General features: G+C 40.5%; 1 protein-coding gene across 1 annotated transcript; it reads right to left on the bottom strand.

Annotated features, from left to right (window-relative positions):
• Positions 1-50,399: 50,399 nt before the first annotated feature.
• On the bottom strand, positions 50,400-134,461 carry uraha (urate (5-hydroxyiso-) hydrolase a). The gene is made up of 5 exons (XM_051871452.1): positions 134,169-134,461; positions 133,421-133,453; positions 82,481-82,623; positions 82,169-82,304; positions 50,400-50,706 (listed from the first exon to the last, which is right to left on the bottom strand). The coding sequence occupies exons 1-5, from the start codon at positions 134,214-134,216 to the stop codon at positions 50,617-50,619; spliced, it is 450 nt and encodes a 149-aa protein (XP_051727412.1). The 5' UTR covers positions 134,217-134,461; the 3' UTR covers positions 50,400-50,616.
• Between the last annotated feature and the right edge of the window lie 9,718 nt (positions 134,462-144,179).

Genomic DNA, 144,179 nt, shown 5'->3' with positions numbered 1-144,179 from the left:
AAATCTCACTTTTCTGTCAAAAATACTAGAAAAGGTAGTATCATCACAACTATGTTCCTTTTTAGAAAGAAATAGTATCTGTGAGGATTTCCAGTCAGGATTTAGACCGTACCATAGTACTGAGACTGCTCTCATTAGAGTTACTAATGATTTGCTCTTATCATCAGATCGTGGTTGTATCTCTCTATTAGTGTTACTGGATCTTAGTGCTGCATTTGACACTATTGATCACAATATTTTTTTAAATAGACTCGAAAATTATGTTGGCATTAGTGGAATTGCATTGTCATGGTTCAAATCATACTTATCTGACCGTTATCAGTCTGTAGTAGTAAACGAAGAGATGTCATATCGATCACAAGTTCAATATGGAGTACCCCAAGGCTCAGTACTAGGACCGTTGCTGTTCACTCTGTACATGCTACCCTTGGGAGATATCATTAGGAAGCATGGCGTTAGTTTTCACTGTTACGCTGATGATACTCGGCTCTATATTTCTTCGCGCCCTGACGAAACTTACCAATTCACAAAATTAACAGAATGCATAGCTGATATAAAAAATTGGATGACCAGTAATTTCCTACTACTAAATTTAGAAAAAACAGAGATTCTAATTTTTGGACCAAAAACTTCTTCACATAATAACCTAGAATACTGTCTAACACTTGATGGCTGCTCTGTTAAGTCTTTGTCGTCTCTTAGGAACCTGGGTGTGCTCTTTAATACCAATCTTTCATTTGAAGGCCATGTTACTAGCATCTGTAAAACCGCATTCTTCCATCTTAAAAATATATCTAAACTACGACATATGCTCTTAATGAAAAATGCAGAACAGTTCATGCGTTCATGACCTCAAGGCTAGATTACTGTAACGCTCTACTGGGTGGTTGTTCTGCTCGCCTGATAAATAAACTACAGCTCGTACAAAATGCAGCAGCTAGAGTTCTTACTAGAACTAGGAAGTATGACCATATTAGCCCAGTTCTGTCAACACTGCATTGGCTTCCTGTTAAACATCGTATAGATTTTAAAATCTTGCTAATTACTTACAAAGCACTAAATGGTTTAGCTCCCCAGTACCTGAGCGAGCTCCTAATTCATTATAGTCCTTCACGTCTATTGCGATCTCAGAATTCAGGCCAGCTGATAATACCTAGAATATCAAAATCAACCGCAGGCGGTAGATCCTTCTCCTATTTGGCACCTAAACTCTGGAACAATCTTCCTAGCATTGTTCGGGAAGCAGACACACTCTGTCAGTTTAAATCTAGACTAAAAACGCATTTCTTTAACCTGGCATACACATAACACATTACCAATTTATATTTTCAAATCTGTTAAAGGATTATTAGGCTGCATAAATTAGGTCAGCCGGAACCGGGAACACTTCCTATAACACCTGATGTACTCGTTACATCAGAAGAAGAATGGCATCTACGCTAATATTAGTCTTTCTGGTTGTCCCGAGGTTCACCGTAGTCAACCGGATCCAGGCCGTATCCAGGTGAGACCAAGGACCTGCGCCTTGACACGACCACAACGCAGCCCTGAAGTATCAGCAGAGATTAAGTCAACTAGATCATCCACTCTGAGGGCCTCATCGACACGACAGCCACGACACAGTTCCTCAACAGCCGTGATGAACACAATCCTCAATTGGATGGAACTGGAATAAATACTTTGAATGTTGCGATCCTGTCGGACTTATGATAGCTACCTGAATCGTAACAAAGCACTGTTGGCCAGAGGAGAACTGGCCCCCCGACTAAGCCTGGTTTCTCCCAAGGTTTTTTTCTCCATTTAAACACCTATTTGCCACTTGTCTGCCATCTGATGTCACCTGATGGAGTTTGGGTTCCTTGCCGCTGTCGCCTTTGGCTTGCTTAGTTGGGGACACTTGACATTTGACTTGACATTTGATATTCAACAGTGCTTTGATCTGCCTGCATTGACACTATTCTTTTAAGAGCTGCTGTGCAGCCAAATAATGTACCAGTTATCAATGTAAAGCTGCTTTGACACAATCTACATTGTAAAAAGCGCTATATAAATAAAGGTGACTTGACTTACAACTCCTAGTAGAGCATAATAAGAGGATTAGAGAAGTTCCAAAATATGAAAGCACATAAAGTTACAAAACTAGGGAGGTTAATTACTAAAATTAAAATTGAATAAAAGTAATGTTTTTACCAAATGCTATTAAGGAAAATAGGTGAGAATTAAATGCTTTTTCTATAAACAACAAAGAAAGATTGCCATAAGGACCTACAATGTGCCTGTAGGTGATGATACTTTATAGCAGGGATGTTATTTAAAATAACATTTGTCAGTTTTAGTCAATGCAAAGACTATAAAGATAACAATAAAGAAGCTTGGAAAAAGCACAACTAAATATGAAAAATGATAATAAAAAAAATGAATTATTGACAAATATGAGTGAATTTAGAAGATTTTAAATACTTACACACAAAATTAGTGAGAACATAAGCTGATTTAAAATCCCTAAAATAAAAAGTAGTTTGAGACTAAATTTTAGAGACTTAGTTACTAAATTAAGTCAAATGGCGAATCTAGTAAAGTGATAGAATAAAACAAAAGATAAAATTATTTGTTAGAAGAAACAGTGTATGCTAAAAAAAAATGGAGAAAGAGCTCTGAAAATACACATAAATCCAATTATGAGAGTACATAGTACATACCTGTTTGGAAGTTGCAAAAATCCTAAGATTGAGTTTTACTTGTAAAACAGAGGAATAACGTCTCGGTTACGTATATAACCCTCGTTCCCTGAAGGAGGGAACGGAGACGTACGTCAGTAGTGACCGACGAATTGGGATATCGCTAGAGAGCGCTATCAGCTTCGAGTGAACTACAGCAGGCCAATGGAGTTGGCGTGCGATATTTGCATAATGCGCACCGCCCCCACCAGGTGGTATAAATAGGGGAGCAGATGCCATCGCACTCTGTTTTTCGCTGAGGAGACAATCTAGTCCACACTACAGCGAGGGTACAGCAACTGTGGCGATGGGACGTACGTCTCCGTTCCCTCCTTCAGGGAACGAGGGTTACATACATAACCAAGACTTTCCCTTTCAGTCGGTCACGTTCGACGTACGTCAGTAGTGACCGACGAATTGGGATCCCAGATAAAGCGCCACAGTATGAATCCCTTCCAGTGCCCAGCGCAAGCTCTAGCCACCCGGCGCACCAGTAGGACGGGAAAGGGGGCGAGCTTTACCCACTAAGTAAACTAGACTACACTGGGGAAGCGAACCCATGGGGGACGCTGCGGAGACCACTACCCACCCGTAGGGGAGGAATGTACGTGGAGAGTACACATATGGACTGGCCATGGGCAGTACGCTTATGGAGTCCCTGGGATGGCTCCACCTGGGTAGGGGGAGACTCATCTGACAGGTGACAGCAGAGCTGGCTCTGCTAAGGGAAAGACACGGGCTCGCCGTAGGGAGTTGACTGTGGACAAATACACACATGGGACCACTCACGTGGAGGGGTCACGACATGTGGAACCCAGCCAAACGTCAACGTCGATGACGGAGGCTCTTCGCGTCTACCGGCTGGTGGAAGCGAGTACACGGGAAGATACCGGTTCTACATGAAGGCTATAGAATCTAGCGAACGTGTTAGGTGTCGCCCAGCCTGCAGCTCTACAGATATCTGTCAGCGAGGCGCCGTGCGCCAGCGCCCAGGAAGAGGCCACTCCCCTGGTGGAGTGGGCTCTCAACCCGAGCGGGCAAGGCACACCCTGGGATTTCATACGCCAGGGCGATGGCGTCCACTATCCAGTGGGCCATCCTCTGCTTGGAGACAGCCTTTCCCTTCTGCTGGCCCCCGTAACAGACAAAGAGCTGATCTGAGGTCCTGAAGCTTCGTGTTCTGTCCACGTACAGGCGCAGAGCGTGGACGGGACAGAGCAAAGCTAGGGCTGGGTCTGCCTCCTCCGAAGGCAGCGCTTGCAGGTTCACTACCTGATCTCAAAAGGGAGTGGTAAGAACCTTGGGCACATATCCAGGCCGGGGTCTCAGGATAACGTGAGAGTCACTGGGCCCGAATTCCAGGCACAATTCGTCAACCAAAAATGCGTGCAGGTCCCCTACCCTCTTGAGCGAGGCCAATGCAACCAGGAGGACGGTCTTTAGGGACAGTACTTTTAACTCAGCTGATTGCAAAGGCTCAAAGGGACGACCCCGGAGAGAGATGTAAGAACCAGGGTCAGATCCCAAGAGGGTACAGAGGGGGGCCGGGGAGGATTCAGTCTCCTCGTCCCCCTCAAGAACCTGACGATCAGATCGTGCTTCCCTAGCGATTTACCATCAACTGCATAGTGATGTGCGGCGATAGCGGCAACATACACCTTGAGGGTGGAGGGAGGCAGCCTTCACTCCAGGCTCTCTTGCAGAAAGGAAAGCACGGCTCTGACCGAACATGATCCGGGGTCCTCTCGGTGAGAGGAGCACCATTCGACGAACAGGTTCCACTTCAGCGCATAGAGGTTCCTCATAGAAGGATCTCTAGCGGAAGTGATAGTGTCTGCGACCGCTTGTGGGAGATCACTCAGAACCTCCGCGTCCCGTCCAGGGACCACACATGGAGTTTCCACAGGTCGGGACGCGGGTACCAGAGGGTGCCCTGTCTCTGAGTCAGGAGGTCCTTCCTCAGAGGAATGGGCCAGGGAGGTGCTGTCGCGAGGAGCGTAAGGTCCGAGAACCAGGTCCGAGTGGGCCAGTACGGAGCCACTAACAAGACCTGCTCCTCGTCCTCCCTGACTTTGCACAGGAGCTGTGCGAGAAGGCTCACTGGGGGAAACGCATATTTGTGGAGGCTGCCGTGAGAGCTTGTCGGCTGCACGGTTGAGCACGCCTGGGACGTGAATGGCACGAAGCGACCTCAGATGCTTCTGACTCCATAGCAAGAGATGGCGGGCGAGTTGCGACATACGGCGGGAGCGTAGACCACCCTGATGGTTGATGTACGCAATGGCTGCAGTGCTGTCCGAGCGGACCAGTACTTGCTTGTCTGTAAACAGCTCCTGGAAGCTGCCCAGTGCAAGACGTACTGCTAGCAACTCAAGGCAATTGATATGCCAATGCAGTTGGGGCCACGTCCACAGACCTGATGCTGCATGCCCGTTGTACGTGGCTCCCCACCCCGTGGAGAAGGCATCTGTGTGGACCACAGCATGCCTGGACACTTGTTCGAGGGGGACTTCAGCCCGCAGGAACAAAGGGTCCGACCACTTGGTGAGGGTGCGGCGGCAGTTCGGTGTCACGGGGACACGGAACGTACCGCGCTGCCACGCCCATCTCAGGACCCGGCCACAGAGCCAGTGTTGAAGCGGCCTCATATGAAGCAATCTGAGCGGCGTGACTGCAGCTGCGGATGCTATATGCCCCAGGAGCCTCTGAAAGAGTTTCAGTGGGGCCACTGTCCTGCGCTTGAGCGTACTCAGGCAGGTCAACACTGACTGGACGCGCTCCTCAGTGAGGCGCGCAGTCCGTGCGACCGAATCCAGTTCCATACCGAGATAAGAGATCCTCTGCCTGGGGGAGAGTTTGCTCTTGTCCCAGTTGACCCGAAGACCCAACCGACTGAGGTGAGCTAACACCATGTCCCTGTGTTCGCACAACTGCTCCCGCGAGCTGGCCAGGATGAGCCAGTCGTCGAGGTAGTTGAGAATGCGAACGCCCTGTTCCTTGAGCGGAACAATGGCCGCCTCACAACCTTCGTGAAGACGCGGGGCGACAGGGCCAGCCCAAAGGGTAGGACTTTGTACTGATATGCCCGACCCTCGACGCAAACCGTAGGAAGGGTCTGTGATGAGGCAGAATCGAGACATGAAAGTATGCGTCCTTCAGGTCGATGGCTGCAAACCAATCCTGGGGGACGGATGCATTCGAAAATGCGTTTCTGCGTAAGCATCTTGAACGGCAGCCTGTGAAGGGACTGGTTCAGGACACGCAGATCCAGGATTGGCCGTAGCCCACTGCCCTTCTTCGGTACAGTGAAGTAGGGGCTGTAGAACCCTGACTTCATATCGGCTGGAGGGATCAGCTCGATTGCATGCTTCGCCAGGAGGACAGCAATCTCCGCCCGGAGAACAGGTGCATTGTCCAGGGACACCTGAGTGTAGCGGACACTCCTGAAGACCGGGGGACGCCGGGCGAACTGAATCGCATAGCCGAATCAGGAAGCGGGACGGGCTGAGGAGCGCTATCCAGGCTTCCAGACACCGAGCCAGCGGGACCGAAGTGGGGTCAGACTCTGCGAGGTGACAGTGTGAATGGGAGACGGCTGCGGGGTGGCCTCGACCATCACACTGGGACCTGCTGGCGAAGTGAGAGTGGGCTGCGAGTGGCAAGGCGGGGCCTCGCGCGCTGACAGCCGCAGTCTTTTGTGACCTGGAGGATTGGGAAACTGCTCTTTTTGTGATAAAGTGGGTACCGCTGGACTCCGGAGAGCCAGTGGTGGGACAGACAAATTCACAAATTCCCCCCGGTCCTCCTCTGGGTGTGGGAGAGACGATGGAGTCCTCTCCCGAAGAGCAGGAACCTTCCCCTCCAGGTCGCCCGTCTCAGGGTTGCGTCTTCCTCGACCTCTTGCCACCTGGCTTGGCCTGAGCGGGCTGGGCGCCGCGTCCGCGATCAGCACCCTGCTGTTTGGCTGGTGTTGGCTGCTGCTTTGCCGTCTTAGCAGGGGCGGAGGACGACGCAGGCGGGCGCCCTCAGCGACGAGCGGGCTGAGGCTGTGCGGCCGGCGGCGGGGTGGAGGCAGCAGCGGACCGCTGGGGCAGGACGTGTTTGATTGCCTCAGCCTGCTTCTGGGTGGCAGAGAATTGCTGGGCGAAGCTCTCTACCGCGTCGCCGAAAAGGCCGACCTGTGTTATGGGGGAGTCCAGGAACCGATACATGTCGGTATCCCTCATATCAGCCAGGGTCAGCCAAAGGTGATGCTGCTGAACCACAAGCGTGGCCATTGCCTGACCAACAGAACGTGCTGTCACCTTAGTCGCCCGGAGGGCGAGGTCCGTGGCGGTACGCAGCTCCCCAAGTAGCTGCTGGTCAAGACCTCCCTGGGGCATGTCCATTAACGCTTTTGCCAAAAGGGCCATGGCATGCAGGGTGGAGGCAGCCTGTCCGCAGGCTCTGTAAGCTTTCTCTGTCAGTCCTGATGAGAATTTACAGGCCCGGGATGGGAGACACGGCTCACCACGTCAGCTGGAGGCTGTTGGACACAGTTGCATCGCAACGGACCGCTCGACTGGGGGAATCCGCATATATCCCCTAGCCTCCCCGCCATCCAGGTTGGTGAAGGCGGACGAGGGACCAGGTCTCGCACAAACGCTATAGGGCGTCCGCCAGGACCTGGTCACCTCATCATGCACCTCCGGGAAGAATGGCATTGGGGCGGGGCGCTGGGGACCAGCGCGGGCCACCCCGAGGTACCAATCATCGAGCCGAGAAGGCTCTGGACACGGTGGAGGATTCCAGACTAGCCCGACCTTCTCAGCAGGTCGGGAAAACATAGCCGTCAACTCGGGATCAGGCTCGGACAATGCTACCGTCCCAGAGGGAGGTAACACAGCCGAGTCCTCATCTCCCGAGGACTCTTGCTCACCTTCCGATGCCGCGATCGACATGCGGTCATCCGCGGGTGCACCGAAGGATACGGCTGGTCGCTCCGTGGAGGGACCAGCACGCTCGATCAGCAACACCACCGGTTGCAGTGAGGTAGAGGGGACAGGGGCCCGCGGAGTGGCGCTCGGCGGGGAAACCCTGACCGTGATCCTCAGATCACCCTGCCTACACGCCGACACACCGTCACCCCGGCCGAAGCCAGAGAAAACGGTGGAACGGGGCATAGGGGAGGGGACCCCCGCTCCCTGAGAACCAAGGAACGAGAGTCTCGATCTCAGCACTGCAATAGTCATGTTCCCACAGTGAGAACATGAACTATCCACAAAAGCTGCTTCAGCGTGCTGAACGCCCAGGCACGTGATGCAGCGATTGTGGCCATCAGCGGGGACCAATGAACGACCGCATCCAGTAACGCACAGACGAAATGACATCTTGAAAAAGATGCAGGGTTCGTCTGTGAAGCTCTTTTAGGAGGGGAAAATTCAGCTCTCTTGTGCTGAAGCACACAGGGAGTGTCACGATGTGTTCGGGTACACCACTCCCCGAACACAACGGAGGAACCGGCCCAAATCTCAACAGACAAGAAGCTGGGAATTGGAAATTGTGCTGTAATAACAGCAGTTGAGAGCTTTCAAGCTCAGGCTCCCCGGGAAGCTCGCGACCTCGCTGAAGTGCCATCACACCAACACAAGACGCTATTTTCCTCACAAGGCTTGAAGAATTCACTCTGAAGTCTGAAAAGCTGGAACACAACTAGATGGCTCCGAAGCGAAAGACAGAGTGCGATGGCATCTGCTCCCCTATTTATACCACCTGGCAGGGGCGGTGCGCATTCTGCAAATATCGCACGCCAACTCCATTGGCCTGTTGTAGTTCACTCGAAGCTGATAGGGCTCTCTAGCGATATCCCAATTCGTCGGCCACTACTGACATACGTCGAACGTGACCGACTGAAAGGGAACAGCTTTGATTTAGAGTTGTAATAAGCTTTAGGGCTTTAGGATAAAATTACGACATAGCTTCCTATGAATAAAGTTATGAACATAAAAGATCAAAAGTCGTATAATAAACATGAAGAAATATACTAAAACATCTAAAATAATAGAAATTAAAAATGAAGAACAGGAGAAAGTCTAAGGAAACAGACTTTTTAGGTGTTTAAAGGCATGCAGTGTTTACTAAGTGAGTTAAAGCGGTAAGGTCAGAAGGTCAGGAGATAGAGCCACTCCGTGACAGTAACAGACGCAGCTCGCTGAGTGTGTGTGTGTGTGTAGTGAAAACATTGCAGAAATTAGTGTAGCATGATAAACGCAACCTATTCTAAATTAATCTAAAAATAAATTGTGTAAAAACCAGTATAGACTAGGGTCGATTTCTGTCTTTTCAAAACTGCGGGGGTCCTGAACCCCCTGTCCCCCATGTCAACGGCGCGCCTGGGTAGGATTAAGAATGTAAAATGAGGTCATGCAGAATAAGGCATTAATATGTGCCTAATAAGTACTAATTAATAGCCAATGTTGTAGTAATAGGCATGCTAATAAGCAACTAGTTAAAAGACCCTAAAATGAAGAGTTACTAAAGTTGTATATATTGAAATGTGAATAAAAATGAAGAGAAAAAGCTGATTAGAATAAGTAGAATAATTAAAATTGCAGAGACTGATAATAAAGGTATATAGAAAAATAACCTACATGATAAAGTGGAAAAACTATTAGATGAAGATTTTATCAAATAAGTGAAAATATATGAAATATATAATTTTTTCATTTAAAAGCTATATAAAGGAATAGTACAAAAAAAGAACAATAACAAACAGAACTAATTAGAAGCGTCATTATAGGATGTTATAAGACAAAAAATGAGCAAGAAAGCATTATTGTTAGAGGACAAACTTAAAGCTATTAGTTAAAAAGAGAAAAATAGGATAAATGTAATGAAGATTAAAATTTAACAAAATAAATATAAGCTATATAGAGTTAAATTTAAATCAAAATTTGGAAATGTAAATATAAACCTAAGGAAGGATTTAAGAAAAAGAAAAATAAGGGATAAAACTTGTTAAATTAGACATATTAAGAGGAAAAAATAAAATAAAGAGAGACTAAAATAAAAAAAAGAAAAATTCCCACAAAAAGAAAATATAGGAAAAACAAATAGCATAAAGTGCAGTTGTTGTAACTAACTAAGCTGAGTGTTACGTGCCAGAGTGTTCTAATGTCACTTTATTGTCAAATGCCTGTGTGCCCTGTGTTGTGCTCTGTTTCTCTCCCTCACCCTCTTACTCAGGTTAATTACCACTAGCTGCAACTCGTTGTGTGCATGCCTGAGTCTGAGCAGAGCAGTATATATGGTACTGTGGGATTACAAATTTAAGAATCTGTTAAAGATCTGCTGATCCTACATCCTGACATAACCTCACATGAAATACTAAGGTGAAGTATATTGTATTTAACATTTTGAGGTAAAGATAATGACAATTTAAGGAGATCAAGGCAGGCAGCCCAGGTGTCTGTAACATTAACCTTTTGTCTTTGTTTTGGTGCCGTGACCCGGATAGAGCTTCTCACCTCAATCCTGATTGAAACTTCAAGCACAAGAAAGATCTGATCCAAAAGAAGATCCAAGCTGAATTTTCCTGTACACCCAAGGGTTGGTGAGTGATACTCTATCCAAAAGAACCATTAAGACCAGTACAAAGTTAACAGAGAAGAGTTAACAGACAGCTGTAGGGTTTGGTTAACTAAGTTATCCTCTAAAAATGTTCTTTTAGAGATGAAGTTTATCCTCTGTTCAGGCAGGGAAGATTAGCATTACGTGCTAATATTGGTATCCTCTGTTCAGGCAGGGAAGATTAGCATTACGTGCTAATATTGGTTTATCCTCTGTAAAGTTAGGGAAGTTTTATCCTCTGCTTTATAAGGGAAGGTTGTGTGTTAACAGAATAGTCATCCTCCACTTTGCTAGAGAAGAAGGTTCATCCTCTGTTAATTCAGGGAAGGTTACAACTGTTACAGTGTGTAAGCAAGTTGGTTCTACTCTGCTCACCAGAGAAGGTTGAATATATTACGATGTGTATTAACTAGGTTAACCTCTGCTCTGTCAGGGAAGTGTTGAAGTGTATTGTTGTGCCAGAAAGACATTACAAAATGTTGAGAAAGAACGCTAGACTAATTCCAACAACTGAGAAAGGTGGACTAGCTACCCCTTTATGGACAGATAGTGAGTTCAAATCATTGTTAGGAAAGCACATGAACTCAATAGTGACTGAGTCGGTCAGATTGGATTTGACAAAGAAATTTGGGATTCATCCAGAAAAGGTTTGGTCTATTGAAGAATGCAAAAAGGTACTTGGTGCTTGTATTTGGAAGAAAAATATGAAGGGCATTATCTGCTGCCACAGAGAATTTACTCTATCCATTGCACAAGAACAAATCCAACGTATTGCTAAGTTAGAAAAGCAGGACAAACAGTTGCACACTCAAGTGTCTCGTCTCACTCAGAAGTTGGGCCTTAACAAAGCCTCATCCAAATGTGACTCAAAAGACCAACAGTCAGATGAAAGCTATCCTGACTTAGAGTCTTTCTGTAGACTAGAGGGCAATAGCAATACTGGATTTATGGATAAAGATGTAAATGCAGTTGAAGTGTGTGGAGCGAGACAAAAGGCTCAGAGTAGGGTAAAAGGGGTTGACACAGTTACATCTGTAACCCCCATACTCCAGTTACAAGCAGGCAGTACAGCTCTAGGTCCTGAAGAAATAGAAAGACTTGCTGAGAGTTTAGGACAGAGTTGTCCAGGAAAATGAAGCTCTATGTTATGTCCCTAGCTGAAGTTACCCAGCTAATGTCACAAATCCTGAAAGAGTCAGAATTCAGTGATTTTGAAAGTGCTGTAAATAATTCTGAGTTTCAGCATTCCAGCAAAGGTGAATTGAGAGAAGGAGTTCTGAGAGTGTTACAGAACCTTGTTGGACCAAAGGTGGACTGGTCAAAGATCACTAGTTGTGTACAGAAGAAGGATGAAACTGTAAGTGAGTACACTGAAAGATTTTGTCAGTCGGCTGCAGCATACAGTGGAATAGCTGACACTCCAGAGAAGGTGTTAGAGGATAATGGACCACTGGTCCGCATGTGGTTTGATGGGCTCTCATCAGAATACAGAAATGCATTGCCTTTCTTAGACCTCACATGGTCCAATGGAACTCTGCAAAACAACTTAGATCGGTTAGCTCTTTGGGAAAGAGACTCGGAGGTAAAGACAAGAGTAAAGATTGCAGCAGCATCCTTTAAGGTCAACACAGAGAATCGACAGAAACGTAAACGTCCTAAGAGAGAAGGCAGTTGTCATTACTGTGGTAAACCTGGACATTGGATGAAAGAGTGTAGGAAAAACAAAAAGACATTTAAAGAAATGAACAGCTTTACTCAGCTCCTACTCAGTCTACTTGCTACACTGAAACTGCCCCTCCCCTCTTCTCCAAACACTTGGAGCAACAGCTTACTGACATGCTAACCATTTGGGCTGTGAGTGCTTAATTTCCCCAGTAATCTACAGGAAAGCTGAAAGACTCATTCTGAACAAAAGAAAGTTGACTGTCACTTCCACCATTTGGGGTACACTGGTTAAGTACACTCACAGCCTTAAATGTTATGCTACAGCACACTCCATTCACTTATCCATCCTCTGTGGGTTATGATGTCTGCTATGACTGATGTTTCATTGGAAGATGAAGATGTAGCACAGTAAAGTTTACAAATTAACTACAGGGAGAGAATAGGACACACAGACCAGTGAGGAGCCCAGGGAAGAACCGAAGAGCAACAGGCCTCGGGGGCCAACCCTGTGGTGAAGACTTCCTTATAGGTTTCCCCCTCTCAGTAGTGACCACTATACGATCACTAGAAGTTTATGATGATCAGAGTTAGACAGAAAAACTATACGATCATCAGAGGTCTAACGTACTAAAGTCTATGCATGAATACTGCTGGTCTGCTGTTTCTTTGTTTTCTTGTGTTGCAGGTATGTGTATATGCCATGACGGCTCATAAGCAGCATGCACTTCCTGACCATTTGGCAGGACAAGCTCAAGATACAGTGGTGCCTTTGTCTCTATGATAATGTAAAGGTATGGGCGATACTGTCAGACTGAGTGGATTAGCACATATGCATTTGAATGACACCGTTGTGCTGATTAGATCATGGCTGGGAAATGTAGGGAATGGGCTGATTCCTGCACTGCATTTGCATGCTTTGTTTAGATTGTCTCCACCTCTACTCTATGTATCCCTCCCCCTTGAATGTATATGAACTACCAAGTACACTGCCTTAGTTAGACTTGGATGACTACAGCGACACACAGCACGTTTCTCAATAAAGAGTAACTTCTGCTTGAAAGATATCCCAACGTCTCCTGGTCTCTGCTTCGACGAGGAAAAAGTTTCCTACAGGTGCATTCAGAAGATCCTGTACTGAAAAACCCTTCTCCCCAGCCTTAGAGTGGAAATTGAATTGTCTGTGCTTGTGTATGCTGTGTGAGAACAAGTGCTTATATCTCTGAGTTATTGTGGGCCTATACTTATTTGCTGTGTGTCAGCAACATTCCTTAGCTTGTTTACTGGTCTATCCTTGTGTGGGTAACTAGAAGGTATGGTATCATTTAACTCTAAGTAATATTTGGTTACTTGGGAAATGTAGGGAGAGAGTGCCTTTTTATTTTTATGTACAATTGTTTTCACCTGTTTATTGATCAGAGAGGAAGCTCAGGGTAGTTTGTGTTGTTGTTTTTCATCTTTGTTTTAAGCAGGTTAAGTAGATTCTCTAAACCTTAGTTAGCTTCTGTTTTGTTTATTATTTTAGGCCATACTCTCTCCTGAAGATTTATTCCCTCATGTTTTTCTTTTTTGTTAAGCTCTTTTTTCATATAAGGAAATAAACATTCTTACTTTTCCTTAAAGTGGTGTTATGTTTTCACTCTGAGAGTGAGGCTGAAGTGTGTCCTCCACGTTTTTTTTTTACATCCTTGCATTACCTTTATTAGCATATGTTATTTTCTTTTGTTATCTTCCCTCCTAACCCTTAGACTGGGAGGGGAACGTAACACTGAGAAAGAATAAAACATCAAAATAGAAAAGGTATTATTTGCAGATAGTAATTAAAGCAAATTTATAAAGATCAAACCTAAACAAATAAATAAAATACCTGTCGAATTAAGAGTCTTTGAGAAACTTGTAAGAAAAAATGACGTATTTCCATGTGTGTGGGTTTGTCAGGAATGCGAAACAACACATGTCTTAAAAAGGGCCATATATAATTGCCTAAGTGTGTTTCTGGACGGGGTACCAAATTGGATCTGTAAACATTGGGTATGAGAAAATACTCAATAAGATACGTCTATTGATAAATGATAGACAGAATTTGGGCATGGATTTAGTGATTTGACTAGCAGAAAATAATAAGAAAATCAGGGCAATATGTAAACAGCTTGGCGATTCTGGTGTCGTTAAATTCATGGTAAAATGATGAGATACAAGGCAAGATGATTCTAGTTGATTGGAAAATCCAAAAGAACAAAAACTAGACTTTAAATTCTTGCTTTGATATATAAAATAAAATGTTTCAGCTTAATGAGGAAAAATATTCAGCTGAAACAATAACTGACGAAAATATTATTAATTAAAGAAAAACAAAATAGAAGGTTAACTTCCCAAGAAGGGGAGAGTTTGAAGAAAATTACTTCAGTAATTTAAACAACTGGACAGAACCTATTAATCATAATGGAAAATTATTAATAAATACTTAAAAAAAAAAAATAATTAAAGATACAAGTACTGATGCCAGAATTTCTAGAAGGGGGGAGTAATCCATCTGTAGAAGATCTTCTGACATGCAAACACAGATTTTTAAGCAATAGTTAATCTAATGACTATTGTTGGAACACAGATTCCAGTCTGTAAGTATGTTGAGGTTTCTGTGGGAAGATTTATGACCAGAGACACAGAAGGGTCAAATTTTCTATCCCTAAATTTTGTGAAAATTTAGGGATAATTTATATATGAAGAAATAAACATCCACTTATGAAAGAGTACACTTGGAGTAATAGAGATAAATCTAAACAGTCAAGAATAGACCTTTGGTTAATTTCTAATTCATTAGAACAAAATACAAACAGAGTGTCCATTGAACCATCAATATTGTCTGATCACAAAATGATTTATCTTCTTTGGAATAACAATACTTCTTTTAAAGGCTCTAAGACTTATTGGAAACTCAATAATAGATTACTGGAAATAGATAGTTTTAAACATGGGATTAAAAAGATAATACAAACCTACTGGAATCAAGCTAAACAAACACATTTATATTGTAAAAATTGGGAGCTTATGAAGTTTCAGATTAGTGCAATTAAAAAAGGCAAAGAAGTTGCAAAGTTAAATCAAAAGAAGAGGAAATTATTAAATCTATTTGTAACACTACTGGTAATAATACTGACAGGAATTTGTTAATGAATTTGCAGGCTGAGTTAGATAAATTATATCTAATTAAGGCAAAAGGAACATTTATTAGATCACGAAGATGTTGGTTAGAAGAAGGGGAAACTAATTCCCGATACTTTTAGAGAAAAGGAATGGAGAGTATACATCTATTAGAAAGCTTAATATTAATGGCCATGAAACACAGGACCCTATTATTATTTCAAAATATGTCTAAAATTTTTATGGTAAATTATATTCTACTAATGCATGTTCTATAGACAAAATAGATAACTTTTTAAAGCCCCTAAAATATAACATAGATAATATAGATGAAGATTTTTAACCTTTCACCTTAATTAATAATAATAGTAAAATTATTGCTTCTATATTTGCTGAAAGGTTAAAATCAGGATTAGAATCTATTGTTGGTGAGGTGCAGTCAGGTTTTATAAAAGGAAGACATATTTCCAACTAGATGAGAAAAGTTCGTCGAGACAAAATTTAAGTTGGCTGGAAAAAGCCGGTCCAGAAAGTTTGAAGCAGTTATAAAAGTTTTAAAAGTTTTCAGTTTTAGTTTAGTAGTTTTGTTAGTTAGATGAGTTTATGAGTTTGAATGAGTTTAGATAGATTTAGCATGATTTAGCATGTTGCTAGCATGATTTAGCACATTGCTATCATGTTCCTAGCATGATTTAACATGTTGCTAGCATTATTTAACACATTGCTAGCATCATTTAGCATTTTGCTAGCATGATTTAACATATTTCTAGCATGTTTTGATTTAGCATGTTGCTAACATGTTGTTAGCATGATTTAGCATGTTGCTAACATGATTTAACATGTTGCTAGCATGTTTCTAGCATTATTTAGCATGTTGCTAGCATGTTGCTAACATTATTTAGCATATTTGTTAACATGTTGCTAGCATGATTTAGCATGTTGCTAGCATGATTTAGCATGTTTGTTAGCATGTTGCTAGCATGATTTAGCATGTTGCTAGCATGATTTATCACGTTGCTAGCATAATTTAGCATGTTGTTAGCATGTTGCTAGCATGAATTAGCATGTTGCTAGCATGAATTAGCATGTTGCTAGCATTATTTAACACATTGCTAGCATGTTGCTAGCATGTTGCTAGTGTAGCAGTACGATCTGCCCTCCCCTGACGTCATCCAGCAAATTGAGGGCATGTTCTGATTGAGTGTCATTTACCTGCCTATAAAATCATTTCGGTTTGTGTTATGTGTGTGCGTTTGTTCTGTGTCAGCGAGCGAGCTGCCGTACTTCCGGGTTTTCGTGTGGATGGTGGCGAGGTAGGAGTGTTGGCAGTGAGTGTTTTGCAATGCTTATGGTCTATTACACTGGGTTTTATGAACCGATTTCATTTAAGGGTGGACTGAGGAGCTTTTCGGGAAGCCCTTTAATCGCTGCGTGTAATGGAGACATTCTTATTATACATCTGCATCCGTGCTTCGTGAGTCGCAGTACAGGTATGTGTTGATGCTGACTACTATTACTACTATTACTATACTATTAACTTTATATGGGTTTTCATGATCGGCTGATTAAAGTATGCTTTCCCTATTTAAGGTGCGGGTCAATGTGCAAGGGACGTTACAGTGGGCTGCTGTAGTGGGCTTGTTGCTTGCTGTGTGGCTTTTCTGCGCTATGTGCATCGTTTGACACTGCTTTGATGTTTGCCTGATTACCTGCTTTATCTAGCTACAGCTGCTTCACGCTGCGTCATCTATCTTGTCTGTTTCGTTTTGCTCAGCTGTGTATCTTCCTCTACATATCTGGTCTCTGGAGCTGTGTTATCTTCCATCTGCACTGTATGCGGTGACGCTGGATTAACAGTTGATTAACATTTTGCCGCTTCCGTATGTTAACAGTGTATTGCTGCCGTATTTAAATACTTACAGGATCAGCTGGACTGCGGTCTGGACTTGGGGTATGGTGCTTATTTCCAATAGTACCATGAGTAACTGATCTAAAAGTGGCATGCGACAGGGTAGCTACTACCTGACTGTCACTATCATTGTTTTCTTTTTTTGGGGTTATTGTGTTTGATTTAATTGTTTATTTTCTATTTTTTTTCTTCTTCTTCTTTTGCTTGTTATTATTATCCTTATTGATCTTTCTTTTTGGTTTCTATTTTTTTTGTTATTGGTTTGAGTTTGTAGTATAATTTCTTTTGTTTTCTGATCAACCCAGTTGAATTATTTTTCTTTATTTTCTTTTGTGACATGCATCCCCTTTTTGTACATGTGTCTCTGTGATCATTTTTACTGGCGTTCTGCCTATTTCAGCCTGCTGGTAACCCAGTAGCTGGGGCGCCCTATGTAACCAGCAGTTTTTGGATAGTTGACTGTGTTGAGAATCAGGTTGTTGTATGTGATGTTTGGTCCAATTTATGTGTTTTGTTTCTTTTCCCTTCAGGAGTGGGGCGGCCGGCGGCAGCAGTGTAGCATCTTGTGGTGATGGGCCTTTTACCTGCAGTGTTCACAGTGAGGTGTGCCGTGCTGTGGTGTGCTGTGGTGCGTGTGTGCACGCATGAGTGCTGTGTTCTCTCTGCTTAAAGGACGCCAGGCCTTCCCCCACCCTGAAGTGTGATGTCTTGTTTTTTTTGTTTTTAACTATTTGATACAGTGAATAAAATTGAATCTGTTTTGAATAAAGTCTTCTTAAGCTCAACTCTGGTCTGATACCTGACCCAGTCGTGACGAACCTGTGTGCTTTAATGTTGAGGGCAGTCCCAGAAATAGCCTCCGGGTGGCGTAGTCTGTATAATTTACTAGTTCGTAACGCCACACTAGCATGATTTAGCATATTTGTTAACATGTTGCTAGCATGATTTAGCATGTTGTTAGCATGTTGCTAACATGATTTAGCATGTTGCTAGCATGAATTAGCATGTTGCTAGCATGATTTAGCATGTTGCTAGCATGATTTAGCACGTTGCTAGCATGTTGCTAGCATGATTTAACACATTGCTAGCATGTTGCTAGCATGATTTAGCATGTTGCTAGCATAAATTATGTTGTTAGCATGTTGTTAGATGATTAAGCATGTTTGTTAGCATGTTGCTAGCATGATTTAACATGTTTGCTAGCATGTTGCTAGCATGATTTAACACTTTGATAGCATGTTGCTAGTATGACTTAGCATGTTGCTAGCATGTTGCTAGCATGATTTAACACATTGTTGGCATGTTACTAGCATGATTTAACACATTGCTAGCATTTTGCTAGCATGATTTAGCATGTTGCTAGCATGTTGCTAGCATGACTTAGATATTAGTTATAGTTAGATATTGTTAGATAGTTATTAGATAGATAGATATTACATAGATAGATATTAGATAGTTATTAGATAGATAGATAGATAAATATTAGTTAGATAGATAATTATTAGTTAGATATTAGTTATTAGTTGATAGATATTAGTTAGATAAGTAGTTATTAGTTAGATAGATATTAGTTAGATAGATAGTTATTAGTTAGATAGATAGATAGATAGACATTAGTTAGATATTAGATAGATATTAGATAGATAGATATTACTTAGATAGTTATTAGTTAGATATAAGTTAGATAATTAGATAGTTAGATATTAGATAGATAGATAGATAGATAGATAGATATTAGTTAGATAGATATTAGATAGATAGAGTTTCAATGAGTTTCAATGAATTAGAAATAGTACATAGAATGGCAGTTTAATTGAGTCTAATGGGCTTCCGTAGTCTTGGCTCATTTGAACATTTCGTCAATGGGATTTTCCAAGTTTTAATAGTCATTTTTAGGAAAACCGTAAGTTCTAGGCAATTGCTAAGGTGTTCTGGGTGGTTGCTAGGCGGTTGCTAGGGTGTTCTGGGTGGTTGCTAGGCGGTTGCTAGGGTGTTCTGGGTGGTTGCTAGGCAGTTGCTATGGTAACCTGGGTGGTTGCTAGGCAGTTGCTAAGGTACTTGGGGTGGTTGCTAAGGTGATGCTAGGCGGTTGCTAGGGTGTTCTGGGTGGTTGCTAGGCAGTTGCTATGGTAACCTGGGTGGTTGCTAGGGTGTCGCTAGGCAGTCGCTAAGGTACTTGGGGCAGTTGCTAGGGTGTTCTGGGTGGTTGCTAGGCGGTTGCTATGGTAACCTGGGTGGTTGCTAGGCAGTTGCTAAGGTACTTGGGGTGGTTGCTAAGGTGTTGCTAGGCGGTTGCTAGGGTGTTCTGGGTGGTTGCTAGGCAGTTGCTATGGTAACCTGGGTGGTTGCTATGATGTTACTAGGTGGTTGGTAGTTGTCACAGATGGTTACTATGGAGTTTTTATAGAGTTCTTAGCATGTTCCTAGCCCACTTTAGCACTTAGCTAATCACTATTAGCATGCAGCTATTCACTGCTAGCATGTGTAGCATGTTGGAAGTCCAGTTTGCTAGCATGAGTCAAAAGAGCCAACTGCCATGTCTCTACAATGCTCTGATGCAGAGATATAGGTCTTTCTAAACGTTTGCTAGGGTACTTTGTTTGGTTGCTAGGAAGAGGCTTGGCATCTGCCAGTGATGATAAACCAAAGGCTGCTTGCCAATATAAGCCAACCCCCATGTCTCTACAATGTTCTGATGCAGAGATATAGGTCTTGCTAAACGGTTGCTAGGGAGTGGCTTGGCATCTGCCAGTGATGATACACCAAAGGATGCTTGCCAATATAAACCAACCCCCATGCCTCTGTGACATTCAGATTTGAAGATGCTCTAAATTGTTGCTAGGGCGTGGCTTGATAGCTTCACAATGATCCTGAGAGACTGATTGGTTGCCTGAGTGAAATGAGCCCACCCCCTTGTCTCTATGACACTGTGATCAATAGTGAGAGATGTGAGTGAGTGAGAGAAAGGGTTCTAAGGCCCTGTGCGTGTGTGTGAGAAAGTGACAGTTGAGATTCAAATTTCTGAACATTCTGCCATTGAAAGTCAATGGGGCTTTTTGGCCGCTTTTTCATCCGCTGTGTGAACATCGTTGGTCCGATCGCTTAGAAAAGTCATAGCACACCTCTCCTCAATGAGCCGGTCGATTTGACACCTCATTTATGGGTCTATGACAAACGCTGCAGGAGGAGTAGCGCGCAGAAATTTTAGTGGAAGAAGAAGAAGAAGAAGCAGAATAATAAGTATGCATGAGAACAATAATGATGCTTTGCCTTTGGCAAGCACCATTAATAAGTTTAATAAGCATTTCAGTAAGTTGGCTTTTTCAAGCCAACTTAATAATATTAGACTTGTATTAGATCTCATAGAATATAATAAAATTATCAATGAAAATAGTTTTACTCTGTTTGTCGATTTTTACAAGGCCTTTGATACAATCGAACATGACTTTATTTTTAAAACCCGTGAGTTTTTTGGTTTTGGGGAAAAATTTCAAAAAGTAATCAGAACCCTATATAATAAGATTAATAGCTCTGTAAAATTGGCATATGGAACTTCTCATAGATTTGAAATCAAAATGGGGATTCGACAGGGCTGTCCTATTAGTCCATTGCTTTTTTTGTTGGTTGCACAAATTATGGCCATTCATATTAAGAAAGATATTTTTCATGGTATCAAAATAGAAGAGAAAGAAATTAAATGCACACAATTAGCAGATGACACTACCCTTTTCTTAAGAGACTATACTGAAGTTGAAAAGCAATTAAATGCCTGCAATTATTTTCATATGTATCTGGTCTTTCCCTGAATATTAATAAATGTGAGCTTATGGCTCTAGGTTCCTGTAACTTTCCAGCAATATGCAATATTCCAGTTAAAGAAGTTGTCAAATATCTGGGTATTAAGATATCTAAAAATAAGGAAGTCAGGAATGAGTTAAACTTTACACCTATTATTCAATCATTTGAAAAGAAACTGAATTCTTGGCTGATGAGAGATATTGTCACGAATGTGGCTCCCTCGGCCCTTCCTCCGGACCACCGGAGGGAGCCATCACCGGGATACTGATCAGTTCTCATTCGGACTACGTTTCCCATGGGCCCTCATTCCTGGGACTGATTGCACACACACCTGCACCGCATCACACTCACACTATTTAAGACACACTCACACACACACACACATCGCGAAGTCTTGATTTGCCTTGGTGATCATCTCTGAGCGTTTTCCCGTGGACTGTTACCTGTTATCGTTTGGACTGTTTATTCTCTGTGACCCTTGCTGCCTGCCCTGATCTTTGCCTGTTTCCTGGACTGTGATTGTTTGCTGCCTGCCCTGATCCTTGCCTGTACCCTGATTCTGTTTGTCTGCCGCCTGCCTCGACCATTGCCTGTCCTTGTTTATGTTCCTGCCTTTGACCCTGTCTACCTGTGTAAATACTGTTCTTAATAAAGCTGCAAATGGATCCCCGCTCTGCCGACCCATCATTACAGAAGACTTCGCCAAACAGCGATCCAGCAGCCCTCATGCAGATTTCATCTGAACTAACTGCCCAGGCCAACCAGCTAGCGGTACATCAACATCAACTTAACCGCTTGACTTCCCTTACCGAAGAGCTGGTGAAAACGCTCCAAGGCCTCCGATTCAGCCCTGCTGAAACCGCCACGCCGCCGCCTGTTGTTCCCGCCAATCCAGGCTTCGTGGCCTCCCCTGCAGTCAACCCTCGCCTAGCGCTCCCAGAAAAGTTCCACGGCACTCCCGCCAGATGTAAGGGGTTCCTTCTCCAATGCTCCCTGTTCATCAACCAGCAACCGTCTCTGTATCCCACCGAATCCAGTCGGATATCGTTTGTGTGTTCCCTGCTCACTGGCAAAGCACTGGATTGGGCCACTGCGGTGTGGAGAGATGACAGCCCTGTGTTCCCCACCTTCCAGGACTTCTTGCGAAGCTTTAAAGAGGTCTTTGAACATCCCGAAGGAGGCAAGAGCGCCGGCGATCAGTTACTATCTCTCAGCCTAGGTAAACAAACAGCAGCTGAGTACGCGCTCAACTTTCGCACTCTCGCCGCTCAGACGAACTGGGTTGAGGACACATTAAAACTGCTTTTCCGAAGGGGTCTATCACTGGAATTACAAGCTGAATTCACGTGCCGGGACGAGGGAAGCTCGCTCAACGCTTTCATCGAACTGGCCATTCACATTGATAATCTGCTACGCACTCTACGACCCGTTCGGCTATCCGCCTCAGCCGGACCCGCTTTGGAACCCATGCAACTCGGCTACACTCCGCTACTTCCCGAAGAGAGAGAAAGGAGACGACAACTACACCTGTGTCTCTACTGCGGCCAGGCTGGCCATATTAAGATTAACTGCCCCGTACGACCTCAGTCCTTAAATCCCAAAGCGGTGAGTTCTCCACAACACTCCAACTGCTTCAAAATTCCCATTCAGATTTTCGTAAATGGCCAACGTCTATCCACTCACGCCCTGCTGGATTCTGGAGCCGCTGGGAATTTCATGTCTGATGCTTTCATCAAAGATCATAACATCCCTCTAACCAACTGTAATTCCCTGTTAACAGTGGAGGCGCTAGATGGGAAGCCCATCGGCGGAGGCAAAGTGGTCCATATCACAGACGAACTCGCCTTGCAAGTAGGGGCCCTTCACCATGAGCTCATCCGCTTCTATGTTATCCACTCACCCAACAACCCCGTGATCCTTGGTCTGCCGTGGCTCAGAACCCATAACCCACACATTTCCTGGAAAGAGGGCCAGATTGTACAATGGGACGCTAACTGCCATACAAGCTGCTTGAAACAAATCACTCCCCTGCCAGTTCAAGCCGCTGCACTCCATGATTCTGACACTGAGAAATTAAACATACCCGAAGAATATTCCGATCTGGCTGTGGCCTTCAGTAAAGACAAGTCCACCGAGTTACCTCCTCATCGTCCTGGGGACTGTGCCATTGACCTGTTGCCCGGAACCACACCTCCCAAGGGCAGGATCTTTCCCCTGTCACAACCCGAGTCAGCAGCCATGAAAACCTACATCGAGGAGGAACTAGCTAAAGGATTTATCCGCCCATCCACATCACCGGCAGCCTCAGGATTCTTCTTCATCAAGAAAAAGGACGGCGGATTGAGACCCTGTATCGACTACCGTGGACTAAATGACATCACCATCAAGTTCCGGTACCCCTTACCTCTAGTTCCTCCAGCCCTCGAACAACTCAGGCAGGCCACATACTTTACCAAGTTGGACCTTCGCTGTGCGTACAACCTGATCCGCATCAGAGAAGGGGACGAATGGAAGACAGCCTTTTCCACCACCACTGGTCACTACGAGACCCTCGTCATGCCGTTCGGGCTAGCCAACAGTCCCTCTGTCTTCCAGTCCTTTATTAACGACGTCTTCCGTGACATGCTTAATCGCTGGGTCATAGTCTACATAGATGACATCCTCATCTACTCTAACTCTCTCCAGGAACATGTTCAGCACGTACGGGCGGTGCTGCAGAGACTCATTCAACATAAACTATATGCAAAAGCCGAGAAATGTGAGTTTCACCAAACCTCCACCTCCTTTCTGGGTTACGTTATCAGCCGTGAGGGTGTGGCCATGGATGACAGTAAGGTGAGGGCGGTACTGGAATGGCCACAACCCCGCACATTGAAAGAATTACAACGGTTCTTGGGGTTTGCCAACTTCTACAGGCGGTTTATCCGGAACTTCAGCGGCATTGCAGCCCCATTAACGTTTATGACCAAACGGCAGTCCTCTCGTCTCATCTGGTCCTCCAAGGCAGTACAGGCTTTCCACGAGCTAAAGGAGCGCTTCACCACGGCACCCATCCTCCGTCATCCAGACCCCGAACTCCCTTTCATTGTCGAGGTGGATGCCTCCAGCATGGGCATTGGGGCCGTTCTTTCCCAGCGCCAAGGTAATCCAGAGAAAATGTACCCCTGTGCCTTTTATTCAAGGAAAATGTCGGCGGCAGAACGTAATTACGATGTGGGCAATCGGGAATTACTGGCCATGAAGGCAGCTCTGGAGGAGTGGCGGCACTGGCTGGAGGGAGCTAAACATCCGTTCACCATTCTCACTGACCATAAGAACCTGGAATATCTGCGTTCCGCCAAACGTCTAAACCCACGGCAAGCTAGATGGGCCCTATTCTTCACACGCTTCCAGTTCTCGGTAACGTACAGACCAGGTTCAAAGAACACCAAGGCGGATGCACTATCACGACAGCACGAGGAGGTGGAACGGACAGAGAACGCTGAGAACATAATCCCCGACACCTTACTGCTCGCTCCGGTTCAATGGGACATTATCACCGAGATCACACACGCCAATGAACTGACCACTCCTCCTCCAACATGCCCACCGGACCGCACTTACGTCCCAGCACAGCTGCGAGACAGACTACTTCATCACGTCCACGACTTCCCAACCTCAGGTCACCCGGGTGTCACAGCTACCTTCCACTTGCTACAAACCCGGTTCTGGTGGGACTCCATGCTATCCGACACCACCCGCTTCATCGCCAATTGTTCACCCTGTCAAACCACCAAATCATCACACCAAGCGCCAGCCGGATTGTTACAACCGTTACCCATTACTCAACGTCCCTGGTCCCATATTGCCGTTGATTTCGTCACCGATCTCCCAGAATCTCAGGGCCACACCACCATCCTCACAGTCATCGATCGTTTCTCTAAAGCATGCAGACTTATACCACTGGCCAAGTTACCCACAGCATTCGAAACAGCCGAACTTCTTTGCAATTATGTGTTCTGCTTCTATGGACTACCCGAAGACATTGTGTCAGACAGAGGCCCACAGTTCACATCTCGAGTCTGGTCATCTTTCTTCAAAAACCTCAACATTAACGTCAGTCTCACTTCTGGGTACCACCCAGAATCCAATGGCCAAACAGAGCGCATGAACCAAGAACTCACACGATTTCTACGCACCTACTGCCAACGCCACCAATCTGATTGGAGTCGTTATCTGCTCTGGGCGGAGTACGCTCAAAACTCCCTACAAAAACCTGCCACTGGTGTCACGCCCTTTCAATGCATCCTGGGCTTCCAACCTCCACTATTTCCTTGGTCTGGGGAACCCTCCAATCTACCGTCTGTCACGGAGTGGATGCAAAGAAGCGAGGAAACCTGGGATCTAACTCACCATCACTTACAATGTGCCGTAAGAAGACAGGAGATGCAGGCCAATCGTCACCGATGCCCCAATCCCCAGTACGCCGTGGGTCAATGGGTTTGGCTGTCCACTAGAGACCTCCGGCTAAGACTCCCATGCAGAAAACTCAGTCCCAGGTTTGTAGGGCCCTTTCAAATTACCAAACAAATAACTCCAGTATCATTTCGTTTAGATTTGCCTGCTAATTACCGTGTCTCTCCCACTTTTCATGTTTCGCTGTTGAAACCCTCCGGGGGTCCGAGAGGGGAGCCAGAGGAAACCGAGGTCCGCTCCCCCCCCCACCCTTGATGATCGAAGGCGAGGAAGCCTATCAAGTACGAGAGCTACTCGATTCCAGGCGCCGGGGTGGGAGACTACAGTACTTAGTCGACTGGGAGGGGTACGGCCCGGAGGAGCGATCCTGGGTCAATGCGGATGATATCCTGGACCCCTCACTCACAGAGGAATTTCATCGGAGGCATCCGGAGAGACCGGCCCCTCGACCACGTGGTAGACCCCGGCGTCCGCTTCCTCGCGTCTGGAGCGGCTCACACGGGGGGGGGCTCTGTCACGAATGTGGCTCCCTCGGCCCTTTCTCCGGACCACCGGAGGGAGCCATCACCGGAATACTGATCAGTTCTCATTCGGACTACGTTTCAAATGGGCCCTCATTCCTGGGACTGATTGCACACACACCTGCACCGCATCACACTCACACTATTTAAGACACACTCACACACACACACATCGCGAAGTCTTGATTTGCCTTGGTGATCATCTCTGAGCGTTTTCCCGTGGACTGTTACCTGTTATCGTTTGGACTGTTTATTCTCTGTGACCCTTGCTGCCTGCCCTGATCTTTGCCTGTTTCCTGGACTGTGATTGTTTGCTGCCTGCCCTGATCCTTGCCTGTACCCTGATTCTGTTTGTCTGCCGCCTGCCTCGACCATTGCCTGTCCTTGTTTATGTTCCTGCCTTTGCCCCTGTCTACCTGTGTAAATACTGTTCTTAATAAAGCTGCAAATGGATCCCCGCTCTGCCGACCCATCATTACAGATATCTCTTTAACTGGCCGTGAGGGTTTATCTAGGTTGGTTTATACCACTCAAGTGCTAGATATACCCCCTCATTAATTAAAATGATAGACACCAAACTTTTTAAATTTATTTGGAAGAAAAAAATCACACTATATTAAAAAAGAAAATATTTGTAGATCAAAAATTGATGGAGGATTGAAAGTTTTGGATTTTAAGACATATAACACGATATTTAAAATAAAATGACTCCAAAATTATTTAAAAAATAAGCAAAGTATATGGTATACAGTACCTAACTTTACAGGTGCTGGTCATATAATTAGAATATCATCAAAAAGTCGATTTATTTCACTAATTCCATTCAAAAAGTGAAACTTGTATATTATATTCATTCATTACACACAGACTGATATATTTCAAATGTTTATTTCTTTTAATTTTGATGATTATAACTGACAACTAAGGAAAATCCCAAATTCAGTATCTCAGAAAATTAGAATATTGTGAAAAGGTTCAATATTGAAGACACCTGTTGCCACACTCTAATCAGCTAATTAACTCAAAACACCTGCAAAGGCCTTTAAATGGTCTCTCAGTCTAGTTCTGTAGGCTACATAATCATGGGGAAGACTGCTGACTTGACAGTTGTCCAAAAGATGACCATTGACACCTTGCACAAGGAGGGCAAGACACAAAAGGTCATTGCAAAAGAGGCTGGCTGTTCACAGAGCTCTGTGTCCAAGCACATTAATAGAGAGGCAAGGGGAAGAAAAAGATGTGGTAGAAAAAAAGTGTACAAGCAATAGGGATAACTGCACCCTGGAGAGGATTGTGAAAAAAAAACCCATTCAAAAATGTGGGGGAGATTCACAAAGAGTGGGCTGCAGCTGGAGTCAGTGCTTCAAGAACCACTACGCACAGACGTATGCAAGACATGGGTTTCAGCTGTCGCATTCCTTGTGTCAAGCCACTCTGACAGTGACAGTGTCAGAAGCATCTCGCCTGGGCTAAAGACAAAAAGGACTGGACTGCTGCTGAGTGGTCCAAAGTTATGTTCTCTGATGAAAATAAATTTTGCATTTCCTTTGGAAATCAGGGTCCCAGAGTCTGGAGGAAGAGAGGAGAGGCACACAATCCACGTTGCTTGAGGTCCAGTGTAAAGTTTCCACAGTCAGTGATGGTTTGGGGTGCCATGTCATCTGCTGGTGTTGGTCCACTGTGTTTTCTGAGGTCCAAGGTCAACGCAGCCGTATACCAGGAAGTTTTAGAGCAATTCATGCTTCTTGCTGCTGACCAACTTTATGGAGATGCAGATTTCATTTTCCAACAGGACTTAGCACCTGCACACAATGCCAAAGCTACCAGTACCTGATTTAAGGACCATGGTATCCCTGTTCTTAATCGGCCAGCAAACTCGCCTGACCTTAACCCCATAGAAAATCTATGGGGTATTGTGAAGAGGAAGATACGATATGCCAGACCCAACAATGCAGAAGAGCTGAAGGCCACTATCAGAGCAACCTGGGCTCTTATAACACCTGAGCAGTGCCACAGACTGATCGACTCCATGCCACGCCGCATTGCTGCAGTAATTCAGGCAAAAGGAGCCCCAACTAAGTATTGAGTGCTGTACATGCTCATACTTTTCATGTTCATACTTTTCAGTTGGCCAAGATTTCTAAAAATCCTTTCTTTGTATTGGTCTTAAGTAATATTCTAATTTTCTGAGATACTGAATTTGGGATTTTCCTTAGTTGTCAGTTATAATCATCAAAATTAAAAGAAATAAACATTTGAAATATATCAGTCTGTGTGTAATGAATGAATATAATATACAAGTTTCACTTTTTGAATGGAATTAGTTAAATAAATCAACTTTTTGATGATATTCTAATTATATGACCAGCACCTGTATATTTCAAAAAGTATGCGGTACTGAATTCATATTGAAATGTGATTATGATATTAATAAAATACCCATTAAACTTGCAAATTTCCACTCTTATGTATAGTCATAATTTTTCCCCCAATAAATGTACCATTTGGAATAACAAATACATAAGGATTAGAAACAAATCAATATTTTTTGAAAATTGGTTTGAAAAGGGAATTATTTGGGTTAAACAGCTAAAGATGGTGTTTTATACAATTATACTGAATTTGTTCATATTCATAACTTTTTAGTCGATCCTATCCAATACTGTTTGGTTTACAGGCAATTCCCAAGGAAATTTTGAGGCTATTAGAAGGTAGTAATAATTATTCTTTACAAACAGTTGAAGAATTTACTTCTTGTATTATGTTGCAGGGCAAGGATTTCACAAGTTTTGGATTTAATAATATTTTCTTACGCTCCCTTCTTCAATCTAAAAGTATACTTGCTGTTACTACTTGCTGGAATTCTCTATTTAAAAAGTGTCTTGATTGGAGTAAAATTTGGATGACACCTCATAAATATTGCATCACAAATAAAGTGAAAGAAGTTTCATATAAAATTTTTCATCGGGTTTACCCAGTTAAGTCACTTGTGGTACAGCGTTTTAAAGTGAATATGGAAGATATTTGTAAAATTTCCCCTGAGACTATTAATCATTTATTTTGGGAGTGTCCCAAGACCCAAATGTTTTGGAAAGAACTCAGTATTTACTTACAAAGAAAAGCTATGACGCTTGTTAACTTTGAAGAAATTGATGTTCCCTTTCGATACTTCACTCATACTGCGTGTGGGGAAAAACTCCTTTTTTCCTCGATACTGAAGCCTTATTCAACAACACAGTGTAACTGCACGGCCATTGGTTTAAACTGGAAAACTTTTTGAACCAATGACGGCGCGGCGGAGCTGCGCGAGCCTATGGCAATGCAGCGCGCCAAAGCCTGCCAAAATGGGCGAGGTGATTTTTCTATATGTATTCTCGCTGGCGTTTGTTTCAAAATGCTGTGCCTCCGAACGCGTCATTTGCTGGGTCCGCTCCCGCAAACCGCGTTCATCGAGGACGAGTGCTCTCATTACGAGAGCACGAGAGCGAGCTTATTCTGACTCTCAGCTGAATTTGACATGATACTCTCCCCTGACTTAGGTGAGACTCATGATACATATTCAATCAGAGTGCATTTCTCCGGTGTTTGTCGTAATGCCGAATCTCTCAGCGCGTCGCTTGCCGGTCCCGCCCCCGCAAGCCGCGTTCATTGAGAAATATGACATGACGCTTGACATGACGCTTCATTGAGAAATATGACATGACGCTCCTCCCCGTCTCGGGTGAGACCTATGTCATATATATTCAGTTGATATAGCATATTTCTGCCGTGTTTGCTGAGTTTCTCAGCACGTTGCTTGCCGGTTCGTCTCGCAAGCCGCGTTCATTGGGAATGAGCGTTCTCGCAATGAGAGCACAATACCATATTTATTGGTCTTAAAATGCAGAGCCTCTCAGCGCGTCGCTTGCCAGCCCCGCCCCTGCAAGCCACGTTCATTGAGGACGTATGTGCTCACTGAAGAGCGAACTCAATGCTCACTTATGCTCAGCTGAACATGACATTTGCTCTCTGTTTATTATGCTGGATCTCTGTACACGTTGCTTGCTGGCACCGCCCCCGCAAGCTGCGTTCATTGAGGAAGAGCGGTCTCACTTCTGACACCGCTCAGCTGAATATGACATGACGCTCTCCCCTGACCCAGGTGGGACTCATGATATATATTCAATCTGAAGGAGCATATTTCTGCTGTGTTTGCTGAGTTTCTCAGCGCGCCGCTTCCCTGTTTCACCCCGCAAAGCCGCGTTCATTGAGAATGAGCATTCCCACTATGAGGACATAAGAGCATATTTTTCCAGTGCTTGTTTTAAAATGCAGAGCCTCTCAGCGCGTCGTTTGACAGCCCCGCCCCTGCAAGCCATTGAGGACGAACGCTATCTCTGAGAGAGCGAGCTCAATGCTCATTTATGCTCAGCTGGACATGACATATGCTCTCATGTTTATTGTGCTGGACCTCTGTGCGTGTTGCTTGCTGGTCCGGCTCAGCAAGCTGCGTTCATTGAGGAAGAGTGGTCTCACTTCTGACACCGCTCAGCTGAATATGGCATGATGCTCTCCCCTGACTCAGGTGGTACTCATGATACATATTCAATCTGAAAGAGCACATTTCTTCTGTGTTTGCTGAGTTTCTCAACGCGTCGTTTGCCGGTTTCGCCTCCGCAAGCTGCGTTCATTGAGAATGAGCGTTCTCGCAATGAGGGCGCGAGAGCATATTTTTCCTGAGGGCCGAGCCTCTCAGCACGTTGCTTGCCAGCCCTGCCCTTGCAAGCTACGTTCATTGAGGATGAATGCTCTCACTGAGAGAGCGCGCTCAGTGCCCATTTATGCTCAGCTGAACATGACACATGCTCTCTGTGTTGGTGCACAGGCCCCTAGACAGCGGTCTGTCAACCGACTTAATCCAACCCCTTGGCAGGCCATCCCCGGAATGTCAAGCTGGGTGTTGGGGACAATAAACTGAGGTTACTTACTGCAGTTCACCCGAAGACCCCCGCTTCAGCAGAGTGGTTCCCACTTTGGTAAAACCGAACAACGCTCATGTCCTTCGCGTCGAAGTGATGACTCTGTTAGGAAGGGAGCCATAGAAATAGTTCCCCCCTCAGAGAGCGAATCGGGTTTTTACAGCCGATATTTCCTCGTCCCCAAGAAGGATGGCGGTCCCAGACCCTCCTGAACCGCTCCCTCATGAGACGGAAGTTCAGGATGTTAACGTTGAAACAGATCCTCCCGCAGATTTGCTCCGGGGACTGGTTCTTCTCTCTGGACCTGAAAGATGCGTACTTTCACATCCAGATAGCCCCCCATCACAGACCATTCTTGAGATTTGCATTCGAGGGAGTGGCTTACCAATATACAGTCCTTCCCTTTGGGCTGTCCCTAGCTCCCTGCACTTTTACGAAGTGCATGGACACGGCGCTTTCCCCTCTGAGACAGATGGGAATCCGTTTCTTGAATTACCTCGACGACTGGCTCATATTGGCCCAGTCGCAGACCAAGCTACAGCATCACAGATCCGTACTCCTCAACCACTTGGTGCCTAGGACTCAGGGTCAATTTCGCCAAGAGTTCACTGCTCCCCAGCCAACGTATATCGTTCCTGGGTGTAGTTTTCGACTCAGCCCATATGAGGGCCGCAGTCTCGCCAGAGCGCGCTCTGGCCATTCAGCAGCTCATGGCCTCTGTCAAGATCAAAACCCGTCTCCCTCTGAAGTTTTTCCAGAGGATGATAGGGCTCATGGCTTCTGCCTCCCCGGTTTTGCAGATCGGCCTCCTACGGATGCGGCCTCTGCAATACTGGCTAAACTTTCGGGTCCCACTCACGCTTGGCAGTCCGGTCGGACAGCATGACAGTGGTGTCCTACATAAATCACCAAGGCGGGCTTTCATCCAGTCGCCTCTGTGCACTGGCAAAGCAGCTCTTGGAATGGACCCTGCCCAGGCTGCAATTGCTAAGAGCATCGCACATACAGGTCAGATTGAATCTGGGAGCAGACATGCTATCTCGGAGCAATGTCCCCTCAGATGAGTGGATGGTCCATCCCCAGACGATTCTCAGAATCGGGGAGATCTCCGGGAGGGCAGAGGTTGACCTCTTCGCCTCAGAAGACAACTCTCACTGCCCAATCTTCTTTTCGAAGGACATAGACACCCTGGCCCACGACTGGCCCAGCCTCCTTCTTTACGCTTTTCCCCCGATCGCTCTGATCCCTCAGGTCATCAGACGAATCAGGGAAGACAATCACAGAGTCCTCCTGGTGGCCCCACTCTGGAGGAACCAACCTTGGTCCCCGGAGCTGTTAAGGCTTTCAAAGAAAGCCCCATGGCCGATCCCCCTGAGACGGGACCTCCTCTCTCAGACAAACAGGACAATCTGGCACCCCCAGCCAGAGAACTAGGCTCTGCACCTGTGGTCCCTCGATGGGAGCCTGTTAACCTCCCAGGGGACGTGCTGAATACCATTTCTCAAGCGAGAGCCCCGTCTACTAGACGCCACTACGCCCAGAAATGGTCAGTCTACATCGACTGGTGTGCAGCTCGAAAGGAAAACCCTGTTGAGTGTGACATATCTCCGATATTGTCATTTCTCCAGGAGCGTCTGGACAAGGGCCTCACCCCTTCCACGCTCAATGTGTACGTAGCAGCCATAGCAGCGTTCCACGCACCTATCGCTGGCCAGTCAGTGGGACGAAACAGCCTTGTAGTGCATTTCTTAAGAGGTTCTACGCGGTTGAATCCCCCCCGTCCTCTCACTGTACCCACTTGGGACCTTTCCATGGTCCTCAGAGTGCTCAAAGGGGCCCCCTTTGAGCCGTTGCGGTCAGCTGACCTTCGGCCCCTGTTGCTTTTTTCTGTGTTGCCTTTCTCGCTGCTGCCTCGCTGCTCAGATTGGTTTGCGTCTGTAACTCCGTATAGCTTTGTTGAATCTCTTACTTTTATTCATAGTTGGTTTTTTTATTTTTTATTTTTTTTTATTACCTTATATGTAATATTGCCTACCACACTAATCTGACGTCGCTAGCTTGTAATCTTTGAATCTAAATCGCTGTTACAACGCGTCTGCGTTTGCAGGGCTAGCTTGTTAACTTGTTAACAGTCTCTCCCGCACTCCTTTTTCAACGCTTTCTTCAAACAGCTGTGGTAAGTCGCTAGCTTGTAATCTTTGAATCTAAATCGCTGTTACAACGCTTTTGCGTTCACAGCACTAGCTTAGCTTGTTAACTTGTTAGTCTCTCGCGCGCTCCTTTTTCAACGCGTTCTTCAAACAGCTGTGGTAAGTCGGATCAGTCTACAAACACGGTGAGTCATGTCATCCTCTCCCAGCATTGCTACCTGTTCCATCTGCCACATGTTTACCATAGCTCTCTCTGTCAGCGACGAGGGATTTACATGTCATAAATGTAGGGAAATAGTCAGGCTGACAGAGAGAATCTCAGAATTAGAGACACACATCCAAACTTTAATCGAGGATAGTAAGAATGCAAGGGCTTCAGATACTGTTTTGGATGCGACTAGCTTAGAGAACTCTGTACATTGTCCGGTTCCGGTTGTAGAGCCCGCGCAGCAGGGCACTTGGGTAACGGTGAGGCGGCCTAGCCGTGGAAAACACCACTCTTCCGTTCCGATTAGAACATCAAACAGGTTCTCCCCACTCAGTGACGCACCCACTGAGAATCCTGTTGAAAGTGCCCTAGTTATTGGCAATTCTATTACACGGAACGTGAAAATAGAGACACCAGCCACCATAGTCACATGTTTGCCGGGAGCCAGAGCACCTGACATCAAAGCAAATTTAAAAGTGCTGGCTAATGCTAATCGTAAATACTCTAAGATTATTATTCAAGTCGGCACAAATGATGTTCGACTTCGCCAGTCGGAGATCACTAAAATTAACATTAAAGAGGTGTGTGAAGTGTCGCAAGTACAATGTCAGGAGAAGTAATTTGCTCTGGCCCCCTTCCTGTTCGTCGGAGTGATGAGATAGTTAGCAGATTATCATCACTCAATGGCTGGCTGTCTAAGTGGTGTCTGCAAAATAATATAGGTTTCATAGACAATTGGAAAAGTTTTTGGGGCAGACCTGACCTGTTGAAAGAGATGGTATTCATCCCTCCCGGGATGGTGCTGCTCTTCTGTCTAGCAATATGGCACATAGTCTTAGAGCTGAAACATGACAAACTGGGGCCCAGGTCAGGAAGCAGACAGACTGGCTAAACAGACCGTCTGCTAGCTGCCTCACGTTACAGAAGTCAGATAATTCCCAACACATAGAAACTCTTACACCTAGATATTATCAAATAGAGACTGTGTCTGTACCCCGAATTAGTAAAAACAAAAAACTTCCAAACCCATTTAATGGTAAAAATTTAATTGATGTTCAACAAATAAAAAATAGAGATAATAATGCTAAACAAATGATAAAACTCGGGTTGTTAAATATTAGATCCCTTTCTTCAAAATCACTTATTGTTAATGATATTATCAAAGATAATAATCTAGATGTGCTGTGTTTGACAGAAACTTGGCTAAAACCGGACGATTACATTACTTTAAATGAGTCTAGTCCTCAAGGTTATGATTATCGACACAATGCCCGTCAGAAAGGCAAAGGGGGAGGTGTTGCTGTAATCTATAGTAATATTTACAGTATTAGTCAGAAGTCTTTCAAATATAATTCCTTCGAAACTATGGTACTTTACGTAACATTATGTAAGTTGACATTTGTGCTGGCTACTGTATACAGGCCACCAGGACACAATACAGACTTTATCAAAGAATTTGCTGACTTTCTATCAGAGTTAGTACTAGCTGCAGATAAAGTCCTTGTTGTTGGTGATTTTAATATTCATGTAGATAATAAAAAAGACGCATTAGGATTGGCATTTGCAAATATTCTAAACTCTATTGGTGTTAGACAACATGTGTCAGGACCCACTCATTGTCGTAATCATACTTTAGATCTAATATTGTCACATGGAATCGATATTGATGCTGTTGAAATTCTGCAGCAGAGTGACGACATCTCAGATCATTATCTAGTCTCATGTATACTACATTTAGTCAAGGCGGCTAAACTACCTCCATGCCATAAATATGGTAGAACCATCACTTCTACCACTAAAGATTGCTTTATAAATAATCTTCCTGATCATTTTCATCGCCTTAGCATACCAGACAGCTTAGAAGACCTCGATGTTGCAACAGAAACTATTGCCTCTGTCTTTTCCAGCACATTAGACTCAGTTGCTCCTTTGCGTTAAAAAAGATTAAGGAAATTAATCCAATGCCATGGTACAATGACCACACTCGGGCCCTAAAGCTAGCAGCCAGAAAAATGGAGCGCAGCTGGAAGAAATCAAAACTAGAAGTATTTCGTATTTCGTGGAGAGAGAGAATGATTGAGTACAGAAAGGCCTTAAAATCTGCTAGATCTGCCTATTTTTCTAAACTCTTAGAAGAAAATAAACACAACCCTAGGTATTTATTTGATACAGTGGCTAAATTAACAAGAAATAAAGCTTCAACTTCTGATGTTTCCAAAAAGCACAGCAGTAATGACTTTATGAACTTCTTTACTTGCAAGATTGATAATATTAGAGAAAAAATAATAACCATGCAACCGTCTACTACAGTATCGTGTCAGATAGTGCATTGTAGTGTCCCTGAGGAAAAATTCAATTCATTTACTGCTTTAGGAGAGGAAGAATTGTCTAAACTTGTTAAATCATCAAAATCAACAACATGTATGTTAGACCCTATACCGACTAAGCTATTGAAAGAAATGCTTCCAGAGGTCATAGACCCTCTTCTCAATATCGTCAATTCATCTTTATCATTAGGATACGTACCAAAAACTTTTAAGCTGGCTATTATTAAACCTCTTATTAAAAAAACCACAACTTGATCCTAGAGAATTAGTCAATTACAGGCCGATCTCAAATCTCACTTTTCTGTCAAAAATACTAGAAAAGGCAGTATCATCACAGCTATGTTCCTTTTTAGAAAGAAATGGTATCTGTGAGGATTTCCAGTCAGGATTTAGACCGTACCATAGTACTGAGACTGCTCTCATTAGAGTTACTAATGATTTGCTCTTATCATCAGATCGTGGTTGTATCTCTCTATTAGTGTTACTGGATCTTAGTGCAGCATTTGACACTATTGATCACAATATTCTTTTAAATAGACTCGAAAATTATGTTGGCATTAGTGGAATTGCATTGTCATGGTTCAAATCATACTTATCTGACCGTTATCAGTTTGTAGTAGTAAACGAAGACATGTCATATCGATCACAAGTTCAATATGGAGTACCACAAGGCTCAGTACTAGGACCGTTACTGTTCACTCTGTACATGCTACCCTTGGGAGATATCATTAGGAAGCATGGCGTTAGTTTTCACTGTTACGCTGATGATACTCAGCTCTATATTTCTTCGCGCCCTGACGAAACTTACCAATTCACAAAATTAACGGAATGCATAGCTGATATAAAAAATTGGATGACCAGTAATTTCCTACTACTAAATTCAGAAAAAACAGAGATTCTAATTTTTGGACCAAAAACTTCTTCACGTAATAACCTAGAATATTGTCTAACACTTGATGGCTGCTCTGTTAAGTCTTCGTCGTCAGTTAGGAACCTGGGTGTGCTTTTTGATACCAATCTTTCATTTGAAGGCCATGTTACTAGCATCTGTAAAACCGCATTCTTCCATCTTAAAAATATATCTAAACTACGACATATGCTCTCAATGAAAAATGCAGAACAGTTAGTTCATGCGTTCATGACCTCAAGGCTAGATTACTGTAACGCTCTACTGGGTGGTTGTTCTGCTCGCCTGATAAATAAACTACAGCTCGTACAAAATGCAGCAGCTAGAGTTCTTACTAGAACCAGGAAGTATGACCATATTAGCCCAGTTCTGTCAACACTGCATTGGCTTCCTGTTAAACATCGTATAGATTTTAAAATCTTGCTAATTACTTACAAAGCACTAAATGGTTTAGCTCCCCAGTACCTGAGCGAGCTCCTAATTCTTTATAGTCCTTCACGTCTATTGCGATCTCAGAATTCAGGCCAGCTGATAATACCTAGAATATCAAAATCAACTGCAGGTGGTAGATCCTTCTCCTATTTGGCACCTAAACTCTGGAACAATCTTCCTAGCATTGTTCGGGAAGCAGACACACTCTGTCAGTTTAAATCTAGACTAAAAACGCATCTCTTTAACCTGGCATACACATAACACATTACCAATTTATATTTCCAAATCCGTTAAAGGATTATTAGGCTGCATAAATTAGGTCAGCCGGAACTGGGAACACTTCCTATAACAGCTGATGTACTCGTTACATCAGAAGAAGAATGGCATCTACGCTAATATTAGTCTTTCTGTTTATCCCGAGGTTCACCGTAGTCAACCGGATCCGGGCCGTATCCAGGTGAGACCAAGGACCTGCACCTTGACACGACCACAACGCAGCCCTGAAGTATCAGCAGAGATTGAGTCAACTAGATCATCCCCTGTGAAGGCCTCATCGACACGACAGCCACGACACAGTTCCTCAACAACCGTCCATACCGGCGTGATGAATACGATCCTCAATTGGATGGAACTGAAATAAATACTTTTAATGTTGCGATCCTATTGGACTTATGATAGCAACCTGAATTGTAACAAAGCACTGTTGGCCAGAGGAGAACTGGCACCCCGACTAAGCCTGGTTTCTCCCAAGGTTTTTTTCTCCATTTTAACACCAATTTGCCACTTGTCTGCCACCTGATGTCACCTGATGGAGTTTGGGTTCCTTGCCGCTGTCGCCTCTGGCTTGCTTAGTTGGGGACACTTGACTTGACATTTGATATTCAACAGTGCTTTTGATCTGCCTGCATTGACACTATTCTTTAAGAGCTGCTGTGCAGCCAAACAATGTACCAGTTATCAATGTAAAGCTGCTTTGACACAATCTACATTGTAAAAAGCGCTATATAAATAAAGGTGACTTGACTTGACTTGACCTTGCTGTTGCCCAGATGTGGGCCAGTTCTGCTTTATTAGTTTTGTTTATGGCTGACATGCGGCATTGGTATGGATTGCTTGTGACCCAAATCTGGCAAACAGGAGTGGACTGCCCAAGTGCCATCATTCCATGCGGTATGTGGGCCAGAGCAAGGTGTTGGATCTGGGCCAGAATTAAAATGAACTGTTGCCCAGATGTGGGCCAGTTCTGCTTCATTTGTTTTGTTCATGGCTGACATGCGGCATAACTGTGGCTTTCTTGAGGCCCAAATCTGGCAAACAGGAGTGGACCACCCAAGTGCCATCATTCCTGCCAAATGTGGGCCACATGAAAGTGCCAAGTGTGCGCCAGATCCAACCCCTTTGCTCTGGCCCACATACCGCATGGAATGATGGCACTTAGGCGGTCCACTCCTGTTGGCCAGATCTGGGGCACAAGCAAGCCGCAGTAATGCCGCATGTCAGCCATGAACAAAACAAATGAAGCAGAACTGGCCCACATCTGGGCAACAGTTCATTTTAATTCTGGCCCAGATCCAACACGTTGCTGTTGCCCAGATGTGGACCAGTTCTGCTTTATTCGTTTTGTTTATGACTAACATGCGGCATTGGTATGGATTGCTTGTGGCCCAAATCTGGCCAACAGGAGTGGACCGCCATCATTCCATGCGGTATGTGGGCCAGAGCAAAGGGGTTGGATCTGGCGCACACTTGGCACTTTCATGTGGCCCACATTCGGCAGCAATGATGGCACTTGGGTGGTCCGCTCCTGTTTGCCAGATTTGGGCCACAAGAAAGCCACAGTTCTGCCTCATGTCAGCCATGAACAAAACAAATGAAGCAGAACTGGCCCACATCTGGGCAACAGTTTATTTTAATTCTGGCCCAGATCCAATACCTTGCTCTGGCCCACTAACCGCATGGAATGATGGCACTTGAGCAGTCCACTCCTGTTTGCAAGATCTGGACCACAAGCAAGCCTTGGAAATGCCACATGTCAGCCATAAACAATACGAAAAAAGCAGAACTGGCCCTAATCTGGGCAACAGTTCATTTTAATTCTGGCCCAGATCAAACACCTTGCACTGGCCCACATACCGCGTTTAATGATGGCACTTGAGCAGTCCACTCCTGTTTGCAAGATCTGGACCACAAGCAAGCCTTGGAAATGCCACACGTAAGCCACTAACAAACCAAATAATAAACCAGAACTGACCCTAATGTGGGCCACAGTTGATTTTTATTTTAACCCTGGTCTTTCTCACGTTCCTCATGTGGCCCACATGCTGCATAGAATGGTGACATTTTGGCAACGCATTACTGTTTACCAGATCTGGTCCACAAGCAGGCCATTTCAAAAGTCAAGTCACCTTTAATTTAACACTTTATAGACTGTTTCAAAGCAGCTTTACAGGTATAAACAGGAGAATGATTCAATTATTCCAACAGAGTTCAATTCTGCTGTAAAGCAGCTCTAAAAAGAAAATAGTGTCATTGTTCAGCTGAAGTCAGTTTAGTTTTAATTCAGTTCTGTTCAATAGCTGTGTAGAGTTAATCAATTATGAAATCAGTTCAATTCGTTATAAAGCAGCTCTGCAGAAAACAGTGATGTCATTGTCCAGCTCAGTTCAGTTCTCATATGATAGTGTCAGTGCAATCAAATAAATATTATTGCTGAATATTAAGTGTCCCAAACTTAGCAAGTGAAAGGCAACAGTGGTAAGGAACCCAAAATCCATCAGGTTACAGAAATGGAGAAGAAAAAACCCCTTGGGAGAAACCAGGCTCAGTCAGGGACCAATTCTCCTCTGGCCAATGAACAAACATGGTGTGATATGATTCAGGCTGCATCACAAGTCAGATTGTGGATTGGTATAATTTAGAATATTTCATCTGGTTCCATCAGTTTGCAGATCAAGATACAACACGCCGGCATAGAGTTGAATCTGGCCGTAGGGGTCTGTGCAGAGGACTTGTCTGGTTCTTGTGGACTTTGCTGAGGATCTGTGCCGATGGCTGTCAACGAAGTCGTCACAGGGGATCTGTCTCTAGGGCTTGTCTAGTTGACATGGTCATTGCTGACATTTAGGCTTTTGGTCATGCCAAGATGCAGGTCCACCATCTGATCTGGATTTGGAAGGGATCCAGCTGACTATGGTAACCTCGGGATAAGGAAGAAACAGACAAAATGTTGACTGAGTTCTGAACTCACACCAAAACTCCCATTATAATCAACGAACCTCTTATTTACATTGTGTTTGCACTATTAGTTATGATGAACGCATTTGTTAGTGAGCAGAATTCGAGTTTCATTGATGAGATCACTGCTTACATACACTCAACATGACTGTGATCAGCTACAATGCTCATTCAGTGTTGCAACCTTTCATGCCACTATCTAAATACAATGCAATAGATCTAAATGTAATGTTATAATTATGTAATAATTTCACAGTTAATCTCTAAATTAAAAACAACAAAGAAACGACATAAAGACAGTATATTTTAAATACTTTTTTAATGGCATGTTTTTATGAATTAAGGACAGTATCACTGAAACTAAAGCCACATTCGTGCACCGTCTGCATGAAGTAATGTTTGTCATCCGGAGGGCTCACGGATGTCCACAGACCCCGTCCGTGTGCAGGCCAAATTTCGAGACTGTGAGGACGGTGCGTGTGCAACAGCGCATGTGCAAGCTGTACAGAAGAGTCCACTAGGTGGCAAGATGCACAGTACTGAGCATAGTGTGCAGTCCTCGAAGAAGTGTGTGGAAAGAGCAATTCAAAAACAAGAGTAAACTTAGAAGCTTATCCATCTCCATCGATTTTGATTCTTGTTCTCTTGGTGTATCTTCAGAACTATGTTGCAATGGTGGATGCACTATTTTTCTTGTCTGATCCTGCTCAGTGAAGTCCCGTTGATAGCACGACTCGTGAATTAAATTGTACTGCTCGTGTCAAACTTGGTCATCCGCGCACATCCGTAGTTGAGTATACTTTTAAAGATGCGCGGACACAACTGCATGCGAGACGCATCTGGCTGCGGAAAGTAAAGTATACCCGGGCCTTAATACAGCTACTGATGTCTTGATGAAATTGATTTTTTTCCCCAATTTTAAACATGAATTATAGCCATTCAACATTTTAGTCTGAAAGTTTTTTTTTTTTTTTTTTTTTTTTTACATTTATTAGTCTCCAAAAATATAACAACTTTTAAATTTAAGTGAACTTAGAACAATCCTCATATAAACCCATAATAAATGTCATATTTACCTGTGCCCTTCCTACCTGTCTCACAGATAGGACAAATACAGAAATTGAATAAAGTTACCAAACAGTCTGCACTGCATACTTTATAGCCTAAAGATTAATCATTATTAAAGCTTCATTCAGCTTTAATTAAAGATTTATTATTTTCATTGACATTGGTTGCTGTAGCTTTAAGAGCTGCCGCTGCTGCACATGGTGTGGATCTCACACGTGTCCCACTTTCTCACAACTCTTTACTTTTCATTTAAGACTTTAAAGTCGTCATGAAATCAAAATTGACCCTATTTACTTTGTTAGTGCATTTTACTAGTCTTGTGGTGAACAATTAATCCGTGCAAAGTAATACTCAGAAAAAAAAATTATTTATCGTGGTAATCTTTAATCAAAATCTGAAAAGTTACTTCCGGTCTGGAATGGCGTTCCTTTCCTGATGACGTCAGTTTGACGGCTTGGGCTGAAAACGCTTAAACCACTCCCCTCTAACCATTAGTCTGCTATGAGTGAGAGATGGAGAGGAGGAGCACTAAAGTAAAACCCTGCCCTCTATTCAATATTCCGTTTCGCTTGGAAATACGTCACAACACTGGAGAAAAGTCGTTTGCAACTTCCAGTTCACAGGGACTTTAACTCATTCAAGGCTGCTCCAATGGTTATATTCAACAAAACTGACATTTTTGACATTATTGTGTGTTATTGTTTGTTCAAGCGTGATAGAGAACTCGATACTGGTGTGCCGTCCATGCTCACTATTCTGGCGCGCGTCTTTCTGTGCGTCGTGTGTGTGACAGGACATTCACAGACAGTGCATTCTCTTTTTCTCTTTTGCCGCGCTTAAATGGTTTAAAAGCATTCACAGAAATAAGAGCGTAATCATATATTGTAATGCTAGCCAAAGGATGAAAAAAGAAAAAAAAAAAAAACCAGATGCTGCATTAACTGTTAAATATTTTAACGCGTTAAACTGGAAAAATGAATCCCATGCATTAACATTGACAGCACTAAGTATTTTAGTTGATTTACTCTTTCCAAGCTCTGATTTCTGACACATGGAGAGGCAACAGCAATACGGCTATTTGATTTGTGCTCATTTCATTCATAGAGTTTACACTCATTCACTTCACACACTCATTATTGCATAGTGATTTTGGAGGTTTAAGTACAAACCCGATTCCAAAAAGTTGGGGCACTGTACAAATTGTGAATAAAAAAGGAATGCAATGATGTGGAAGTTTCAAATTTCAATATTTTATTCAGAATACAACATAGATGACATATCGAATGTTTAAACTGAGAAAATGTATCATTTTAAGGGAAAAATAAGTTTAAATTTCATGGCATCAACACATTTCAAAAAAGTTGGGACAAGGCCATGTTTACCACTGTGTGGCATCCCCTCTTCTTTTTATAACAGTCTGCAAACGTCTGGGGACTGAGGAGACAAGTTGCTCAAGTTTAGGAATAGGAATGTTGTCTCATTCTTGTCTAATACAGGCTTCTAGTTGCTCAACTGTCTTAGGTCTTCTTTGTTGCATCGTCCTCTTTATGATGCGCCAAATGTTTTCTATGGGTGAAAGATCTGGACTGCAGGCTGGCCATTTCAGTACCCGGATCCTTCTTCTACGCAGCCATGATGTTGTAATTGATGCAGTATGTGGTCTGGCTTTGTCATGTTGGAAAATGCAAGGTCTTCCCTGAAAGAGACGACATCTGGATGGGAGCATATGTTGTTCTAGAACTTGGATATACCTTTTAGCATTGATGGTGCCTTTCCAGATGTGTAAGCTGCCCATGCCACACGCACTCATGCAACCCCATACCATCAGAGATGCAGGCTTCTGAACTGAGTGCTGATAACAACTTGGGTTGTCCTTGTCCTCTTTAGTCCGGATGACATGGCGTCCCAGTTTTCCAAAAAGAACTTCAAATTTTGATTCGTCTGACCACATAACAGTTTTCCACTTTGCCACAGTCCATTTTAAATGAGCCTTGGCCCAGAGAAAATGCCTGCGCTTCTGGATCATATTTAGATATGGCTTCTTTTTTGACCTATAGAGTTTTAGCCGGCAACGGCGAATGGCACGATGGATTGTGTTCACCGACAATGTTTTCTGGAAGTATTCCTGAGCCCATGTTGTGATTTCCATTACAGTAGCATTCCTGTATGTGATGCAGTGCCGTCTAAGGGCCCGAAGATCACGGGCATCCAGTATGGTTTTCCGGCCTTGACCCTTACGCACAGAGATTGTTCCAGATTCTCTGAATCTTTGGATGATATTATGCACTGTAGATGATGATAACTTCAAACTCTTTGCAATTTTTCTCTGAGAAACTCCTTTCTGATATTGCTCCACTATTTTTCGCCGCAGCATTAGGGGAATTGGTGATCCTCTGCCCATCTTGACTTCTGAGAGACACTGCCACTCTGAGAGGCTCTTTTTATACCCAATCATGTTGCCAATTGACCTAATAAGTTGCAAATTGGTCCTCCAGCTGTTCCTTATATGTACATTTAACTTTTCCGGCCTCTTATTGCTACCTGTCCCAACTTTTTTGGAATGTGTAGCTCTCATGAAATCCAAAATGAGCCAATATTTGGCATGACATTTCAAAATGTCTCACTTTCAACATTTGATATGTTATCTATATTCTATTGTGAATAAAATATAAGTTTATGAGATTTGTAAAATTATTGCATTCCTTTTTTATTCACAATTTGTACAGTGTCCCAACTTTTTTGGAATCGGGCTTGTATAATATCATGCTTTCCTCTGGCTCACCCGTTATCCAGCAAACATGAGGAGAAACTGTGTCAGCCTCAGCAAAATATTATTTGGCAGAATCATTAGTTATATATTTTGAAGCCATTATCTGTGTCTTTCTGAATCAGGTATTTGGCTTTGGGCACACCCCTAATGGAAAGTCATGGAAACCCAACATGAGTGTGTGCCTTAATGAAGGCAAGCGCATTAATGTAGAATGGTAATTAAACTGACTGGAACTACCTGTGCATTAATAGCAAAACTGTAAGTTTATCTGCTTTAAGAACAGTGGCGTTACCTCGCTAGTGAGAAATGTCATGTAGCTTTTAAGTTGTTAGTTCAGTTTTTACTGATAAAATAGAGCAGTGCTGACAACAGGTTTACGTGCAAGTGTGTGTCCGTTAGGGGTGGGGGAAAAATTTGACTCTTAGATGCATTTTAAAAAAACAACCTGTTTAACACGAAATACTATTCTTCTCATTTGTTTTACTATATTTACGGTCCACAAGAAAAATAACGGAATAAATTAAGACAGTTAGGATAGCCTACCATTATCAGCATATTATGCTGAAATTCATCTCTTGAGAAAAGTTTGCACATTGCTTTTTGTGTGATATACATTGGCTCGCCTTCTTGGTTTGAAATGGAAAGATTTCCCAATATTGCGACGTAACCATTTTGGCTCGCAGTGGGCCCTGCAGATTTGCGCTACACCACTGTGTGTGAGTGAAGAACAACGCACACGGACAGTGCTTACATCTACTGTGTTTACATGAACGCTCACCAGTGCAGGCATTTTGACACGGTGTATTTGACCAATTAGACGCGCAACCAAAAACAGAGGCTTCAATGCTTGTCTGTGTTACACTCGGAGCACACGCACAGAAACATCCTGCCAGTATTGAGTTTTATTTTTAATATGAAGCACGTCCTACTCTTTACTTTCTCATTCATTCATGTTTCTTTATTAATAATGCCAACAGTCCTGCCCACTGAAAGCTGCGTGGACTGTCATACAAATACGAATATGACACATTTATAGGACATAAAGGTCTATGCGGTAAAACGAAAGTAACCGGTGAAATGTTTTGAAATGTCCCTTGGCCCAGCAGAGCACCAGTTTTAATAAAAGCATATGTTTAAGTTCAGTCACTATTTTACATACTTTAACATTTTCGCGGATGTTCAACAAATCATTCTTTTCGCCGTTACCACAAACAAGCTGCAGCCGCATGAATCTGATGAGCGCAGGAGCTCTTGGTTACCATAGAAACGGTGCGGTGATGACGTTGATGGCCTCAACATCACGGTAGGCATCTCATTACTGTGGTATTGCGGTAATGCGGTTATCGTCACAGCCCGAATTCAAGCATTCAACAGCCTCGTAGTATAATACAAATTATTACACACATATAGCAAAATAGACAGTGTAACTGACTTACAGGTTTCTTAGACAGTCCATCTTCATTCCTTTTTCTTTTCTCGCTCTGTATCACATGCAAGTTGAAGCCATCTTTTGATGCAGGATTCTTCTTCTTAATCTGTTCCTGTGAGCCTGATGTTTCTGACAAGTAAAGTAATAAAACTAGTTAGTGCAGTATGATATACAATGAATACATAGATGAATGTCCAATTGAATTATAGTCATAATTTTTATTTTACTGTTATGCCATAATAAAACATGAGTAAAAACACTTGTCTACACTACCGTGCTGAACCGACTGCAGGTTGGTAGACAGTGAGTGAAAGGGAATTCATGCTGGTCAGTGCTGGTTTTTTACAGCAGGAAGATCTACATTGAGGAGACAGACAATGTATCACTTCAGTATTATTGACCACTGGATTTACAGTTTAACTGGGCTACATGCTGCCTTCATGGGACTTAATTGTAGATCAGATCATGTTACTGACTATTTATTCAAGTCATTTTATCCATTTGAGCTGAATTACATTAAGTGTTACATTATCAATACCCAGATTCCCCTAAAACATTTACTTGCACAAACTTTGATAATATTTAAAATAAATAATAAAGTAATGATAAACAACAACTAATAGATAAAAGCTATTGCAGCCACAATAACAATTTATAACAAAGATAAATTATTAATTCAGGGTCTTAGGCCTCGTTCATTCCTTTGTCACTTGATAGCAGCATAGGCTAGTGCAGGAAACAGACAGATATGACTATTTCATCAGCATTTATTTAGGAATTATCATTTAATTATCACAAACAAAAAAAAACTGTCTATCACATATTCACAAATTTAAAGTGCAAGAAATGAGATCAGGAACGCGTCATGTACTCACTGAGTACAAGGAGTAAATCCAAACTAACGTTATCTTAATGTATGCTGTCACGTGACGTGACAAACGAACGAAAGAGACTCGGTTCAAAAGAGTCGGAGGTGAACTAATCAACGTTATTCACGAGATATTAAATAAAATAGTTAAAACAAAGAACTAATCTTGATCTGCTGGCCGTAACAAAGTATCATAAGAAAAATGTAAACAGCACGAACATAGCAAATCTATGTCACGGTCACTTACAATCATCATTCAGCCTATTCTCTACACAAACATTCATATTTTAAAAAAATCCTGAAAATCCAGAGATAGCAAAAGTTGAAATGACTAAATAATCTTCAAATAGCCTTAGCTATGTGTTTGCTTGCTAACAATTTAAGTTATCGCTAACTTTAATATCACAAATACTCCAATCAAATATAACGAAGCAATCGCCAACAAAAAGACATTGTTTAAATTCATTATTTTTTTATGAAATCTTACCTTGACTTTACTTTGTGCAGTTTTCCACCGTCAATTCTCCAGCCGATCCTCTCTGCTGTTCCTTCTTTTGGGCGCCTTTTCCGCGCGCCTACTTTTAAATTTAAAGGGCCGGAAATAGGAAAATTCGAACCAGTTTGAACTTTGATTAAAAAAATATCTTATCTCTAACAAAGTTAGCTGAAGCCTATAACATGATAAAAAAAAAAAAAAAAAAAAAAAAAAAAAAAAAAGTTAAATAATAAATGGTTTGAAAAGTTAATAATATCAAAATAACATACAATGTTCTCATTGCAGTTTGTGCTGATTTACCCACTCATAATTTAATTTATCAATTAATATTATGATAGGCTATTTTTATTCATAAAAAAGTCATTTATAAATGTAAATGTCAATATTCAGCCAAAATGTAAGACAAATTAAATATTTTTATTAATGTTTATTTTGTAATGTTTTATTTATTTATTAGTGCAACGCTTTCTGGGGTTCGCAAATTTCTACAGATGTTTCATCAGAAACTTCAGCTCAGTTGCTAATCCTCTAATGTCAATGGTCAAGAAAGGAATCAACCGTCTCGAGTGGTCCAACGCCACTTGTTGTCTTTCAAACAACTCAAACAACGTTTCGTCTCTGCTCCCATTCTGCATCACCCCAATCCAAGAACCTGGAATACCTGAGAACCGCCAAGAGACTTAACCCCAGGCAGGAGGTGTCCGGTGATCAGGGTCCCCTACCCATCATGGTGGAAGGCGAGGAGGCTTATCGGGTCCGAGAACTGCTGGACTCCAGGCACCGGGGAAGAACTCTCCAGTATTTGGTCGACTGGGAGAGGTACGGTCCAGGGGAGCGTTCTTGGGTCACTGCAGATGACATACAGGTGCTGGTCATATAATTAGAATATCATCAAAAAGTTGATTTATTTCACTAATTCCATTCAAAAAGTGAAACTTGTATATTATATTCATTCATTACACACAGACTGATATATTTAAAATGTTTATTTCTTTTAATTTTGATGATTATAACTGACAACTAAGGAAAATCCCAAATTCAGTATCTCAGAAAATTAGAATATTGTGAAAAGGTTCAATATTGAAGACACCTGGTGCCACACTCTAATCAGCTAATTAACTCAAAACGCCTGCAAAGGCCTTTAAATGGTCTCTCAGTCTAGTTCTGTAGGCAACACAATCATGGGGAAGACTGCTGACTTGACAGTTGTCCAAAAGACGACCACTGACACCTTGCACAAGGAGGGCAAGACACAAAAGGTCATTGCAAAAGAGGCTGGCTGTTCACAGAGCTCTGTGTCCAAGCACATTAATAGAGAGGCGAAGGGAAGGAAAAGATGTGGTCGAAAAAAGCGTACAAGCAATAGGGATAACCGCACCCTGGAGAGGATTGTGAAACAAAATCCATTCAAAAATGTGGGGGAGATTCACAAAGAGTGGACTGCAGCTGGAGTCAGTGCTTCAAGAACCACTACGCACAGACGTATGCAAGACATGGGTTTCAGCTGTCGCATTCCTTGTGTCAAGCCACTCTTGAACAACAGACAGCGTCAGAAGCGTTTCAAAAAGGACTGGACTGCTGCTGAGTGGTCCAAAGTTATGTTCTCTGATGAAAATAAATTTTGCATTTCCTTTGGAAATCAGGGTCCCAGAGTCTGGAGGAAGAGAGGAGAGGCACACAATCCACGTTGCTTGAGGTCCAGTGTAAAGTTTCCACAGTCAGTGATGGTTTGGGGTGCCATGTCATCTGCTGGTGTTGGTCCACTGTGTTTTCTGAGGTCCAAGGTCAACGCAGCCGTATACCAGGAAGTTTTAGAGCACTTCATGCTTCCTGCTGCTGACCAACTTTATGGAGATGCAGATTTGATTTTCCAACAGGGCTTGGCACCTGCACACAGTGCCAAAGCTACCAGTACCTGGTTTAAGGACCATGGTATCCCTGTTCTTAATTGGCCAGCAAACTCGCCTGACCTTAACCCCATAGAAAATCTATGGGGTATTGTAAAGAGGAAGATGCGATAAGCCAGACCCAACAATGCAGAAGAGCTGAAGGCCACTATCAGAGCAACCTGGGCTCTTATAACACCTGAGCAGTGCCACAGACTGATCGACTCCATGCCACGCCGCATTGCTGCAGTAATTCAGGCAAAAGGAGCCCCAACTAAGTATTGAGTGCTGTACATGCTCATACTTTTCATGTTCATACTTTTCAGTTGGCCAAGATTTCTAAAAATCCTTTCTTTGTATTGGTCTTAAGTAATATTCTAATTTTCTGACATACTGAATTTGGGATTTTCCTTAGTTGTCAGTTATAATCATCAAAATTAAAAGAAATAAACATTTGAAATATATCAGTCTGTGTGTAATGAATGAATATAATATACACGTTTCACTTTTTGAATGGAATTAGTGAAATAAATCAACTTTTTGATGATATTCTAATTATATGACCAGCACCTGTACTCGACCCCAATCTCGTGGAGGAATTCCACCGAACTCATCCAGAGACCCCCTCGACCACGTGGAAGACCTCGGCGTCGGTTGCCTCCTCGCGCCAGGAGTCGCTTGCAGGGAGGGGGCTCTGTCACAGAGACGAACTCCGTGATTCCCTCCTCTGGCCATCAGAGGGCGTCCTCACCCGAATATTGACACACGCACACACACTACATTTCCCATCGGCCCCGTACCTGGCACTGATTACGCTACCCAGCTGCAGCTTGTTTATTGGCCTATATAAACTGTCACTGCACCGGTCCTCTTTGTGAGGTCTTGTATTACTACGGTTTGCATCTCTAAGTGTTCTTTATTGTTTTGCCTTCCTGTTGTGACCCTGTTGATCCCCGGTATTCGATTCTCTGCTGCCTGCCCACTGGACTATTTACTTTGCATTTTGACCTGTGATTGTTCTCCGCCTGCCCTGATCTACTGCCTGTTCTACGACTACGAATCTGTCTGCCCTCTGTTACTGTTTCTGCTGTTATCTGACCACTGCCTGTTGACCACGAGTATCAATAAAGCATGCTTATGGATCCCACTTCGAGTGACGAGTCGTTACAAGTATGCACCACATATGCAAATTTCTTGACAATGTATCTTTAATTTGGCCAAAATCAAACAGGTAATTTTCTCCAAGAGATTCTGTTTAATGAACATGTTTGTTCATAATTCATAAATGTTGTTCATTGACCTTTCATGTGACTGCTTGATAATTAAGAAAATATTGTTTGGAGGAAACATAATTAATGTTTAATGTTATTTTAGATTATATAATATTTTATATTCAAATGCATTTAAAAAAATTATTGAAAGTAAAAAAAAAAAAAAAAAAAAAAAAAAAATCTTTCCAACTGTCCCCCCAGTGAATCCATTTCCAGACCAAACAACATTAAAAACTTGATTTTCACCAAGTGGGGTCTTTAAAATCGTTAACTGTTTCTATTGTCTTTTGATTGATCTTAATTATAAAACCATTAATTAATTTCTTTCCTTCTAATTGAAAAACACATTGAGACAGTTTTTGAACAATTCAAGGTCAAACAATTGTTTTGCAGCCACTGTGACACGCCGGTCATTTCATCTGTTAATATATCTGCAGCTAAGTGTGGAGTCTGTGCTGAAACATAAATTACTGTCATCTGCATATAACTGACATTTAGTTTCCTTAAAACAATTTGGTAAATCATTGACATATAAGGAAAACAACAGTGGACCTAAAACTGATCCTTGAGGGAGACCCATCTCATTGTTTCATTAAGATGATCTTGAATTATTTATTTTAACGCCTGTTGAGAGTAACATATCAATAATACAAATGTGTATTAATGGTTGGTAAATGATTAACTGATAATCAACAAAACGCTTAAATTACTTATATCTGACAATTATTATAGTGTTATCCCATGAGGAAACATTAAATATTTACTGGTGCATTGGCACAGAAACATGCATAAACTTTACATCTAACTTCCTCTATATGTACTGTAAGAGAAACGGCTCAGAAGCAGAGGAACGTGGTACTTCTGAGAAGAATCAGTGATGGTGAAGACAACCTGAAAAAAAAAAAACAATAATAAAAACACACTATCAATTGAACATTCTTCTAACACACATTAGAAGGTGTGTAAAACAGTGGTTTACAATCCTGGTCCTGGGGACCCACCGATCTGCATATTTTGTATATCTCCTTTATTTAACATCAGATCATCAGCTTTTTAGGAGGCATACATACGTGACATATGCCCATAAGGCATAAGTCACGTACACCTCAAAATGATGTGCTCACGCCATATCACTCAAATTTCACTATATTCAAGAAGTGGTTTATCTGTTGCCCTTATGGAAGATTTGGCTCATGTTCTCATGTTCGCATGTTCTGTGAGCAGTTTTTCCAACTCCTCTTGGTGAACGTGATGAGTTTTTGGAAAGTGTGTGTCCTCGGTTTAGTCCTGGAGGGGATACACATGACAGACACATGAGGTGTATACAATGTTTGAGTGTTAAACATGCTCAAGCAGAGCTTAACGGCCTGTCTGATCGTTGCCACTGTCATAGTTTAAAACTAAAAGTGTTGCGCTCTAGACTCGCCTTCTGTCTGAGGAAAGAAGGATGCTTGTTTAGCCCCCGTTGTCCCATCTCTGCAGTTGCCGAGGCACTGCATGAGCTGGACACTTGGGGTGACTGCGAGGAATTTGAGGATTTTTCCCTTTCGCACACTCTCTCCCCGGATTATGTGCATGGTAACACTTCAGTATAGGGAACACATATTCACTATTAACTACAACTTTTCCCTCAATAAACTCCCAATTTACCGCTTATTAAAAGTTAGTAAGGTAGTTGGTAAGTTTAGGTATTGGGTAGGATTAAGAATGTAAAATAAGGTCATGAAGAATAAAGCAATAATATGTGCTTAATAAGTACTAATAAATAGCCAATATTCTAGTAATATGCATGCTAATAAGCAACTAGTTAAAAGACCCTAAAATAAAGTGTTACCATGTGCATTCGGCGAAAGAGTGCTTTTCGAAACTGGTCATTAATAAAAGTGCTTATTTGTGTCCCAAACCGGAAGCTCATAATAAAATTGCTTTCTGTCTTTTCTCACATCAGCCTCAGCCCCCCTCTGGAAGTCTTGGCCATTGCTGCCCTCTAAGCCGTGCAGGGTCACTTCCACTTTGGTCGATAGACCACTCCATGGCTGGATTAATGCTGGTAGAGTGTCACCTCTGGCTAAACCTGACTGAATGAAGAATAGGACCTTCCTTTTGGATGCTCCTCTGTCTTAGGAAGGCCTTTTTGGAGACGCTGTCAATACAACAATACAGCATATACTGTGTGTGTGTGTGTGTGTGTATATATATATATACATACACAGTCTATATATATATATATATATATATATATATATATATATATATATATACACAGTGGGTACGGAAAGTATTCAGACCCCCTTAAATTTTTCACTCTTTGTTATATTGCAGCCAGTTGCTAAATCATTTAAGTTTTTTTTCCTCATTAATGTACACACAGCACCCCATATTGACAGAAAAACACAGAATTGTTGACATTTTTGCAGATTTATTAAAAAAGAAAAACTGAAATATCACATGGTCCTAAGTATTCAGACCCTTTGCTCAGTATTTAGTAGAAGCACCCTTTTGATCTAATACAGCCATGAGTCTTTTTGGGAAAGATGCAACAAGTTTTTCACACCTGGATTTGGGGATCCTCTGCCATTCCTCCTTGCAGATCCTCTCCAGTTCTGTCAGGTTGGATGGTAAACGTTGGTGGACAGCCATTTTTAGGTCTCTCCAGAGATGCTCAATTGGGTTTAAGTCAGGGCTCTGGTTTGGCCATTCAAGAACAGTCACGGAGTTGTTGTGAAGCCACTCCTTCCTTATTTTAGCTGTGTGCTTAGGGTCATTGTCTTGTTGGAAGGTAAACCTTCGGCCCAGTCTGAGGTCCTGAGCACTCTGGAGAAGGTTTTCGTCCAGGATATCCCTGTACTTGGCCGCATTCATCTTTCCCTCGATTGCAACCAGTCATCCTGTCCCTGCAGCTGAAAAACACCCCCACAGCATGATGCTGCCACCACCATGCTTCACTGTTGGGACTGTATTGGACAGGTGATGAGCAGTGCCTGGTTTTCTCCACACATACCGCTTAGAATTAAGGCCAAAAAGTTCTATCTTGGTCTCATCAGACCAGAGAATCTTATTTCTCACCATCTTTAGCAAACTCCATGTGGGCTTTCATGTGTCTTGCACTGAGGAGAGGCTTCCGTTGGGCCACTCTGCCATAAAGCCCCGACTGGTGGAGGGCTGCAGTGATGGTTGACTTTCTACAACTTTCTCCCATCTCCCGACTGCATCTCTGGAGCTCAGCCACAGTGATCTTTGGGTTCTTCTTTACCTCTCTCACCAAGGCTCTTCTCCCCCGATAGCTCAGTTTGGCCGGACGGCCAGCTCTAGGAAGGGTTCTGGTTGTCCCAAACGTCTTCCATTTAAGGATTATGGAGGCCACTGTGCTCTTAGGAACCTTAAATGCAGCAGAAATTTTTTTGTAACCATGGCCAGATCTGTGCCTTGCCACAATTCTGTCTCTGAGCTCTTCAGGCAGTTCCTTTGACCTCATGATTCTCATTTGCTCTGACATGCACTGTGAGCTGTAAGGTCTTATATAGACAGGTGTGTGGCTTTCCTAATCAAGTCCAATCAGTATAATCAAACACAGCTGGACTCAAATGAAGGTGTAGAACCATCTCAAGGATGATCAGAAGAAATGGACAGCACCTGAGTTAAATATATGAGTGTCACAGCAAAGGGTCTGAATACTTAGGACCATGTGATATTTCAGTTTTTCTTTTTTAATAAATCTGCAAAAATGTCAACAATTCTGTGTTTTTCTGTCAATATGGGGTGCTGTGTGTACATTAATGAGGAAAAAAAAATTAACTTAAATGATTTTAGCAAATGGCTGCAATATAACAAAGAGTGAAAAATTTAAGGGGGTCTGAATACTTTCCGTACCCACTGTATATATTTACTGTTGATTATCAGCCACACCCTGCTTCATTAGGAAATGCAACTTTAAAGTGCTAGTTGTACCTCTTCTGATTATAAAGAATAATCATGAGAACACAACTGAGATTTAAGAAGAAAAAACATGTATTGTGATAAGTGTTTATAAAGAGAAAAGATAACTTGTTTATGATAAGTGTTTATAAGGAGAAAAGATAACTTGTTCATAAGTGTTTATAAAGAGAAAAGATAACTTGTTCATGATAAGTGTTTATAAGGAGAAAAGATAACGTGTTTATGATAAGTGTTTATAAAGAGAGTAGATAACTTGTTTATGATAACTGTTTAAGGAAAACAAGACAACTGGTTTTTGTAAAAGTGTTTAATAAGATAAATTGCTTATTAAGAAAGACAAGACAACTGTTTGTAAAAGTACTTTAATAAGAATGTAGTTTATAAAGAAAACAGACAAAACTTTATTGTTGTAAAAGCTTTATTAAGAATATGTTTATAAAGGAAGACACTACAACTGTTGTTTTAAGATTTTAATGAAGCATGCTAGTAGAATAGTAAGGACATAACATGTATTAGTAAGAAAGGCAGTTATTACCGTTGAAGGATGTCTTGAAGACGAAGCGCAGGACACAGCAAAGGAGAAGAGTCCGAGAACAAAGAGACAGGGCCTTTATATAAACTCAGATGAAGGAAATTCCAAAGAAGATGACTTCAAGAGGTTAGATAGTGTAATGATTCGTCACTCAGGCTGGGATCCATTTGCAGGCTTTTATTAAAGGAAAGCGTGGTACAACAGGCAAGGTTGGACAGGGGCAAACAGGAATGGCAAGGGACAGACAGAATCGTAGTCAGGGTACAGGCAAAAGGTCGGGGCAGGCAGATAACACTCACAGTCCAGATAACAGTCAAAAGGTTCCAAGGGCAGGCAGCAGAGAATCGTAGACGAAAGGCAAAACAAGATCAGTAACAGGCAGGCAGATAATACAAGAAAACGCTCAGAGATGTATACCGTGGCAATACAAGACTTCGTGACAATGAGAAGCACGAGGGAGTCCTTTATAGTCCGTGTGATTGGCAACAGCTGAGAGGTGATTGGTCTAAGGTACGGGCTTCTGGGAAATGTAGTGTGTGGTGAAGCGTGTGTGTTTTAGTATTCGGGAGAGGGCTCCCTCCGATGGTCAGAGGAGGGAATAGCAGAGTTCGTTTCCGTGACAGATAGTCTATAAAAGGCTGGAACGTGAAGAGAACAGCAGAGGCTGACACCAACACCAGAACCAACGCTGATGATGCCTCCATCGCTGATATTGCTTTGACTGAAGAACATTTTGATATTTATACTTTATTTAATTACTTGTATAGAATGTTTGTAGAATATATTATATATATATATATATATATATATATATATATATATATATATAAAATGTTAGAAATACTATTGTAATAAATAAATGAACTTATAATTTTATAACTCAACTCAGCCTCATGTGGCATTAATTTAAGACTTTGAGCCTGAACAGACCACGGAGAAGTCTTCTGTCTGATTGTAAGTATTTTAAAGTGCTTATAATTTAGATCAGATTTGACCTACTTACCTAACCTGAGAATAATAAAGAATAAGGTAAAGGTGTTTAGAGACGCAACATAAAACATGGCGCCCAACGTGGGACAGATTGATAATCAATTACTGGCCAGGATTGATGACTAAATTGCTCGACAGTTGGCTTAATACTCGCTCGTATGTTTAATATTTAGAGTATGAGATAAGAAATTACTGAGGAAAAACTATATCCTGTAAGACCCAAAAAGAATAGAATAATTCTAAGACAAATTATTTGATTTGACCCAGAAAGGGTTGAGTGCACGCATTAAAAAGAATAAACCATACAAGCTAAGAGGGCTGTAAAGTTTATTTAGCCAATAGATGTGAGATAAGATCTCATATGGCAGGTCTCAGAGAGGCTAGAATAGCAAAAGAGACAGGGCTTCTGTCAGGTGAGGGAGGCCTCACTAACAGAAAGCCAGACTCTTCATTCAAGTTTATACGAGTAATATGCTTGAATGAGAGAAATGTAGCTTTAAAAGTGAAAATATTGATTAAAGAAACTGAATTGGGTAAGCTGATCCTTTGGATCCTGTCCAGATTGAATTAGAAAAAGAGCAAAATACTCAAAAGAGAGTTAAAAGTGAATAAGTGATCTTTACAGTGATCTTGTTTAATGCTCGGTAGTCTATACAAGGCCGCAAGCCTCCGTCCTTTTTTGCCACAAAGAAGCAGCTCAAAGCAGCAGGGGAAGTAGACGGGCGGATGTAACCTTGGTCTAGCGTCTCCTTGATGTATTCCTCCATGGCCTTCTCCTCAGGAATGGACAGAGGGTAGATCTTCCCACAGGGCACTGACTCACCCGGAAGCAGATCAATCGCGCAGTCCCATGGCCGGTGTGGAGGCAGCTTGGAGGCTCTTTTGGGGCAGAAGACGTCACTGAAGGGGGCGTAACATGGAGTGATGTCCACCGAACGGTTCTCCAATGGACTTTCGATGGAGGTGGTACAGATGGACAGATGTTCTGGACGCGGAGAGACAGGCAGAGGTAACACAGGGAAACAGTTCGGAAAACAATGTTCGCCCCACTTCAGGATCTCACCGGTCCTCCAGGAGATGACGGGGTTATGCTGCTCCAACCATGGGCGCCCTAATATCACATCAGCGGTGGATTCCTCCAGAACCAGCAGGTGTTGATGTTCAATGTGAAGAAGGCCGACTTGGAGCTGTAGTGGGCCGACACACTTGTGTACCCGTCTACGGCAGACAGGTTTTCAAATTATTGAGTGGATCTGGTAGGTGGACGGCGTAACGGAGGTCTTGAGCTTGAGGCAGAGGGTGCCTGAGATGAAACTGTCAGCTGACCCTGAGTCGAGGAGTGCATTGACTGGAATAGAAACATCAGCAGCAGTAAGGATTACGATAATAGTGAGTTCCTTTATCTTATTGATAGGAGGAAGAATGGCACTCACCATAGGACGAGGAGGACGAGTGGGGCATGCTGATATAACATGCCCAGAGGCACCACAATATAAGCACAGTTTCTGGGTCAGCCGCCTCTGCCGCTCAGCGAATGTCAGCCGGGTATAGTCGAGTTGCATAGCTTCGTTGACTGGTTCTGGAGGGCTGATGGATTCTCGATGGCGGAGGGAAGATGTTAATGGCTGCTGGCCCTGGTGCTCTTTGAGACACGACTGCATACGAGTGGCGAAGCAGATGGAGAGTTGAATGAAGCTTTCTAGCCCGATGGAATCCTCGTATGCAGCGAGATGCAACCGCACACGTGGATCCAACCCTTGACAGTAGGTAGTGAGTAGAGACTGTTCGTTCCATCCACTCGCAGCAGCAAGTGTTCTAAATTTAAGGGCATAATCATTCACAGTCATATTTCCTTGTTTTAAATGATATAGTTGCTCACCAATCGATGAATCCCGGCTGGTCGACTGAAAACTTCCTTGAAGTGGGTCATGAAGCTGGTGAGAGACTGGATAACTGGACTAGTTTGCGACCAAATAGTCTCAGCCCATTGAAGCGCTCTGCCGTTTAACTGTGAAATAATGAAGGCTACCTTGGAGTGATCGTTGGGGTATAAGTGCGGTTGCATCTCCAAGACCAGCGAGCATTGTAGCAGAAATCCGTTGCAATCCTCCGCCGAACCAGAGAAGGGTGCCGGTTTAGCCATGGGACTGGCGTACACTGGCGATGAAGGAGAGACGGCGGTGTTGACGGATGTGATCGCTGGTGGAGGTGGTGGTGGATTGTTAGTGAGTGTTCGACGTAATACATCGACGAGTTCTTGAAATGGATCCGGGGTGCTCATACTGGTGTTCTGCGGTGTTGGTCCGGTCTTCTGTTACAGTACAGAAGGGTCGGAGACAACAGGAAACAGGTAAGTGATGTTTATTGAACAACCAGTGAGATAAACAGGAGTGCAGGTGAGTAAATGGCTGGATTACAGGTAGAATGATGGTAAACTGAGTGGTAATACTGTCCTTGTATGTTGCAGATGTGAAGATCGTGGAAGACAGCAGAGTGGCGTTGGAGATTGAACAGAGAAGACACTTTGGAACTCACACGGAGACAGGAACACAGGAGGAGACTAGGAACATGCTGGAGACAACTTGGAACATGCTGGAGACAACTTGGAACACGCTGGAGACGAATGAATAGGTATACAGGAGTCCTTAAGGTAAGCATAGAGGTAAGTCTATGAACAAACGAGTCCGGACGATGACTGAGTGTGAGTGAGTGTCTTTAAACTGGTGGTGATTGCGGTGCTGATGAAGTGCAGGTGCTTGTGATCAGTACTCTGGTGAGGGAGTGCGCTGTGATTGGGTGATGGTAGAGCCTGGCGTGTCTGTGACAGTCCGGTCCGCAACCTGTAAAAATACCTGCAGTGAGAAGAGATTTACAACAGTCACTGTGAGACAGTTGTGATAGTTAGAGCTTAAATTACTCTTTATAACATAGAGAGCAAAAAATAGTGAATCACATAATAGAATACTAAAAGACAGCATTTATAGAATATCGAAAGAGACAGTGATTAAATGTGATTGAAAAAAAATATATATATTGTTGAAACAGGAGAAAATAAGTGTAAAATGTGAAAGAGATTAAAATTAAATAAAGGCAAAAAGACTTGAAAATGAAAATAGAAAATGTTGATGAAAGTGGGACAAGTAAGTTGTCCCAAAAAGAAATTTAACTAGCAAAAAGAGAAGATTAATTAGTTGCAGAGCGTTACGCAGCTTGAGAAGTGATTTAAAACTGAAATAAAGTGTACAGGACGATTGCAATTAGAGAATAATAAACAAATGATAATATTAGCCGAATAAAAATAATACATTTTAGAACAAATAGTCTAAGAAGATTACTAAAAAAGGAAAAACAAGAATAAGAGGACTTATAAATTCGATCAAGTCTAAAAACTGAGAAAGAGAAAGAGTCTCAGGGAGCAGAAAAACAGAGATAAACCAGAAACATTAAGGTTTACGATAACCCCAGACACTAGGAGTTTAGTGAGAGCAGAATAAGAGAACAGAAAAGTGTGAAGAGATCACATTACAAAATAAGAAGAAAGAATGTTAAAGTAATTACAGTAACTCATCAGATTTAAAATACTGATTTAAAACAGAGAATAAGGGAATAAGAAATAAAAGTCCTGTATTAAAGAAGTAAAGTGAAGCACATAAGAAGTGGAACAAAAAAAGTTATTCCTTAATGAGAATTTAACTTGTAGTTATATAAGATCTACTAGTTTATCAGCCTACATTACGCTTTACAGACAACTAAAAAGCAAGGGTTGTCAGAAGTGCAGATAATATTTTTGTACAGTTGTAATTTAACAAAAAGATAGGAAAACTGAGCTATAAAGTGTTTAAAACCAGACAGGGACTCTAAAAAAAGAGCTTGAGATAATAAAAAAATTAAAGGGAATTAAAGAAGTAATATGAGTTAGAGAATTAGCAGCATTAAATTATTGAAAAGATAAAGTAATAAATAAAAGTGGATCTGATAAGATGTAACCATGTGCTCCTGACAGTAAAACAGTTAAATAATCTAGTCAGGCAGCTTGATTGTATGAGCCTCAGAGGAGGCAGACTAGAAATCAGAGTAGAAACACAAAAATTTTTTCGTCAACACTTGACCCAGCAATATTAGCACTTTTTATTTTACTTTTCTTTTTTCGATTTTCTATTCTCTTTCTCCATCTATGAAACTGTGACTTGACATGGCACTTACATACTGTTATACTCATGTTGATTTGATTGCTTCTACTATTCTCATTTGTAAGTCGCTTTGGAGAAAAGCGTCTGCTAAATGACTAAATGTAAATGTAAATGAGTGACAGCGACAAGACAAGACCCAGATAATAAAAAGAATAAAATAATAATATACAAATATACAAGATAGACAAAGTGCAAAAAAAGCAAAAAACAATATATAATATAGCCAATTTGTATGTACAGTTATGATGTGTGCAAATTTGAAATATAAATAAGTATGTGTTTTAAGTAAATAATGTATAATTGTGTTGTGTGTTCCGTGTTTGTCAAGTGTTCATGAGATGGATTGCCTGAGGGAAGAAACTGTTCCTATGTCTGGTCGTTCTGGTGCTCAGAGCTCTGTAGCGTCGACCAGATGGCAACAGTTCAAAGAGGGAGTGTGCTGGATGTGAGGGGTCCAGAGTGATTTTTTTTGCCCTTTTTCTCACTCTGGATAAGTACAGTTCTTGGAGAGTGGGGAGGGTTGTACCAATGATTCGCTCAGCAGACCGGACTACCCTCTGTAGTCTTCTGAGGTCAGATTTGGTAGCTGAGCTGAACCAGACAGATATAGAAGTGCAGAGGATGGATTCAATGATGGCAGAGTAAAACTGTTTCAGCAGCTCCTGTGGTAGGTTGAACGTCCTCAGCTGGCGAAGGAAGTACAACCTCTTCTGGGCCTTTTTCACAATGGACTCAATGTGGTTGTCCCACTTCAGGTCCTGGGAGATTGTGGTGCCCAGGAACCTGAATGACTCCACTGCAGTCACAGTGCTGTTCATGATGGTGAGTGGTGGGAGAGCAGGGGGGTTTCTCCTGAAGTCCACAATCATCTCCACTGTCTTGAGCGTGTTGAGCTCCAGGTTGTTAAGACTGCACCAGACAGCCAGCTGTTCAACCTCCAGTCTGTAAGCAGACTCGTCACCGTCCTAGATGAGGCCAATCAGTGTGGTATCATCTGCAAACTTCAGGAGCTTGACAGAGGGGTCTTTAGAGATGCAGTCATTGGTGTTCAAGGAGAAGAGCAGTGGGGAGAGAACACAGCCCTGAGGGGCGCCGGTTATAAAGTAAGAAAAAAAAGATGTGTAAAGATGGACAAAGATACATGATCCATAAAAATTAATTAAATAAGACTGTGAAAAGTATAGTAGCTAACAGATATTGTTGAAGAAATAACAATATCAAGATTAAACAGATATGTACAACTCCTATTAGAGCGTAATAAGAGGATTAGAGAAGTTCCAAAATATGAAAGCACAAAGTTACAAAACTAGAGAGGTGTTACATACAGAAGGGAGCGGAGACACAGGTAAGGATTAACAGGTTTATTTCAGGTAAAGCAGAGCGTGAGCAGAGTGCAGGTGAGTGATGGCAGATGAATAGATCAATGAGCCAATGGACTGGAACTGATACTTGTCTGTGTGTACTTAGGGAGCGAGGATGCCAGGAGACGTGGAACAGACAACACACCGGAGAAGCACAGGAGACGAGGAGACACTGGGAATCACTGAGGACACTGGAGACAGGTAAGTAGATGAGCAAGGGAGTCCTGGAGGTAAGTGAACACTGGTATGTGTTAACGAGACCGGACAGTGACTGAGTGAACTGGCGTGTCTTTATGTGGCTGTGGTGATAAGTGTGAATGAGCGTCAGGTGTGGCTTGTCAGTACTCAGGAGAGGGAGTGCGATGTGATTGGGTGAGTGTAGAGCCTGGCGTGTCTGTGACATTACCCCCCCCTCCACGGTCCGCTCCTGAGGACCGCGGACCCCGACGTCGTGGTGGTCGACCTCTGCCTCGGGGAGCTGGCTTGCTGGGATGTCTGGCGTGGAAGTCGTCAAGGAGGCTGGGATCTAGAACATCATTCCTCGGGACCCATGAGCGTTCTTCGGGACCATAACCTTCCCAGTCGACCAGGTATTCAAGGGACCCACCACGACGCCGGGAGTCCAAGATGTCTTTCACCTGGTAGGCTACTCTGTCTTCTGCGATGAGTGGAGGAGGGGGATCTTCGGGGTCGCCAGGCTCTGTGGAGGGAAGGACAGAGGGATGGTGAGGCTTCAAGAGTGATACATGGAAAACTGGGTGGATGCGATACTCAGGAGGGAGTTGCAGGTGACAGGTGACGGGGTTGACTTGCCGGATGATGGTGAAGGGGCCAACGAACCAAGGACTCAGCTTCCTACAGGGCAGGCGCATCCTGATGTCCCTGGTTGACAGCCAAACCTTCTGCCCTGGCTGGTAGTTGGGTGCGTGGGAGCGTCGAAGGTCGGCTGTCAACCTGCGCCTGCGTAGGGCTCGCTGGAGTTGCAGATGTGCTGAGTCCCAGACCCTCTCGCTCTCCCGGAACCAGTAATCCACCGCTGGAACGTCTGATGGTTCCCCATCCCAGGGGAAGAGTGGGGGCTGGTAGCCGAGCAGGCATTGGAAAGGTGTAAGGCCTGTAGTGGGTTGACGGAGTGAGTTCTGGGCGTACTCGGCCCAGCCCAGGAACTGGTTCCAGGAGTCCTGGTGGCCGTAACAGAAGGTACGTAGGAAACGGCCGATCTCCTGTATCTTCCTCTCCGTCTGCCCGTTCGTCTGGGGATGGTATCCGGAGGAGAGACTTATGGTCACACCTAGGAGTTTGAAGAAGGCCTTCCAGACTCGGGAGGTGAATTGGGATCCACGGTCTGATACAATGTCTTCAGGTAATCCAAAGTAGCGGAATACATGGTTGAATAATAGCTCTGCCGTTTCCATGGCAGTGGGGAGTCCAGGCAGGGGAATTAAACGACAGGACTTGGAAAAGCGGTCGACGATTACCAGTACACATGTGCATCCATCGGAGACGGGAAGGTCGGTAATGAAATCCACTCCTAGGTGTGACCAGGGACGAGTGGGAACGGGCAGAGGCTGGAGTTTTCCGGAGGGAAGATGGCGTGGACTTTTGGAGACGGCACATTCCCTGCACCCTTGTACGTACCTCCTGACGTTGGATGTCATGTTGGGCCACCAGAAGCGCTGTTTTAACAGCGAGAGGGTTTCGTTGACCCCGGGGTGGCCAGTGCCCAGTGAAGTATGCGTTGAGTGGATGAGGGGTGTGCATCGTGACCGGGGTACATACTTCAAGTCAAGTCAAGTCAAGTCACCTTTATTTATATAGCGCTTTTTACAATGTAGATTGTGTCAAAGCAGCTTTACATTGATAACTGGTACATTGTTTGGCTGCACAGCAGCTCTTAAAGAATAGTGTCAATGCAGGCAGATCAAAGCACTGTTGAAATCAAATGTCAAGTCAAGTGTCCCCAACTAAGCAAGCCAGAGGCGACAGCGGCAAGGAACCCAAACTCCATCAGGTGACATTAGGTGGCAGACAAGTGGCAAATTGGTGTTAAAATGGAGAAAAAAACCTTGGGAGAAACCAGGCTTAGTCGGGGTGCCAGTTCTCCTCTGGCCAACAGTGCTTTGATACAATTCAGGTTGCTATCATAAGTCCAATAGGATCGCAACATTAAAAGTATTTATTTCAGTTCCATCCAATTGAGGATCGTATTCATCACGCCGGTATGGACGGTTGTTGAGGAACTGTGTCGTGGCTGTCGTGTTGATGAGGCCCTCACAGTGGATGATCTAGTTGACTCAATCTCTGCTGATACGTCAGGGCTGCGTTGTGGTCGTGTCAAGGTGCAGGTCCTTGGTCTCACCTGGATACGGCCCGGATCCGGTTGACTACGGTGAACCTCGGGATAAACAGAAAGACTAATATTAGCGTAGATGCCATTCTTCTTCTGATGTAACGAGTACATCAGGTGTTATTGGAAGTGTTCCCGGTTCCGGCTGACCTAATTTATGCAGCCTAATAATCCTTTAACGGATTTGAAAATATAAATTGGTAATGTGTTACGTGTATGCCAGGTTAAAGAGATGCGTTTTTAGTCTAGATTTAAACTGACAGAGTGTGTCTGCTTCCCGAACAATGCTAGGAAGATTGTTCCAGAGTTTAGGTGCCAAATAGGAGAAGGATCTACCACCTGCAGTTGATTTTGATATTCTAGGTATTATCAGCTGGCCTGAATTCTGAGATCGCAATAGACGTGAAGGACTGTAATGAATTAGGAGCTCGCTCAGGTACTGGGGAGCTAAACCATTTAGTGCTTTGTAAGTAATTAGCAAGATTTTAAAATCTATACGATGTTTAACAGGAAGCCAATGCAGTGTTGACAGAACTGGGCTAATATGGTCATACTTCCTGGTTCTAGTAAGAACTCTAGCTGCTGCATTTTGTACGAGCTGTAGTTTATTTATCAGGCGAGCAGAACAACCACCCAGTAGAGCAATACAGTAATCTAGCCTTGAGGTCATGAACGCATGAACTAACTGTTCTGCATTTTTCAGTGATAGCATATGTCGTAGTTTAGATATATTTTTAAGATGGAAAAATGCGGTTTTACAGATGCTAGTAACATGGCCTTCAAATGAAAGATTGGTATCAAAGAGCACACCCAGGTTCCTAACTGACGACGAAGACTTAAGCCTTCTTAGCCACGAAGAAAAAGCTAGAAGCAGCAGGGGAAGTGGACGGTCGGATGTAACCTTGCTTGAGAGCCTCGTCGATGTACTCCTCCATGGCTTTCTCCTCCGGAACGGACAGGGAATATATCTTCCCTCTGGGCACTGGCTCACCTGGGATGAGGTCAATGGCACAGTCCCATGGCCGGTGGGGGGGCAGCTTGGAGGCTTGTTTAGGACAGAAGACATCTCTGAAGTGGGAGTAACAGGCTGGGATGTCCGTGGAACGTTTCTCGAGAGGGCTTTCCACTGTAGTAGCCCCGACTTGGATTTCTTGGGAACTTGGAGAACTGGACGCGGGGAGTTCGGGGAAACAGTCATGGAAGCACTGGTTACCCCACTTCAGGATTTCTCCTGTCCTCCAGGAGATGGTGGGGTTGTGCTGCTCAAGCCATGGGCGCCCTAGGATCACGTCAGATGTAGACTCCTCCAGAACCAGCAGCTGAATCTCCTCGGTGTGGAGCACTCCCACTTGGAGACGGAGGGGTCCCACGCTGTAACGTACTTTCCGTAATGGCTTTCCTGTTACCGCGTGGATCTGGTAGATCTTCGGTGTTGGGGTGGTCTTGAGATGCAGCTGGCGACAGAGGGCTCCGGAGATGAAGTTTGCAGCTGACCCAGAATCAAGGAGCGCACTGGCTGAAAGACAAAGTTCAGTGGCAGTAAGTGTTACTACAATTGTGAGCGGTTTCATTTTATTCAGAGTGGGGAGGATGGCACTCACCAAAGGCCGGGCAGGACGTAGGGGGCATTCAGCGATATAATGCCCGGCACCACCACAATACAGGCAGAGATTCTGGGTCAGCCTCCTCTGTCGCTCAGCTGCTGAAAGGCGTGAGTGCTCAACTTGCATGTTGTCGTTTGCTGGTTCTGGGGAGCTGACGGATTCTGGCTGGCGGGGAAAGGAGGGGAATAGCGGCTGGCCCTGGTGCTCTTCTAAGCATAGCTGCATACGAGTGGCGAATCTGATGGATAGCTGAATGAATTTCTCGAGCCCGATGGAATCCTCGTATGCAGCGAGATGCAACCGCACACGTGGATCGAGGCCTTGACGATATGTAGTAATCAAAGCCTGCTCGTTCCAGCCACTTGCAGCAGCGAGGGTACGAAACTGGAGGGCATAATCAGACACAGTTAGTGCACCTTGTTTTAAATTGCATAATCTCTCACCAATCGACGAGTCCCAGGCGGGTTTACCAAAAACTTCCTTGAAGTGGGTTGTAAAACTTGACAAGGATGATACTACGGGGTTGTTTAAGTTCCAGAGAGGTTCAGCCCATCGCAGTGCTTTTCGGTGAAGCTGAGAGATTATGAAAGCCACCTTTGAACGATCGTCGGGATATAAGTGCGGTTGCATCTCCAGGACCAGCGAACATTGCAGGAGAAAACCGTTGCAATCCTCCGCCAGACCAGAGAAGGGCGCCGGTTTGGCCATGGGACTGGCGACCACGGGAGGTGAAGGAGCTGCGGCGGTGGATGCGGAAGTGTTCGCTGGTGTCGTTGTCGTGGAGGTGCTGGTGAAGGTGCGACGAAGTGCAGCGACCAGCTCTTGAATGGGATCCGGGGTGCTCATGCTGTTACCTGGGCGGTGTTGGTCCGGTCTTCTGTTACATACAGAAGGGAGCGGAGACACAGGTAAGGATTAACAGGTTTATTTCAGGTAAAGCAGAGCGTGAGCAGAGTGCAGGTGAGTGATGGCAGATGAATAGATCGATGAGCCGATGGACTGGAACTGATACTTGTCTGTGTGTACTTAGGGAGCGAGGATGCCAGGAGACGTGGAACAGACAACACACCGGAGAAGCACAGGAGTCGAGGAGACACTGGGAATCACTGAGGACGCTGGAGACAGGTAAGTAGATGAGCAAGGGAGTCCTAGAGGTAAGTGAACACTGGTATGTGTTAACGAGACCGGACAGTGACTGAGTGAACTGGCGTGTCTTTATGTGGCTGTGGTGATAAGTGTGAATGAGCGTCAGGTGTGGCTTGTCAGTACTCAGGAGAGGGAGTGCGATGTGATTGGGTGAGTGTAGAGCCTGGCGTGTCTGTGACAAGAGGTTAATTACTAGAATTTAAAAGTGAATAAAAGTAATGTTTTTACCAAATGCTATTAAGGAAAATAGGTGAGAATGAAATGCTTTTTCTATAAACAACAAACAAAGATTGCCATAAGGACCTACAATGTGTCTGTAAATGATAATACTTTATAGCAGGGATGTTATTTAAAATGACATTTGTCAGTTTTAGTCAATGCAAAGATTATAAAGATAACATTAAAGAAGCTTGACAAAAGCAAGACTAAATATGAAAAATTATAAAAATGAATTACTGACAATATGGGTGAAGGAGAGGATTTAGAGGATTTTAAATACACACAAAATTAGTGAGAGCATAAGCTGATTTAAAATCCCTAAGATGAAAAGTAGTTTGAGACTAAATTTTTAAGACTTAGTTATTAAATTAAGTTAAATGACTAATATAGTAAAGTGATAAAATAGAACAAAAGATAAAATGATGTGTTAGAAGAAACAGTGTATGCTATAGTTTACAACGTTATGAAGAACAAAGATGGAGAAAAAGCTCTGAAAATATACATAAATCCTATTATGAGAGTACATAGTACATATCTGTTTGGAAGTTGAAAGAATCCTGAGATTGAGTTTTTACTTGCAAAACAGAGGAATAACAGCTTTGATTTGGAGTTGGAAAGAGCTTCAGGATAAAACTATGACATAGCTTCCTAAGAATAGAGTTATGAACACAAAAGATCAAAAGTCGAATAAAAGACATGAAGAAATTTACTAAAACATCTAAAAAAAAAAATAGAAGAACAGGAAAAAGTCTAAGGAGAGGGACTTTTTTATGTGTTTAAAGACATGCAGTGTTTACTAAGTGAGTTAAAGCAGAAAGGTCAGAAGGTCAGGAGATAGAGCCACTCCGTGACAGTAACAGATGCAGCTCACTGAGTGTGTGTGTGTGTGTGTGTGTGTGTGTGTAGTGAAAACATTGCAGAAATTAGTGTAATATGATAAACGCAACCTATATTACTGAATCTAAATATAGATCATGTAGAAACCTGTATAAACTAATAATTAATTCAGAAATTAAACAAAAGTTGTATATATTAAAATGTGAATAATAATGAAGAGAAAAAGCTGATTAGAATAAGAAGAATAATTAAAACTAGAGACTGATAATAAAGGTATATAGAAAAAATAACCTACATGATAAAGTTGAAAAACGATTATAATTTATCAAATAAGTGAAAATATATATGAAATATATTTTTCATTTAAAAAGTATATATATATATATATATATATATGTGTGTGTGTGTGTGTGTAAGAGTTAGTACAAAAAGTACAATAACAAACAGGACTAATTGAAAGGGTCATTATAAGATGTTATAAGACCATTGAAAATGAGCGAGAAAGCATTATTGTTAGAGGACAAACTTAAAGCTATTAACTAAAAAGAGAAAACATGGTTTTGAATAAAGTCTGAGAATTAGTGTCTCAGGATGTGCAATGAGTACTTTGGAAAATAATTTAAAGTGAAGTAATGACTTAGAATAAGATAAATGTACTGAAGATTTAAACTTAACAAATAAAATATAAGCTATATAAAGTTAACTTGAAACAAATCAAAATTTGGAAATGTAAATATAAACCTAAAGAAGGATTTAAGAAAAATGAAAATAAAAATAAGAAATAAGGGATAAAACTTGTTAAATTATACATTTTAAGAGAAAAAAATAAAGAGAGACAAAGTCCCACAAGAAAGTATAGGAAAAACAAAAAGCATAGAGTACAGTTGTTGTAACTGGCTAAGCTGAGAAAGAATAAAACATCTAAATAGAAAAGGTATTATTTGCAGATGTTAATTAAAGCAAATTTATAAAGGTCAAACCTAAACAAATAAATAAAATATAATACCTGTAGCATTAAGAGTCTTTGAGAAACTCGTAAAGAAATGACTATGACATATTTCCATGTGTGTGTGTTCGTCAGGAATGCGAAACAACACATGGCTTAAAAAGTGCCATAAATAATTCCCTAAGTGTGTTTCTAGACGGGGTACCAAATTGGATCTTTAAAAATTGGGTATGAGAAAATACTCAATAAGATACATCTATTGATAAATGATAGACAGAATTTGGGCATGGATTTAGTGATCTGACTAGCATAAAATAATAAGAGAATCAAGGCAACAGGTAAACAGCTTGGAAATTCCGGTGTCGTTAAATTCATGGTAAAACAATGAGATACAAAGCAAGATGATTGTAGTTGATTTGAAAATTCTAAGAAAAGAAAAAACAGATTCTGAAATCTTGCTTTGATACATAAAATAAAATGTTTCAGCTTAATAAGAAAAAATATTCAGCTGAAACAATAACTGACAAAGATATTATTAATTAGAAGAAAAAAAAAAAAGAAAAAAAAAAAAAAGGTTAACTTCCCAAGAAGGGGAGAGTATGAAGAAAATTACTTCAGTAATTTAAACAATTAGATAGAGCACATTGATCATAATTGAAAATTATTAATAAATAATTCATAACTAATTAAAGATACAATTATTGATGCTGGAATATCTTCTAGAAGGGGAGAGTAATCCATCTTTAGAAGATCTTCTGACATACAAACACAGATTTTAAAGCAATAGTTAATCTAATGACAATTGTTGGAGCACAGAGTCCAGTCTGTGAGTATGTTGAGGCTGCTGTGGGAAGATTTAGCAGAGACACAGAAGGGTCAAACTTTCTGCTGGCATAAAATGGAGACAGAGAAACAAAATGAAGGAGAATGGGCAATGAGCCAGATATAATGCAAAGATGAAGAAAATCCTGCCTGTGTAAAATAATTGTAGTTATAACTAACAATTATAACTATAAACAAAGCAGGATTTTGGCCTTTATAAGCATATAAGCATTTAAGTAGTGATTCAGAAAAATTATAAAAGAAGTAAACAATATGGAAAAATAAAGGACATCAGGACTTAAGTATAAAATAGAATGTTTTTCAGAGATCTAGTGAACATAAATTTGAGAACATATAAAGTTTAGCTACTTAGACAGAGGAATAAATTATGTTTTAAGATTATGAACAATGAAAGTGTTACGGACAGCAGGGTCGGAGACAACGGAATACAGGTAAGTGATGTTTATTGAACAGACAGCAGTGGCAGACAGTGATACAGGTGAGTAAAAGGCAGATGTGACGTTAGAATGTAGTATATGAGAAGGATGATACTGTCCTTGCAGGAGTGGAGATCGTGGCTGGTACCTAACAGGAGTGTTGGAAGGAGGAGAGACGAAGTTCGGCGAAGCACACTGAGACGAGACCACAGGAAGGAACAGGAAACACGCTGGAATGGAGACGGTGAGTATCGAGGGAGTCCTTGAGGTAAGCATAGAAAGAGTCCTAATGCAAACGAGACCGAACGAAGACTGAGGTGAGTGTAAGCTCTTTTGTATCTGTGGTGATTGGGGTGATGATTGATGACAGGTGTGCATGTTCAGAACTCTGGTAAGGGAGTGTGCTGTGATTGGGTGATGATGGAGCCTGGCGGGTCTGTGACAGTACCCCCTCCTCCACGGCCCGCTCCTGAGGGCCGAGGACCCCGACGTCATGGTGGTCATCCTCTCCCACGTGGAGCAGGTCGGTAAGGATGAGAGGTGTGGAAAGCATTGAGTAGAGCATTGAGTAGAGTGGGATCAAGGATGTCGTTTCTGGGTACCCATGAGTGCTCCTCGGGACCGTAGCCTTCCCAGTCCACTAGGTACTCCAGTAGACCACTACAGCACCGGGAATCCAATATCTCGTTGACCTGATAGGCGGCTCCATCCTCCAGGATAAGAGGAAGGGGGGGTTCGGCTGCTGCGCCAGGCTCTGTGGAGATGAAAACAGAATGGTGGTGAGGCTTGAGAAGTGAGACATGGAAGGTAGGGTGAATTTTGTATTGTGCAGGTAACCTGAGCTGATAAATGACCGGGTCGATCTGCTTCGAGATGGTGAAGGGGCCAGTGAAACTGGGACTGAGCTTCTTGCAGGGCAGACGCATTCTGATGTCCCGGGTTGACAGCCAGACCTTCTGTCCTGGTTGATAGACTGGTGTGTGGGAACGTTTCATTTACATTTACATTTAGTCATTTAGCAGATGCTTTTCTCCAAAGCGACTTACAAATGAGAATAGTAGAAGCAATCAAATCAACAGGAGTACAACAGTATGTAAGTGCCGTGTCAAGTCACAGTTTCATCAGTAAAGTGCTCTTGCAAGGTTTTTTTTTTTTTTTTTTTTTTTTTAATATACGCAAATAGATGGAGAAAGAGAATAGAAAAAAGAAAAGTAAAATAAAAAGTGCTAATATTGCAAGTGTTGACGAAAAAGATATGTCTTTAGCAGTTTTTTGAAAATGGCTAAAGACTCAGCTGCTTGGATAGAGCGTGGTAGGTCATTCCACCAACCAGGAACAGACCAGGAGAATGTCCGTGAGAGTGATTTTGTGCCCCTTTGGGATGGCACCACAAGGCGCCGTTCACTTGCAGAACGCAAGCTTCTGGAGGGCGCGTAAGTCTGAAGTAGTGAGTTTAGGTATAGAGGTGCAGAGCCAGTGGATGTTCTGTAGGCAAACATTAGAGCCTTGATTTGGATGCGAGCAGCTATTGGCAGCCAATGCAAACTGATGAAGAGAGGTGTGACATGCGCTCTCTTCGGTTCGTTAAAGACCAGTCTTGCTGCAGCATTCTGGATCAGTTGTACAGGCTTGACAGTGCATGTTGGAAGGCCTGCCAAGAGAGCATTACAATAGTCCAGTCTAGATAGAACAAGAGTTTGGACAAGAATTTGTGTGGAATGCTCCGATAGGAAGGGTCTGATCTTCCTAATGTTGTACAGGGCAAATCTGCAGGACTGGGCCATTGTAGCAATATGATCTGTGAAGCTTAAACAATCATCCATCACCACTCCAAGGTTCCTGGCCATCCTGGAAGGAGTTATGGTTGACAACCCAAGTTGAATGGAAAGGTTGTGATGAAGTGTTGGGTTGGCACCGACCACAAGCAGTTCCGTTTTAGCAAGGTTGAGTTGAAGGTGGTGGTCCTTCATCCAGGCAGAAATGGCTGTCAGGCAGGCTTCGATGCGACCAGCAACCGTCGGATTATCCGGTTGGAATGAGAGGTAGAGTTGTGTGTCATCAGCATAACAGTGATAGGAAAAACCATGTTCCTGAATGACAGATCCTAGTTATGACATGTAGATGGAGAAGAGAAGTGGTCCAAGCACTGAGCCCTGAGGTACCCCAGTAGCAAGATGATGCGACTTGGACATCTCACCTCTCCAAGATACCCTGAAGGACCTACCTGAGAGATAAGACTCAAACCACTGGAGTGCGGTTCCTGAGATGCCCTTCGACATGAGGGTTGACAGGAGGATCTGGTGGTTAACTGTGTCAAAAGCAGCAGACAGATCCAGCAAGATGAGTACAGATGATTTTGAAGTTGCTCGTGCCAATCTCAGGGCTTCAGTAACTGAGAGCAGGGCAGTCTCAGTTGAGTGGCCATGCTTGAAGCCAGACTGGTTGTTGTCAAGGATGTTGCTCTGTGTGAGATAAGTAGACAGTTGGTTAAACACAACTCTCTCAAGTGTCTTCGCAATGGAAGAAGGGATACCAGTCTATAGTTTTCTAAAAGTGCTGGATTCAGAGTGGATTTTTTAGCAGTGGTGTAATCCTAGCCTGCTTAAAAGCTGTGGGAAATGTACCAGTGTGAAGAGAAGAATTGATAATGTGAGTGAGTGCAGGTACAATTGAGGAGGAGATAGCCTGAAGAAGATGAGTGGGGATAGAGTCAAGCGGACAGGTAGTAGGGTGATTGGAAAGGATGAGTTTGGAAACATCTGCCTCAGAGAGCATAGAGAAGGAGGGGAGAATTTGTGTGTTTTCTGTTAAGATGTTATTGTCAGTATGTGGTGTAGAGAATTGGCTGCTGATGGTTGTTATTTTATGTGTGAAGAATGTGGCAAAGTCATCAGCTGTAAGACCTGATGTGGGAGGGAGGGGAGGAGGGCAAAGAATAGAAGAGAAAGTTTTGAAAAGTGTGCAGGAATCAGTAGAAATGTAATTTTATTGTGATAGTATGTGGTTTTAGCATTTGAGACATTTGTAGAGAAAGAAGAAAGGAGTGACTGATAGAGACTAAGATCAGTAGGATCTTTAGATTTGCGCCACTTCCTCTCTGCAGCCCTGAGTCTAGACTGATGCTCATGGAGAACATCGGATAGCCAGGGGGCAGAAGGGGTGGCGCGGGCTGGTCTGGATGAGAGGGGGCAGAAGTCATCTAAGCAAGATGTTAGCGTGGTCGACTATTATTCAGGTCGGCTGTCATCCTGCGTCTGCGCAAGGCTCATTGTAGCTGATGGTGGGCTGCGTCCCAGACCCTCTCGCTCTCTCGGAACCAGTAGTCGACAGCTGGTACATCCGACGGTTCCCCTGACCAGGGGAAGAGTGGGGGTTGGTAACCGAGCACGCACTGGAAGGGAGTCCAGTGGTGGGTTGACGCAGGGAGTTCTGTGCGTACTCGGCCCAACCCAGAAACTGGTTCCAAGAGTCCTGGTGGCCATGGCAGAAGGTACAGAGGAATCGGCCGATCTCCTGGATCTTCCTCTCCGTTTGCCCGTTTGACTGAGGAGAGGCTTACGGTCACACCTAGGACAGCGAAGAATGCCTTCCACACCCTGGATCTGAACTGGGGTCCACGGTCTGATACTATGTCCTCTGGAATTCCGTAATATCTGAAGATGTGGTTGAACATGAGTTCTGCAGTCTCCAATGCAGTGGGCAGACCCTTTAAGGGTATTAGTCGGCAGGATTTAGAGAATCTGTCGATAACCACCAGGATACAGGTACAGTTGTTGGAGGCATTTAGATCCGCGATAAAGTCCACTCCTAGGTGTGACCATGGTCTGTTAGGAATGGGCAGAGAATGGAGTTTGCCGGAGGGAAGATGGTGAGGGCTTTTCGAGATGGCACATTCATGGCATCCCTGTACGTACCTTCTCACATCCCTAGCCATGTTTGGCCACCAGAAGCACTCCTTCAGCAGCGAGAGGGTTTCATTGGCCCCTGGGTGGCCAGTGTCCAGCAAAGTGTGGGAAGAATGAATGAGTGGGGTGCGCTGGATACAGCATCACGCAATGCTCGTAGTGTCCAGTAGGGGTCACGAAGGTTGTCTTCCACTCGTCCCTCTCATGTATTCGGATGAGATTGTAGGCGCTGCAGAGGTCCAACTTGGTGAATACTGTGGCACCGCGGAGGTGTTCCAGAGCCACTGGGACGAGGGGAAGTGGATAGCGGAACTTTACAGTTATTTTGTTGAGAGCCTGGTAGTCTATACAAGGCCGCAAGCCTCCGTCCTTTTTGGTCACGAAGAAGAAGCTCGAAGCAGCAGGGGAAGTTGACGGACAGATGTAGCCTTGTTGTAGAGCCTCTTCTGTATACTCCTCCATGGCCTTCTCCTCAGGGATTGATAACGGATATATCTTCCCACGGGGCACTGACTCACCCAGAAGCAGATCAATGGCACAGTCCCATGGCCGGTGTGGAGGCAGCTTGGAGGCTCTCTTCGGGCAGAAGACATCGCTGAAGGGGGCGTAACAAGTAGGAATATCCTCCAAACATTTCTCTACTGGACTCTCGATGGAGGTAGTATAGACGGGGAGCATCTCAGGACGAGGAGAAGAGTGTTGCGGTAGAAGAGGAAAACAGTTCGGGAAGCAGTTGTCGCCCCACTTCAGGATTTCGCCGGTTTTCCACAAGATGACAGGATTGTGCTGCTCCAACCATGGGTGCCCTAAAATCACATCAGTGGTGGAATCCTCCAGAACGAGCAGATGTTGATGTTCGCTGTGTAGAACCCCAACTTGGAGCTTGACGGACCAGCACACAGATGACATGTTTGTGGCTGAGAGGTTTGCCAGTTATTGATTGGATCTGGTAGATGGCCAACGAAGAAGTAGTCTTGAGCTGCAGACAGGGGGCGCCAGAGATGAAGTTCCCGGCTGACCCGGAGTTGAGGAGGGCATTGACTGGAATGGAAACATCGACTGCAGTAAGCATTACAATGGTAGTGAGAGGCTTCATCTTACTGATGGGTGGAAGAATGGCACTCACCATGGGACGAGGAGGACGAGTGGGGCATGCAGAAATGACATGCCCATTGGCACCACAGTACAGACACAACCCCCAGGTCAGCCGCCTCTGCCGTTCAGCGAAAGTCAGACGATTATTTTCCAGTTGCATGGGTTCATTGGCTGGTTCTGGAGAGCTGATGGAGTCTGGCCGGCGGAGTGATGATGTGAATAGGGACTGGCCCTGGTGTTCTTCTAAACACGACTGCATACAAGTGGCGAACCGCACTCGTGGATCCAGGCCCTGACAGTAGGTAGTCAACAACGACTGCTCATTCCATCAACTTGCAGCTGCAAGAGTCCTAAACCTCAGAGCGTATTCATTAACAGACATGGCACCTTGTTTCAAGTGGTAAAGTTGCTCACCAGTAGATGAATCCCCGGTGGGTCTACCGAAGACCTCCTTGAAGTGGGTCACGAAACTGGTGAGAGATCGGGTAACCGGACTATTCTGTGACCAAATAGTTTCAGCCCATTGAAGTGCTCTGCCGTTCAGCTGGGAAATAATGAAGGCTACCTTTGCGTGATCGTCAGGATATAAGTACGGTTGCATCTCCAGGACCAGCGAACATTGCAGGAGGAAACCGTTGCAGTGCTCCACCGAGCCAGAGAAGGGCGCTGGTTTGGCCATGGGACTGTCGTAAACAGGTGGTGAAGGAGTGACGGTGGTGTTGGCGGAGGTGATCGCTGGTGGAGATGCAGGTGGATTGGAGGTGAGTGCTCGGCGTAAAACGTCCACAAGCTCCTGAAATGGATCCGTTGCACTCATGCTGTCATCCTAAGTGTTGGTCTGGTCTTCTGTTACAGACAGAAGGGTCAGAGACAACGGAATACAGGTAAGTGATGTTTATTGAACAGACAGCAGTGGCAGACAGTGATGCAGGTGAGTAAAAGGCAGATATGATGTTAGAATGTAGTATATGAGAAGGATGATACTGTCTTTTGTCTTGCAGGAGTGAAGATCGTGGCTGGTAGCTAACAGGAGTGTTGGAAGGAGGAGAGACGAAGATCGGCGAAGCACACTGAGATGAGACCACAGGAGGGAACAGGAAACACACTGGAATGGAGACGGTGAGTATCGAGGGAGTCCTTGAGGTAAGCATAGAAAGAGTCCTAATGCAAACGAGACCGGACGAAGACTGAGGTGAGTGTGAGCCCTTTTGTATCTGTGGTGATTGGGGTGATGATTTATGACAGGTGTGTGTGTTCAGAACTCTGGTGAGGGAGTGCGCTGTGATTGGGTGATGATGGAGCCTGGTGGGTCTGTGACAGAAAGAAGTACTATCAGTTTGGATAGAACTAAGTTTTGGGAAATGGAAGCATGGATTTATCTAAAAGATATGAAGATATAATAAGAATGAATAACAGAGTGACAAAAATACAAAACAAGTTATGAAAGTCACTAGTAAAGATAACCTTAGATGCCAAGGTAATAATGTTAAGAATAAGTTAATTGTTACTGAAAGTTCAGTAAATTAATACTCTAAGTAATCAGGTGATAGTTTAAATTACTTGGTTTAATAGGAGATATTGCAGTTAACAAAAAAAAAAAAAAAAAAAGATATAGAAAAAACGCTGGAATTCTATTACTTGAATGGAGAACATGCAATTCATAACAGGGCGGAATACATCCTGCCGTTTAAGTAAAAGAAGCCAATCACCGATTGGTAAAGGCATTACAGCACTATAGCTGCCATTAGAAGCTCTGATTCCCATAGAAACATGAAGCTCCTGCATAGAATTGCACATGTGCATTGGCTGGTCTAGACTAATATATAAGCCTTTTAATGCCACTCGAGCATAAGAAACAACATTCAAGTGACAGTTATTGTCAAAATTAGTTGCTGATTTGGAATATAATATTAATCATGTAATAGTGTAATTTCACAATCCCCCATTCAAATAGACAGGACTTTGTCTTAAATGTTTGAATTACAATTAAATTACAATTAAAGCAGCAAGCAGCGATGAAAGCTGCTTCAAAGTTGCTTCAGGGCAACTGTGCACAGCGGGCAATAGGCATTTAAAATGGTTAAACAAAGGACTATGTCAAATTCACTCCACATTTACTGCACTATAAGGTGGCGCTATAGAGCCTCTCCTCCCCGCCCGTTTCTAAGGCTTTGCCCATGTCTACTGGATAACAATCCTGACGTGTGTGTCGAGTTTCATGCAATTTGAAGCATGCTAAGAGTCTCAAAAGCATCCAAAAGTGTTCAAGTGATCACAATTCTTTTCAAAGGTCTACATTCACCATGTCTTGAAATTATTCTGATGAAGTTTGAAGCAAATTGGGTAAAAATAAGAGGATGATCTCAAAGTATTTTGAAAGTGACACACTTCCTGCTGCCAGTTGGTGGCGCTATAACTTTGACTCACAATAGTCACATCCATGTGATCGGCCTTGTACAACGAACACACAGATGAAGTTTTATAAAAATCAATCAATGTATGGAGATGTTATAACACATTTCCTGTTTACCTTTTCTCGCCATAAATTCATTGCCTCGCCACGGCCAAACCGTTTGAGATATCAAAAATCCGCTGGCAATTTTTCATCATCAATGTCTTGACTTCATGCTGACCAAGTTTGGTGGTGATCGGATTAATCGCCTAGGAGGAGTATATCAAATTCCAGAGCATGCGTTTTTCAAACAACCCATAATAGCTGACTTCCTGTTGAGCTGGCGTATAACTTAGAGCATGAAAGTTGTTAAGCCCGATTAGGTCTTTATGTGTACTGAGTTTCATACTAATACATGCAAGCGTGTTCGATATATGGCCAAGTTTTCAGATCCCATTCAAGGGGGCGCTGTCAAGCCCCTGTGCCACGCCCGGGTCCCAGCCTCTGCGGCATCCTAATGCCCGCGGATTCCAATGTGTGTGCCAATTTTCAAGAGTTTTTGAGCACGTTAAGGCCCCCAAAAAGCCCTGGAAGTTTGAAATAATAATAATAATAATAATAATAATCCTTAGGAGAACAATAGGCCCCTGCGCCTTAGTGGCTTGGGCCCTAATAATAATCCTAAAGAAAACAATAGGGCCTTCAGCCTTTGGCTTTGGCCCTAATAATAATCCTAAAGAAAACAATAGGGCCTTCAGCCTTTGGCTTTGGCCCTAATAATAATCCTTAGAAAAACAATAGGGCCCTGCACCTTAGTGGCTTGGGCCCTAATAATAATAATCCTTAGGGGATCAAGAGGGCCCTGCGCCATTAGTGGCTTGGGCCCTAATAATCCTAAAGAAAACAATAGGGCCTTCAGCCCTTTAGGCTTTGGCCCTAATAATAATAATCCTTAAGGGATCAAGAGGGCCCTGCGCCATTAGTGGCTTGGGCCCTAATAATCCTAAAGAAAACAATAGGGCCTTCAGCCCTTTGGGCTTTGGCCCTAATATTCCTTAGGAGAACAATAGGCCCCTGCGCCTTAGTGGCCTGGGCCCAAATAATAATTAAAGCTGCAAGCAGCGATGAAAGGGCCCTCGCACCCTCGCTCACCGCCACCTGTTGGCCTTAGGAAAACAGTGAACCGTGGGCGACATGCATGTAAGCGTGTAAATACAGGAGAATTATGGCCAAGTCATTTCAAAGTGCCAGACTTCCTGCTGCCAACAGGTGGCGCTTTGACCGTAACTGAATATTGCCATGTAGATGACTTCAGGCCAGGACTATTATCAAACATGTGAAGTTTGGAGCAGATTGGACTTTTTATGCCTGAGTTACAACAACTTCTTGTTGTGTGGCGTTAATCACATACATTAGCACTCAGCCAAGTGTTGCATGATTTAACATGTTTCTAGTGTGTTTGGTATTTTGTGGCATATTAAAATGTGTTTCTGGGAGTGAATTACAATGTAAAGCATGCCATTTTCTGTTGCCAGCAGGTGGCGCTATGACTAACTGAATATTGGCATATAGATGTCTTTAGGCCAGGACTCTTATCACACATGTGAAGTTTGGGGCAGATCGGACATTGTATGCCTGAGTTACAACAGCTTCCTCTTTCATGGTGAAACATCAGATTTTGTCAGGCCACCACGGACACGCCTGTTAGTGAAAACTCTAGATCTTCACAATTTAACATCGCTAAGGCCTTTAGATTAGACTGACCAAATATGATGTGGTTCTGGTTAAATCTGTATGAGGAGTTAAAATGTGTCAATATAAATATTATTTAATGTCACTTTGTCAATGAAACACCCTAATTTCTGTACAGCTTATTTTTGTGATGCAAGTTAAAAATGAAATGCATAAGTTCTAGGCCCTATACATTATATTTGTAATGTAATTCATTTGTAAATGAGCCAGAGTAATTTCTGTTAATTTTATTTTATTTTTTTAACGTATGTTCACATGTGTAAATAAAAGAGAATTGTTCTGTTCATTGTTTATTTCTTTTATGCAACTTATAATTTTACATGAAACATTACACATATACAACATATACAATCATTTTTTCATCATGTAAATTAAATGTTTTTACATATATAATATATCATTCTATAGCTACATTACATAAAGTACCTTTACAACTATTTACAAAAGAACTTTTGCTTTCAGAAAAACAACATAACATTTTCAATTAACAGTATATAAAACAGAAAAAACATATTTGTGTACACTTTCATTCGGCTGAGCAGGGAGACCCTGGTGGAGCTGCCGGACTTGGATGGGCTTCAGATACTCTGGTAAGGCCTCTCTGCCAGAGGGACATCAACTGGGATGAGTGCATATTTCCACTGTCCACTGCGTATCGACCAACAGGTTTGCAGGGCTGACTCAATCGACGGCTGCCATATAACAGATATTTTCAGAAAGGGGAAAGAATAAAAGAAATTAACTCTCAAACTCAAATCAAACCATAAAATATTTGAACATACAAAACAGATCTATGGTCCATTTAAATTTTGTCTTGGTCATCGTAGCTTTAAAATTCTTGCCTGTTACAAATAGTCATGCTCTGCAAGTATATTGTTTTAAGATATGTCAGTGCAAGTTTCTTTTAGTTAAAACAACTGAAACATGAATTTTAGTCTGGGACTAAAAATTTTACTGTTTCTTTCATATAGTGTTATATAGTGTATTTTCACCAATATGTAATATCTAAATCAAACTGTAATATCCATGATGTCCAAAACGTCAGTTTTTCATAAATACAATATTTGTCTCTGAGATAGAGTACAGTTGAATAAAATCCTAAAGTACTGTACTTTAAATTAAGACTTAAATACAGCTTAAATACAGAGTAAATGTATAAATATGAATGTATATATTTTCACAGTTAACGTTTCATTTAACATAAAAAACAAACAAGGTTAACTAATAGTTGCTAACGATATAAAACTAACATTACATAGTTTAACCATACATATTTTACCTTTTCATATGGTCCAGTATCCCATCGTCGCCGGCAGTGAAGCATGTCAAAACTCAATAGAAAGTCATAAAACTTTAAAATGCACACACAAACATCAACTGTCAGCTGTCTGTCACACAGCCGCTAGCCATGTAACGACTCTCGGCTCATTGTTGCCACGTCTGGGATTGGGATACTTTTACTTATCAATTATAACTGACTTTGTCCTATAAAGGTAAATTATTTTTGCCAAAGTGTCTGAAACTTCACACACATTCAAATGCATTTTCACTATTTGAAAAGTAGTAAAAATGTCTTAGGGTTTCAAAAAAAACATTAAATGCATTATTAACAACCCTTTGTAATTCTATATTTCAACTGGAACTCGCATATGAAAATATTAAAAAATTGTCACAATTCAGATGCATTTTCAACACCTGAAAAGTAGTGAAACCATGTCTTGGTGTTTCGGAAAGCATTAAAAAAAAATCTTTCACATTGTTTCTTTCTTGGAATTCCAAAACAATTATTGTAGCAGAAGTGAAAATCAACAAGACTGTTCTTTTTCAGTGTAGCCAACACTTTCCACATGGAACTCGATTTTGACCTGTTTAATCATCATTTTTGGAGCATTTGCTTGTCATTGTAGTGAGGGCAATAGGCAGTGAAATATTTCCTGACCTCTGGTTGAAGTATAGATTACATCTTCCAAACTGGCATAGGAATGTAGCTAAAATACCTGACTTCCACAGAAATCTAAGACGTATATTCTTAATCTCTGCCAGCACCATCACCGCTTCCAGGGCCATCCCAAGCAAAGGGCAGGGCCCAGTGCAAGGTAGCGGAAGTGACTGCCTGTAACTTTAGTAATCCTGAAGACCTTGATTAGCTTCAGGTGTGTTTAATTAGGGTTGGAGCTACACTCTGCAGGACAATGGCCCTCCAGGATCAACGTTCCCCACCCCTGCCCCTAAAAGGACTTTGTCATTTATGCATAACACACAGATTTTTTGGTCTTTGAGTTGTGCACAAAATGTGCAATTGACCAAAAACTTTAAAAAAACACATTTGGATGTACAATGATATTTTAATTAAATTGAATTTATATGTATTTCCTAGTCTAAAATTTTCGTCTTTATTTAGTCTTACAATGAAGCCCTGACAGCATGTGACCTAGTTGCCAAAAATGTCAAGCACATGGCTAATAGATTTTAATTTTATTGGCTGAAGGGAATGTCATATGATAATACTAAACAGTAACTTTTTTAGGTTAAATATAATTGTATTTTTAATTATATTTTCTCTGCGTCATTTATAACTGGGGGGGTGTAAATGTGTGCACATGGAGACAAAATATGAATGGGGGCAGTTTGCAGTACAAAACAACTGCATGGATGCTTAGATAATGTGAGTAACTATCAATTATCATTTTAGAGCATTTAGAGAGTCTCCTCTGAACAAAATCACATGGCATGGTCTAAAAAATTCTATCCTCAGATTTGAAATATAACATGGTCAGAACAACATTAAGCTATGCATATGCTCATAAATATATTCTTGCTGGAACCCAAAACACAACAAAGTGTGAAAATAGAACTCCTGTCACGTATAGTTTTGGGTTTTGTTTTCATGTTCATGTTTTCATGTCTTTTATTTTGTAGTTTGATTCATGTTGCTTGTTTGTGCCATGCTTCCCTTGCTCCTCATGTTCTCCCTTATTCTATGTGTCATGTTCTGATTGGTTGTTTATGGTCATGTGGTTTTCAGTTCTGTTCTGTCACTGGTTCCCTTGTTCCTTGTGTCACTTCCCCATTGGTTGCCATAGTCATGTGTTCACTAAGTTCATGTATTTAAGCCATTGTCTTCCCCATGTTACTTTGTTGTGTATTGTTAATGTAACCCTGCTGTCGGTGAGTCTCATAGTCAAGTCTGCTCATAGTCAAGTCTGCTCATAGTCAAGTGGTTGCTCTGTTTGTTTGTTCACTTTGTTACAATAAACTGCACTTGGGTTCATCATCTCGCCTACAGTTTGGACTGAATCGTTACAACTCCAAAGTAGAATAGAGTAGAATCCAGACTGCCAAGTTTTATCTGCTTGAGCAGGAGGTTATTCCCTGGTTTGCAGTATATGTGGATTCATGGACGATAAACCACAGACATAGTTGTATGGCTCTGTGGTATATTGTTCACATAGTGTACACATAGGTGCTGCATAGTGTGCCATTCTCCTCATTGGCTAGCTTCCTTCAATAGAAATCTGAGTGAGATGGCATTAGCATGTCCTTTTGAGATATATGACATATGCCTCATGGGGCGGTGCAAGCGCCATCAGTCAATAAATTGGCATGATTCTATATGGGCTTCAGACAATTATCACACCTGGGGGTGTTCCCATAGCGTCAGCTATTGACGCAGCGTCTCGTTCCCTACACAAGGTTACATACTTAACAGAGACTGTCCACAGGACCAGGATTGAAAACCACCAGTGTAAAGTATCTGAACATTTGCTAAAAATACAGCTAAAATAATAACAAAAAATTACCCCAGGTAATTGTTTGAAATAGTACATTTAATTTTCTCATACCTCTACATATGGATAGAAGCACGACTCCCCCAAGGCATCCCAATACATTCCAGTCTCAAAACGCATTTTATACATGCCAGCAATGAAGCTTTCTTTTGAAATTAACCCAGGACACCTTCCATCGTCATTAGTTATCCTATAAATAAAACATTATTCATTTTCATGACCTTGAGAAAATTATGAAATTATTTTATTTGGTTAGCCAAGACCTCTACATACTTTTAAATCTGCATGATATCAGTTTGGTTGATAAAAAAAACTAAAGAGATATTAGTCACTTGAATAATTTGACACTACAATTTATGCTTTTACCCTGTTGTGAGTAAGTTCCACACCGATGAGATGGGGTCTAGGCGATAGAGGATAATGGTGATGTTGGCTCCAGGAACTCCTTGGGCTGTATTCAGCACATGAGTTGTGAGGGGGCTTGGCAGGGTAGCGGCCATATTCATAGACTGTGAAAGAAAGTGATATCAAATGAATGCACTATAAACCAACTGCTGTTAAACTATAAAGCATTTTTGAAAATGATGTATGATCTGCAGCTTAAAGTCACCATGAAATCAAAATTGACAATCCTTATTTTTTTTATGGAATATTGTAGTATTAATTATAAATAATTTATCCATGCTCTCGTAATCTTTAATCGAAAACATTAACCTCCCCTCCCCCTCAAAACGACTCATTGTCTCTTCCTGTCACATGCTATGGCTCGAAGGCGGAGCTATCTGGAACTGCCAGTAGATCCAGTGACGTAAGGGGGAAATGCTGTCTCTGGGGTAACCGGGGGAAATGCTAACGCCTTGTTTAAGCTGGATTTAAACTTTCGCCTGGCTCCGTACCGCGAGCCTCTGCCTCTGCCTCTGCCGATGTCCCCAAATGGACGAGATGTTTATACTTGACACGCACGCTGTTGTTCTGTTCTTTGAAATGACAGTGGGCGACTCTGAGAAATTGTTCTCTAAATCAGCAGGAAGCAGCGGTGAGAAGAAGTAAGGTACACGTGACGATGTTTATTCTAGTAACTACACTTCACCAAAAAGAATCGTGTAAAAGACAGTAAACTTAGAGATTATTACTTGTGACATTAGAACAAAATATATGGATATGTGAACACATATAAAACTAAATTAACGATCTCTTAAATATTTATTAATTTCAAAAAACATTTTCATTTAGTTTCGTGAACATTTTTTTTTAAACATGGACCTTTATTTTCATTAAAAGGAATAATTTCAGGTATTGATGGCACATTTTGTAAATATACGCAAACTAATTTAGATGCGCAGACTGGGTGCCGGTGTGGTGAGACCATGGGTGAGACGTACATGCTCGGCCAGATTCGCCTCACATTCGTGGATCTTCGGATGTGGAGCCGTGCAGAAAGTTACAAAATTTGCTGTGCACACAGCAAAGCGAAATGGGTTCGTGCGCACTCAACACGCACTTCCGCCAATGCCGTGATGACATCATTTTTGTCACGTGCACCCAAACGAACTTGCGGACACGTCTAGTATAAATCAGGCTTGACCCCTTATTTACACTGCATTACATTACACTGCATTACGGCTGTGACGCGGCTACCGGAGCTGATCTGCGGCCACTCTAGTCAATGCCGCGGCAGAAGCGTCTCACCGCTCTGCTTTGCTAAAGATAGGTGCCTCGCCTATTTTTGATGGACACCGCGTCGAAGCCGCGCAGTAAATAAAAATAAAAGTCCAAAATCCTGTCAATTTCAAAATAAACACCCAGTGCAGACTTATGTGGGATAGCAAAAACACAACAATAACCAGAATTAAAGGGTTTGTTATCAGGGTTTCTTATATGTATGGAGGGGGGGCTTCATGGACAAAAGGTTGGGAACCACTGGGTTAAGCTCTTCACTTTATAGAGATCAATGCATTAACCACCGCTGATGCCAGTCATTGGGGTGTACACAGTGGTGTAATCGGGGCCATATGCACGTATACGCCGTATACTTACTTTTTCCCAGGCCTGTTTGCATGTTACGACTTCTAAGGATCAGTATTTGCATATAACCACTTGTATTTTTTGCTTCGAAAGTCCATAATCTACTGTCACAGGCACGCCGTTGGCACGGGGGACAGGGGAGTCGGGGGGTCAGGACCCCCACAGTTTTGAAAAGACAGAAATCAACCCCTGCACTTTTGATAAGGGCTGCTTCAGTCTGCCACAAACCGCTACAAACTCTATATCATCTTTTAGCTTAGGATATTTTCTTTCAAACGAGGCCATTTTCACATTTTTGTGAGCTTTCGTTCGTAAATAATCAACTGTTTTGTCGCGGATGTGCAGAACAGGAAATGCACCCTCGAACCTAGAAACACGCGATCTCCAAACCATCGATCAAAGCGTGCTAACGTTTTCTGAGGACATGTCGATGGTATAAATCATGCCCTGAACTCAGCGTGTGCGGGGACATGTCAATCAAGCCATCCGTCCATTCAGAAACCGAGAAATTTGACACTTCAAGGTCAGGAGGCTGATCTCTCAGATTAGTTCCGGTTGACGTGTACAAGCTGCTTTGACTGAAGTTTTCGTGTGGATTTATAGTTTATGGACTGTTTTGATTTTGATAATTGCATCTAGAAAGGGAAAAGCATCGATGGCATTGATAAAAGATTTCTTTGAAATCGAAACTAAAGCGATGATTGCTTCGGCCAGCGGCGCAATGGGGAGGACGCGAGGGGAGAGGACTCTGCGTTTGGTATGTATAGATACTGTATTACTGCATTTACAATGCTTATACTAAATTTTGATAAACTTTTTTATTTTGAAATGTGAAAGCACAGCAACTTATAAACTATTATTTGACAAAAAAAGTCAAAACTACATTTAGGATATGGCAAGACTGCTTGCACACCAGTCTGCAAGTATGCAGACTTGAATAAAATTGTATTAAATGGATATTATTGCAGTGCAAAAACTGTGTGTATAAACAGTAGTTTCTTTGTTTCAGTTGCTGATGAAGATTAGTGAGCAGCAGCAGCAGCAACTGGCACAGCTGGCATCACATCTCCAGGAGGCAGCCAGGTGATGCTGAATGATGCTTGACACAGGTGACAAAAATGATGCACATATAAGGAATTATACAAATCTGGAGGATGTAGATCCTGTTTAAGATTGTAATATTCTTGTCCTGAAACAAATAAAACTGATCAAAATCACAAAAAAACCCTCTTTTTTTTCTTTTCTTTTTTTGTTTATTATAGCACAGACAACATATACTATAATATATATCACTTTCAGCAGTGTGGTCCGATATCTGGAAATCTGATATTACTGTCTGGGCTTTTGCTTACAGTTTGGTCCCCCCCACTTTGAAAATGTCTCCTGCGCTCCTGTACTGTCATGTGTGTCCAATGCTGTTGTGTAAACTTGCGATTCTTTGTTGTAATTGGTGCATTAGCACTTCTGTCATTCTACCTTTTCCCACCCATCATTGACTAAAAAACCAGGCTTGATAGTGCATGTTCGCGCTGCAGTGAGAGAACTAATAAAAGACGCTCTGTGTTTTGAGCGGTGCATTGTGCGCAGTTCTCTCACTGCAGCGGACACGGCGTGAGAAATATGGTAGTGAGCGAATAAGACTATTAATTAATTATATACATCATGCGTTCAGAGCTTTTATAAGCGCTAAGTTCCCATACAAACTGAAAAGACCATCAGCCTGGTTTATTTAATGCATCAGTGTAGCACGAATGACCCTAGCTATAGGCCTACTCTGAATCTTATCACGCTCCAAAAGTGTGATAAGATTTCAACGAGCCATTCCTATCATGACAATGATGATAAAATGAGCAATCCATTTGAATTCTATTGAGAGTTAAACACTTTAAAACTAGACTGATGAACAAAATGAACAAAAGACTGATGAAAAGAGGAAAAAACAATCTTGCGCCAACATTTGTTAGAAAGCTTTTATAACTATTCATGACCCTCCCTTACTAGAATTTATCACGTTTTATTGTTTTATTTTATTGTGGTGGTCAATTTGGCTAACCTGTAGAATTTATAACCTATTAATAAATAGAATATATTTTTGCTAGATTTATATTGCAACTGTGACAAGTTGTAGCTATTGTTTCTACACGTGTAGGTTGCTATTTTTCAAATGCTATGATAAAAAAGAAAAAAGATTATAGTTTGACTTCTTATGGCACATTGAAGTAGAAAATTTTGTAAAACTGAAGCTTACAGGTGCTTAAATAATATAAAACATCATATAAACCATGATGCAATTTCTGACGGTTAGTATATCACCGTTTAATATTTTTATCATCATTAAAATGATGAAAGTAAGCAACAGCCTCATGTAGACACAGGGTGGTTTCATTTATTTTTTAAAAAATGATGGAAAGAAGTGGTTTTACAACCTTCACAATCAAGTGCTGAGGAAAATTATATGAAATGATATGAATTAAAATATGAATGAATTCTATGAATGTATCTCTGAAGGGAACTTGACTGACTTGAGAAAAGTTTTGATAGCATTTTCTTTTCATCTTCCCTCCATGTAACGCGTAGTGTTTATAAGCAGCGCTGCTTTGTTTACTGAGGTTACCGGGGAAACAGCTCTGCTGTTCCATAAGCGCCACCTTCTATGGTCTAATTTATGGCCCCTAATTTTCTGGGTGTTGTCACTCAAACTGACTGGTCAGTGGTTGTCAAATATGTTTTATGAGTGCTGTGAGCCCTGATTGGCATGGCAGTGGTTGTCAATGGCTGTTTTTATGGCTGAATTTATGGCTGTTGTCCCCCTGATTGGTATGTCATGAGTGTCAATGAGATATAGGTATAGTTGGATTTATAGTTAGATATATGGGTATATTTATGGGGGTTATATCTCACCCTAGATTGGTATTTTTATGACATTTGTGAATCCTAGGTATCTGGCTTCTTCTAATCTGTTGGGAACTGATGGTGGCTTCAAATGTTGCGCCAAGATTGTGGCACGTGCAGAGGATGACGGGCACAGTGAGTGAGTGCGATGTCTGGGCCAGTCCCACGCAGAAGCCGCGCTCACTGGATCGACCTGCTCTCATTGCAAGAGCATGAGTCTTGCCTCCTTGCGCTCGCGGATAGCGTTCTTTTTAGAAAGCGACTCTGCCCCTCGCGCCCTCCCGTTTTCTTCCTCCCAGGAACCTGTGAGGAAAAAACAGCGGGGCAGAGGATCCCAGCGCTCGGATGAGAGTGAGCTCACGTCGGCTCAGGTCCCGCGTGCCTCATTCTCTCCACAAGGAGAGGTTTCCCCCGTCTGTTTCTCCCGCCCAGACCAACGCCCCCCTGCCATCGCGAGCGACTTGGTCTCGTTCGGGGGATCTGATGACGAGCCGCAAGACGGCAGCATGTCCCTGGCGGCTTCGGATGCCGAGGAGTGGTCAGGCTCGCTTCCTGACCCCACCCCCTTGCCGTCTTTGGAGCCGATTGACACCAGAGCGTCAATCGATTCAGAGCACACCCGGGTGCTGTCAAAGGCAGTTGAGCAGCTCAGCTTGGAGTGGTCTGCGCCTGAGGAACCCACACGCAGCCGCTTAGACGAGTGGTCCCTGCCTGGACGTCGTCAAGCGCCTCCTCAGCGGTCAGCGCTCTTCTTTCCCGAGGTGCATGATGAGCTCACAAAGTCATGGCGTGCTCCCTACTCTGCCCGCCTGCATCCTTTTGCCTCTCACGCTCTCACCTCTGTGGACGGCGCCGGGCAGAAAGGATATGACAAGCTGCCTCCCTTGGACGAAGCTGTGGCCGCACACCTGTGTCCGCCCGCTGCCACTGGATGGAAGACAAAGGCTGCCCACCCATCCAAGCCCTGCCGTACCACCTCCAAAACGCCTCGCCCAGTTTTTCTGTCACCCCGTTCAGTTCCGGGTGCTCAAGAAAAAATGTTTGTTGCCTGCACAGAGCCTGTTCAAATGCCCTGGCAGTGCACCGCTGTTATAGTGACAAAAACAAAAAACAAACATACTCAAAAAGAGAACATATTTCCTCTTCCACCCTACACATGCACCACAGTCCCTCACAGCGACTTAGTGCCAGAACTAATTCAGCCCCTCGCCATACGGGCCGAGGCCTGGTAGGCCAAGTCCGGAGTGTCAGCTTGGGTTTTGAACATAATAAAACGAGGTTATGTATTCCAATTCGCTCAAAGGGCCCCGTTTTTAAAACGGTGTGGTCCAAACCTCTGTGGAAAGCAAGGATGCGCATGTCCTGCGTTCCGAGGTAAACACCATGCTGGCAAAAGGGGCTATAGAAGTGGTCCCTCCAGCACTGAGTGAGTCGGGGTTCTACAGCAGGTACTTCCTCGTCCCCAAAAAGGATGGCGGCCTCCGGCCCATCCTCGATCTCAGACAGCTGAACAGGGCCCTAATAAAGCACTCATTCAGAATGATCACTTTGAAGCAGATCTTCCCACAAATACACCCGGGAGACTGGTTCTTTACCCTGGATCTGAAAGATGCTTATTTTCACATCCAGATAGCCCCCCATCACAGGCAGTTCTTGAGATTCGCCTTCAAAGGGATGGCATATCAGGTGAACAGACGAGTCAGGGAGGGTGCTCGCAAGGTCCTCCTAGTGGCTCCTCTATGGAGGACCCAACCATGGTTCTCGGAGCTATCTCAGTTATCGCCCCTGGAGCCATGGCCGATTCCCCTGAGACGGGACCTCCTCTCCCAGGCGAGAGGAACAATTTGGCACCCCAGACCTGAGCTGTGGGATCTCCATGTGTGGTTTCTCAACGGGAGCCTGCTAGCCTCCCAGAGAACGTCTTAAACACTATCCCTCAGGCCAGAGCTCCGTCTACAAGATGTTTCTACTCCCTGAAATGGGCTGTCTTTGCTGCCTGGTGTACAGCATGGGGCAAGGACCCATTAACTTGTGAGATATCCCAGATATTGTCTTTCCTTCAAGACTTAATGGATAGAGGCCATACTCCCTCTGCCCTAAAAGTCTACGTTGCAGCTATAGCAGCTTCTCACGTTCCTATAGCGGGGCAGTCGATAGGGAGAAACAACCTTGTTGTTCGCTTCCTTAAGGGATCCAGGAGGTTGAATCCCCCTCGTCCCCTTACGGTTCCTACTTGGGGTCTTTCAGTGGTTCTTAGAGGCCTTAAAGGCCCTCCCTTTGAACCAATCCAGACTGCCGACCTATGGCCCCTCTCACTTAAAACTGCCTTGCTGCTGGCCTTAGCATCAGTTAAGCGTGTAGGAGATTTGCAGCCGCTCTCTGTGAGCCCCTCATGTCTAGAGTTTGGGCCTAACGACTCCAAGGTTGTCCTGAAACCAAGACATGGATATGTTCCGAAAGTCCTATCGACCCCCTTTAGGGCACAGATGGTTGTTCTCTCCGCTCTTCCTCCTTCTCAGGATGAACAGGAACTGAACCTGCTCTGTCCTGTCAGAGCCCTGAGGTCTTGCATTGACCGTTCTGCCTCCTTTCGTCAGGCAGAACAGCTTTTTGTCTGCTTCGGGGGCCATTTAAAAGGTCTTCCGGTCTCGAAGCCCAGACTTTCCAGATGGATAGTCAACGCTATAGCACTCGCTTACTCCTCCTTAGGCCTTCAGTGCCCCTTAGGTGTGAGAGTGCATTCCACGAGAGGTATGGCCTCCTCATGGGCGTGGTCTTGTGGTGTTTCCATTGCCGACATCCGTGTGGTGGCCGGCTGGGCCTCTCCGTCCACATTTGTCAGGTTTTATAATCTGGAAGTCCCTGCGCTTCAGTCGCAGGTCCTTTCTGCATAAGCTTCCCTGCAATATCTACATATGGTTCTACATTACGACCCCGACCAGGTCTGGGCGTTATTTTATTTCGTGCCCTCTTCTTATATATACTCTAGGCCCCCCCAATCAGGGTATCTTCCATTCATTCGTTATTTGATTTAATATTGAAATCAGAAAAACGAGAAAGCCATAATTTTTTTTGTTTTTCATTTTTAAAATGAAAACGAAAAAACAAAAAATTGGCTTGATTTTTCATTTTTTCGTTCTGGGATTGGAAACAAATAATCAGTTTGAATATTCGATCTCTACATGTGGGCGGGAATGAAACGCCTCTTTCTGCTGATTGCTCAACCAGATGTCAAACCATGTCGTCATCAGTTGTTCATCGGTTCCGCTCAACAGAATAATAGTCCCTCGCTGCTACAGTTGTACAGATTCTTAACGCGTTAATTGCAACTAGATTTCATCTCTTTCTCATAAATATTAATTTACTTTGCAGCTGCACACAAGTACCCCAAGCCTACAACTTTGGCACAATGCCTGTTTTATTTAACTGACCAACTATAAAAATCTGTGTGGCAAAGCTGCTTGACGCACCAGTCAGTGCGGAGCAAATGTACAATATATTGAAGTAAAACGCAAATCAGTAGCCTATCGATTTAAGTGTAAATATGCAGCAGTCATAACTTTTGTTTTAGACAACACCCTCTGTTTTGGACATGGGATGAATTTGAAATATGTCAGATATGAAAAGATATTACATGTTATTAGTTTCTCAAAGCGGTGCTATTAGTTCAGAGATAAATAAATATAGTGTTATATAGCCATTATAGTGCTCTCTTAGTTATAAGAAGATATCAAAACCCTGAAATAATGCTAACAATAAAGAGATGAAGAGTATTTTTATAGCCTATTTATTGTCATCTGTTGGTGTCAGAAATTAACTTTACCATAAGGAGCAATTGATTTTCAGGGGATTTTTTTTACCTATATATGGGATTTTTTCCCTAATCTTATTAAATATGTAGGTATGCCATCTTTAATGTTAAGTTCTTAAATTTAGTCAACTAAATTAGAATAATATGACGCTATAGGTTGTTACCAATTAAATCAGTATCAACCAAAGGCTTGCAGAGGTGTCAGAGAAGAAGCAGCATCTGAAGTTGCTTTTAGATCTATTTAATGAGATGTTAGATAATTTTGCTCAGAGAGGGCAGTAAATGCTTAGCAATTACAATTGCATAATGTAATTAGATTAATGATTTAAACAACATTTTGAATACAGAAATATTAAATGAATGACCAAATGAAACAATATTTGGATTATGAAATTAATGTCGCCAGTAGGTGTTAATGAATGAGTCATTTATTCAACCGATTCGTTCAAAACGCTGATTCATTCAGGAATAAATATCAAGTGAATCTCTAATCTATTGGGCCATTGAATCACTCGGTCAACTGATTTGTTCAAAGATCCGATTCATTCAGGAATGAAACACTGCTCTGTGCGCTAGGAGTCAGTCGCACAACGGTTCTGGTCTGCATTGGAAGTTTAGTTGGCAGAGAAAATAAAACACCGTTTTGGGTGACATTCATTAATACTCAATATTAATGAAATAAACTCTAAAATTGCCTAAAACAAGTTATGACTAAGAAAAGGAAAAAATAGCATGTTTCCTGTTATACTGTATACTTCATACGCCAGTGATAACCTTTAGTGTCTTCGAAAAAGTCCGTTAGCATCTCAACCGTTTTCAGAAGCGGTTGGCTAACTAACTCTGTATTTTGAGCTCTTGTTTAATAAATGTTTGGGCTTTTAATCGCATCTTTATGTGTAGATGAGATGTTATAATAGTTTTGTAAAGGTTTTGCTGGCAAATTGTTAATGGATGATAGTAAACTAATTTATTTAATGTTAAAGTTGCTGTACCGTTAATCGGTGACGTCACTTACATGGAGCGCGAAAATTAACTGAAACTATTTCAAACACGTTTGGATCTCTAATGGTAAACAAATATGGATGAAAAATGTCCTGCAATTTCAGGGGCGACAGAAAACCCCCTCTACAACAAAGGGGAAGCTGACAGAGAAGGAGGAAACACAGGTGAACTGAGAAAGTAATTAAATACTTTAAAATGCATTTATTTCACAATATATCTAACCTATATCACCATGCATCTACAATTTTCTTATTAGTTAAGAAGTCTTTGACATCCAAACGTAAGTGACACTACATGTACGATACTGAATTCTAAAACTAAAAATATAAATGTTGTTATCTTAAGTAATGTGTATATATATATATATATATATATAAATATATAAATATATATTTAATATTATGTATATTATTCTTTCTCTTTTCTGCATTCCACCTCTGCTCTAGCTTGGTTCCTTGTAATAAACCTGACATTTTATACTAAATAATGTTGGCTCTGTGACAAATTGCATGTTATGTTCCTAGATCCTTCCATGCAGATGGCCTCCTGCACCCCAGAAGAGCTGAGCAACCTCCTGTCAAAGGCTATGAACCAGATGACTATAGTAAGCAAAACCTCAATCATACAGTACACTACTGTTGAAAAGTTGTGGGTCTGTAAGATTTTTACATGTTTTTGAAAGAAGTCTCACATTTTAAAATCATTAACCCCAGGTTGTTTCAGTGAGATTGTCCTTGAAAGGCCTGTAGGCTAAATAATCAACTAAATGAGGGAACATTGGTGACAAATAAAATGTTATAATGCTTGTAGTTATAATCATTTATTTAACTAATATAACAGGATATCATGGTCATTAATCTATTTTATGGTATTTCTCTATGTCTGTTTGTAGTTATGTTTGCTAGTGAGACAGACGCCATACTGTTCCACTCAAAGGTATTTATTTATTTGTTTGTATACATGTATGTATTTTTTATTTTTTACTTAAATACTTTTTACTTATAGATGCTGACTGTGGTTCAGGGGGTCGACAACTTTAAGCATGTAAGTTATTTTCGACAGAAATTTGCCCAGCTTACTCATTGCTCATACTCTTTGCCTCTGATATGTTTGAATTATATCACCAATGCAATATCAGGGGGTAAAGATATCATTAGAGTTCTTAAAATTATGTTTACTCTTGTTACCAGATGAGATGTAATCTCTAGCGTTTGGTGCTGAGATTCTTCAGGACAAGGCCTTGATGCCATTCACACTCAGTACATGAAGATGGTGAGTTTCACAATAGCTGCACAGTCACAAATCAAGAGACTGACACAACAGGCTTTCATCCTTTATATACTTATATGTAGGGAGGGTACCAAAACCTGTTATTAAATGGGCCCTGGGGCTAAATTATGAAACGCTGCAGTATCGATAAGCTTGGACATTTATTATTGCTTAGGGCTGGGCGATATAATGTTATATATATCGTTACCATGAAATAAAATGTCTATCGTTAGAGACTTTCAGTGGTGGAAAGAGTACTGAAAATTTGTACTTAAGTACAAGTACTTTTACATTGCTGAAATAATATTCAATTACAAGTAAGAGTACTGGTGTCAAAAAGTACTCAAGGAAAAGTACAAATTACTCTTCTCAAAAACTACTCAAATTACAAATTACAAATTAATTTTTAGCCGGCGATATTTAATGAATTACCAAACAATATTCAATCAAATCATAGATCTAAGTAGAAAATTGCTACTTTCAATAAAGCACTTTCACCTTATTTATGAAGTGCATGAATTATAATATAGTAATCAATTTGAATGGAGTGGTTTAATTCAAGTCTTCTGAAGAGACACGTCCGCTTTATATGATGAACAGATTTTAATATAGGCTTTTGTTTATATATTTAAACATTGCTCAATTACAATTACCATTCTCACTTAAATATTTGCTCACTCTGTGTATTTCTGTCTTTACAATAGGGTAACTTTGTTGCAATAGCTCACATGCCTGAATTGAATTTACAAAAAAGACAAGTAAACAGACAGTAATAAAATAAGAACAAATAAAACAAATTACCTCAATTCCGTTGAGGTATATGAAATATAACACTGATTTTTTTTTTTTATGCCGTGTATCTTAAAGGGTTAGTTTCACCCAAAAATGAAATTTCTGTCATTAATTACTCACTCTCATGTTGTTCCAAACTCGTAAGACCTTCGTTCATCTTCAGAACACAAATGAAGATATTTTTGATGAAATCTGAGTGCTTTCTAACCCTCCATAGACTGCAACGTTATTACCTTTTTATGGCCCAGAAAGGTAATAAAGACTTCGTTAAAATAGTCTACGTGACTACAGGGGTTCAACCTTAATGTTATGAAGCGATGAGAATACTTTTTGTGTGCAGAAAAAAAATGGCTTTATTCAACAATTTCTTTTCTACTGTCGGTCTCTGACACTGTTAACGTAGTAAACACAGTGCAGCACTTCCAGGTTCTACGTCAGAATGCCAGCTCATTATTGGCCGGCTTCTGCGTCAGCTTCACATGCATGCGTTGTGGTGCTCACATGAACAGCATCAGAGAGTGACACGGAGAGAGGAAATTGTTTAATAAAGTTGTTATTTTTGTTTTTTGCACACAAAAAGTATTCTGGTCGCTTTATAACATTAAGGTTGAACCACTGTAGTCATATGGGCTATTTTAACAATGTCTTTACTATCTTTCTGGGCCTGCAAAAGTTGCAATTACGTTGCAGTCTGGGGTCAGAAAGCTCTCGGATTTCATCAAAAATATCTTCATTTGTGTTCTGAAGATGAACTTATTATATGAACTTACTTAATGTCTTATGGGTTTGGAATGAAATGAAGGTGAGTAATTAATGACAGAAATTTCATTTTTGGGTGCACTAACCCTTTAAGAGTCATATAATATGTTGTTTATTTGGATAAAAAGAACATCAGAATGGTTTGTCCTGTAATGTCTGTATATAGTGATGCAGTTAGACAGACTAGGTTATTTATATGTACAAATCATACAAATGCCCCATTCTGAAACATACATTTACATTATAAAGAAATTAAAGATCCACCTTTGTTTGTTGAAAGACTTTCTAGTGTATTTCACTTATAGCCAATACGATTTCCTGTAGCAGCTATGGGAGTGACGGTAAAGTTGACCTCTTTCTCTCTACTGACTGCCGTTATCAATCTCTCTATATTTTTTCATCTTTTTGAAAGTTGTGAAAACACTGTTTAGTTTTTCTTTTGCTATTTGAGAAAATTGGAACACAAAAAATATATTTAATTTATTCCCTCATTCACCGCCATAGACTTATATAACTAACCCAAACTATAACGACTAACCCAACTATAACGACTTCCCGCTTCTGAGAAACCCGGAAATATGAAAAGGTCTATAGTAAAAATTAAATTCCTGATTTTAAGGACTTTTCAGTGAGCCATTTCTTTCCTTTTTGTAGATTCACCAAACATCTGGCTGATTACTGGCAATTTGGTAAGAGATTGTTGTCTATATCACTGTCACTTCTTTTTCTAGTTGATTTATTAACATTTTGTGATTTTCGATTACTTAATTGAATATAAATGTACTTAGGTTGATTTTAATTGATTTACTTAATACAAAGTATAGATAGGATACTGTTATGTAATGTTTCTCCATATAATTAGTAAAATATGGAGCCACCAGGGCAAACAATATAAACCTGCATTGGTAGATGCAACTGAATGAACTGTAAAGTGTAAGTATTAAAATAATAATATGTTTTGATGTATGTTTGTTTTTAATATACATAGCAGTAAAGACAGTGGACAAGTGAAGAGAATGGAGGGGACTGCATCAGAAAGGACCTTGAGCTACGACTGTCTTGGATCACCCAAACCACAACTACACTATGTGTCCAAGCACTGAACAAGGCTTTTCTCCTTACATATTAAATGTATTTAATTTAAGGCAGGGTTTTATTTTTCCTGCATAGTGCATACCCGTAGGCAGGGGGGGTTCGGGTGGTTCGAACGAACCCCCCCCCTTACTGCCAAAGGTCCAGAATTTAAGTCGTTTTTTTTTTTTTTTTTTTTATGTGATTATTGTCATCATTGTTTTAATCAATGCTTGTGACAAATATTCTGGGTTGCTGTTTCAAATTAATATATGATACTTTATTGTAGCTGGACGTGTGTGTGTGCCGCGCGTGCAGTTCAGAGAGAGTTCTCGCAATACACTTTTCAAAGCAACGGTGAAGAAGCATCGCCTTTAAATGATGGGGGGAAGGGTTATATATTTATATATTTTTTTTTAATTAAAAGGATTTCTATATTTTATCCACTCAATAGTCTACAATATAATAGCCTATATGAAAGCAATTTGACAACAATGCAGTAAATATTTTAGGTGCATCAAAAAGCGTGCTTGTTAAGATACCAGCAGACAAGCTAATCCAGCACAAATTAGTGCATAAAAGGTCACCAAAATGAAGTATTTGAACCTCATAATTAAATACAAAAGGAGGAGAAAAACTGCAAAAAGGTCCACTTTTTGAAAAAAAGAACCCCCCCTTTCAATAGGCTGGCTATGGACCTGTAGTGAATTACTAGGTGGCTGCCTCTGTCAAATTTGATGCTGTCTCCAGCTATTAACAAAACTCAGGCAGGCAGTCACATGCTCCGATACCCCTTTTCCACCAACACGGTTCTGTTGCAGGCTCCTGGCCTGTGTCCATTCTCAAACTGTTCTATGCACCTCCACTGCACAAAAGGCAGTTCCAGGTCAGAAATATCGGTACCCTCCCTCTTTGACATCCTTTGCCAGTCATCACATTCACAACCACCACAGTCAACGCAAGTCAAGGTCCCTGGTCCACAGCATCAACATCTTTGTAGGAAGATGAATACTGCATTTCTTGATTTATCTTTAAAATTTACAGTTTTCTTATGGAGTGCAATCCCTCTCTAGACGGACTGAGGTCTATCGGTCTTACAAAATACTGTCAGACACTGCATATGATGTTCTCAAAATAAAAAAATAATAATTATTATTAAAATACTTAAGAATTTGTGCTTGTAAAAAGTTTTTTTTTTTTTTTAATCTAGTTGAAGGTATAGTACACATGAATGTGGGTACATAATTTTACTTCTGCATCATTTTGAGCTAGAAAAGCCTTGATTTAAGGTCTGTGCTGTAATTGCAGAAAAATAACCCTTTCATTTTCATATTGTATGCTACAGGTTTTTAATATTACCTCTAAACATTGCAAAGTTGAGATGTTTATTTGTTTCATACAGTATTTTTACTATTTATTAGTGCATGTACAGTAATTATTTAGTATTGTCATGTTAGTACAAACGCAAACTAGATCATTTAATGTAAAATAGTGTATTCATCCATGTTGAAGGTAAGAGGGTGAAACAACATCGCATTTGCAACGTTGATCCAATTTGCAAAATCGAAAGGTAATCCAACATTAATTCAACCATAAGACGGTGAAAGCACGACGCGATATCAACGGTGAAACAACGTCGTAATTCAACGGTGAAAAAACGTCACAATATTAACGTTGATGCAATTTGCAAAACCGAAAGGTAATCAACGTTGATTCACCGGTGAATCAACGTTGAAATGCCGGTTGGGTAATTATTACACAACACTCACTCACGCCCAGAAGTCAAGACTAAACCAATTCACCTTGGTGATCACATAATCGTTTTGTATTAGCTATTTTTATTAGCCATTTCACACAATTCAGAAAAACAAAAATGTGCAGGAACTATAGGCCTGTATTTATAATATTATGAATGAAATGTGCGTTATTTGTCCGTTCCATTTGGGAGATACCCAGAGGTGAACTGTACCCCGCGCTGCGCTGCGCCGCGCCCCACTCCCCTTTCCCCTTCTCACACAGCGTCTGTGCACGGCACCTTCTCAGCAAGCAGGGGCGACAATTTGCCAGTTCCCCACACAGTGAAATGATAGATAATAGAAAACTGCTTTGCGGCGGCGACGCAGAGGATTTGTTTATTTATTTTTTTTAAACTGCTCGTGCCGCCCCCCGTGTATCACGAAAAAATGCCGCTCCGGGCACCTGCCCGGTTCGCCCGTGCCAAAAACCGCTACTGGCGAGCACTGAGAGTTTAAAGTGCTTTGAGTGCGGTAATTTGGGCCATAAAAGTTTCGCGTGTCCCAAGAGACGATCAACGGCCATCCAGATCTACAGCTAATAATGTTGGACTTCAGAGAAATGATGAATCAAAGCAGAGGAGTGTGGAACAAGGTGAAAGAGTCACAGAAAAGGTGAAAAGACAAGAGAAGGTGAGTGAAAATAGTGTCAATGCTGGATGTGGGAATGTTAATGATGTTACTGATAGGAGTATCTTGCAGTCTGCTGCTGCTGCCGATGATGAGGATGATATAATGGATATGAATGATGGAAAAAAGGGAGTTATACAGGAGGTGATGGAGTTCAGGCTGGAGGCTCAGAGGAGCACATTGCTGATGAGTTAGAAGATTTGTAACAGTTTACTGAAGATGCTATGAGAGATGGTGAGCAGGATTCAGATAGACTAGAAAAGACTGATGAATATCTGTACACTGTTGAAGAGATCAATGCTTTCCAAAGGAAAAGCAGGGGTTGAGGTTGGTAATTATTTCCCTGACATCAAAAAGTTTGTTAAATCTGTGATGAAGGCAGTAGTTAAAAGTGAGTAGTTACGAAGAACTCTCACAACTAAAAAGATTTCGTCTGAAAAAACAAGTAACTGCTATTAGACAAAATAGGAGAAGTGGAAGAATAACATGTGTTATATATGATGTCTCTTCATATTGTCTTTTTTCTTTTCTGTTTTTATTGTTTTTGGAGGAGACTGGAACTGTACCATTGATTTCACACTAGATAGAAATGGGGAAGAGCCTCATGCAATGTCAGCTGCCTATTTAGCTGGTGTTATAAAATTTGGATATATCTAAATCAGAGACTCTTAGAAAAGCCATGTGAAAAGCAAATATTATAAAAATTGGTCATCTAATGGAAACAACAAGATGGATAACTGCGGAAGTTTTTGCTTTAAAACTGGGACTAAGATCAATCAGAGTGGCACAGAAAGTGTTGAATCAGATTTTAGAGTCACTACCACAGGACTATAGACTGGCAATGGAATCTTTTAATAAAGAGGTGGATAAATGTGTGTTTCCAGAGCTAAGTGTCTCTGCAGAGACTGGAATGTGGCAAGAAAAGAAAGGTAGCTTGCTATCTTTTAAGGCATCTCAGCTGTTTATGTTTCGTGATGCTGGAAAGAAAGTTATTTACACTCTGTGTTAAAACATGGCATTTTAAAACAATCCAATCCTGGAGTATGACCTGAAGAGAGACTCATAACAGCCGAAGTGACTTCCTCAAAAGTTAGTGTCAAAGAATCTAAATGGCAGGAGATGTTCGGGTTAGACGCTTCCCCTAAAGGTAGCTGGAGGTCCTTGTACAAACCACCTCTGGAGAAAAGGTCTGGAGACCTTCAGTGGAGAGTTGTACACGGTATTATAGCTACAATCAGATACAGAGCACACCTTGACCCACAGGTAGGGAGGGGTTGTCTTTTATGTGGTGAACAGGAAACAGTTTTTCATTTGTTTCTAAAGTGTGAAAGGCTTCAGCCTCTTTTTTACAAATTGGAAGAGTGGTGTAATACTTTGGGGGAAGTTTTTACGCTGGTATATTTAAATTTTTGGACCAAATTTTAGCCGAAATAGAAGGGAAGTTCATGTTTTAATTAATTTTTTATTTGGGCAGGCAAAAATAGCCATATGGTTGTCACGAAAAAAGCTCTTGAGTGGTGATGGATCAACTGATGTGGTGTCCATTTTAAATGGGTTATTAAAATTAGGGTTGCACAAGTATTGGCAACTTTAACACAAGTAACTTAATAAAGCATTTGAAGACACGTCACCCCGCGCAACACAATGGTTACAGAAAGGCTAGGACGGAGAAGGATGAGGCGTGCCAGAATCAACAATCTTTGGAAGCTTCATACAGAGCTGAAGTGTGGACTCATTTTGGCTTCAACTATAAAGAAGCCACTAAGGAAATCGACAAGAGTCATTTTGTTTGCAAAATAGGCCAAGTTAAAATCCAATACTCGGGAAACGCATTAAATCTGAGAGCTCACTTAACATCCCGACGTCATCCGCTCTGCTGAGAGAGGCATTAGATAGAATATGTAGTAACATTATGTACTGCACGTTTTCCTCTCAGTAACAAAATAAATACAACAAAATTGACAGCGGTGGCAGCAGAAAGAAAGCATCTGATCATAGCAATGTGGATATGGTTGCACCAGATCTGCAGTTCAGTACTTTAAATAGCACTTTATACAATAGACTGCTTTAAAGCAAGTAGCTTTACAGTATTAAATATAAAACAAACAGTCATTCAGTCATGGAATGGACTATTCACTAGTTGTTAAATAGTTTAGAAATTTAAAAACTGCTATACTGTGAACCTTTAAAACATATACACATAAAGAATCCTGCAGTCACTTTACTATTTTCCCTTTACTTAGATTGCACAAAATAGTGATTAGTGATATAAATGCAAATGATACTGTATTGATTAAATAAAATAAATTGCTTGTCAGGTTTTATGCATATGGTTGTGTGTTCCATTTTTAAATTATATTTTTCTAAAAAAAAACAAAAAAACAAAACAAAAACAAATGTCGCAATATATCACAATATATCGTATCGTAATCCCTGTATCGTGATACGTATTGTATCGCCAGATTCTTGGCAATACACAGCCCTAAAAATAATTTCAGTTCATACAGGGCTAGTAGTATATACAGATACACACCCAGGTATCGGATCAGTACTCTGTATTGGCAATACTCAGGTATTGGAATCGGTATCTGGAATGGAAAAGGGGTAACGGAACATCTCTGATTAAAATCTCGTATTAAGATAAAACTTACTTTCTATAATTTGATCAATGATATGGAATTGTTTAAAAACAAATGAGGAGTAAATCAATGTTTTTGTGATGTTGATAATGATGTCTGTTTGGAAATTTATTTTCAAGTGTAACTGTATGGGATTTACTTTTTTTTTTTCTTCCCTCTCTTTCCCCTCCTTCTCTGGAAATATCATTGTTAATATTAAAAGTTAATTGGTTTTAATTTTTTTGTAAATAAATAGACCTTTCAAGTCTCTCTCTCTCTCTCTCTCTCTGTGTATGTATGTGTAAATAGTGCTGAAATCTTTGTGCATATTTTTACACGCCAACATATTTTGTCAGGACCATGTCAAAATGTAAGTATGTAAGTTTTAGTCATCTTGTTCAGATGACACTGTTCACATTTTGTTTGTTGGACTATGCTTTGTTTTTTAGGTGAAAACAGTTCTTTGAGAGCTGTCAACATTCAGAATGAAAAAATAAAAATGAAGAATTTAAGTGATAGTCTTGAGTGTTTGATAAAATTGACATTTATTTTAATGCAACTTTCCAGCTATCTATGATATGGGATCACATGAAGCACCAACACGAAAAGTAAGTCATGCTGTTTTATACTTAAAACTATTAGGATAAATCACAACTAAGTAACGCAAATTTATTAAAGTTTGAGGTTATTAAACACACTCTTGTAAAACCCAAAGATAAAATTCGAAAATCATGTGGGCACAAAACAATTCAAGAGCCCAAATCAATAAGAAAAGGGTACACCATACAAGAAAAAGCACCGTTTATAATAAATACAGAAAAAGCCATTCATGTGCAATTTCTAAGTTTGTTACAAGTTTGTAAATGTGGTTTTGCAAATGACGTCTTTATTACTCCACTAGATTTAGTCATTTTGTTCAGATAGCAGATGACAATATTCACATTTTGTTAGTTGGGATGTGTTTTGTTTTAGGTGAAGACAAAACAGTGTAAGTTCATGTTTTTCCTCACATGGGAAACTTTTTAAATGTATGACTGAACATTCTCTTTTGACAACCCAGGTGTTTAACGTCTGCAGAATAATTTCTTTCTACATCCCGCTTGGGGTTAAAGATTATTATCACCATCTTCTCTGACTCAAATAAAACTACTATATGTGCTAAAAATCTTTCTACATTTTTGCTCTTCTGTCAGATTATGGACTATGCCACACTGTTGTAATGCAAGCACATTAAGAACCATAGTTACATGCCCTTGTAAAGGCTATAGATAAAATCAAACATAATCTTAATACATGTTTGCACAAAAGTAAATTCAAGAGATCAATTTACTACGAATGTGTCTAAGGCAAATAGGAAAAACAATTAGCTATAAAGAATACAGTAGAATACAGTAATCCTCTCTCCTGGTCTATTGTGAAAGTTTATGTTATTTTGTAAATGACATTTTTTCCACTAGTCGATGATGCTGTTTACATTTTCTTTCTTTGCTTTTGTACAGTTTGTAAAGACTACTCTCTGAGTGTGGTCAAACATGTTCATAGGAGTTGATAAAAACACTATCAAATACAGCATAAAGAGAATTAAACGGCTTCTTCTAGTTCTTCTACATGACACTGCTTAAGACTAAACAAATTATATTTCTTTTAGGTCATCCTTCTGGTCTGTCTACAATGTGGGGTCACAAGACACAACGCCCCAACAAAAAAAGTGAGTCTTGCTGTTTTTCTATTACACTTCAAGCTTTTCTAACTATTACACTTAAAGCTGTGCATTTCACAGCACAGTCGTAGATACACAGTTCTTTTGTGTATGTCTTTAAACAACGGTTAAGTAAATTAATTACAGTTGATAAGTAGTAGTTTTAAGTGAAAGGTGGGATGATTCATGCCTTTTTTTTTATTCTCCCAACACCAATACTTTGACACCAGTGTTTTAGGTTTCTGTTCCTGTGTTCTGATCCAGAAAACAGACGTTGTGTTCTATGTCTATATAATTTGTTATTCTTTTTATTAAAAAACGTGGTAAACAGTTTTTTTTTTTTTTTGTCCTCATCAGCAGAATACCAAAATGTTTTAACATATCGTAAATGTCAATAGTTATAACTAGCAAATGCAAGTGAACCATTTTATTGCTGAGATAATTTACAGCTATATGTGAAACAAACTCAGTCTCAGTCAGTTGGATTGTGTTCTCGGCCTCATCAAAGTTCACACAAGTCACAAGGTCTTTCCCAGTGGTAACCTGACTCTGAAACCAGACCAAATACTAGCATGTAACAGTTTGGAGACATTTGTGTTTTTTTATGCTTCTTTGATTTTGTTTGCACTTTTCCTGAAACACACTTTTTTTACCAATTTTTAACATCAACATTCTCTATGTATTGCTGTGTGATTGTAATGTTTGTGTGTGTGTGTGTGTGTGTGTGTGTGTCTGCTTTCCTTACACTTTGCAAAACAAACTGTTTCCTAGAATAATGTTAGTGAACTCTAAGGGTTCTTGGCTTGTTTGTCCATGTACGCTCCCATGAATTTGCTTGATTTAATAAAATTATGGTTTAAATCATCATCTTCACTTGAGACCTTTATTTTATTATACTATCCTAGTTTTTAAATAGTGCTGAAATAGATTTTTGGGGCGGTATGTGGATGTTGAATGCAGCACAGGGAACTCTGAAATATTTTATCTTGTAAAACATCTATGTAGCATTTGAAATAATTTAAGATCATTATTTTATTATTAAGATCGTTTAAGGTTTTTTAATGATTATTTTATTTTATTTATTTTATTTTTACCTCCAATATAATCAGGATTGCAAAATCTGTAATATTGTTTTTAATGAGCTCAGACATGATTATAAAATAACAAGTGATTCAAACTTTTATTTCAACATCGTTGAATATACATTGAAGTTGTGAAGAAATGACATTACATACATAAGTAAAACAGTAATAATGACATTACAGGTGGTCTAGCCAAAAAAAGAAAATCTCGGCAGGCTATCATGTTTCGGCCTAGGGTGTAACTGACCAGCGTTTCAACAATTTCGCCAATGGTAGTAGTATCATCAGCATTTTTTGAAACCAGAAACAAGCATACATCTGTTACAACTGTACACATACATACAATGTCAGTAACTCCTAACTCTTCTGTACATTCAGACATCAGACATTCAGACAGAACATTTCTTATCATTATACAGATTGGCTCTTTAGTGTTAACACACATGCTCGTCGCATCAGAATACCATGAATTTGTCAGGCCTCTTACAACATCCATTTCATTTTTGAGATTTGTTACACATTTGGCATCCCCTTCACAGTCCTTATTCGAATCAAATGCAGCATCGATGATCTTGTGCATCAAGCCAACCATCTGTCCTCTGAAATAATCTTTAAACATACAGTCCAAGATACCTTTTAGACGGCACTCATTGCCCGTGGAACACTGGCACACCAACGGTTTGTGCACAGCCTCGTCAGAACTCAAAGGGGGTCACTCTCCATCCGCTTTTGCGTAGCCATTTCAGAAATCCGCTGCATCAAAGATGACTTCTTCAGAACTCAACTTGGTGCACGGTATAAACTTTGTCCCCTATTTGATGCTGAAAGATTCCAATAGTTCCTGGAACTTCCTGTGAGTGAGTCCTTGACCTAGGCCTTGTGCATTAACGCTTTGAAGTTTGGGCTTTTGGGTCTGATCCCTCAAGGTGTGAGTTGAAGAAGCATCAGTCTCAGGCAAACAGGAATGTTGAAGATGACTTTGGCGGTCCATGTAACAACCTTACAATGTTCCTTCAACTTTTGATCAATGAGATGTTTGCAGTAGCACAGCAGTCTGCGTTGGTACAGTTGTCTATTGGTTGCAGCGCCAGCTCCCTCACACAGATCGGTTAGGAAACCCTGGTTGCTTGCAATAACTGAGCTCTCTGTAGAATTTATCAGGACAGCCGATTGGGGTCCGCCCTCACCCCCTGTTGTGTGGGTGTACGGGGGTTGTTGCCAGGAACTCATAAATAACTATATAAAATTAAAGTCATGATGCAACAGAAGTAACGATAGGAAAAAGTCCTGCATATGTCACCAGAGAGAAGTTTATTATTTTCACTCAATCCACTTATATTTTGATTAAAAAAATTATGAGTTCAAAACCAACAACAACAACAAAAAAACAAACAAACAAAAAACACATGCACTGGAGAATTGTTTGCATAACATGCATTTAGAAGTAGACAGGATGGAATTTCATTCTGTGTGGTTATTTTCTATACCAAACAAAGATAATGTTAAGATGCTATGTTCCGTTAAAAAGACTTTTAGTGACATCGTCATATTAAATTGTCCTGAGTAGAATTAAAACGTAATGTACATATTGAATATAACATTACAAACTGATAATAATTGTAATGTTTTTTCAAAAATGTACAAACTCTTTTAAACAGTATTCTACAATCTGAATAAAACATTATTATGTCTGTAACAGAGATTCTTAGAAGCCAGGGAAATCGGATTCAATCACAGTTTTATTAAACAAAATCAATTAAAGAATAGACAAGCTGTTAAATTTATTTTAAGCATTGCTAAATGATCAATCAGTATTTAGTCATGGTGATGTGTGTTAATGTGTATTGAATAGGGCTGTGTACTCTATTTGTACATTTTCTAACTTATGGCTGAAGCAGCAGCATGTGCCCAGGGCGTGATACTGTTTTCACGGTAACCAGATCAACATGCGTTGAATTTTTGTAAACGGAATTCTACAAAACTGAAATGAAAACACCAAATGATCATGCAATGGGATAAAATATCTTCTCTTCCCTGCAAATGATACCATGAAGAATGTGATTATTTAACCAAGTCAAAAACAAAAAAAGGTAAGCAGGTATCCATATTCATTTCAGTATCACCAGACGCAGAACGCTATAAAAGATGACAACATTTAAAGTTAAAAAACGATATAAGTTACGTAAACGATAAAAGCTCATTGTGGTTTCTCGGTTTGATAGATTTGAGCGACCATAAATGACGCAAAACATAGGAATTTTGAGTTTGTTATAGGATTCCTATATAGAAAAATCACTCCTTGCCCTCCAGCCGCATTTCGTGTGCAGCAATGATATCATGTGCAAACCTGGGCAAGGTAGTCGGTCAAGGTCAAGTACGACCTGTCAGTGCAAAAGTCACCGCTATCATTGATTTTCCTGTGCCAACCACATGATGAGAATTACGCCGCTTTTTAGGCATGGCAGGGTATTATCGTAATTTTTGTCGAAATTTTTCAACTGTTGTACATCCCCTTACCAGTCTGTTAAGTCCTGCCAAAAATTTCGTCTGGTCTGATTCTTGCCAACATGCTTTTGAAAGCATAAAGGCCTTACTAATCAGCGTACCTGTCCTTGCTGCTCCGCAGTTCTCTCGTCCATTTAAATTAGAAGTGGACGCCAGTGCTTTAGGCGGATGACGCTGGTTTGGACAATCCTATTTGTTATTTTCCGCGGAAATTTAACAAACATCAGATCAATTACTCCACGATAGAGAAGGAAGCCTTAGGACTTATGTTAGCGTTACAATTCTTAGAATATTGTGAAAAGGTTCAATATTGAAGACACCTGGTGCCACACTCTAATCAGCTAATTAACTCAAAACACCTGCAAAGGCCTTTAAATGGTCTCTCAGTCTAGTTCTGTAGGCTACACAATCATGGGGAAGACTGCTGACTTGACAGTTGTCCAAAAGACGACCATTGACACCTTGCACAAGGAGGGCAAGACACAAAAGATCATTGCAAAAGAGGCTGGCTGTTCACAGAGCTCTGTGTCTAAGCACATTAATAGAGAGGCGAAGGGAAGGAAATGATGTGGTAGAAAAAAGTGTACAAGCAATAGGGATAACCGCACCCTGGAGAGGATTGTGAAACAAAACCCATTCAAAAATGTGGGGGAGATTCACAAAGAGTGGACTGCAGCTGGAGTCAGTGCTTCAAGAACCACTACGCACAGACGCATGCAAGACATGGGTTTCAGCTGTCGCATTCCTTGTGTCAAGCCACTCTTGAACAACAGACAGCGTCAGAAGCGTCTCGCCTGGGCTAAAGACAAAAAGGACTGCTGCTGAGTGGTCCAAAGTTATGTTCTTTGATGAAAGTAAATTTTGCATTTCCTTTGGAAATCAGGGTCCCAGAGTCTGGAGGAAGAGAGGAGAGGCACACAATCCATGTTTGGGGTGCCATGTCATCTGCTGGTGTTGGTCCACTGTGTTTTCTGAGGTCCAAGGTCAACGCAGCCATATACCAGGAAGTTTTAGAGCACTTCATGCTTCCTGCTGCTGACCTACTTTATGGAGATGCAGATTTCATTTTCCAACAGGACTTGGCACCTGCACACAGTGCCAAAGCTACCAGTACCTGGTTTAAGGACCATGGTATCCCTGTTCTTAATTGGCCAGCAAACTCGCCTGACCTTAACCCCATAGAAAATCTATGGGGTATTGTGAAGAGGAAGATGCGATATGCCAGACCCAACAATGCAGAAGAGCTGAAGGCCACTATCAGAGCAACCTGGGCTCTTATAACACCTGAGCAGTGCTACAGACTGATCGACTCCATGCCACGTCGCATTGCTGCAGTAATTCAGGCAAAAGGAGCCCCAACTAAGTATTGAGTGCTGTACATGCTCATACTTTTCAGTTGGCCAAGATTTCTAAAAATCCTTTCTTTATATTGGTCTTAAGTAATATTCTAATTTTCTGAGATACTGAATTTGGGATTTTCCTTAGTTGTCAGTTATAATCATCAAAATTAAAAGAAATAAACATTTGAAATATATCAGTCTGTGTGTAATGAATGAATATAATATACAAGTTTCACTTTTTGAATGAAATTAGTTAAATAAATCTACTTTTTGATGATATTCTAATTATACGACCAGCACCTGTATGTGTGGTAGTTTTGTCTTGTGTGTTCCAGATCCCATTGGTCCATTGGCCTGTCACTCTGATGACGTCCCCTGTTCACGCTGCCAATCATCTTTCAACACCCCGGGTTAAAACCCCGTATCTCCCCCGCGTCTCCAGCTGTTTATTGCGGTCAAGCCAGCCGCCACCGCGAAATGCACGGTCAATCTAGCCGCCACTATATTTTGCGGTTCGCGCATACACTGGCTATTACGTCATTATGCTGTTAACTGATCTGAAAACAAGTAATCTTCTGTCAAAGCTATTTCACATTCATTTATTCAGTCAGTCTGCCTGAATAAATGAAAATAACTAAATAAATACATATTTTACAGCCCAATTTCACCTGAAAATGATAGCACACCTCACAACCTGTCACTGTCTGCTGCTAAATTCCAAAATAAAAGAGCTCCAACACTCATATATACGATGTTTTGTCCATACATACCAAAACTAAGAAAAGTCCTAGTTTCCACAGACCAAATTCACCTCAGATGGACAGTACACCTTCTTACGGTGTCAACGACACTGTTTCAGGACATTCTGATGTTGTTTTCCAAAATAAATGCCCCCCCAAACTTCATATCTATGCGCTGTTTTGTCTATACATTCAGAAATCATAAAAATAAAAGTTCTAGTTTCCACAGACTAACTAGGAACTAGGACTTTTCTTTTTTTAGGATTTTCTGAATGTATAGACAAAACAGCGTATATTTGAAGTTTGGGGGGCTCTTATTTTGGAATACAACATCAGAATGTACTGAAACGATGTAGTTGACACTATGAGAAGGTGTACTGTCCATCTGAGGTGAAATTGGTCTGTGGAAACTAGGACTTTTCTTTTTATGATTTTCTGAATGTATAGACAAAACAGCGCATAGATATGAAGTTTGGGGGGCTTTTATTTTGGAATACAACATCAGAATGTTCTGAAACAGTATAGTTGACACCGTGAGAAGGTGTACTCTCTATCTGAGGTGAATTTGTTTTGTGGAAACTAGACTTTTCTTTTTATGATTTTCAGAATGTACAGTTAAAACAGCTGAAACACGAGATTTGAGGGGCTATTATTTTGGAATACAACATCAGAATGTCCTGAAACGGTGTAGTTGACACTATGAGAAGGGGTACTCTCCATCTGAGGTTACACTGGTCTGTGGAAACTAGGACTTTTCTTTTTATGATGTTCTGAATGTATAGACAAAGCAGCGTATATTTGAAGTTTGGGGGGGCTCTTATTTTGGAATACAACATCAGAATGTTCTGAAACAGTGTAGCTGACACCGTGAGAAGGTGTACTCTCCATCTGAGGTGAATTTGTTTTGTGGAAACTAGCACTTTTATTTTTGATTTTTTGAATGTATAGACAAAACACTGCATAGATCTGAAGGTTGGTGGGCTTTTATTTTGGAATACAACATCAGAATGTCCTGAAACAGTGTAGTTGACACCGTAAGAAGGTGTACTGTCCATCTGAGGTGAATGTGGTCTGTGGAAACTAGGACTTTTCTTAGTTTTGGTATGTATGGACAAAACATTGTATATATGAGTGTTGGAGGGCTTTTATTTTGGAATTTAGAAGCAGATAGTGTCAGACTGTGAGGTGTATTATAATTTCAGGTGACTTTGGCCTGTTAAATTTTTATTTATTTAGGCCTTTTTTTCCATTTACTCGGGGAGACTTTTGTTTTGGAATTCAGCATATCATACAGTGAGAGGGTCCGAGGTGTACTATCATTTTCAGGTGAAATTGGGCTGTGAAATATATATATAAATATATATAATATATATATATATATATATATATATATATATTTTTTTTTTTTTAATTAATATTTATTTATTTAGGCCTGTTTTATTATTATTATTATTATTATTATTATTCAGGCAGACATTTATTTTGGATTTCAACATATCATACGGTGACAGGCTGTGAGGTGTACTATCATTTTCAGGTGAAATTGGGCTGTAAAATATGTATTTATTTAGTTATTTTCATTTATTTAGACAGACTGACTGCTTTGACAGAAGATTACTTGTTTTCAGATCAGTTCTCTGACGGTCTTACCGTAATAGCCAGTGTATGCGCAAACCGCAAAATATAGTGGCGGCTTGATTGACCGTGCTTTTCGCGGTGGCCGCTGGCTTGACCGCAGTAGCTGTACCACTCAATTCGCCTTCGCTATTTGTTTGTTTGCTTGTGTACAGTTTATTGCACTGTTTTTGTCCTGATACTGTTCATTGTATATTGTACGTGTGTTTATTACCTGTTGGAAGAGTCCTTTGTTGATTTTGTTTGTACAGTTGCGTTTTACTGTTCAGTCTTTCCAGTCATCACGTTGTGTGTGAGGCTGTGAAGGTGCGGGCAGGTAAGTAAGTCGCGCGACATACATTGTGCACACGTAGGACATTTTCATTTCTGTATTAGACACACTAGTTTAGGAGAGAGTGCCACCCACTGTATGTTTTTTTTTCCGCTTTTTGGGTTAGGCAGAGTAGTTTAGTTAGGGCGTTTCTACGCCGAAGAACTTTTCTTTTTACATTTTCTTTTGGGTAGTTAGTTTAGTTTGTTAAAATAGTTAGCTGTGTTTTGTATTATTTATTTCTTTGATTTGGCATCTCTCTCTGTTATTTGTTTTCTGTATACTGTAAATACTGTAAATATTGTGACTTTTGACTACACTCTTTCACTTGAGCACTGTGCACTTCTGAACAATAAACACCTTAAACAGAGTTTTCTTGTCCTTCGGCCTTTCTACCACTCATGTATATGCACACACACAAACTTTTCAAGTGTTACTTCTAAAATTTCCCCTAGCCAAACAAACCAAAACATCTAAAAGGACGTAACATGAACTCATAATTTTTTTAATCAAAATATCATAAGTGGATTGAGTGAAAATAATAAACTTCTCTCTGGTGACATATGCAGGACTTTTCATATTGTTACTTCTGTTGCATCATGACTTTAATTTTATATAGTTATTTATGAGTTCCTGGTGACAACCCCCGTGCACCCACACAACAGGGGGTGAGGGCGGACCCCAATTGGCTGTCCTGATAAATTCTACAGAGAACTCAGTTATCGCAAGCAACCAGGGTTTCCTAACCGATCTGTGTGATGGAGCTGGCGCTGCAACCAATAGACAACTGTACCAACGCAGACTGCTGTGCTACTGCAAACATCTCATTGATCAAAAGTTGAAGGAACATTGTAAGGTTGTTACATGGACCACCAAAGTCATCTTCAACATTCCTGTTTGCCTGAGACTGATGCTTCTTCAACTCACACCTTGAGGGATCAGACCCAAAAGCCCAAACTTCAAAGCGTTAATGCACAAGGCCTAGGTCAAGGACTCACTCACAGGAAGTTCCAGGAACTATTAGAATCTTTCAGCATCAAATAGGGGACAAAGTTTATACCGTGCACCAAGTTGAGTTCTGAAGAAGCCATCTTCGATGCAGCGGATTTCTGAAATGGCTACGCAAAAGTGGATGGAGAGCGACCCCCTTTGAGTTCTGACGAGGCTGTGCACAAACCGCTGGTGTGCCAGTGTGCCACGGGCAATGAGTGCCGTCTAAAAGGTATCTTGGACTGTATGTTTAAAGATTATTTCAGAGGACAGATGGTTGGCTTGATGCACAAGATCATCAATGCTGCATTTGATTCGAATAAGGACTGTGAGGGGGATACCAAATGTGTAACAAATCTCAAAAATGAAATGGATGTTGTAAGAGGCCTGACAAATTCATGGTATTCTGATGCGACGAGCATGTGTGTTAACACTAAAGAGCCAATCTGTATAATGATAAGAAAAGTTCTGGATGTGTCTGAATGTACAGAAGAGTTAGGAGTTACTGCCATTGTATGTATGTGTACAGTTGTAACAGATGTATGCTTGTTGCTGGTTTCAAAAAATGCTGATGATACTACCATTGGTGAAATTGTTGAAACGCTGGTCAATTACACCCTAGACCGAAACATGATAGCCTGCCGAGATTTTCTTTTTTTGGCTAGACCACCTGTAATGTCATTATTACTGTTTTACTTATGTATGTAATATCATTTCTTCACAACTTAAATAAAAGTTTGAATCACTTGTTATTTTATGACCATCTCTGAGCTCATTAAAACCAATATTACAGATCTTGCAATCCTGATTCTATTGGAGGTACAAATAAATAAAATAAAATAATCATGAAAAACCTTAAACAATCTTAATAATAAAATAATGATTTTAAATTATTTCAAATGCTACATAGATGTTTTACAAGATAAAATATTTCAGAGTTCCTTGTGCTGCATTCAGTATCCACATACCGCCCCAAAAATTTCAGCGCTATTTAAAAACTAGGATAGTATAATAAAATAATGTAAAGGTCTCAAGTGAAGATGACGATTTAAACCATAATTTTATTAAATCAAGCAAATTCATGGGAGTGTATATGGACAAACAAGCCAAGAATCCTTAGTTCACTAACATTACAGCAGATTCTAGGAAACAGTTTGTTTTTCAAAGTTTTCAAAGGAAAGCAGACGCATACACACACACACACACACACACATAAACATTACAATCACACAGCAATAAATAGAGAATGTTGATGTTAAAAGTGCAAACAAAATCAAAGAAGCATAAAAAAACACACACATGTCTCCAAACTGTTACATGCTAGTATTTGGTCTGGTTTCAGAATCAGGTTACCACTGGGAAAGACCTTGTGACTTGTGTGAACTTTGATAAGGCCAAGAACTAGCATTGCTAAACATGCAGTTCAATAACTATGTTCAATAGAAACTAGAATCCAGCTGACTGAGACTGTGTTTGTTTCACATATAGCTGTAAATGATCTCAGTAATAAAATGGTTCACTTGCATTTGCTAGTTATAACTATTGACATTTACGATATGTTAAAACATTTTGGTATTCTGCTGATGAGGACAAAAAAAAAAAAAACTGTTTACCACATGTTTTTTAATAAAAAGAATAACAAATTATATAGACATAGAACACAACGTCTGTTTTCTGGATCAGATCTAAAGGACAGACACCTAAAACACTGGTGTCAAAGTATTGGTGTTGACAGAATAAAAAAAAAGGCATGAATCATCCCACCTTTCACTTAAAACTACTACTTATCAACTGTAATTAATTTACTGAACTGTTGTTTAAAGACATACACAAAAGAACTGTGTATCTATGACTGTGCTGTGAAATGCACAGCTTTAAGAGTAATAGTTAGAAAAGCTTGAAGTGTAATAGAAAAACAGCAAGACTCACTTTTTATGTTGGGGCGTTGTGTCTTGTGACCCCACATTGTAGACAGACCAGAAAGATGACCTAAAAGAAATATAATTTGTTTAGTCTTAAGCAGTGTCATGTAGAAGAACTAGAAGAAGCCGTTTAATTCTCTTTATGCTGTATTTGATAGTGTTTTCATTAACTCTTATGAACATGTTTGACCACACTCAGAGAGTAGTCTTTACAAACTGTACAAATGTACAAAAGCAAAGAAAGAAAATGTAAACAGCATCATCGACTAGTGGAAAAAATGTCATTTACAAAACATAAACTTTCACAATAGACCAGGAGAGAGGATTTCTGTATTCTTTATAGCTAATTGTTTTTCCTATATGCCTTAGACACATTCGTAGTAAATTGATCTCTTGAATTTACTTTTGTGCAAACATGTATTAAGATTATGTTTGACTTTATCTATAGCCTTTAGAAGGGCATGTAACTATATGGTTCTTAATGTGCTTGCATTACAACAGTGTGGCATAGTCCATAATCTGACAGAAGAGCAAAAATGTACAAAGATTTTTAGCACATATAGTAGTTTTATTTGAGTCAGAGAAGATGATGATAATAGTTGAAAACATACTATAATCTTTAATCTCAAGTGGGATGTAGAAAGAAATTATTCTACAGACGTTAAACACCTTAGGAAAATAATTTGAAATGCTGGGTTGTCAAAAGAGAAAGTTCAGTCATATATTTAAAAAAGTTTCCCATGTGAGGAAAAACATGAACTTACACTGTTTTGTCTTCACCTAAAACAAAACACATCCCAACTAACAAAATGTGAATATTGTCATCTGCTATCTGAACAAAATGACTAAATCTAGTGGAGTAATAAAGACGTCATTTGCAAAACCACATTTACAAACTTGTAACAAACTTAGAAATTGCACATGAATGGCTTTTTCTGTATTCTGTATTTATTATAAAACGGTGCTTTTCTTGTATGGTGTAACCTCTTTTCTTATTGATTTGGGCTCTTGAATTGTTTTGTGCCCACATGATTTTTGAATTTTATCTTTGGGTTTTACAAGAATGTGGAATGCTTGTTTAATAACCTCAAACTTTAATAAATGTGCAGCTTTCAGTGCATTACTAGTTGTGATTTATCATAATAGTTTTAAGAATAAAACAGCATGACTTACTTTTCGTGTTGATGCTTCATGTGATCCCATATCATAGATAGCTGGAAAGTTGCACTAAAAGAAATGTCAATTTTGTCAAACACTCAAGTCAAGTCAAGTCAAGTCACCTTTATTTATATAGCGCTTTTTACAATGCAGATTGTGTCAAAGCAGCTTTACAGTGATAAATGGTATATAATTTTGGCTGCACAGCAGCTCTTAAAGAAAATGCTGTCAATGTAGGCAGATGCAAAGCACTGTTGAATATCAAATGTCAAGTGTCCCCAACTAAGCAAGCCAAAGGCGACAGCGGCAAGGAACCCAAACTCCAACAGGTGACATCAGGTGGCAAACAGGTGGCAAATAGGTGTTAAAATGGAGAAAAAAACCTTGGGAGAAACCAGGCTTAGTCGGGGGGCCAGTTCTCCTCTGGCAAACAGTGCTTTGTTACGATTCAGGTAGCTATCATAAGCCTGATAGGATCGCAACATTTATTAAGAATTTATTCCAGTTCAATCCAGTTCAATACATCGTATTCATCACGCCCATATGGACGGTTTGTTGAGGAACTGTGCCACTGGCTGTCGTGTCGATGAGGCCTTCACAATGGATGATCTAGTTGACTCAATCTCTGCTGACACTTCAGGGGTGCGTTGTGGTCGTGTCAAGGCGTAGGTCCTCAATCTCACCTGGATACGGCCTGGATCCGGTTGACTACGGTAAACCTCGGGATAAACAGAAAGACTAATATTAGCGTAGATGCCATTCTTCTTCTGATGTAATGAGTACATTCTGATGTACATGAGTTACAGGAAGTGTTCCCGGTTCTGGCTGACCTAATTTATGCAGCCTAATAATCCTTTAACGGATTTGAAAAAATAAATTGATAATGTGTTATGTGTATGCCAGGTTAAAGAGATGCGTTTTTAGTTTAGATTTAAACTGACAGAGTGTGTCTGCTTCCCAAACAATGCTAGGAAGATTGTTCCAAAGTTTAGGTGCCAAATAGGAGAAGGATCTACCGCCTGCAGTTGATTTTGACTAGGTATTATCAGCTGGCCTGAATTCTGAGATCGCAATAGACGTGAAGGACTATAATGCATTAAGAGCTCGCTCAGGTACTGGGGAGCTAAACCATTTAGTGCTTTGTAAGTAATTAGCAAGATTTTAAAATCTATACGATGTTTAACAGGAAGCCAATGCAGTGTTGACAGAACTGGGCTAATATGGTCATACTTCCTAGTTCTAGTAAGAACTCTAGCTGCTGCATTTTGTACGAGCTGTAGTTTGTTTAACAGGCGAGCAGAACAACCACCCAGTAGAGCATTACAGTAATCTAGCCTTGAGGTCATGAACGCATGAACTAACTGTTCTGCATTTGTCATTGAGTGCATATGTCATAGTTTAGATATATTTTTAAGATGGAAGAATGCGGTTTTACAGATGCTAGAAACATGGCCTTCAAATGAAAGATTGGTATCAAAGAGCACACCCAGGTTCCTAACTGACGATGAAGACTTAACAGAGCAGCCATCAAGTGTTAGACAGTATTCTAGGTTATTACGTGAAGAAGTTTTTGGTCCAAAAATTAGAATCTCTGTTTTTTCTGAATTTAGTAGTAGGAAATTACTGGTCATCCAATTTTTTATATCAGCTATGCATTCCGTTAATTTTGTGAATTGGTAAGTTTCGTCAGGGCGCTCCATTTTTCTGGCTGCTACCTTTAGGACCTGAGTGTGCTCATTGCACCACGGCATTGGATTAATTTCCTTAATCTTTTTTAAACGCAAAGGAGCAACTGAGTCTAATGTGCTGGAAAAGACAGAGGCAATAGTTTCTGTTGCAACATCGAGGTCTTCTAAGCTATCTGGTATGCTAAGGCAATGAAACTGATCAGGAAGATTATTTATAAAGCGATCTTTAGTGGTAGAAGTGATGGTTCTACCATATTTATGGCAGGGAGGCAGTTTATCATGCCTTGACTAAATGTAGTATACATGAGACTAGATAATGATCTGAGATGTCGTCGCTCTGCTGCAGAATTTCAACGGCATCAATATCGATTCCATGTGACAATATTAGATCTAAAGTATGATTACGACAATGAGTGGGTCCTGACACGTGTTGTCTAACTCCAGTAGAATTTAGAATGTCTGTAAATGCCAATCCTAATGCATCTTTTTCATTATCTACATGGATATTAAAATCACCAACAACAAGGACTTTATCTGCAGCTAGTATTAACTCCGATAGAAAATCAGCAAATTCTTTGATAAAGTCTGTATGGTGTCCTGGTGGCCTGTATACAGTAGCCAGCACAAATGTCAACTTACATAATGTTACATAAAGTACCATCACTTCGAAGGAATTATATTTGAAAGATTTTTGACTAATACCGTAAATATTACTATAAATTACAGCAACACCTCCCCCTTTGCCTTTCTGACGAGGATTGTGTCGAAAATAATAACCTTGAGGGCTAGACTCATTTAAAGTAATGTAATCGTCTGATTTTAGCCAAGTTTCTGTCAAACACAGCAAATTCAGATTATTGTCTGTGATAATATCATTTACAATAAGTGCTTTTGAACAAAGGGATCTAATATTTAACAACCCAAGCTTTATAATTTGTTTATCAGTATTATCTCTATTTTTTATTTGTTGAACATCAATTAAATTTTTACCATTAAACGGGTTTGGAAGTTTTTTGTTTTTACTAATTTGGGGTACAGACACAGTCTCTATGTGATAATATCTAGGTAGAAGAGTTTCTATGTGTTGGGAATTATCTGACTTCTGTAACGTGAGGCAGCTAGCAGACGGTCGGTTTAGCCAGTATGTCTGCTTCCTGACCTGGACCCCAGTTTGTCATGTTTCAGCTCTAAGACTATGTGCCATATTACTAGAGAGAAGAGCAGCACCATCCCAGGAGGGATGAATACCATCTCTTTTCAAAAGGTCAGGTCTGCCCCAAAAACTTTTCCAATTGTCTATGAAACCTATATTATTCTGCGGACACCACTTAGACAGCCAGCCATTGAGTGATGATAATCTGCTAACTATCTCATCACTCCGGCGAACAGGAAGGGGACCAGAGCAGATTACTTTTCCTGACATTGTACTTGCGAGTTCACACACCTCTTTAATGTTAATTTTAGTGATCTCCGACTGGCGAAGTCGAACATCATTAGTGCCGACGTGAATAACGATTTTAGAGTATTTACGATTAGCATTAGCCAGCACTTTTAAATTTGCTTTGATGTCAGGTGCTCTGGCTCCTGGCAAACATGTGACTATGGTGGCTGGTGTCTCTATTTTCACGTTCCGTGTAATAGAATCACCAATAACTAGGGCACTTTCAATAGGATTCTCAGTGGGTGTTTCACTGAGTGGGGAGAACCTGTTTGATGTTCTTATTGGAACGGAAGAGTGGTGTTTTCCGCGGCTAGGCCGCCTCATTGTTACCCAAGTGCCCTGCTGCGCGGGCTCTACAGCCGGAACCGAACAATGTACAGAGTTCACTAAGCTAGTCGCATCCAAAACAGTATGTGAAGCCTTTACATTCTTACTATCCTCAAGTAAAGTTTGGATGTGTGTCTCTAATTCTGAGATTTTCTCTGTCAGCCTGACTATTTCCCTACATTTATGACATGTAAATCCCTCGTCGCTGACAGAGAAAGCTATACTGAACATGAGGCAAACAGAACACGATATAACACTAGGAGAGGATGACATGACTCACCGTGTTTGTAGACTGATCCGACTTACCACAGCTGTTTGATGAACGCGTTGAAAAGAAAATGAGCGCGCGAGAGACTGATGACAAGTTAACAAGCTACGCGTTGCAATGCAAACGCGTTGTAATAGCGATTTAGATTCAAAGAATAAAAGCTAGTGACGTCAGATTAATGTGGTAGGCAATATTATATATAAGGTAATGATAATATAAGCAACAATGAATGAAAGTAAGAGATACAAAACAAAGCTATATGGAGTTACAGACGCAAACCACTCTGAGCACTCAAGCAGAAAGATTATCACTTAAATTCTTCATTTTTATTTTTTCATTCTGAATGTTGACAGCTCTTAAAGAACTGTCTTCACCTAAAAACAAAGCACAGTCCAACAAACAAAATGTGAACAGTGTCATCTGCTATCTGAACAAGATGCCTAAAACTAGTGGACTAATAAAAAACAATTTACAAAACCACATTTACAAACTTGTAACAAACTTAGAATTGCTCATGAATGACTTTTTCTGTATTCTGTATTTATTATAAATGGTGCTTTTCTTCTTAAAGTTGCACTAAAAGAAACGTCAATTTTGTCAAACACTCAAGCAGAAAGGCTATCACTTAAATTCTTAATTTTTATTTTTTCATTCTGATTGTTGAGAGCTCTTAAAGAACAGTCTTCACCTAAAAAACAAAGCACAGTCCAACAAATAACATGTGAACAGTGTCATCTGCTATCTGAACAAGATGACTAAAACTTACATACTGACACAGCTAGTCCTGACAAAATATGTTGGCGTGTAAAAACGTGCACAAAGATTTTAGCACAACTATTTACACACACACACACACACAGAGAGAGAGAGAGAGAGAGAGAGAGAGAAAATTCCATGAGAGATGGTCACACTTGAGTTGAGCTCCAGATAAATTATGAAAAATTTGAATAATTTTATCAACAAATTAGTAGAAAAGTAGAAGATTCAACATAAAACAACATCTATTCTAGACAAAAGCTTCAGTTGCATTAGGACAGTTTTCCTTTTTTTACATTTTTGATTCTGAGGAAAGTTCAAGAAGTTAAAGAGAAGATAATCACAGGACAACCCTCTGCAGAAGAGGATATTCATGTTGAAAAGGATAACAACAAACAACAAAAACAACAACAAATAAGAAGAAAACTTACAAGAAAAGAGAGGTAAAGACATTTTGAACAGACTGTGCTATTTCATATCTCTCTGAGTTTTTGCTTAGAAGAACAGCACAGAGAAATCAATTTGGACAAAACTGGAACTTTAAAGACTTTTTTTTTCACACAAAATCAGTGAAAGTCATATTCTTCCACTTTTTGGCGTATTTTTTCATTTTTATCTTTTTATAATCTCACTGAGAGAAAATAAACAAAAAACTTGCAGTTAATTCAGTTGATTGTTTACATTCTAAATCAACTATCTCTACCTTCAGAAGAGTTCCGAACACTCCAGGCAGCTGCTCAGACACAAGCAGATGAAGGAAAGGCCTGAAACACTGTTTGCTGAACAAGACCACAGTGTCATGAGCAACATGCTCTTCTACACTGAACACAGCTCTTTATGGCACACTGCCTTCTGTCAGCATTTCACCTTTACCAAGAAAAGAGGCATCTGTAAAGGCAGACAGATCTTAGCATTTGAAGATGCTGAAAAAAATGATGAAACAAGATATTTGACCCTAAACCTGTATCAAAATAGCACTGTCATGATCCAAGAATCAGAGTCTGCTCTCAAAAGTCTTCATTGAGGATTTTGAACATATAAAAATACTGGCACTGTCTGATGAAGACAACAACAAGGATATAAACGCTGATGCCTCCCCTGGAAAATCAGTCCAAAAGATGACAATGACTTCAGCAGCAATGATTCCATCCCCAGTGTCAAGAATGAAAGACAATTTTTCACTTCTGGAGGTAGAAGAGGTGTCATTTTTTCATGTTTATTTTTGTTTTCATTACACTTTCTAATGCATCAAATAACCATACAATACAACCAAAACAAAAGATAAAACTTTTTTGTAAAAAGCTACTACTAAGTGAGGTAAAGACAGATAATGTAAAACAACAATAATTTGGGAACAATGACGACACGTTCTGTATTAGAGCATGTCGTCATCGTGCCCAAATTCGTGCCAGCGTTTCTCTTTGATTAAAGGCCGGTGCATTATAAAACACAGTGAAACATTATTGGCTACTGAACATTTTTACTGTACGTTTTGATGTATTATTATGTACACCGACACCTTCTCATATGGGACAGCCTAATAATGAGCCGAAATATTTGCACTGTCTGTCCAATGGGTGCGTAAATATGGCATATACACTGTAATGTGCTAATTACTTGCATTATTTATATATACAGTAATATGTTGTCCATTAACTTTACCTATATTGGACAAGATGAATGATAAAGTCTTTTTGAACCTCTTTATTCCCGTCGGTGTGTCACAGCCATTTTAATATCACATTAAATATGATACTGATAGTCCAGTTGCATATGTATTTGCATGAAATATGCATCCGGAATGTCTCTCAATTGTAGTGGGTTCGGAGTGGAATAGACAATGATTTAATAAGAATGATGTAATCTTGCCCATCGGGTTGTCAGCCTGTTATTATTGTCTTTTGTTATTGTTGTTTTACTTTATAACTATTATGTTTACTTAAAACCTAACAACAGTTCTATCATAAAATAACTAATGAATGCTTTATTTGTAAACTTTTTTTTTTTTCTGTTTTGGTAAACTGTTTCTCTACTATCATGAAGTGTTGTTTTGGTGATTGTATTTTACTGAGCTTTTGCCTGCAAAACAATACGGAAAAGAACGGATTCGAGATATATGTTAAAAGAGATGAATAAAATGTCTCTTCATTTTAAATGTACAGCAATCATGTCTGGAAACCTGACAAATAATATTTTATTGGGGCATGTAAAAGTAAAACAAACAAACAAACAAAAATTATAGAAAAAATATTAAGCTTAAAAGATTCCTTATCGTATGTCCCCCTCTAGTGGCCAACATTAATATCACAGCCTTAATCTTCCGGATCAAATGGCTGTTTAGAATTTGATTTTACACTCACCACCAGCATCATAAATTCATAAAACTCAGCATGTTTGCTCATTTATTGTTCTCCATATTTACAAAGTTTTTAGAAGTTTGAACACACAAATATATTATACATGTGTTGGCAATGGGCTGTTCGTGCTCATACAGTAATTAAATGACCCAATATTAATTTAGTGCATTCCCAGTGTCCATAGCTGTATCCCTTCTAGACTTTACCCTAAAATTGGTGTCTTCTGAGTTTGGAAAAAAAAAGTGCTTCAGAGAATTATTTTAAGCATGCAGTTAAGTTTGATGCATTCCACATGATAGTAGGCCTACACAAAAAACAATATGCCTAAGATTCATTCTATTCATTCTATTTGCCCTTTGTAAAAATATCAGTATTTTCTTTGCAATAACCCGGGAGCCTGTTCTCTTCTTGGACGAGTAGAGTTTAAACCCGTGGGAACGGATTGCAAAATGTGGGCACTGTTTACAAATTTGTGGGTATGCGGATTGAAAAACCGATATGGTTTACAAATCTAAGGACACGGATTGGATATTCCAGGGTACGTTTAATTTTGCACTAAGTGAAATAGCAATAGATTCTATTTACACTAAGTGAAAATAGCACCATTTCTTATATGCTACTTACACTAAGTGAAAAAAGCTAAGTATTCTATTTGCCCTATTTAAAAAAAGTATTCTCTTTGCAATAAGTGCAAATAGTTAGATGCTATTTACAGGCTATACTTATAAATAGTGGCAGATAATATTTGTACATTATTACGGTATGCAATAATAACAGAGTGTAAATGGTTATATATTTATTACAGTTATTAAATGGATGCCACTTTATTGGGACAATAAAGCCCTTCCTACACCCAACCGATAAACACTATATTATTAAAAGCATGTTAAACACTTTATTTCCACTTTTCGAATATTTTCTTCATTTTTATTTAAAATAAATGCCTTTCCAATCTGATAGATGGGAAAAGGAAGTAGAGCGAGTTTGGCAAAAGGCGGATTCGAACCTCAGGTCAATTTGCATCAAAACTATTTTTAACACGTCTTACCTACACTTCGGCAAGCCGTTTTGACTTTTTTATTCATTCTCAGGATATGAATTGTTGATATCAAGAATTGAATTGTTCATATCAGGAATTACATTTCAAATAGTAAAAACTAGAATTCTTGATATCTGTAATTGTATTTTCACTTGTGAAATGTCATAGACTGCCATTCAAATTCAATTGTTGATATCAAGAATTGATTTCTTACTAGTTGAAATTTCAATTTCACATATCAGAAATACAATTCTATATGGCAAGCCGTTTTAGCTTAAATTGTTCCCAGCGTTACTCGTCGTAATTGCATTTTTACTAGTAAGAATTCAATTAGAGAGCGCCATAATTCAATTCCTACTAGTAACAATTACAATTAGAGAGCTCTATAATTCAATTATTACTAGTAACAATTATGATTAGAGAGCTCTATAATTCAATTAGAGCTCTGCAATTGCATTAGAGAGCTCTATAATTAAGTTCTTACTAATAACAATTATGCTCTCTTATTCAATTGCAGAGCTCTCTAATTCAATTAGAATGACCACAATACTGAGATGACAACTTGGATATGTTTTGCTATTGGAAGATAATATTTAATCACTACATTAATCCACATCTTTATACGTTTTATATATATGATAATGATAAAGTTTACCAGACAAAATATAATCTCTTTAATAAATAAATAAATCGATAAATAATAGTAATATATTATATATAAAAAGAAATTATGTTATATTATATTATATCATATTATATTATATTAATGCCCGAAAAGCCGACAGGCCTATTACTGATTACTAAAACTTTGCTGCATATATTTCTTAGCCTATACTTTTTTTTCTAATGGTAATAACCAAACAAACAAATACAAGGCCAAATTAGGAGTATGCGATATTGACAAATAATATATTTTTTTGGGGGGATTTTTTCAACAAGGATAAGGTGATATCTTGCTGACTGTTTTTGTGCGGGCTGGTTTAGGCCTGTATAAAACTACCAGTAAGTGGCAGCCCAATCCTGTTTTAATGAGTGATTCATTGAATCATTCATTCAAATGATTCGTTCAAAACGGTTGATTCATTTAGAAACGAAGCAAATGACTGTCTTTATGAACTGGTAATTGAATCATTGACTCAAATTATTCATTTAAAAACACAGATTCATATCAAGTAAGAAACATTGCACTGTTGCTCTGAGATGCACAACAGTTCGGCCCGGCTTTGTTTGAAACTATTTTCGTTGGCTAAACAGAGCAAAAACAGACAGTATTGTGTCCAAAATGTAACTCACTGAATAATAACTTTTTGTTTGTTATAAACTATAAATATCAAATTCGTGATCACGCTAGCCTATGTTATAGGCCTATAAAAAAATAAAAACTCATACAGGGATATTTTTGCCCTCATATAGCAGCATTACTGGCTTCATCATGCAGTGAATGTTTTGGACTCTCAAGTCGTGTTTTTGTTCGTCTTTTGCAAAGTCAGTGACACTCGATAGCGAATGTCAGCTTGTATATTGTTAAAATGACAAGATGATAAATATCGCACACCCCTATAGCCCAAATTGCCTCAGCATTATTTTGTGAGTGGAAAATGCAAGTAAAACTCTTGCAATGCTGAACAAAACAAGTATTTTACAATTTTAAAATAGCTGCATATCGCTATAATATTTATCTTTTCTGAGCAAGTGTGAATTCACCTTGAAATACAACAGTACGTAGCGTACCTTCACAACGGGGCTAAATGGACACATGTGCTTTTCAGTACTCTGATATTAAAACAATCAATTTAGAAAAGTTTGTACTATATTTGGTTTTATTTTGATACCTAGCCTACATAAAATAATTCATTTTTGTTCAACAAATACACTGTCATTTAAATGTGTTCATTTTGAAAATACAGAAACTATATTATTACTTATATAGGCTACTATTATTTGACCCAAAATACATAGTTCCGTTAATGGAAAAAAAAAAAAAAAAAAAAAAAAAAAAACTTTAATTAGCCTACCTTGAACAAAACTAAAAAACATTAACAAAATATATTCAATAATTTGATCGATTCTCATTTGCTATATAAATCCTCAACATATGTAAAAACATTACACATTAGATAAAATGAGCGCAGAATCAACTGTGCGTTGCTGTCCGGAAAGTGTCAAGGTTCAGCCAAATTAGTGCTGAGCTGAATTTTTGTGCCATCTAGTGGTTTAAAAGAGAATAAAGTCAAATGCGCCTTCAGCCCCGTTGTACCCTATTTCTTGTCTATAAAGCATAATCAATAATGCTATAATGTTATAATGATTTTAATCAACACCAAAAATAGTTACGCCTATTACTTATAGGCTATATAATGCTTATATCAGATCATTAGAGCCTCTACGTTGCTGTTCATCATTGAAAACGGCTTTACTAAACAACCTGGAGTGCCATCGCCCATTTTGTGAATATGCATGAGGCGTAATTATCATAATAAGGTAGTGCTGAATAGAGAGCTCTACAATTATGTTTTTACTAGTAAGAATTCCAATTGCAGAGCTCTCTAATTCAGTTCTTACTAGTAACAATTGAATTACAGAGCGCAATTGAATTGGAGAGCTGTGCAATTGCATTCTTACTAGTAAAAATTCAATTAGAGAGCTCTCTAATTTAATTGTTACTAGTAAGAATTACAATTAGAGAGCTCTTTAATGCAATTCTTACTAGTAACAATTGAATTGGAGAGCTCTCTAAATCATAGAGCTCTCTAATTCAGTTGTTACTAGTAAGAATTCCAATTAGAGAGCTCTCTAATCCAATTGTTACTAGTAACAATTCCAATTAGAGAGCTCTCTAATTGGAATTGTTACTAGTAAGAATGCAATTGCATTCTTATTTTCTGTATTTTGTGTTTCTGTATTTTCAAAATGAACGTATTTAAATGACAGTATATTTGTTGAACAAAAATTAATTATTTTATGTAGGCTAGGTATCGAAATAAACCATAAATAGTACAAACTTTGCTAAATTGATTGTTTTCATATTGGAATAGTGAAAAGCACATTTTTCTTAAGGTGTGCATTTTTAGCCCCGTTGTGAAGGTGCGCTACGTACTGTAAGTTGTATTTAAAGGTAAGTTGTATTACTCCTAATTTGGGCTTGTATTTGTTTGTTTGGTTATTTAGCCATTAGAAGAAAAAAAAAAACAAACAGTATAGGCTACAAGAAATATATGCAGAAAAGTTTTAGTAATCAGTAATAGGCCTGTCGGCTTTTTGGGCATTAATAATATAATATAATATAATATAATATAATTTTAAATTATTTCTTTTTATATATAATATATTACTATTATTTGTTTATTTCTCTCTCTCTCTCTCTCTCTCTCTCTCTCTCTCTCATAGGCCGTATTTTCCATGTGTAGTTATTGGGAAATTAAAACAAACATGGTGGATAAAAAAAAAGAAGAGAGAAATACATTTTAAAAATAATTTTGGCAGGGTGATGACTAGCCTAATGATTAGCCTATATGTAGATCAACTTCTGCAAACATGTCCATATTATACAACAAAAAGTGATTATATTTTGTCTAGTAAACTTTATCATTACCATATAATACCATATAAAACGTATTAAGATAAAGATGTGAATTAATGTAGTGATTAAATATTATCTCTCAATAGCAAAACATATCCAAGTTGTCATCACTATTGTGGTCATTCTGACACAATAACAATTAGTTCTAATAAGACTTTTATTTTGAAGAGTAGCATCGCAGGAGGGATTTGGGGAGGGAAATGGGTGCAATCGCAAATCTGTTTTGCATGTAATGAATACAAGTTTTTACTAGTAAGAATACGATTGTAGAGCTCTGTACCAGGAATTGTTACTAGTAAGAATTGCATTAAAGTGCTCTCTAATTGTAATTCTTACTAGTAAGAACTGATTTAGAGAGCTCTCTAATTCAATTGCAGAGCTCTCTAATGCAATTGCAGATCTCTCTAATTGAATTATAGAGCTCTCTAATCGTAATTGTTACTAGTAAGAATTGAATTGTAGAGCTCAGTAATTGAATTCTTACTAGTAAAAATGCAATTACGACGAGTAAAGCTAAAACGGCTTGTCATAGAAGTATGTTTTTTACTAGTTGCGATTTCATTTTTTATATCATAAATGTATTTCTGTGAGTGATGACGTCATTGTTGATATCAAGAAATGTAATTCCTGATATCAACAATCAGCATTTCCACTAGTGCAAATTGCATTTCTGATATCAAGAATTGAATTCTTGATATCAACAATTCATGTGTTTAAATGTTAAAAGGGCGACAAAACTATCAAAAATGCATTTCGTTCTAGTTAAAATTCCAATGTCACATATCAGAAATAAACTCTTACTAGTAAAAATCATAATTTTTTATATCAATAATTACGTGGTTACTAGTGCAAATGTCTATTCTTGATATCAACAATTGAATTGGTACTAGTAACAATGTTAATATCAATAATTTGATTGTCACTAGTGACAATGTTAGTTTCTGATATCATGAATGTGATTGTTACTAGTAAGAAAGCCATTTTAGATATCTGAAATTATATTGATATCAGAAATGCATTTTCAGATATCAAAAATGAAAATTTTTACTAGTAGCAATTGAATTGTTGATATCAAGAACTGACATTTCAGCTAGTGACAATTGAATTCTTGATATCAAAAATTCGCATTGTTACTAGTAGTAATGTAATTATTGATATCAAAAATTATGATTTTTTACTAGTAAGAATTGTATTTCTGATATGTGAAATTGGAATTTCAACTAGTAAGAAATCAATTCTTGATATGAACAATTGAATTTGAGTGGCAGCCAATTACAGATATCAAGGATTAGAATTGCTGATATCAAGAATTGAATTGTTAATATCAAGAATTAACAGAATTAACATTGTTACTAGTGGAAATGTAATTCCTGATATCAAGAATTCATATCTGAGAATGAATAAAAGTCAAAACGGCTTGCCATACAGTTCGCAATGTGTGGGTTGTCATCATTCATTTTGAAGTATTTCCACACCCCTGAGGCTGACATTGTTTCTGGCTGCTGCCGCCGGTGTCCCTGTGCATGGAAAATTCTGTCGGTTACGTCACGCGAGGTATCGGTCTTTGGTATCGGGGGTATTTTTACGAGTACGAGTACAAGTATATGAGCTTGGTATCGGTATCGGTGCATCCCTACTTTAGATACAGACCAGAGGTGCCTTTTTACAACGAAGGGCCAAAAATCACACTTGATTGAGGTCTGTGGGCCGAAAGTAAAAGTTGCATTATATCAAACTTTTATAATGAATTTAAAGTGGTTAACCTTGGTTCCCCTGATTTATTTAATAATTTCAAAACATTAAGGCCTGGTTTCACAGACAGGGCTTACCCTAAACCAGGATTAGGCCTTAGTTCAATTAGGGTATTTAAGTAGCTTTTATAAACTTACCCTAGAAAAAAACATTACTGGTGTGCATCTTGAGACAAAACAATGGCTCTGACTTATTTTAAGATATGTCAGTGCAAGTTACTTTCAGATAAAAAAGCTCAAACATGCATTTTAGTCTAGGACTAGCTTAAGCCATCTCTGTGAAACCGGGGGTAAGCATACTATAAGGTTTTATAGTACAGTGAAATGTTATTGCTGTTTTTAATGATGTTTTAGTTACTTTTTAAACACCAACTGATATTTTTAAAAAATGATATGAAAAAAAAAAGAATCTTGAACATTTAAGGAAATAAATGAACATTTATATTAATCCACAAATAAATAATAACTTTTAATATGCAATTGAGAATCATGATTTTTTTTTTTTTTTTGTTGTTCCAAAAAGCAATCACAGTTCTCCCACAATTCCGAACAGGCAATTAAACAAAATAACTTATTTACTAGAGTTTCTGACAAAATGTTAATTGCTGCAGTCTATTTAAAATCTTTAATTAATCTGAATAAATTATTTAATTCAGATTAATTATCTGAATGAAAATAATTTTAAATGAAAGAATCACTCATAAATACTTCACTTGTTTCATTACTGGATGAATCAGCATTTTTGAACAAATCTCTTGAATGAACGATTCAATGACAAATACATTTTTTAACATTCATTTGTCTGCCACCTAGTGGCGTAATGATGTAATGATACAATCATTATTTGAAGCAAGTTACTTTCAAAAGGTGATTTACTCTATTTTTATTGCTACTGTAGACATCAGTGTTTATATGCGAACTATACACTTTTACTTCTGTGATCATTTGAATATTTGTAAGAGAAATAACAATACTGTATGGTTGGAAAGACTGTTTGTGAAGCTGTTACAAACATACATGACAACTGCTTTCTCTGGATGAGCTGCAGCGCGGTCCGTGTAACACTTTGCAGTTCTTTGTTTAATTCGCACTTTCAAAATGAGCCAAATGAAAAGTTGGCTTCAAACTTTCATTTTTTAGAATAATTCACAAACGGATAATTGTCACTGTTTAACTTTCGATTCTACAAGTTTGGGTTGTTGCGTCCGAATCTGATTTTTGAACAAACAAAAAATGACTCATCATTCTGATTTTCAGCTCCAACTTGCCTCAACACACCTGCCTGAAAGTTTCTAGTATGCCTAATTAGACCTTGATCAGTGGCCTGTTGCACAAAGCCGGTTTCAGTTGCTACCCAGGTAAGCTCTGGTTTTTCGGGCTTATGAAGGTGGATTGGTTTTTAGCGAGGTTCATTGCTATGGTAACTTAGACTACATGGCTAACCTGCTCCGGAGGAGGTTTTATTCTGGGTTAGAGATCACAAACCCAAACTCGACCAATCAGCTGAGTAAAGTGACATGTATCTGATGCAATAAAGCCACTCCCCCTGTATCTCTCTCTCCAAATTAAAGCAGTTTATAGTGAAAACATTTTAGAGACAAAATTGCAAAATTTTAGAGACACATTTGCTGTTAATTATTCATTATATTTATATTAAATAAATTAAAATTATGAATAATTCATGACATATTCATATAATTAGGCCTATTATATTAATTGACAATATTAAACTTTGTGTCACGATTGGGTCCTCTGCACCAGATCTCCTGGGCCGCCAGAGGGAGCCCTCTCCCGAGTATTAGGTTCAATTGGACTACAATTCCCATACGCCCACATACCTGGGACTGATCACGCTCGCACCTGCCGCCAATCACTTCATTACCCATGCACTATAAAACACCCATTCTCACTCAGTTCCGTGCGAAGTCTTGATCAGCCACGGTTATCATTTTTGAGCGTTCTTTTCTGTTTGTTTGCCTGTTATCGATTGGACTGTTATTCTGGACTGTGATTCTTGCTGCCTGCCTACTTGACTGCCTGTTATTGTTTATTCCTGCCTGCCGCCTGCCTCGACCTCTTTGCCTGTTCCTGTTTACCCTGTCTGCCGCCTGCCTCGACCCTCTGCCTGTTACTTGGTTTATGATTCCTGTATTGCCCTTGTTGTTGAATAAACTGCAAATGGATCAATACTCTTCTGAGTCGTCACACTTTGCTTTTAAATTAAAATAAATATAATACATGCATAATATATAGAGCTTGTAAACAGATTAAGCTTACATGTATTCTTTTGAGCCCTTTGTGAAACTATATTAATTATTTGGTCTATTTGTTTGATTCACATGCATTGATATAGTCAGATATTTTCTATCAGCTGCCTTCTCAAACTTTCACTGCATCATTGTTTATTCCTGCTTTGTAAATGCGTTTAATTTTATATTTTTCATAACAATCTCTTAATCTTCAGAAGAGACATGAATTGCGCAGCTCTCTCGCAAGAAGTGAATCAAACTTACGTTCTCCTTGTTCCGTGTGATTGGCTGTTTGCCGCACGTCTCACACTTTCAGGTGCATGCGCTTTGCAATTCTGGATTAAACCGGAGTTGACAGAGAAAGTTTATACCGAGCGTTGTGCAACAGTTGGTCCTGATCTAAACCACGTTGGATTTATCTGGATTTGTCAACTCCAAACCTACACTGAAACTCAGAGTTTGTTCAACTAGCTTCATGCAACAGGCCACAGCTGGTTCAGGTGTGTTTAATTTCAGTTGGAGATAAATTCTGCAGGACCGAGTATGGACACCCCTGAAATAATGCATAGCCTAAGTCTGCTGCAGCAATTCTCCTCCTCACACACAAAACATGATATCTGCATTGTATGTGAAATTGGAAAGAGGTGTCTATATTTATTTCCCAGATAGTATCTGTAAATCTACCAACAAAACCATAAGTTTTCCTGAGAAAAAAACAAAAAAAAAATTATACCTATCCTTTCACTTCCTCTAACCCCTCTCTATTGTAGCTTATGATACTCTGAGCATTACCTAAGACTTGTATTGTGAGCACTTTTTGTGTCTATTTGCCTCGTCATGACGACTCGCTTGTTGTATTCCTCACTTGTAAGTCGCTTTGGATAAAAGCGTCTGCCAAATGAATAAATGTAAATGTAAAAAAAAAAAAAAAAAAAAAAAAAAAGAATATTGTAAATTGTAGCTGGAAGCTACAATACTTGAAGCAAAATGTCTAATAGCTTTGTACTGAAAGAAATTGGAAAGAAAGTCTGTTGTACAGTGGATTAATTAGCAATGGAAAATATTATATATATGCTGAAAGGTAAACTCTCTCCTTTTGGGAGAATTTGGAAAACTTTATCATCTTTTGTTTCTAATTTGGATTTTAGTAACCTAATGAATGAGGTAGAAAGAGATAAGAATTGGGCATTCAGGCAGGCAAAGGAACAGGCTGGGAAGTGGATCCATGTGCAGTAAGATTTAATAACAAACAATCCATAAGACAGTAAACACAGGGTGGCCAGAATTATCCAGGAAGCAAACAAGGATCCAGAGTAAACATGAAAATAAATCCAGAGCACATAAGAACCACAACTGAAACAAGGACTCAAACAGGGATACAATTAATGACTGACAACTGACAAGAGAAAAGCAGGGCAGTAAATACAGAGCAGAGTCAAAGAACTAATGAATCACTATGGAAACAAATCAGGGTGATGGATGTGGTTATATGAGTGTCAATGGCAACAAAAAAGGGAAAAGAGTTGCAGGGAGACATGAGGTGAACAAAGCAACAATGGAGACAACACAGAACCTAACTTCAAAATGACAGACCAGGAAACACAGGAAGGGCTCATGACATAGCCCCCCTCCTAAGGAGCGGCTTCCAGACACCCCTAACATGGGTCACAGTGCAGGAGGGTGGTGGAGCAAAGACAGACCAGGGGGAGGGATGGAGGGCCATGTCCATGAAGTGGAAGTAGACTAGGAGAAAAGCAGGAAAAAAGCAGGAAAAGCAGGAAACCAAGTCGGAGCAGGCTGAACAGGTGGCCAGGGCAGAGCCAGAGACCACCACTGAGGAGCAGACAACCACCACAGCAGTGTAGATGGGACTGAAGACCCCCTCGGCAGAGCCGATGACCACCAAAGCGAGGTAGACAGGGCTGAAGACCCCCAAGGCAGAGCAGAAGACCACAACAGTGGCGCAGACGGGACTGAAGATCCCCATGTTGGAGCAGACAACCACAGCAGATCAGTCGGGACTTAAAATCCCCATGGCGGAGCAGACGGGGCTGAAGACCACCAAGGTGTAGTTGACAACCACCAAGGTAGACCAGGCAGAGCTGATGACAACCACGGTGGCACTGAAGACCCCCAGGGAAGATCAGACAGAACTGGAAACCACCACATGTGATCAGGCCAAACTGAAATACATGTTAGGTTTGGCCTCAGGGGCCATGTCAGAACAAACAGAAAACTCAAGGGCATCCTCCATGGTCATAACAGGACCGACAAGAGTGATATCAGCGGTAAGGCAGGCAGAGTCTTTCATCGCTGTCTCCTCAGCCGAGACATGGGAAATCAAAACGGCTTTTCTGGCCAGGACAGGACAGACAGGAAGTTCAAAGGCAACCTCCATGGTTGTGTCAAAGCTGACAAGAAACTCGGGGATGACCTCTGTGGTAATGCCAGGGAAGACAGGAAACTCAGGAATGACCTCTGTAGTTGCATCTGGGCATACAGGAAGTTCACGGGCTGGACCCGACACAGGACTGGGCTCTGGGGCAGGAGCAGGTTCTGGTGCGGACTCATAGGCAGTAGCGGGCTCTGGAGCGGACTCATGGGCTGAAGTGGGTTCACAGGCTGAAGAGCAGTATGTGGCCCAAATGCACACAATGGCTGTTGCCATTATAGAGAATACAGAGAACAGGGGAACAACCTCTGGGACAGACAGCGCAGATATCGGCGGGCTAGAGAGCGCTGAGGCCAGTGAGTTAGATGGCGCTGGTCTAGGGTTGCCGACTGCCCGCACCGACATCAGCGGTGTGTCCGCCAAACAGGAAGCCAGACTTTAATGCCTAGGAATCACCTTGGTAGCTTCAAATGCAACATTCACACACTGACTTGGCGTCCATGATGGCTGAAGACTCTGGGGTGGCGTCCATGACGGCTGGAGATTCTGGCATGGTGGCCATGATGCTGAGGTCTCTTGGGTGGCGGCCATGTTGGCTGAAGACTCTGGTGTGGCAGCCATGGCTGAGAACTCTGGTGTGGCGGCCATGTTGTGAATTGGGTCTGGTGCAGCAGCCATGTCATGAACAGACTCTGCTGTGGCTGGCACATCACGAATGTTGCGTTCCTCCTCCGCAACCCCCACAGTAAATGCTGAGCCGCTCAGTTGCAGTGCTAAATCAATATAAAATCCAAAGTCCAATGAGGGTCAAACAATGCCATGACTGAACTGAGCAGCTCAGATAGCCCCCCTCTAAAAAAATCATGAGGCATACCTCATCAAAAGAAGTCAAATATGCCAGCTCAGTGAAGTCCCTTACATATTGCTTGATGGGCCGGTTTCCCTGATGGAGATGAATAATCCTTGCTGGATTCATTGTTGGTCAGTCGTTCTGTAATGTTTAGACATTCAGGCAGGCAAAGGAACAGGCTGGGAAGTGTTAAATAACAAACAATCCACAAGACAATAAACACAGGGTGGCCAGAATTATACAGAAAGCAAACAAAGATCTAGAGTGAACACGAAAATCCAGAGCACATAAGAACCACGACTGAAAAAAAGACTCAAACAGGGAATTAATGACTGACAACCGGCAAGAGAAAAGCAGGGCAATAAATATAAAGCAGAGCCAAAGAACTAATGAATCACTATGGAAACAAAACAGGGAGAAAGGTGTGGCTATATGAACTGCATTCAGTTACAGTTTTTTTTTTTTTTTTTTTTTTTTTTTTTTACTTTTAATTTAATTGTCATTTGTTTAATATTTAGTTAGATAAACAATTATATTTCTATGAGTAGACAGAGGGCACTCTTACCAGTGAAAAGGTGCATACTTCAATGAGGAACTTCTGTTTGGAAATTCATAGAGAAATTATAGCAAGTTTCAATTTATAAAGCTTATTATACAGGATAGCTAGTGTTTTGTTAGTTTGTACTTGTCTGTGCTTGAGAAGAGAGAGTGTTTTTTTCAAAACTCTTTAGTAGGTCTAAATGATCCTCAAATATCAATACCAGGGTGCATATAAACAGATTATTACAAATTATTTTTACTATTATTATTTATTATTACTATATTTATAATTATACTATATTCAGTTATTAAAATTGTCAGTAAAACTGGCTGAGTGTGTCAGATATTTGTTAATGTATCAAATAGATGGCATTTTCCGGATGTCCTTCACTGATCTATTACTCAGGTATGTTAAATCATCTGTCATGCTGAACCATAAACAGGTTCATAATATTTACCCCATACTTTTTTTTTTTTTTTAATGTTCTTGGTTGCCATGAAGGACAGTTTTTCCCCACAGATTTGACCCACGATTACATTTCTTGTCAAATCAAAAGCAGAAGTTTCTTGTTTTGCAGAATAATCTTCTTTTTGTAGTTCATATATTATGCTACTTTAAAAATCCTTTTTTTTTTTTTTTTTTTTTGTCTGGTAAGGTGTGAAGCACTTTGATTGATTTGATTAAGACATTCTTTAGTGAATGATTCTATCTCATCAGGCAGTAGAATTACTGGTTGACTGATTAAGAGACAAAAAAACAAAAATTGTCTTACCATATCTGCAGACACAATATGACCCCTGATATGTTGAAGTCTGTTCATCTGAAGTGCGTCTTGTGTTTTTGCACTTAAACTGAATATATACGGAGCAGAGACAGAAGCAGAGGTAGTTTAGTGTGATGAGATCACAAATGAGCCAGCACTCAGCAGCCCATGAAAGACTGTCTTGTGACAAGAAAATGTAACCAATTAATTCGATACAGATTCCTTAACAGAGCACAAATGCTTCTTTTATTTCAGAGTTGGAGATATTGGACTGTGTGCCTGCAGAAATGTAAGCATAAGTCAGTGACCTCTGGGTAATTTGCCTTGCATTGATAACTTAGTACACAGTGCAATGAATGTTTCCAAAATTAACATTACTTTAAAGAGCTTTATAAATGTATATACATATTTTCAAATTTTAAAATACTTCTTATACACTAGTTGAAACATTTGAGTGAAATGATTTGAAGATATTCTTCAGACATGGGACAAGAAAGGCTATAGAATTGCAAAAATAAAGGTTTATGCAGCAATATGTTGGATTAATCTGTTAAGAGGTATTCTCTTGCTTCCATTTTCTGACAGAGTGTGTTTGTTTTTCTTCCATCACTTAATATGGGTCAAGAATGTCAGATTCAAAGAAATTTGTACTGTCAGATCAAAAAATGTATTATAAAAATTGTCATATCTTACATCTAGCTTATATGAATAATGAAATTAAATAAATGAATAATGAATTCACAATAACAGATGATGTTATCTGATGATAAAAGCTACTAATACTTATGAAAATATTTAAACTATGGAAAACTGTGGACTTGTCTCACACCACAAAGAAATTCCACAACACCACTGGCTTTGGTGGAGTACATCTACAGTTTATTAAAGACAGGTGTAACCCTGGTTAAATAATTGTTTTATGAATATTATTATTGTTTACAACATTGCTTGAATAGAATATGACTATCCATATGTCTAAAATTCTTTATAAGAGTAACAACCAATCTGATCGTTGGATTGTTGGCTCCGCCCCCTTGCCTACGGACAGGTTAGAGGCATAGACTGATTTTTTTTATATATTGGGACAAGGACAATAACAACACACAATACAACATACACAGGATCACATTGTATTTGACTATTACATTCATGATAGCATCAAAGGAAACAATGTAATGTTTACAATGTAAAGGAAACAAATATAATGTTAGGTTTATTATTAGTCCTTTAAAAAAAAAAAAAAAAGAAAAGAAAAGGTTTATGAAAAGAAGACAGCTTTATAGGAACCTTGTTTACATCAAAATTACATCTAAAAAAAAAAAAAAAAAAATTCTAAACCCCCCAACTTATCAAAAATTAACTCAGGAATGATATTCCAAATTTTGCCTTTAGAGTTCAAGTAGTTCTTTATCCATTTGTTCTTAAATACACAATTAGCAGTATTAAAGTCAAGTACATTTAGACCACCATCTTCAATTGGATTGCACAGAACTATTTTTTTGTTTGTTTGGTTGATTGTTTTTTAATAATGTGGTCTGTTCTTCCAGATGAAGTTTAACAAAATAGTATCCACCTCTTTTATGACTGATTGTGGAATGTCTAAAGCAAGAGCTGTATACATTAAGCGTGACAACCCTTCAGTTTTGGATAATAATATTCCTCCTTTTAATGATAGATCTCTTATTAACCATGAATTTAATTTTTGTTTAATTTTCCTAATAATTGGTGTAAAATTCAAATGATTTATCTCCTTTTGATCTTTACAGATCTTAATACCTAAATAATCTACCATTTCCTTTACTGGAATACCAAGTATGTGTAACGAAGCTGGACTCAGGCAGGGATCCATATGCAAAGCTTTATTAAAAGTGAGCATGGTCGTACAGGCAGGGTCAAACAGGAACAGCAAGGGACAGGCGGAATCGTGGTCAGGATACAGGCAGAGATCAAGACAGGCAGATATCACTCACAGGGTAAACAGGATAATAACGCTCAGTAATGTACACTAGGTGAAACAAGACTTTGCCCCGAGGTAGTGTGTGAGTGAGTCTTAAATAGTCCAGATAATAGGCTACAGGTGTATGTGGCAAATGATGATTGGTGTGGAGTGTGCATGTGACAGGCAGGGAGGATTATGGGGAGTGTAGTCCAGGAACTGACAGGAAACGTGACAGTATGTTATTATGATTACAAGTTTTCAAAGGGAACATGAGCCAGATACAGATGAGAAAATGTTAAGGCAATCAATAGCTTTTTTTAATTTAAGTTTCTTTCTTTTTTCTTTTTAAATGGCAGTGTAGTCTGCTAATTGAGAGCATTTTAACTCTTTCTCCAAAAGTCTAATACCACAAAATTTATCTCTTTGTATGGCCATGGTTTGTGTCACAAGTAAGAAAAGAAAAGGTGAAATAGGGCACCCTTGTCATATGCCTCTACTGATTTTAAACCTGGATGTCGTTCCATATGATAACTTAATTAAGCTGTTACAGTCATTGGGCCAGATTTACTAACAGCTTGCGCCAACGCAAACCCTCTTTTGGTGTTAAAAAACTACTGTCGGGATTTACTAAAGACGCAGTGCAAAATTAGCACTGAAAAGGCGTGGACTGAGTTGTTTTTTCGGCTGAGCTTATTGCATATGCATTTGTAAGAGTTTCCCTTTCAGATGCAAAATTTATGAGAGAAGAGTATTTAAATGAATCACGCAACACGATTTACTAATATTTGCGCCCGTCAATTTACTGGTATTTGCGCCATTATTTAACGCCCAAAAAAGCATAACCCATTTTGCGACATGACTGCAGTTGTTGCTGCTAGGAGGAGACACCGCAGAGAACAGAGAGCCTGTGGTAGATAGGAGGTAATATTTTCCACTCATATTAATTTCTTTGGAATGCCAGAGGAAGATGTTATCCTAACATATTGCTTGCCAAGCCATGTTGGCATATACATATATCTTAACTTAAATCAAGACCTTTGAAAATCATACAGTGCATCATAATATTTTAGTTACATTATATTTCAATTAACAGATAACGATCAACTATGTCCGCAAACTGAGACATTTAACTCAAATTATGACTGCACTTGTTACCGTCAGATAAAGCACTATAATCATGTCCATGTACAGTTCTCGATCTGGATATATGCACTTATAATCATATTCAGTCTTTAGGGAGGTATTTCCTTTCCATCAACGAAGGCTTGTACGCCGACAAAGTAAGCCTTCTTTCCTAACTGTCGTGCAGCCTCCATTTTTGACCACAGTCGTATAACAGTTGCGTATAGCTTTGTCCATAGTTGTTAAATTCTCTCCAAATCACAGTTCCTTTGACTTCAAATAGGAGCTGGCCTTCGCCGCTTTCCAAAGCATGTCTCGTAAGGATCTGTACAGAACCTGGATGATTGGATGATGGTTCTCCCTCTCATGGCATTTCCTTCGAGTTTTGATTCTTTGACTCTTTCATTTATGCATCGTACAATGTTTTCTTGCGTTTCAGACAGGGACGGTTCATTTTTACTTTTCTTCGGATCAGGAGTGCTAGGGGCTGAATGCGGTAAAGGAACTGTAGCGCCACCGCCGTGCACTACATATATTGTTTGAATGTCGGTGCCGCAAATATGCACTTCATCTAAAACATCTTCTTCTCCTGAAGACTGTAAAAAAAATAAAAAAATAAATAAAAATATGGACGTAGTTGTCCATGATGTCACCCGTAGGTTTCTAAAGAGCATTTTTGAAGCCTAAAGTGGGCTGTCACTATCTTGGCAGAACTTCACCACACTTCACTCCCGGATAACTGAAAATGGGCAGAGGCGGGATGCGGGTGGAGATGAGATGCCTGGTTGCTGAAACCATGCTTGATGTGACCAAGTTAGCTCAGGCTAAGGAGCTATATTTATCTTAGATACTATCTAAAACATTAATAAAGATAAGTTATGTCATTTGAAAGTTCTAAGGGTTTACTGTCAATCTACAGTGTCTGTGAAATAGTTTGGAGCGAAATAATGAGACGAGAAACATCTCGGCTTTGCGGGAACTTTTCTGAAAGTTTGATGAGAAAACAAAACAACTGTAAAGGCTTAGCAAAACAAAACATAGAGGGCGCACAGCAGACCATTCCCAGCATTTTCTCTCTTGCTCATCTCTCGCGCTGCTGCTCATGGGAAATGTAGTTCTCTTTAACATATTGTAAAGGTTAACAACAAAATGATCACAAACATTAAAGCAGTCATGATCATTGTAACTGTATATTTATCATTATTCAATATCAATAAACTGCAACTAATAAATTGCAAGTCTTTTACAATATAGATGCTCCATTCCAATCCATTGCACTTGGGTAAAATGTCCATGAGTGTTTATTGAAAAACATCCAACAGCACTTTTTGTCCACAAAAGCGTTAAATCCATGAAATATTGATATTTTGTCTATTATTTGCATCACATTTCTTCTGAACGATCTGCTCTCCATCATCATACTTCAAGAAATTATTATCTGAGCAGCGTTTATGTTGCAAAACTGTACATACATTGGGCTCTCACAAACAAATGAGCCCGCGTCCAAAGTATAATTTTTCAAATAGTGCAGCATGTTTTGGTTATAATATCTCAAGCAGTGCTGTCGGATTTTGTGGTGTCTTGAGAGGCATATTCTCCAGCCATTGTCACTGTAGTAAATCTGACGGACAAAACTTTTAGCCAATGCCAAGATGATCCAACAGTGTGTTCTGTTTATCTTCCGCATACATGCACATGTACACAGACGTACATCTGTCTCTACCATTAACTGCACAGCAGACCATATTATTTGATAAATACTTGAAATACTTGAAATAAGACGGATGAGTTATAAAAAATTCACTCCCCTAACAGTTGTCATGAAGGGCAAAATTAGCTATATAGACCAAAAACACTTCTTGCAAGATTGACAATATTAGAGAGAAAATTATAACCATGCAACCGTCTACTACAGTATCGCATCAGACAGTGCATTGTAGTATCCCTGAAGAAAAATTCAATTCATTCGCTGCTATAGGTGAGGAAGAAATGTCTAAACTTGTTAAATCATCAAAATCAACATGTATGTTAGACCCTATACCGACTAAGCTATTGAAAGAGATGTTTCCAGAGGTCATAGATCCTCTTCTTAATATCGTTAATTCATCTTTATCACTAGGATATGTACCAAAAACTTTTAAGCTGAAATTTTTAAACCTCTTATTAAAAAAACACAACTTGATCCTAGAGAATTAGTCAATTACAGGCCGATCTCGAATCTACCTTTTCTGTCAAAAATACTAGAAAAGGCAGTATCATTGCAATTATGTTCCTTTTTAGAAAGAAATGGTATCTGTGAGGATTTCCAGTCAGGATTTAGACCGTACCATAGTACTGAGACTGCTCTCATTAGAGTTACAAATGATTTGCTCTTATCATCAGATCGTGGTTGTATCTCTCTATTAGTGTTACTGGATCTTAGTACTGCATTTGACACTATCGATGACAACATTCTTTTAAATAGACTCGAAAATTATGTTGGCATTAGTGGAATTGCATTGGCATGGTTCAAATCATACCTATCTGACCGTTATCAGTTTGTTGTAGTAAACGAAGAGATGTCATATCGATCACAAGTTCAGTATGGAGTACCACAAGACTTAGTACTAGGACCGTTGCTGTTCACTCTGTACATGCTACTCTTGGGAGATATCATTAGGAAGCATAGCGTTAGTTTTCACTGTTACGCTGATGATACTCAGCTCTATTTTTTTTCGTGCCCTGACAAAACTTACCAATTCACTAAATTAACGGAATGCATGCTGATATAAAAAATTGGATGACCAGTAATTTCTTACTACTAAATTCAGAAAAAAAACAGAGATTCTAATTATTGGACCAAAAACCTCTGCATGTAATAACCTAGAATACTGTCTAACACTTGATGGCTGCTCTGTTAAGTCTTCGTCGTCAGTTAGGAACCTGGGTGTGCTCTTTTATACCAATCTTTCATCTGAAAGCCACATTTCTAGCATTTGTAAAACCGCATTCTTCCATTTTAAAAATATATCTACACTACGACATATGCTCTCAATGACAAAAGCGGAACAGTTAGTTCATGCGTTCATGACCTCAAGGCTACTGTAATGCTCTACTGAGTGGTTGCCCTGCTCGCTTGATAAACAAACTACAGCTCGTACAAAATGCAGCAGCTAAAGTTATTACTAGAACCAGGAAGTATGACCATATTAGCCCGGTTCTGTCAACATTGCATTGGCTCCCTGTTAAACATTGTATAGATTTTAAAATCTTGCTAATTACTTACAAAGCACTAAATGGTTTAGCTCCCCAGTACCTGAGCGAGCTCTTAACGCATTATAGTCCTTCATGTATATTGCAATTTCAGAATTCAGGGCAGTTGATAATACCTAGAATATCAAAATCAACCGCAGGCAGTAGATCCTTCTCCTATTGGGCACCTAAACTCTAGAACAATCTTCCTAGCATTGTTCGGGAAGCAGACACTCTCTGTCAGTTTAAATCTAGACTAAAAACACATCTCTTTACCCTGGCATATACATAACACATTATCAATTGATGTTTTCAAACTGTTAAAGGACTGTTAGGCTCAGCCGGAACTGGGAACACTTCCTATAACACCAGATGTACTCATTACATCAGAAAAGAATGGAATCTACACTTATATTAGTTTCTCTGTTTATCTCGAGGTTTACCGTAGTCAGCCGGATCCGGGCTGTATCCAGGTGAGATCGAAGACATGCGCCTAAAAATGACGACAACACAGCTCTGAAGTGTCAGCAGAGATTGTGTTAACTAGATCATTCCCTGTGAAGGCCTCATCGACACGACAGCCAGTGGCACAGATCCTCAACAAACCGTCCCATACCGGCGTGATGAATGCTATCCTCAACTAGATGGAACTGGAATAAATACTTTGACTGTTGCGATCCCAATTGGACTTATGAAAGCTGCATGAATCATAATCATGCACTGTTCGCTGTTGGCCAGAGGAGAACTGGCCCCCCGACTGAGCCTGGATTTTTCCCAAGGTTTTTTTTCTCCATTTAACACCTGTTTGCCACCTGATGTCACCTGTTGGAGTTTGGGTTCCTTGTCGCTGTCGCCTTTGGCTTGCTTAGTTGGGGACACTTGACATTTGATATTCAACAATGTTTTGATCTGCCTGCATCGACACCATTGTATGCGAACTGAACTGAGCTGGATGATGACATCACTGTTTACTCCAGTGCTGATACAGATAAATTAACTAAATTAATAACTATTGATTCTTACAACAGAATGAATCAATACTGAATTTACTTAAGCTGGACAATGACACCATTTTCTTTAAGTGCTGCTGTGCAGCCAGAAATTATATACCAGTTATCACTGTAAAGCTGCTTTGACACAATCTAAAAAAAAAGCGCTATATAAATAAAGGTGACTTGACTTAACTTGTTCCAGGCTGTAAACATATTTTATCTGCTGTAAAGTTGGGCATTTTAACATGGGGGAGATACAGGCTGCATCCGAAAACCTAGGCAGCTGACTTGTTGCCTTGATGCCTTAACAGGCAATGACTTGTAAGGCAGCGTTTGTGCATGAAGGCACCTCACAAAACTTATTTTGGACAGACTTCTGAGGCAGCGTAACAGTTTAATGATCTACAGCAAAGTAGCGCAAGCTTTGGTAAGAACTAAACAAATATTTAATCGCTACAGTAGTAATTTCTCGCTAGATGAATGACATCAAAAGTTAAACTGTTTAAAGTTTACAGAAACAAACAAGTGTAACTTCAAGATTTTGGATGATCCAGTGTGATTGTGTCGATTGGGCACTACAGAGTTTACATTTTGAATCTGCGAGTTTACCAATGTTATAATTAGCCTTAAAAATGAATGACAACACATCAAATGTGATAGTATTTTATTTGTTTCATGCATACAAGACAAAATGGTGTTATATTGTGATGTTGTATCATGGGCATCGGGTATGTCCTGGCCGTTGGTCACCAGCTTGTCCGCTGTTCTTTTTAAGGTTCCCCCAACCGATGGGCCTCCATGCCATGGCTTGCCTCAAAAAAGTTCCATGTTCCATCTTTCAGAAGAAATTCCCTTTCTGTTTGTTTTGGATATGTAGGGGAATTTTACAGTTAAAGACCCAAAAGACCAGATATGATGAATAAAGACCCGAAGACCTGTCATCTGCTGGTGTTAGTCCACTGTGTTTTCTGAGGTCCAAGGTCAACGCAGCCGTATACCAGGAAGTTTTAGAGCACTTCATGCTGTTCTTAATTGGCCAGCAAACTCGCCTGACCTTAACCCCATTAAAAATCTATGGGGTGTTGTGAAGAGGAAGATGCGATATGCCAGACCCAACAATGCAGAAGAGCTGAAGGCCACTATCAGAGCAACCTGGGCTCTTATAACACCTGAGCAGTGCCACAGACTGATCGACTCCATGCCACGCCGCATTGCTGCAGTAATTCAGGCAAAAGGAGCCCCAACTAAGTATTGAGTGCTGTACATGCTCATACTTTTATACTTTTCAGTTGGCCAAGATTTCTAAAAATCCTTTCTTTGTATTGGTCTTAAGTAATATTCTAATTTTCTGAGATACTGAATTTGGGATTTTCCTTAGTTGTCAGTTATAATCATCAAAATTAAAAGAAATAAACATTTGAAATATATCAGTCTGTGTGTAATGAATGAATATACAAGTTTCACTTTTTGAATGGAATTAGTGAAATAAATCAACTTTTTGATGATATTCTAATTTTATGGCCAGCACCTGTATATTGAAGTGGCAGTGGATTAGAGAATCCACCCCTTCAGATACATGGTCCATCACAGAACAGATAGATGTAGGTATGTGGCATGTACTATATATAATACAGCACTGGATTCATGTGTTCCCATATAGCTGGGGGGCTTTTGTGTTTGGAGATTGACACTGTGCTAAAACAGATGGGCTTTTTTTTCAAGTAAGAAAAATAATCTTGTTTCTGTTTGAAATCTTGTTTCTTGTTTCTGTCCCAAACAGAAACAAGATTATTTTTCTTACCCCATTGGCAGATAATTTTGCTTGTTTTAAGCAAAAACTCACTTAATTTTGTTTTTTTGTTTGTTTGTTTTTTCCAGGAAACAAGAAAAAATATCTTATGTCATTTTACTTATCTAGTAAAAGCATCTGGATTTAAGAATTTTTATATACTTGGACTGGAAACAAGACAAAAATACTAAGTAAGAAATGCATTTTTTGCAGTGTAGTTCACCCAAAAATGAAAATTCTGTCATTAATTACTGACCCTCATGTCGTTACACACCCATAAGACCTTCGTTCATCTTCAGAACACAAATTAAAATATTTTTGATGAAATCCAAGAGGGATCTGACAGAACGTTTTTCTGTACGCATTTCCAGAACTACGGGGCTATAATCTTCATTGATGAAAATCGGATTACCACTATACTGAAGCTTTCCTCTTAGCTTGCAGGCTTCGCGAATTACCAAATCCTTGGTCTGGAACTTATGAAAGCGAATAATCACAGATCTGGTCCAGCTTCTGCTTTACTGTGAGGGTGCGATGACCACGATCCAACTCAGGAAGAGAGGTAAACAGGCTCACTGCAAAAACTTCCACTAAAAGCTCAGAAAAGGTGGACAGATGAGGGCCTTCAATCGTGTCAGGTAAGCCGAAGATTCGTATATTATTTCTGCTGTAGCGTCTGCACAGGGTCAGATTAGCAAGTCAACTGTAAACTTTGTTAAAGTTTTACCTTCTTGAACTTTTGTTTGTAAATCTCACATTGGCTCTGGCCTGGCTGACATTAATAGCTCACTTGACACATTTTATGGCCGTGTCGATGGACCTACGAATCCCTTGTGACTTCAAACGATCGCGATCAACTCAGATCGAATTACGGAAAGCCATGCGGCCACATTCCAGACGTCGTCAAACTCTAATACACGTACGCGCACACACAGAGGAACATACCA

This window comes from Ctenopharyngodon idella, chromosome 18, assembly GCF_019924925.1.
Source record: "Ctenopharyngodon idella isolate HZGC_01 chromosome 18, HZGC01, whole genome shotgun sequence".
NCBI lineage: Eukaryota > Metazoa > Chordata > Actinopteri > Cypriniformes > Xenocyprididae > Ctenopharyngodon > Ctenopharyngodon idella.
Note: the sequence above shows the minus strand (reverse complement) of the source record. Positions and strands in the feature narration are given on the sequence as shown.

Bases quoted from the DNA above. Each gene is read 5' to 3' on its own strand.
- uraha (XM_051871452.1), bottom strand. From the start codon at position 134,216: ATGAACAGACTTCAACATATCAGGGGTCATATTGTGTCTGCAGATATG. The intron at 133,454-134,168 runs GTAAGACAATTT...ATTTCCAAACAG, and splicing joins ATATTGTGTCTGCAGATATG to AAGTTCCTCATTGAAGTATG. The intron at 82,305-82,480 runs GTAAAAGCATAA...TTTTATTTATAG, and splicing joins TGGAACTTACTCACAACAGG to GATAACTAATGACGATGGAA.